Consider the following 126,113-nt stretch of genomic DNA (forward strand, 5'->3'; position numbering starts at 1 on the left):
CATTTTAATGGCATTAAGCACATTTGTGCTGCTGTGCAACCGTCACCACTGTTCAGCTCCAGAACTTTCCATCTTCCCAAACTGAGACTGTGTCCCCCCCGAAACATGAACTCCCCGTTCCCTCCCCAGCCCTGGCGCCCGCCATCCTACTTTCCGTCTCTATGATTTTGACTCCTTAGCTTCCTCATGTGAGTGGAATCGTGCAGCATTCGTCTTTTTGTGGCTGGTGGTTTCACTCAGTAGCACATCCTCAGGTGACATCCACGTTCTGTTCCTTTCCAAGGCCAGGTGCTGTCCCACCCTATGGAGCAATCACCTTTTGTTTCTCCATTCATTCGTCAATGGACACTAGGTTGCTTCCACAGTCCACATGGTTTCACCGAAGCCTGGCAGCGAGAGCTGTCCTTTCTGAGGGTCAGTGAACTCACTCTCAGGGAGGGGTCAAGTAACTATGGTCAGATGGCTCTTGCAGTGAGAGGTGTGTGCCTGCTCTGAGCAAGGCACCCTGAAGGCTGAGGCCCCTCTGGAAGCTGGTAACTGTCACCCAGGCCACAGCATCTTGGGCAACCTGGATTCCTTCCTTCCCACCTGGGAAGCTTGGCTGACCTGGGGCCCAGCTCCGGCCGCAGCCAGGTTCGGATGCTGTTTTAAATTTGAGATTGGATTCAGAAGGATCGGGAACCTGAAAAGTCAGTGTCCTTTCAGTTGATCTGAAAACAGAAAACTTACTGGCTTTGCCAAAAAGGCAGTTCTCAAATTCGCAGCCAACGAATGCGTGGAACAGAAACAGCATTAGAGGGAGCGCGGGGATCCCTTCCACGTTACAGTGAAGTTCTCATACTGTTGAGTGAACATGGGAGTCAGGGTGGAGAAAGCGTGGCGTGGCCGGCAGAGCACAACACACTGTGCCACTGTCTCCCCGCTTAGTTTTCATTCTCTTTAAAAACAAACACTGAAAAGCCCTGCCTGTAACTACTTGTGCTTACGTCCCAGACACCTCTGACTCCTCAACCACGTCCTCACTGAGGAACGTGATGCCAAGGAAGGGACTTTAAAAAATCTCCATAATTAATTATTGGTTATAATGAATGCTGAGGAGGGGACGTTTCAAAAGCCCTCGTCTGCACGGTTTGCTTTCTGTTGTGTGCGTGTCCACTGTGTTTCCGAATTTTCGCGGATGCTCAAGTGCTCTTTCCAGCAACAGCGCTCATACACACCAGGTCACTTCCCGCAAGTCATAATTACAACATAAAGCCAAATTAAATGTTCTGACGCTGTCGCTCCAACTCCTTCACATTTCCTCGCTCTTAGCAAACTTCCCTTTTTGAGTCCTGCAAAAGATTCACTGTTTTCCATTAAAGTAGACTCACTATTTCCTTCCAGAGTATTAAACGTGCAAAGAGTCACAGATAAAACCTTTCTTTTCTCTGGTCTTACTGCATCCTTTGTCCAAATAAAGGCAGAGTCCCCTGTCCCCCACGCAGTCGCAGGTAAGCAGAGAGCCCAGTCCCGGCTCCAAGGCGGTCAGACAGGCGCCCGGAGTCACCACTGGCCTGCCAGCACCAGCAGCTCCAGTTCCCTGAAATCCAGCAGGCCTAACCTAAGAGGTTACCTAGAGTTCAGGCAACCTCCTCAAATAGCCACTACCTGAAATGAGGGAAAGTTATGTAAAGTGAAGCAAAATCCTCAACAATGAAACACGAAGCTGTTATTATCTTTTTATGAACTCTAGTAAATTGCTTCAGAAAATGTAAGTGCCGGAAAAGAAATATTTCCATTGGGAACTAGAGATGCCCTGTGTGAAAATGGTCACATAGAAATCTGGACGACAAAGCTTTAAAGCTTTGGCTGTGTTTTAAGCTACAGCCTCGGTTCATTACCATGGGATTTTTTTTTTCTTTTTTTTAACCAACAAACTGCTACTTTTTCTGTCTACGTGTTGTTCTGCTTAAGCCTCTGAAAACTAATTTATAAAATTGAAAATGTGTTCTTGTAGCAATTCCATACTTCCTAATAAACTTGATATAGACCATTTTGTAGTTAATGGAATCCTTTTTTAAAATTACGTTTGAATTTTCATTTATTTGAGCTCTTAGAAAACTGTAGGTTGCTAAATTGAAGCTTAAATGAATTTGTTCATTATAGCAGTTAAGAAGGCAGTAAAGCCTCACCAAGCAGTTTCACAATTAATTAAAAATAAAAACTAACTTAAAATTATGCAGAAAAAGACAGTACTTGAATCACACAGCTTTCTGTTTTTTTTTTTTTGTTTGTGTTTTTTTTTTGCTATAGCTGGGTGAGGTTTGAATATCCTAAACTCTTACATGCAACTATTAAAATGATTAAACAGTCTGCGTAAATATTGGCAAATTCAATATCAGCCTAGGTATAACTTCATTTTCATTATCTTGTGGTTTTTTTCCTTTAAAAATAATTTTAAATTAGTTTTTGTTTTCCTTTTAAAAAGAAAAAGCATCAAACCTGTGGCTTTATTGAAGGCTCTCTGTACACCTCGTATTTTGGTAGAAATATTGCTAACTCCGAGTGTATCTTCTTGAAAAGCTTTCTGCAGAGGTAAAAGGAGATGGTTTTAAATTCTATCTTCCGATTTTCACGGCAGCGTTTCTGACACAACACGGTGAAGTTTTTGATGAAAACATCTCTGCCAGGCCTCCAGGTTTTCCTGAATTTGTCTAGATAAAGGAGAAGGACAAAAATCTTTTCCATCTGTAATTTTTTAAAGTTATAAAACATTTTTAAAACCTGCATTAAATTAGAATGGAAATAGTATTCTGTCTCCAAACATTTCTAGAATTGAGAATTATTTTTCTCCAATTCTAGAACATGCTTAACTTTATACAACATTTTGCCCATATTTATGCATAGATACGCAAACACAATCATTTCAATGGAGAACATTTTTCTAAAATACGTGGCCACAGTGCTGCTGTGAAGGTGCCTGGCCCATCAACTTATTGTATAATAAAGACTCATTTTTTAAAAATCAGGCTTGAGAATCCTGGTGGGCCTTGTGATAGAAAGCATGTCTTATAATTAGAAAACAAAATAACTAGAGTGGAAAGTTCCCTGAAACTAATTTGATGTTGTACCACTTGACATTCACTGTTAAAGAAATTCAATGCACAAATTCAACCGCACCCAGACTCACCTTTACATTTAAGTAGCCCAAGATGTTTGGAGGAGAACTGGTGTCCCAGTGTTCAGACACGGGTGAACCAGCTCTCCCTGCCCAGGCACACGAGCATGATTCTATCCTGCAGTTTCCTGGATGTGTCTTGTGGCAGCAGGCGACACCGTCTTTGATTTTTTCAAACGAGAGTGTTCCCACCGCATTTGTGCAGTGGCTACACCTGGCTGCCTCCACCCCACACACTTCTGAAAACTCCACCGTGTTGTCTCTATCTTGGGGGGAAAACAAGTGTGTGTGCTTTTTCTGGGTTCATTAGCAGAGCTGGCTGTCTGAGCTGGGCCCGGGCACTGCTCCTGCTGGTCAAGTTCTGCAGGTGTGTGGCGTGTCCTCTAGTTCAGCGGGAGAAACCCATTCCAAGGTTGCGGTATAATTAGTAGGGTCTCCTTTCCCTCGTTTAATCAGCTGCTCACACCTCCTGGCTGTTTAACATCACAGTGGGCACAGTTACAAACACTACAGGACATGCTCTTGAAATAATTTAAAAAAATGTCTGCTCAGTAACAAACACAAAACCAATCATTATTAATACAGAGGAATGTTGTGTTATTATAACAAAACATTGGTCTTATTCCTGTTGCTTTATTCTGATTGTGGGAGTTTTTTTTTTTTTTTTTTTTGAGGAGGCAAATTCTCTGTATAAGGAAACATTGTATCTTTTGTTTATTTTCATCCATCTGATCTGAGACAAAATACACAACAATCTTTCACTCAAGAGCAATTAGTCCTGTTCCTGTTTCAGAAAAGGGTTGAACACGTAGACTCAAAGAAGACAGAATTCCCTCCAAAATGACTATCCATTAAGTCGTAAACATGACTTGGAGGTTATTTTCCTATAGCAAATAACTGTAATTTCCTTGAAATCTAGTTCTTTATGTAATTAAAGTTATTTATTTGAGGACTTAAATGTACTTTAACATTTTACATGCCCTGAGTATCTGTGTAAAATTCACTATTTGGAGCCTGCGGCTGCATTCCCCTGCACGTATAATTGCACCGCTGCTCTGTAACGCACACTGATATGTTTGCGACAATAAACGAAATGCTAACGTACCGAGGAAAGGGAACGGGAGACAATGTGTGAACACTAGGCCGAACCCTGCTTGCCCTGGACCCCTCCAGAGTCCCTCAGATGAGGGTCAAAGCCCGATTTCTAATAGCAAGGCAGAGAGAGGGTCCCAGAGCGTGTTTATTGATACAGAATGTTGGAGAAGGACAGACAGGCCTTTGCGTATGATCAAGCGACTTTCTGTGCAAATCTTATGGAATGTGGCATTCCAGACTTTAAAGGGAAAGGGAGATCACCATGGCAACGGCACATGGGGGCTGGAGATGGGGGGATTCCCTTGGGAGCTGAAAAGCCAGCAGAATTTTAAGCATTTGCAACTTAAAAAAGAAGACGATGAAAACCGCACAACTCTGCCAAACACATCTACAGAAATGGAATACGGTTAGAGGGTTCTTCAGAAAGATCCAAATAAACACTGCTCAGAGCCTGCACAATAGGAGCGGGAAAAACATCGGCTAAAAAGTCCCCTGCAGGACTCAGCCTTCTCCACTGAAGAGGGAGACACTATTGCTGCCACAGGGCCAACAAGGGGGAGCATTTGAGGCCAGTGGCTGCCTAGCAAGTGTCCTGGGCCAGGGATTTCCCTGCCTGTCTACTCTGGAACCCCGGGGTCCTGGTCTCTCCCAGTTGGAAAGCACAGTGTGACCACAGGCAGATGCAGGACCCAGGCCCAGTGGGGCTGGCCCAGCTCAACCACTCAGCCACACAGACTCCAGCCCGTCCGCAGTTGGCTCATGGCTCCCAACACAAGGCTGTGTGTAGAAACAGCTTCGTTATCACAGACATCTCTTCGAATTTGCAGATAATAAGCTGAAGAGCATCCAGTGTAAACGTGACTGTCAGCGAACGCAGTTTGTGGTTATAGTATCCATAAGAGAAGAAAAGGACAGATTTATAAATGGAGCCAATTCAAACACTGTAGAAAATGCCTCTTCCACCAGCTCTTTTATTTGAGAAAGAAAGGGAGCGTGCTGAAAACGTGGGGCCAGCCCCTGCCCAGCTGGTCAAAGGCATCGGAGCGCCTGTGTCCCTGAAGGAGCTGGGCTTCAGCCCCGGCCTCTGCAGGGGTCTGAGGTGATGCTGGGGTTGGGGGTTGGGGTGGGGGACATCAATTAACACAAAATGCAGCAAATGCTTCCCTGGAAATGGCAACATAGCAGAGAGCTATGGGCACAGATGGGCCGGCTCCCGCTGCCCCCTCTTCCAGCAGTGTCCACGCTCACGGGGTGGGGGTGCAGGCCGGGGATTATTTGCATCATGTAAGTCAGAACGTTGTTGCTGTTCTGGATGTGTGTGGTCAGGTCAGAGCAGACCTGACTTCTGGTGCAGTGGTGAGCCTGGCTTGTACAGGTACACACCCCAGATGTCACCGCCCTGCTGTATTTCGCAGAGCCTCTGCTAGGCAAAGCCTCCAGCTGTTTAAAACAGAAATAGCCCCAGCAGGGATGATGAGCAGGGGATTTTGGTGTTCAGTGATTTTGCCTTTGCAGGAAGGCAGGGTTGTGGTGGTGGTGGGGGATGGGGGGGAGCCCTGGTGACCCCAGTAGGGTCTGGCCTAGCTCCAGCATCACCAGGTACTGGCCTATGGCCTTGGGTAATTCATTTTTCCTCTCAGAGTCTCTATTTTCTCCTTTGTAAAATGGGTCTAATAATATCTTTTCCACCTTTAGGGAGAAGCACTCAAGAAGACAAAGGGAGGGTCAGTGGAAGGGAGGGGAAGAGGTGGGAGGTAAGGGGGCTTCAATAAGTGACCTTCTTTCTTTTTCTAATTGTAAAAGCAGCATATGGCTGTCATAAAGGCACCCAAAATGTAGAAACGTGTAAAGGAGAAAATGGCCAGTAAAAGCCAGAGAGAGCCCTTGATAACCTCTCCCCTTCCTCACTATCCCTCTCTCACTTGCGAGGAGACTCATGACATAATTTCTTTTTTTTTTTTTTGAGATGGAGTTTCCCTAGTCTCCCAGGCTGGAGTACAGTGGTGCCACCTCAGCTCACTGCAACCTCCACTTCACAGGTTCAAGCAATTCTCCTGCCTCAGCCTCCCAAGTAGCTGGTATTACAGGCGCCCACCACCGCGCCTGGCTAATTTTTGTATTTTTAGTAGAGACGGGGTTTCACCCATTGGACAGATTGGTCTCAAATTCCTGACCTCATGATCCACCCACCTCGGCCTCCCAAAGTGCTGGGATTACAGGAGTGAGCCACCGCGCCAGGCCAGTATTTGTTCTTTTGTGTATGGCTTATTTCCCATAGCATAAATGCCTTCAGGATTCATCCACATCGCAGCAGGTACTATGATTTCCTTCTTTTTTAAGGGTGAGTAATGTTCCACTGTGTGGATGGACCACATAGCCATTCATCTGTTTGTGGACACTTGGTTTGCCTTCCCCTTTTGGCTATTGTGAATAATGTTGTTCCAAATACGGGTGTGCAAGTATCCATTCCAGCCTCTGCTTTCCATTATTTGGGGTATATGCCCAGCAAGGGAATTACTGGATCATCCAGTAATTGTATGTTTAAATTTTTGAGGTACTGCCATACTCTTCTCCACAGCAGCTTCACAGCACAATGTCACATTCCCATCAGCAATGCACAAGGCTTCCAATTTCTCCACATCCTTGCCAACACTTGTGATTTACATGTTTTTTGTTTTTGTTAGATATATATATATATAAATAGTCATCCTGGTGAATGTGAAGTGGTATCTCCTTGTGAAGTGGTATTCTCCTTGAATTTACATTTCCCTAATGATTAGTGATGTTGAGCATCTTTTCGTCTTCTTATTGGAATTTTTATTTCTTCTGGGAGGAAGGTCTATTCAAATCCTTTTTCCATTTTTAATTTTTTTGTTGTTTCATAAACATAATTTTATAAAGGTTCTTCTCACTTCCTGCATAAGAAACATCCTTCCTCCTAGATAAATGAGAGTTTCCAGCCGTGGTTTCCAGCCTGTCTTTCTGCCTCCCCTCCACGCCCTCCCTCCTGAAACAGGGGACCATGTCACGGTTGAGAATGCAGACCCTGGTTCAGACTCAGCCTCCACTCTCAGCCACTGTGAATTCCTGGGCAAATGACCTTCTGTGTACATCAGTTTTCTCACACGTAGTGTGGAGACTGAGGAACGCTCACTGCATACATGGTGTGGATTAAACAAATTAATCTATGTGAAACCCTTAGCACCTGCAGGGAGCCAAGAATTCCATGAAGGAGTTGGCTCTGCTGTTACCAGTGGTGTTGTTATTTCTCATTCCAGCCAGGGGGTCTTGTCTGGGTTCTGGTGGAAGGATACGGCAGAATCTCCAGGAGGAGGGGGGCTCCTGGATGTGCTGACAGACAAAAGCCTCTCCATCCAAGCAAAGGGCTGGTAGGAGCCAGTCGATGGTGCCCTGTGCCTGGGCACTGCCCACCCTCCTGTCTGTCAACTCCTCTCACATCTATCCTTAGGCAGACAATGTTGTCATCTCCATTTGTGGCTGAGAAAATGGAAACCTTAGAAAGATCCAGTAACTATCCAAAGCCACTGACAGGATGTGACCTGAGGCCATCTGCTGTCAGAACTGCCACCCTAACCAGCCCCACGGGGAGAGCTGGCCGTGGCCTTCAATTATGCTATGCCATGTGCTGCTACCCTAACCAGCCCCACAGGGAGAGCTGGCCATGGCCTTCAATTATGCTATGCCACGTGCCAGAATTTACATCTTGACCATGGTGGTGGCCACACAACTGTGGACATTCGTCAAAAGTAAAAAAGATGAATGTTACTGAATGCAAACTATGCCTTAACGAAAGACACCCTGAATTGCATAAACATTGTTTCCTTTCAGTTCAAAAGCATTTTCGTGATATTTGTTGTACAGTTTGTTTGGTAATAAAGTCAAGAGGCAGCTGGAGGCTAATTTTGTCCAAGGCTCACTATGTAGGCTTTGAAATATCAGTGTTTCTTGATCAGCATCACCTTTCCTGGAAAGAGGTGAGTCTGTGGGGGATCCCATGTGCAGATGGCAGATGCCAGGCTGGGCTTTCTGGGGTCAAATGAGTTAAGTCTGCAAGTCTGATGCAGGCGAGCATCTGCCGGGGAGCTGGGAGGCTGTATCTTCCTGCTCACCTCCATTCTGAGAACTGTCACCAAGCTCCTCCCGCTCAGGGCTCTTTGAGCTTCAAAACACTACTCTTTTATGAGAATCGCAAAATCATCGTGGGGTTCCTGCTCAGTTTAAAACTTAACCTGAGAGATCTCTGGTGCTGCCGTTTTGTTCTGGAGGTGTTTGTACCCCTGCTTTATGGAGAGGATGCTTGCAGAGAGGACACACATGAGTGATGATACATATGTGTTGGAGACAGAAAAAGCAAGGTGGCATTGACCTTTGTTGGGGTCCTGCCTTTCTGACCGGGGTGTCGCAGTAGGACACCCCCTGCCCAGCGCTGCCTGTGTGGCAGGACAGCTGGTCACTGTGCCCACTAACTTCACAGTGCCTGCAGGTCCCCGTCATGTCCGTGCCTGCCTCTCTGTCCCTGGACCACCCTGCTCTGCCCGCTCCCTGCTCCTCATCAGCTTCTCACAAAGTCCTGGTTCCCTCCCATCATCCTGTAACCTTTCCTTCTGTGCCCTTCCCTCTGACAGTAACTCCCACTGCGCGCTGCTGCTCTGGAAAAGGGCTTCGTTTGCCTCAACCTGGGTGGGCATCACAAGGACGCAGGGCTGTGCAATCCGCGCTGGCAGGCGACAGAACACTTGGGTGGCTTTTGAAGTCAGTTTTGTTGAATTAGTGTTGCCGACGTTAATCACGCAGGCGCACGCACACGCACATTCTTCCTGACATTCCCACATTTTGAGCAAATCCAATGTAAATGAGACGGGAAGGTAACTGGGAGAATCTCTGTCCACAAGAACTGCTTTTAAGGCCAGATCTCATTTTCAATGACGACTCTCTATGTCTTTACTTGATTGGAAGGTTCAGATACGTTAGAAATTTAGGTGGAAAAGTGACGGAATCATGTTATGTCTTGATTGTGTGGTGGTTACACGACAGTATACATCTATCAAGACTGAAAAGGATAAATTTTACTGAATGGAAATTACACCTTAATAAAAGATGGAAAAACAATAGGTTGCAAAATAAAGAATTAAATAGATTAAACAGGTGTTTGAACTACATGACACCAACAGCCCATTGGCTAATTTTTTGTCATTTAATTATCTGATTCAAAGGGCTGTTTGGTAAAGAACCAATATCCAGTTTTAAATTTGGCCAGGTTGGGGGAGGACACTCCGTCTTTTTGTCTTTCCAGCTCTCTTCCTTTCTAAGAAGCACTTTCTCTCCTTCTGGAGAACTCATCCTCCCCCATAACTTGATGAAGCTCAGAAAACTCATTTTAACCCTGATTTTGAAGTATGTTCAGATGGGCTTTTCTATCCCCTGTTCTGGATACAGCAAGAATGAAGGCTTGGGTCCACAGGAAGAAGATGGGGTGGGCAGGGTCAGATGAGTAGCCACAGAGGGAATCGGTCCAGCAGGAGCTCACGGAGGCCACCTGGGTCAGTCTGAGGTTAAAAAATGCCTGGACAAGAAGGGCAAGGACTATGTTGCCCCATTTTCCAGCAGATTTCAGAGGTGAGGTTGCCTCATTGCTGGCTTGTTCTTTCTGGAGCTAGGGTTGTTCTCATGGTCCATCGGGACAGTGAAGGAGGCCAGGGGTGTAATGAAGAGGGGACGCTGGATCGAGGAAGAATCTGAAGCAACCATGGCATCAAAGAAGGTGGCCTGAGAAACACAAATGGTGGTTAGAGTGTGCTTCCCTCGGAAGAGAGCAGATGTGATGCAGGAAGAGGATGGAGTCCTTCCATCTCCCCGGCTACCCATCTGTTTACTCCTAGCTCTGGGTCAGCACCCACCAAGGGAATGTGGAGCCTCGGGAAGGGAGGGCTGGGGAGGACCTTGGCATGGCAGCTGTTGGCTGCAGTGAGAAGAGACCACGGTGAAGCCACACATTCTGCAGTCTGCCCTGGGGACAGTAAAGGCTGAGTTCACAATGCTGAAAGTCGGAATTGTGGTGAAAATCATCAAGCTTTTAAAACATCATCCCAAATGCAGATACAAAGAATAAAAAATAAGAAAATGATGGGAGAGATAATGATAGAGAAGACAGAATAAAGATCCAACCTATGAAAAATAATATTTTTTTAAAAAAGAAAAAACAAAAAGCAAATCAAAGTTATAATAGAAGAAAACTTTGCTGAGTGATGTGAAAATATCATTAAGCCCTCTGTATTCCAGGGTTTTCCATCTGCAGGTTCAATCAACAGAGGATCAAAAACATTGAGAAAAACATGAAAATGAAAAATAATACAAATAAAATCAATACAACATAACAACTATTTAAGGGCATTTACACTGTATTAGGAATTATAAATAATCTAGAGGTGATTTAAAGCAAACAGGAGGATGTGTGTGGGTTATGTGCAAACACCATGCCATTTTATATCAGGGACTTGAGCATCCTCAAATTTTGGTCTGTTTGGGAGTCCTGGAATAAGTCTCCCTTGGATACTGAGGGATGTCTGTCCTGGAGTATCCAAGTCAATAGGATTCTTCAATATTACCCAAGTAGTTCACATTCTAGCAAACATCTGGAAGGACAAGAGGAGGAAGGGAGGGATGGAAGGAAGGAAAAGAGGAGATAACAGAAAAGTGAACAGAAAACAAAATTTATTACACCATGTTTTTAGATAAGACTAAACATTACAAACATACAAATTCCTTAATTCAAATTAAAATTCCTACAGGATTTTAACTTCACAAAATAAGGAAGGAAGGATAAGAGAAGATAAAGAGGAGTGAACAGGAAACACAATTTCTTACAGCATGTTTCTAGATAAAAAGACTAACTATTACAAACATATAAATTCCTTAATCAAATTGAAATTCCTATAAGATTTCTCTTAACTTCACAAAAATAAGTGCATTTGGAAGTCATGTGAAAATAGCTTCAACAAATAAGGAAAGGAAAAGAAAGACAAGAAAGGAACGAACGGGAAGTGAAGAGAAGGAGGAGATGGAGGAGGCCTCTCCCAACTGGATGTTACAACACTTTTGAATCCACAAAAATTAAGCAGATTTATAGTCATTACAAAGGATCCACCAATCATGAGATTTGTCCAGGTCTTCTCCAAACACTTAAAACTGCTGATCTAAATTTATTTATTTTGAGATGATCTTGCTCTGTCACCCAGGAGTGGAGTGGTGCCATCATAACTGACAGCAGCCTCCAATTCTGGGCCAAAGTGATTCTCTCAGCTTAGCACCCTGAGTAGCTGGGGCTATAGGTGCATGTCACCACACCCAGATAATTAATTTTTTTTTTTGTAGAGATGGAGTCTTGCTGTGTTGTCCAGGCTTGTTTCAAACTCCTAGTTTCAAAGGATCCTTCTGTCTTGGCTTCCCAAAGTGCTGGGATTACAGGTGTGAGCCACTGCACCTGGTCTTTAAATTTAAAAATTGAGCCAACACAAAAAAAGCAAGAAAGGGAAACCAGTTCCCAGAAATCAGGAGGGAGCTCTCAGCTGGGGCAGTGAACAGGGGTCCCAGTGGGGTGTGCTCCAAAGAGGGTGTGCAGGTGGGCTGGAGTTCTCACAGTAGGAGAGGTTCAAATGACCATGAGAAGAAAGAATCCAGAATTCTCTTCTTGTTTGACTCTAGGAGATGAGAGTTTGGAAGTTTCCAAGCGTGAGCAGGGAGGGAGCAGAAAAATCTGTGTTTTGGCCATAGGTCGTAGCCTGGAAGCAGAAATCCTTTAAAAGGCTGTGAAGTGAGAAGCAGCTCAGCCTTTGCTGCGTGCAGGTGTGAGGCCCAAAGTCACACTTCTATGCTCAGGGTGTGGAGGCAGCAAGCTGAAAACCATACTCACGGATGAGAAGTAGCTATAGCTGAGCCCAGTGTCAACTGAAATAGACCCACAGGGTCCACTGCCCAGGAGTGGGAACATTTGTGCCCCAGGAACTAAAGTTAATGGAATAATCTGAATGAAACTCTTAACTAAAAATACTTTAAATATTCAAAGAGCTAAAGGAGGGGAAAGAGTTCATTCCTGCTGCTGTAACAACATTCCACTTACTGGGTACTTTATAAACAACGGGAATTTATTTCTCCCAGTTCTGGAGGCCAGGAAGTCCAAGACCAAGGTGCCAGCAAGCTTGGTGTCTGGTGAGGGCTGCTCTCTGCTTCCAAGACGTGCCTTGTTGCTGCTGTGCCCTGTGGAGAGGACAAACACCGTGTTCTCTCTCACTTGGTGAGGGGACCGAAGGCTGTGTCCTCACATGCCAGCAGAGTGGAAGTGGGAGGCAGTTCTCTGAAGTCTCTTTTATAAGGACATTAATTCCGTTCATGAGACTGGGGTCCTCTTGGCCTAATCGCCTCCCAAGGGCCCCAACTCTTCATAGCAACCCCTTGAGAGTCAAACTCCAATACATGAATTTTGGGGGAAACACACACTCGAACTACAAAAATCCTTAAAGCAAGAATAGGCAATTATGAAATAAGAATCAGCAAATGTGAAAAATTATTAAGAAGGTTTTGTAAGAGCGAACAAGAAACCTCCGAGAGTCGATGTGATGTCGCTGAAGAGGGAAGCACAGTCATGCACGGGGTGAAGACCACGTGTACGAACGCGATCCCGGAAGAGGATAATGGAGCTGAAAACTCCTATCGTCTGGTGATGCCGATGGCACCGCACGTTCCTCACGTGTTTGTGGTATAAACAAACCTACTGCACATCAGTCGTCTAAAAGTCTAGCACATAGAATTATGTGCACCCCGTAATACCTGATAGTGGTAATAAATGATGACGTTACTGGTTTATGTAGTTGCTGTGCCATACTCTGGGTCATTATTTTAGATTACATTCCTTCCATTTGTTAAAAAATAGAAAAATAGTTCCCTGTAAAACAGCCTCAGTGGGTCCTGCAGTACGTATCCAGAGGAAGACATTGTCATCGTAGGAGGCGACAGCTCCATGCGTGGTATTGCCTTGAAGACCTTCCAGTGGGACACAAGGTGGAGGTGGAAGACAGTGATATGGATGACCCCGACCGTGTGTAAGCCTAGCTTGTGTGGTAGCTTGATTTTCAGCACAAAAGTTCAAAAAGTGAAAAATTAAAGTAAAAATGTTTTTAAGCAGAAAGAAGCTTACAGAATAAGAACATAAAGAAGGAAATTACTTTTGTAGAGATGTACAATGTGTTTGTGTTTTGAGCTAAGTGTTATTACAGAAGAGTCAAAAAGGTTAAAAAATAAGAGTTTATAAAGTTAAAAAGTTACAGCAAGTTCAGGTTAATTTATTATTGAAGAAAAAATATTTTTATAAATGTAGATGAGCCTAAGTGTGCCGTGTCTATAAAGACTCCAGCAGTGTACGATAACGTCCTAGACCTTCACATTCACCACCCCTCACTCACGGACTCACCCAGAGCAACTCCCAGTCCTGCCAACTCCACTCACGGTATGTGCCCTAGATCACAGATGTATCCTTTTTTATATTTTACACTGTGCTTTGTTTTGTTTTGTTTTGTTTTAGATGGAGTCTTGCTCTGTCGCCCAGCCGGAGTGCAGTGGCACGATCTCAACTCATTGCAACCTCTGCCTCCCAGCTTCAAGCAATTTTCCTGCATGCTCAATCTCCCAAGTAGCTGGGACTACAGGCACGTGCCACCAGGCCTGGCTAATTTTTGTATTTTTAGTAGGGATGGGGTTTCACCATATTGGCCAGGCTGGTCTCGAACTCCTGACCTCATGATCCACCCTCCTCGGCCTCCCAAAGTGTTGGGATTACAGGCATGAGCCACTGGGCCTGGCCAACACTGTGTTTTTGCTATGCCTTTTCTGTGTTTAGATACCAAATGCTTCCCATGGTGTTACACTTGCCTACAGTATTGAGTGCAGTCACATGCTGTCCAGGTTTGTAGCCTGGGGAAGAGGCTAAACCACATAGCCTAGGGGTGTAGGAGGCCACACCATCCAGGTCTGTGTAGGTACCCGCTCTGATGTTCACACAATGACAAAGTCATCTGACAATGCATTTCTCGGAACATATTCCCACCATTAAGTGATGCATGACTGCAGAAAACTGGGGGAAGAAACCTGAAAACTCGTCAGCCTGCAGCACAGTGAGATAAAGAAATGGAAACACATATGAGAAATTAAGAGGCAGAGAGAACAAGATGAGGTGCTTAAATATGCACCTCATAGAAGTTCTAGAAAGAGAACAGTGAGACTCTGGAATAGGCAATAATTACAAAGATAATGCCTGAAATTTTTCCAGAATTGAAAGACATACATGGTGATTTTAAAATATCCTCAAGTCCTAGACAGGATAAATAGAAACCAATTCCTGTGAAGACAGAGCATAACAAACCGCAAAATACAACGATAAGGAGAAAAAATTGAAAGCTACTTGGGATTAAAAAACACCAAAAACAACAGATAGGAGATGAAGGGTAAACAGTGAGATGGTGGTATACGCCTCATCAGTAAGGCCGGTTGTCGGCGTGCAGGGAAATTATATCCATAATCCTCACACTGGTCTGATCCAAGGACAGACAGACTTCACAGGGCAGGAGAGATAACCTGGAAAGAGGGAAAGGAAGTGAATATTCGACAAAAAAGGCATCACAAACCAGGATGACTTGGAGGATTAGACAGTAAGTGGTGCTCATATAATTGGTTGGCTATTTAGAAAAACACATTATCTACTGTATACAACCCCAAATATTAAGATTAAAGAGTTAAATTTAAAATAATCATAGTGCACAGCTTTGCACAGTGGTAGTATCGTAACCCGTGAGATTTATCCGAGGTGCGATTATTGCTAATTAAAAACTTCCCCACAATAATAATAGTGTAAAATGTGGGATGAGTAAATGAGAAATGTGCCTAACATTACTGATGGTCAGAGAAACGCAGATCAAAGCAGCGCTCTCCTAAGCAGAGGTTTTTAAAACTGTTAATGCCCAGTGCTGGGAGTCCGGTGGGGAGGGGCCGGGTAGCCTCCCAGATCCTTGGCAAGAGTGAGGCTACAAAGTGTTAGAGTGCTTTTGGAAAGCAATTTGGAAATTTGTGTGTTAAAAATGATCCAATGTCCATTACCTTTGACCCAGTAATGCCGTGATGAATCATCGACTTTGAGGGAATAATAAAGAACGGAGACAATGATTTATGCCTGAAGGTGTTCCTCACCACCTCATTTATAATAATGAAATCTAAGAAAAACCACAGTGTCCATCATCTGAGAGATGTCTTCAAATAAATAATGGAAAGCTAAGTGATGAAATATTATACTGTCAGTATAAACTGTTTGAGAGTTTTTAATAACAGGAGAAAATGAACATGGGACAATGTTAAGTAAAAAAAAAAAAAAAAAAAAAGCAGGTTATGTTACTGAATACAAAAAATAACTACAAGGCTCTTTTTAAATGAGTGTGACCCTGCCACAATATTGCAGCCGTTACCTTTGCGTGGTGAATTGTGGAAGGCTTCTGATGTCCTCCTCTTTTCTACCATATGGATGACTGCTTTATGAGCACAGCACAGTCAGGAAGGGCTGTTTACGAAATTTGAAATAACTGCTGGGAAGAGCATCCTTTGACCTACAGTTTGCACAGTGCTTTCGAGAAAGGCAGCACACGCTGCACTGGGATCCTGTGCTGCGGGGTGCGGGAACGGTGTCTGGGGAGGGAGATGCCACCTGGAGTAGCTCTGAGCAAGGGACGTGGATGACAGGCTTTGTCCTAGGACCAGCCATTTGCTGAGAAGTTTCCAGAAAGTACATGCCCTCATCTCTTAGCTCTGTGTCCTTGAGCCGAAGCCGCCTGTCACCGTCTCTCCTTTCCACGGAGGACTCGGTCTCAGCTCAGGGGACTGTGACGATTGCACCAGCGCTGCCAAGAAGGAGGCCAATTAGTACAAAGTAAATTTTTCTCCCCCAGGGAAAATGGACGGAGGCCACCAGAGCACTTCTCTGATGGCAGAAAACACGAGTTTCCTGCGTCCTGGGCCAACCAGCCACAACCAGAGATGAAAGAGACCAGAGAACGTCCCACAGCCTCCTGGGCCAGAGCCGACCGGGCCATTAGACCTCAGCATTTATTTATGGAGCTAATTTTGTGTGTATTGCTCCTATTTCCGTCTGTAGATAAAAAGCAGAGATAATCAGCTTGGCTCAGAACGTGGGTACTCTGGGAGCCCCACCCGGGGACCACTTTAAAGCAGAAGGATCCCACAGGGAATGGCTCTGAATTGGGGCCGAGGAATTCCACTCCACCGCAAACTACACAACCCCCCTCTTCCCGCTGTGTCTTCCTCCAGCCGATTTGTGGAGGGGATATTTATAGGATTTCCACCATTTATGGGAGGCATTTCTGAAAGGAAAAATCAGGCGGGGGCGTTTTCCTAGTAAAAGCTTATGGTCATCATCATTTGCTCTCATTAGTCCCAAATCCTCTTCGCTGCAGCGTCAAAGCCCTCCTCCATTCTTTGCTTCACCACATTTTGATTCACTAACTCCTTCCCTAAGTTCTGCTGTCTCAGAGACAATTTGTAATTAATGACGAAAACCCCACTTCCCGAACTGTGCTGGAGAGGTGGGGATCTCACTAGCACACGTGTCTCCAGCAAAATACGTGTTTCCTGGGGAGTGTTGTGAAGACTTTATCAAGCATATCCCTACACAGAACAGACAGGCTGCCAGGTCACATCTGGGGACAACTGGGAGCCTGGAAACGTATCGTATTTTTTCTCATGAAGTTTTCTCACCTGTCTTTGGAGCTGCCATGATTAACATTAGGGCAAAAATTAAAATAAAATAAAATAAAAACACATGGTAAAACCAGTGGAGTAGCTGCTGATAAAACAAGTACAGTAACTAAAAAGAAAGTAATTCTGAGCCGATTGAAGAGAGAATAGTTTATTCTCCCTTCCAGAAATAACTGCTGCCTCTTCAAACCTGACATTAAAATACCAGAGAGAAACAGATTACTTACTATGTTTTGAAATTGAAAGTTAACTTCATTATTTTAAGAATTTTAGAACAGTGTTTTTTCTTCTCATAACAATCAGATATCAGCTTCCTCTAAAAGTTTTTGAATGTCCCCTCACATTAGTTGTACTGCCTTTTTCAATTAAAAATACTTCGAGGAGTGTGAAATGGTTAGTCAATTCAAACATTCTCTATTAATCAGTGCTACGGTGAAGGCTTTAAATATTGACAAAAACATGCCCCATGTAGGAAAAACCAAATCATCTTTCAGGCATTGGATCAGAGCCAATGACTTGAGAAATAAATATGTTGATTCTTCCACAAATCTTTAAGTCTGATCTGTGTTATCTTCGTTGCAATTATAAAAATAAAATAAAAGGGGCTTCAAATATATACTAGTCTTGCTATTTGAAACAGACGAGAAAAAACAGAGCTTCAAATATATGGTATTCTTGCTATTTGAAACGGAAATCTGAAAGAATTAAGAAGGACGGCAAACAAGTAAAGATTTAATTTCAGTTTTCAGAGACAAATCAGTTATTCTAGGTGATTAAAAAAGACAGGCCTTGTATTGGTGCATTTTCACCCCCAAGTCAAATAAACCACGTCTGCAAGAAAGGTCTTCTGTCTTTTGCTCGTGTCCAATTTACCTTCCGAAATGCCTGTGGATGTCTAAGGCACTCTCTGTAGTAGCTGTGACTCTGAGCAGCTGATGACCATTTTGTGGTGGCCATTGTTATAAACAGAAATCTTATCTAAGAAAAGCTGAAGGAACTAGAAGACACTGCTATTTGAAAATGTGGTTGTGAACCTTTTGTAAAAGGGAGTCCTCTCCATGGAACACAGTCCCCCTCAGGTTCTCCATTTGTCTAGGGGAGAAGGAAGAACTATCTGGAGGCACCTGCTACCTGGCCTGGAGTCGCAGGTGCTCTGGTGGGCGTGGCCATGTCTAAACCCCGCCCCTGTGGATGTGAGATGCTGCGTCCCTCCGAGTTCAGCGTTGACTCTTTGAACAGACATTCCCCAACACACACACACACACACACACACACACACACACACACACACACACAGATCTGCGACCCATGGGCATTGCTGAAGTGCCTGGCATGGCATCTCCTGAAGCAGCATTCAGGGGAGCCGCTGGGAGGTCGGCAGAGTGTGGGCGGGGGGTGGCTCCTGGGATCAACCACATCTGACATCTTAACCTGCCCAGGGCTGCAGCCGTTCTGAAGCCCGGGCACACGAAAAGCACCACCATGACAGAGAGACCACCCCTGAAACGCCAATTTTCTTTTCTTTCTTCCTTTCTTTCCTTTCCTCCTTTTTTTTTTTTTTTTTTTTTTTTTGAGGTGGAGTTTTGCTCTGTCTCCTAGGCTGGAGTGCAGTGGCTTGATCTCGGCTCACTGCAACCTCCACCTCCTGGTTTCAAGCGATTCTTCTGCCTCAGCCGTCCTAGTAACTGGGATTACAGGCACGCACCACCATGCCTGGCTAATTTTTTTTGTATTTTTAGTGGAGACGGGGTTTTGCCATGTTGCTGAGATGCCAGTTTTTACAGGTTTCTACACGATGGCCGTTCTGGAGTCATCCCTTTGGTGGCATGTACAACACCTCCATCCCACTGCCACGCACCAATAAAAATTCCACAAAATCACTCTAAGTCTCCTGCACTGAGATTACTGAAGGAGGAGCAAGTGCCTGCTGTGTAAGGTGAGGGGTGATGCCCACTGGGGTGGGTGCCAACATGAATCTCTTGGCCAGGGTAAAGAGTTGACCCCCACTCAGAAGTCAAGTGAATGAGCAGAGGTCAGCGAGGCTGCCAATCGGCCAGAGAGTTTGGGCCATTCCCCTGAGATTTTACGTCTAAATGAATGCTCCAGAGTTCACTGACACCAATAGATTTAGGGGAGGCGGACGTTGGTTGCACACAGAGATACTGTTGGGGGTGGTGGGGGTGGTCATTCCCTGGCTCTTCTCTTCCTCCTACCCTCCAAACTCTAGCTGCTGACTGAAGTAGACAGGGTGGCTCCCCAAGTTACTCATGACAAGTAGAGGCAGTGCAGGGACCGGGCTCAGGGCAAAGGAGAGTAACTGGGACGCCTCACCCTGACTTCCTCTTGATTGCCTGGAACAACTTAGCCGAGTCTTTCTTCCACAGTCCCCTTCTTCCCTACGTCCTGGGGGTCCTACCTGACACCGAAGGTACTAAGCTCCGGTCACTACTCTGCAGAGCAAGGAACGAATGTGCGTTCTGTGGCTGGTGGCTGTAAACAGAGAAAAGATGGTTTCTGTATGGTGTAAGCCCTAATAGCTTGCCATGGGCCATGGCTCATGGCGGGCGGGGGGATGAGGTGGCCTATTTTGTCATCATGTCGTGGCCTGGGTCACACCTGGTCACGGCCCACCTTGGTCGCAAATGTAGATGGGTCACAAATGCAGATGGGGTGGCACCCGTGTGGAAGGTGCCATTAGTGTCATGGCCTGCTTCTTACAGGGAGAACCTCCAATTCAGGCAGAGCAACAAGACCACGCCCCACAGCAAATACAAACTGCTCATTTTCATAGTGGAAGCTGTTCCTGCGTCATTTGAAACTTTTTAGTCACACATGATATACATACACAAGAGTCTACATATAAATGTGTACCAACTAAACACATCAAGGAAGCCGGGCACCAGAATTGGCAGCACCAGATAAGCCCGTCCCGGGGGGAACTCCTTCCAAAACCAATCACAATTCTAATTTCTAATAACATAGATTAGTGTTGCCATAGATTTGTGTTTGTACTTTAGGTAAATTGAATTGTGTCGCATATACACTTTTGTGTCTGGCTTCATTTGTTAAACATGCTATTTGTGGGATTTGTCCAAGGTAGGAGCAGAGTTCTCTTTTTTGTGGCTGCACAGTGCTCTCTTTGTGGGTATAGCACAGTTTGTATGCTGGTGGATATCTGAGTAATTTGGGAATATCACTAATCATGTTCATACAACTGAACTTTTTTGACATTTAAAAATTAAATTGCAAATTTAATTTTTATTTGTAATACAAATTGCAAATTTTGATTCCCTGTGCAAGAACTGATGGATACAATGTTTACATTGGGTTGACATCACTGAAGGTGTTGTTTTATTGATGCAAAATGATGACCTATACTTAGTGTAATAATCAATTGACTTGGATCATATCTTTACTTTTAATGCCTCTGTGTGTGTGTGTGTGTGTGTGTGTGTGTATTTGTGACTGACTGCAACATGTATTTGTTATCTCACAGTTACCATGGGTCAGGAGTCTGGGTCCTCTTGGCCAGCTGTATGCTCATCTGGAGTTTGAAGTCCTCTTCTAAGCTCATTCAAGTTCTTGGCAGAATTTGGTTCTTTGCAGTTCTATAACTGCAGCCCTCAACTCCTAGAGGCCGCCCCTCACTGTGGCAGTTGTGACCCCTGTGAGGTGGCTGCTTCTTCAGCATCAGTAGGAGAATGTCTCTAACCCCTGGTCCATCTTTATGGGGCTCATCTGATTAGCTGGCACCCACCTAGGATGATTTGCCTTTGACAGGTCCTGCCCATTCTCATACAGCTTGAATCCTAGAAGTCGGCACTCAAGAGAGCCACACTGGAGTTCTCCTGACCACATATCTCTATCTCAGGGCAGTCTCTCCAGCAAGCCAGTTTCAGACTGGCTTTACTCCTGCTTGGTGACTCATGGCTGCAAAGCAGCATGTCGCATATTTTATTCTTTCCACTGTCCTTCTTTCCTGATGTGCCAAGAGTCTTTTATTTTCTTTCTGTTTAACAAACTTCCCTGAGGCTTTCTTTTAGAGCAGGCTTGCTGGCAACACATTCTCTTAATTTTCCTTTATTTGAGCACATCTTTCTTTTTCTTTCTTTCCTAAAGGATGCTTTTGCCAGATATGGAATTTGGGGTTGACAGCTTTTATTTCAGCACTCGGAAAATGTTGTGCCACTTCCTTCTGGCCCCCATAATTTCTGTTGAGATACCTGCTGTCATTCAAACTGCTTCTCCCGCCAGGGGAAGGTATTGTTTTGCTGTCACCAATTTCAAGATTTTACTTTGTGTTTGGTTTCCCGGAATTTGATTATGCTGTGTTTTGGCATGAGATTCTTTGAGTTTGTCCTGTTTAGGATTTGCTCAGCATCTCAAATCTATAAGTTGATGTCTTTTGCCAAACTTGGGACATTTTCAGCCATTATTTATTTGAATACTTTTTCAGGATCTTCCTCTTTATTCTCTCCTCCTAAGACTTTGAGGACATGAGAATTAGATTTTCTGTTATAGTCCCACACGTCCCTGAGGCTCTGTTTCTTTTTCAGTCTATTTTCTCTCTATTGTCCAGATTTGTTAGTTTCTGTTGTTCTCTCAAGTTCACCCATTCTTTCTTCTGTACTCTCCATTGAGTTTTTAATTTGAGTATTTCACTTGTATTTTTAAAGCATTAATTGATCAGATCATACCCTCATTTTAAATAGACTACATGTGCCTTTTAAACTGCTGTATTCCTGACCATATCCTTCTAGCCCCTATCACAAACTATACCTAATTCAGAAACACCTTTTAGTGAACACTGTACTTTTAAAGCTATGAAATCAGGGCCAGGCATGGTGGCTCAGGCCTGTAGTCCCAACACTTTAGGAGGCCAAGGTGGCCAGGTGGATCACTTGAGGCCAGGAGCTCAAGACCAACCTGGCCAACATGGTGAAACCCTATCTGTACTGAAAATATAAAAGCTAGCCAAATGTGGTGATGTACAACTGTAATCCCAGCTACTCAGGAGGCTGAGCAGGAGAATCACTAAAATCACTAAAACCTGGGAGGCATAGGTTGTAGTAAACTGAGACCCCACCGCTGCACTCCAGCCTAGATGACAGAGCGAGATTCCTCAAAACAAACAAACAAACAAACAAACAAAACAAAACACTATGAAATCAGCCTCCAGGAATAATGTCAGTTCAGAACAGGTAGGTTCTACTCTGAACAGATGAGGTCCCCAGTGTTCAAAAAGCTTAACCAATTTGTGACTGTCTTCCTGTGGCAGGGCTTGGTGCCTGCATGGTGATCAGATCAGACGTGAGTCCTTCTTCCCTATTTCTAAGATTATTCCTAATTTAAAGATCCTAAAAGTACTTCCTGGAGTCCTGGGAAAACCTACTTTTGGGGCCTGGGTGCCTCCTCCCAAATAAATCATGTGTTATGAGACAAACCTTGTTTAGCTGCCACACTCCCCTACTTTAGTTAAAGCCTGAGGTCTTAAAGATAAAAATGGCCAATGCATCTTGATTTTAATGCAAGGAGCTTGAATTCAGGCTCAGTCACCTAAGTTTGAAATGCAAAAGTGTGACTGATCTTTAGCTGAGTGTCGTTAAAGGGTCTGTGGGTCATTTGTGTCTGGGACCAATCCAGAAGGCCCAGTTGCTCTGGCTAGGACACCAGACCCCAACTTTTGGGACCCTAAGTCCAGCATACCTGCTATCTGCTCTCTGAGACAGCTGAGGAGATGTCTGGACTGAACCCCACTGATGGTGGATGTGTTGGTCCTTTCCATCCAGGTTACCAGGGCAGCTGGTCAGAAAAGTCCTCCCAACTTTGCTCCTGTTAGAAAGCCCTGGCCATCGCTCATGATGGCAACAGGCTGCCACCCCACCCCTTCTGTCTTCCCGCTCCTCCTTCTCCCGCTGTGGGTCCTTAGAGACTAGAAGGTGACACAAGGCTTTCTTTGTTTTGTCCATCTGTGTTCTCTGTGTCAGGGCCTCTATTAAGTTTCCTAACTGCCATGACTAAGTGCCACAAACTTGGTGGCTTCAAACAAAAGAAGTTTATTCTCTCACAGTTCAGGAGGCTGGAAGTCAAGAATCCAGGTGTTGACAGGGTGATGCATCCTCTGAAGGCCCTGGGGGAGAATCCATCCTTGCCTCTTCCTTCTTCTGGTGGCTGCAGGCGTTCCTGGTCTTGCTGGGTGTATATCTCCACCTCACTTTCACACGACCTTCTCTTCTCTCTGGGTCTCTCCTCTTCCGTCCCTTGCAAGGACACTTGACATTGGATTTAGGGCCTCTCTGAATAATCCAAGATGGTCTCATCTTGAGAGCTTTTACTTAATTACATCTGCAAAGACTCTTTTTCCAAATATGAGAATTTATATTTGGGCATTAAGATGTGGATGTGTCTTTTGTGGGGGCCACCATTCAATGCAGTGGAGGGCCCCGTCGTTCAGAAGGGCAGGAGCCTGCTTCAATTCCACCTCTGGAACCAAAGGTCCGTTCTTAGTAAGCTCCTCTAGGACTGCCCTCTCTTCTCTGGAATTTCATGCTCACAGTTCAGCTTGTTCCAGTGCCATCTCAGAACAATCCTGAAGATCCACGTGCAGAAACAATGGCCCAGTTCGTTCTGACCCCACCCCCATGTAGCAGGAAGTTTTGATCTATCCATGATTGATTTGAAACACTCCAGTGATAAAGACATTGTTTTCTTTCAAGCCATCTGGAAGTCAGAGCAAGGAAGTTCTCCCGTTAACTTTGCCACATCTGGGTGCGAGTGACTCACGGAGAAGCAGCCTCGTTCTGGTTTTCATTTCAAGCGATGTTTACAAGGAATTTAAGCAGTCGCCTCTTGAAGGGTCTTTCATTCTACGGCCACTGCTTCTTGCAGAGCCCTCTTCTCTGTCTAAAACTAGAATAACATTTTCCACAACCCTATCTTAGGAAACGTTGGAAGGACTAACAAATTCCTATTTGCAAATCAATTTCAGATCTAGTGGTCTGCAAGCATAAGATGTTGTTATTTTATTTCTAATTAAAACCATCTCCTTAGAGTTTTGCTTTCCTCTCTCATTTGAATAACAAAGAGAAACCGAGATAGAACCACATCTGTTGAATCTTCTCAATTATTTCTGAATTCGGGGCGGAGGGAAAACAGGAGACATCATGAGCATGACGCACAGACACTGAGGAAACCATGGATGTGCTGCTGGCAGATGGTCAAAGCCCAGCGAGCAAATGTGTTTCTATTTCTGCTCTCAATTAAGTCTCAGCTCTCCAACCTCAAGTTCAGAGTTGGATCTGGTGTTCACTTTTTCTCCTTCATGACAAAATTGAATCAGTGTTATCCTGGTCTATATTTATTTTTTAATATACCTTCTTCCTTCTAGTCATCCTCAGCTTCAATTTTCAACTCAGAAAATGCTGATTACATTAGAACATCCAGGGTCAAAGAGAAAGGGAAACAGACGGACACGTAGTGGGTTAATATTAAGCAAATATGAGGATTACTCCAAATTCTTAAATGGTCTTGACAATACAATTTTTAAAACGTTTTAAATTCACACAGTGCAATTTGTGATTCCGTACTGCCAAACAAGCCAATGAATGTATTTCTTCTGCTTCTTGTTTCTGCCCTTTGGCCTTTTAGACCCCGGTGTTCCCTTCTGACATGAACGTAGCCACACCTGTCCGAGGGAAGACAGAAAATCCCACAGATCTGACAGTGATTGCAATTTCTCTGATCTGACAGACACGTCTTATACATCTCCTGCATGAGAAATCCCCTTTCCAGAGGCCAGGGACAGCCCTGGATGGAGGATTCTGGCTCATAGCTCCTCTGTTGATTTGTTTGGGTGTGAAACCCTGAAGAAGAAACCTCCAGAAGGAGACGGTTCTCTGGAGTGGCAGTGGTGGGCTTTGGATGAGGTCGTCCAGTTCTCCAGGCTCTTTCCATTCTAGAAAGGGCAAGTGGGGAAAGTGGGGAGAGTCTGGTGGTGTCTGGAGATCAGGGGGCCGGGGCAGTGCAAGTCCGTGTCTGCCCCACAGATCTCGCTCCTCCAAGGGCAGCAGGAAGCCACCTTGCCCCCTCGCGGCCTGTCCACAAGTGATACGGGTGGGGCTGATCCCACCTAGGTGTCCATGGCCCACCTGGGTTCCAGCAAGCCTGGCTTACATCATGCACCCCTCTCTGACTCCTTCCTCTTTCAGCCTCGCAGCCAGTTTGTCACCAGGTCCCTCTGAGGACAGGAAACAGCCGTTTCTTGCGTTGCCAGGAGCCAGCTGTGCTGGGCCCGTTACTGTCACCTTCCCGCCTTCCCACGAAGCCCTTAAGACACCGTTGCACATGGTGACTGTCATATCCACATTGTAAAGACGAGAAACCCAGAGCTCACAGGCCGTTTGTGCTGGTGGCTGGGCAGGGCCAGGTTTGGAGCCAGCCTTCCTGCCACTTTCCCCTTCCCCACTCACCTTTTCCTTTCCCGCCCCAGCCTCCTGCTTCCATCCAGACTCTGATGCTCTCTATCTTCCCAGGCTATCGTGGCACCTTCCAAGCCTATGCCCCTATTTCCAGTGTCACCTACTCTAAATCCTCCCTCCACCATTGCCAAAAGCAATTTTCCCTGGAAATCTTTAAGCCATCCACATCCAAAGCCTTGGCTAGGCCTTCCTCTCCCTTTATTCTGACCCCTTCCTCCTCCTGGTCTCCTCCCTCCAGCTCCCTTTATATAGAGGGAGATCACTCTCCTCATCATTCCTGGGGCAACTCCCCCACTCCTTCCATCATGCGCCTGCCCTGCTCTGGGAAACCACAGCCTGGGCCTGTTCCCAAGGACTTCGCAGTGCTTTCCCCTGCCCACACCCTGCCCACCTGGGAGCCAGGCATGTCCACTTTCCACAGAGTCTTCCTTGAGTGCTTTGGACACAGAGAGCTCTCTGCATCCCTTGCCCGTATATCTAGGGCCCTGGAGGCCTCATCAGTGGTGCTCTGTCTTTCGTCTCCAACTAGACAGAGCACTCGCTGGGGTCAGGGCATGCATCCTCCTTCTCAGTTTCCCTACAGGGACTTTTTGGCTCTTTTTTGACAAATTAAACCCTTCTGTCACAACTCTGCCATCAAAGCCCTTAGCAGCTTCACCCGGCCCTGCTTTCCTTCCTGGGACCTCTCTGATGTTCAGGAACCCACTGGCCGGCTCCCAGGCTCTCACTGCTCTTTCTAACTTGCCCAGTCATTCTAAACTGTGCTTCCAGAGCCTTCTGTATTTTCAGGGTTCCCCTGAGCAGGAGGAGGGGCTGAAGCTGATGGGGTCTGAGCCTCTACCCTCCACAACCCACCCACAGCCAGAGCAGGAAGCCTTGTCCACTCTGTAGACTGAGCAGCTGGTACCTTTCTGGGTAGATTTCCTGGTTCAAATCCTGGCTCTGCCTCTTCCTCTCTGTGTGGTCTTTGGGTGACCTATGCAGCCACTCTGCTGCCTCCTTTTCCTCACCTGTGAACTGGAGAGGATATCAGCCCTCCCTTAAAGGTTGCTGCAAGGATGGGAGGTATCAGAGCAAGCACTGAAGCTTCGTGGGGTGAACAAGCTGGTGGAGGGTGGCCTCGGCTTCTTCCGTTGCTCCGACCCATGGAGCTCCAGTGTCTTGGAGATTACAGCATGTCTTTGGTAAGAGTTTTCAGCCAGTTGAAGGCCAAGCCAGCACTGTTTCCTCCTCTATGGGGCTCCGGTGGCAAGTCCTCCACCTTGTAGGAATCTCTCAGCCTCTCCCGCTAGGGCATTTAGTGGTTGGAGAAGACTAATGACAGTACAGAGAATGATGACTGAGTGCTCACTGTGTTCCCTGGGCTGTACGGAGGCAGCCATGGGCAGCCCTCACATGCCCGGGCTGTTCTGGAGCCCACACTCTCCACCTCTGACAATGCTAAGGGCCATTGACACAGCGCTGGAGTGGGAGTGGGTTTGCTCCTGGTGGATCTCTCTGGCCCCTGCTCAGCCCTTCTGGACCACCATCATCTCCAGATAGACATAGGCTTCCCAGCCAAGAAGGCGAACCAGAGAGCTCCCACATGCCCTGGGCACCAGGTGAATGAGAGGGCTCCCACATGCCGTGGACACCAGGGCTGGCCGATAACCTGACGACAGGAAGCTGGGATAAAGCTGGAAATATAAACATGCAATGGGGTGAGCAAAAGTACTACCCGAGAGTGGACCATTTTTTGGAATTTAAAGAACAAGATTCAGACTTCGGGTAAAACTCATTGGTGACATAAGCCAAGCACAGTGAGAAGGGTGATTTGATCCCATTTGGGACTTAACTGACAAATTGCAGTATTGAAACAGTCACTTGTCAGAGAACTGCTCCAGGGGCTTGGAGTGTGGATACCAACTCAAGCGGAGGCTGCATGGAATCATACCTCCCATTCAGGATGAGCGAATCTAGGACCTCTGGGGTTAATCCTGTCTCTTTCCTTTGCTCATTTGTTTGTTTCTTTGATGTATTGTTTGTTTTCTCAGAGATTTCCTTGACTTTTATCTCCCAAATATTCTGTTGAAAACAGAATATTTATTTTAGCAATCACATGTTGTAGTTTCATAAAAAAGAAATTGTCTAAGGGTTCACTTTTATTTTCTGTTCATTTTTCATATCATCTTATTCTTGTTTCAAAGATGAACTTATCTTCTCACAGTGAAGATAAACATTATTTGCTAGGATATTTTTGCTCCGAATTATTTCCATTTCTTTTCTAGTCTATTCTCAAGAGTTCATCCTCAGGCTGGCATTTGGTGCCCTTTTCTTCCTTCTCTACCCCTTGCCTTGATCATCTTTCAGGTTAAGAAAAAAGTCTACATTTAAAATCTGGGTCTCTGTAATTTTCATATTCCAAATATAACTGAATCTAGAAAAAAAATTACTGGTTTATATCATAGTTAATTGACTTACTTCCATTATATATGTAGCCAATCTAGGCTTCAAGAGTAAACTGAATTGGGTTATAGGAAGTAGGTATTAAAATGGCTAATTTGGGATTATTCTGACTACAATTAATGCTGTTACATGGTCCTGTTCATTTTAACTAGAATTTCATGGAACAAATATTACCAAAGTGTACCCATGTCCCAGCTGCCCTTAATTCACAGTGAGCCCACCTTGGTCCCTCTGGTCAGATCTGCTTGGGGTCAGGGTGCCTCCCACAGAGCTTGGGAAGTGCTGTGACACTGTACACCCTGTCCTTACACTGCAGCAAGTCCACCCCGTTCAAGGTATAAGAACTCTGGGTAACACACCTTGCCAGGAGAAACTGTGACCTACAAAAAGCAGCAGAGGACAGAAACTCTGCTGATATATGTGATATATATCATACACACACACACACACACATATATGTATATATTTCACTCAAAATTGGGGAAGAAGTTGGGTAGTGAGGATACCTTAGTGTAAGTTGATTCCAGCTCTTAATGGCTATGTGAGCTTGGGAAAGTAATCCGACCTCTCCAGGCCCTTCAACAGAGGACTGTAGACCAGCTCACCTACTCTTTAATGTCATGCTGGTGAGTGTGGTTTGGGGAAGGGATGGCATGAAGAGATCCTAGGCAGCATGCCCATCTTGGTGTCCCAACACTCTTACTTCCAGGAATCCAGTATTCCTACCAACCAAGACATCATACTAGTAACCAAGACTTCCACAAAAAGCAGGCTCGTCAAGAGCTTTAAAAAGGAAGGCAGGAAGTGACAGGAGCTCTGATTCCATCCTCATCTGCTACCCACCTCTCTCACTCGCTCTTCAAAGCAGACTTTGAAGAGAACTTTTTAAAAAAATCATATTTATTTGCCCAAAGTGGAAAGAGTGATCTCATTAGACCCAAGGCTGTGATTTCACTTTAGGTTCAGTGGGAAGGATCGGTGAGCTCCTTGGTAACAAAGCCCATGAAACACACACATGTTCGCTATGGCAAGTGGACGTTGGAAGGACCTCTGTCATTCAATGCTACGTAAACACTCGGCTCCACACTGCAGACTTTAAAAAAGAATGTACACTTGACTCCATTTCAAGTCGAAGAGAGTTTAATGAGTATCCACGTATGGTGACCGTGTTGGCCTCTTTTCTTGGGGTGTGAAAATACATATATGTAGCACATGTGCGTGTGTGTGTGAGGGCATCCGCCTTCATGGAGCAGCCAATCTTGCTGTGGAGATAAGACTACCTCACATCTGATCAGCAGCAGTAATCCCAATGACCTGCAATAAAAACAGTAGTTCCCATTTATTGGGCACTTACTGTGTACCGCGCTCTGACCAAGGAGCATTCCAGGGCTCGCACAGTGACTGGCACAGAGGACACTCAGTCAGTACATGTTAGTTTTTGTTACATCAGATTTTGCTGTGTTCGGTGTTCCCGGAAGGAGACAGCTCTGATTTGACCAGTGACTGAAAAGGCCTAAAATATCGAGGCGGGCTCTGCACTGTCCTCTCAGAAAGGTCTCATCACCATGGACGTTTCGACTCACCAGGGTGGAAAGAGTCTAGGATTGCACCAAAGCCAACGTCTGCATCCTGTTCTATTCCTGCAAGATTCCCACTCCAGCCTGCATCTGCCAGGCTGCCTGATACCTTTGCAGCTTTACAGGTAACACGTAGCCTGTACGCCGTGATAAAGAACACATTGACCACATGCACTTTCCTCTTCCTGGAGGCCTGCACGGTGTGAAATTCACTGTCAGTCACAGAGACCCTTCAGATCTGGGCAAGACCAGTCTCTCTGGAACCAAGGCCCTGAGTGAGGCAGTTTTTTACGCCCAGTAGGTTTCCATTATTATTCTAATTGAATTGCCAGCTTCTCCTGAAGTTAGCAAAGTTTGTTCCTTCATGCTCCTTAATTTTACACATTGGATAGCAGCTCTAAGTGTCAAAGCTAGAGCCATTCAAAGTGATTTTTTAAATGAACAGTAAGCCAGTTAGATTCCTTTGTGGCAAGCATGTCACAGCTTCCCTTACCCCAGGTCCTAAAAACTCCTGCTAATGGTTTCCTACATTATTACACTAATGTGCCTGGGGGCTGGTCTACTGGAAACGGATCTGTAATAAATATGTCAACAGCAGTGAAGGACAAGAAGCCGGGTCCTCTGCCCCCGGGCCCAGTGGGGCTGTGGCACAACACAGCTCCAGGGCACCATGTGCCAGCCCTGTTACATCTTTTTGGGGTGGGTGTTGATGGTGAAAGAATTACTGATCTTAATGAGGCTTCCTTGCACATTCATCAAAACTGTTGTCACATTTGGTCAGAGGCCTCACATGCGACCCTGGCTAGGGTGAGCCTTAGAAGGAAAATTAAGCAATTAAGCAAATCCAATTGCCTGGAGGCACAGGGGCTCCACAGACCAGACTTCAGCCGGAAAGCAAGAGCACTAATGGGGCTGCGAAGCCTGAACCTGTGACACCATCACTTTGGACTCACCCTGGGCGACCGGTCCAGAGGGAGCAGTGTCAGTTTCCTAGTACTGCTGTCACAAATCACCTTGAGCTTAGCGGCTTAAAACAACACAAATCTATGATCTTCTGGTTCTGGGGGAGGAAGTCTGAAATGAGTCTTCTGGAGCTAAGAGGGGTGTCTGCAGGAGTGTGCTCTTCTGGAGGCAAACCCATTGCCTTGCCTCTTTCAGCTTCTGGAGGTTGTCTGTCTGTCTTCCGTGATGTGATCACATCGTGACACCCAACCTCTGCTTCTGCCCTATTTCCAGTCTCTCTGACCCTGACCCTCCTGCCTCTGAATGATAAGGACCCTTGTGATGACATTGGGTCCATCTGGATAACCCAAGACAATTTCCCTGTCCCAACACTCTTAAGCTGTAAGTCCCAGCCACAGCAATCAGGCAAGAGAAGGAAACAAAAGTCATCCAAACAGGAAATGAAGTCAAGCTATATCTCTTCACCAGTGATATGACTGTATACCTAGAAAACCCTCATGACTCCACCAAAAGCCTCCTGGAACTGACAAACAACTTCAATAAAGTTCCAGGATACAAAATCAATGTTCGAAAATTAGTAGCATTTCTATACACCAGTAATGTTCAAACTGACAGCCAGATCGAAAAGGCAATCCCATTTACAATACCACACACTCACAAATACCTAGGAATACATCTGACCAAGAAGGTGAAACATCTCTACAAGGAGAACTAAAAAATACTGCTGAAAGAAATCATAGATAACACAAACAAATGGAAAGACTTTCCATGCTCATGGATTGGAAGAATCAATATCACTAAAATGGTCATATTACCCAAAGAAATCTGCAGATTCAATGCTAGTCCTATCAAACTACCAACATCATTTTTCACAGAATTAGAAAAAAATTATTCTAAAATTCATACAGAACCAAAAAAGAGCCTGAATAGCCAAAGCAATTCTAAGCAAAAGGAACAAAGCTGGAGGCATCACATTACCCAACTTCAAATTATATTTTAAGGCTGTAATAACCAAAACAGCATTGTACTGGTACAAAAACAGACACTTGGGCCAATGGAAGAGAACAGAGAACCCATAAGTAAAGACACACTTCTACAACCATCTGATCTTTGACAAAGTTAAAAAAAATAAGCAATAGGGAAAGGACTCCCTATTCAATAAATGGTGCTGGGATAACTGACTAGCCCCTTGCAGATGAATGAAACTGGACCCCTACCTTTCACCATGTACAGAAATTAACACAAGGATTAAAGATTTAATTATAAGACCCCAAACTATATGAATCCTAGAAGAAAACCTAGGAAACATCACTCTGAACATCGGCTTTGGGAAAGAATTTATGACTAAGTCCTTAAAAGCAATTGCAACACAAATTGACAAGTGGGACCTGTTCAAACTAAGGGGCATCTGCATAGCGAAAGACACTATCAACAGAGTAAACAGAATAGCCAATAGGATTGGAGAAAATACTCTCACACTATGCATTTTACAAAGGTTTCATATCCTGAATCTAGTAGGAACTTAAATAATTGGACAAGCAAAAATAACCCCATTAAAAAGTGATTAAAAGACACAAGCAAAGGTTTCTCAAAAGAGGACATACTAGCAACCAACAGACATATGAAAAAATGCTCAACATCACTAATCATCAGAGAAATGCAAATCAAAACCACAATGAGATACCGTCTCACACTTGCCAGAATGGATATTACTAAAAAGTCAAAAAATAACAGATGCAGGTGAAGCTGTAGAGAAAAGGGAATGCTTATACACTGTAGGTGAGAATGTGAATTAGTTCAGCCATTGTGGAAAGCAGTTTGGAGATTTCTCAAAGAACTTGAAATATAACCATCATTTGACCCAGCAATCCTATTACTGGGTATATACCTGAAGGAAAATAAATTATCCTACCAAAAAGGTGCATGCACATGTATGTTCCTTGCAGCACTATTCACAAAAGCAAAGACATGAAGTCAACCTAGATGCCTATCACAGTGGATTGGATAAAGAAAATGTGGTACATATACACCATGGAATACTATACAGCCATAAAAAAGAACGAGAGCATGTCCTTGACAGCAACATGGATGTAGCTGGCAGCCATCATCTTAAGCGAATAATTGGAAGACAGGAGGGTCAGCGTCAGTGAGATTGGAACAGAAAACCAAATACCACATATTCTCACTTATAAGTGGGAGCTAAACATTGGGGCTCATGGACATAAAGATGGCAACAATAGACACTAGGGACTACTAGAAGGGGGAGGGAGAAAGGAAGGAGAACAGGGGTTGAAAAACTAACTGTTGGGTGCTATGCTCAGTACTTGGGTGATGGGGTCTTTAGTACCTCCAAACCTCACATCAGACAACAAACCCATATAACAAACCTGCACAGGTATCCCCTGAATCTAAAATAAAAAGTTCAAATGATTTTTTTTCATGAGAAGAGTAAAAACAAAACAAAACAAAACCCTTAAGTTAATCACATCTGGAAAGTCCTTTTTGTTATGGAGGGTCACATATTCACAGGCTCTGGGGATTAGCATGTGGGCATCTTGGGGGCCATTATTCTGCCTCCATAGGAACATCGTCCTAAATCAGAAGACAGAAGTGCAGGAAGTGAAGCTCTGTGTGAGTCACAGGGCTCTCCCTCGGCTCTCTTGGGGAGAGGGGACGGGGACATGGAAAGCACAGCCTGTAAAACTCAAGGCAGTGTCTGCGAGAATGAGCATGAGAACCATCTCTAACGCCTGTATCAGACTTCACTCTTGTGCACTCTTTGTCTTAGTCATTAGGGCCAGCTCACTGGATGTGTGCTATTTTTCATCCCAATTTGTAAAAAAACAAATGAGGTCATGAAATGCTGAGTTACTCACCCAAGATCACAACTCTGTACACATCTGTCAAGGTGGTGAGGTCTGTAGACAAATCAAAGCCAGAATGCCCATCTTTCCCTTTTAATGTGAATTCAAATAGTTTAGGATCTCAGAAGAGTCCCTTCCAAAGAAAAGTAGCATTTTTCATGATCACTTTCCCACACGAAAGACCTCACTGAAGGAGCCAAAGAGTTGAAACCCTCAGACGCCAGAGGAGCCCTTCTTCGAGATCTTTAAGGCATGATTCATGATGCCAACAATCTCTTGCTGAGTCTTCTAAGTGTAAATCAACTTGACAATGCACATTCTCTGCCTCATGTGCTCTTCAAACCTGGCCTCTTCACAGGACGCGGCTTCGTGATGTAAGCTCTGGACGATGAGAGCTGTGCAGTGTGATTAATGCGCCACGTGTCAGCAGTAGGATCAGAGGTTGTGTGTGTGCGTGCCTTAGTGTGTTGGTGTGTCCTCCCTGAAGTTCAGGGCTCTGGGAGTCTCTTTCCTACAGAGAAAAAGGAGGGGGAAGCACAAACTCCATTGAAAAAAGGAGAAAATGTCAAAGGAGAATTTACTTAGCATGAAATATTTTCATGACCCAAAAAGACAAGGACTGTGAGGAAGAAGAGAAAAAGGACTCAAGGACAAGCATGAGCTCCAGGGTAGTGGGCCCTGGTCCCTCCTCCCTCCTCACTTGGGAGGACGTGAACATGCCCTTGGCTCCTGGGTCTGTGCAGAGCTGCCCTTCATCATCCATACACTTGTCCCCAAACAAGTAGGAACTTCCAGGTAAATCTACAAGTGTGTGGGCCGGCTGTCCTATTCGATGCAGACTCCAGATCTAAATACTCTGCCTCTCTGGGCTTGGGTTCCATTGTTCACACCGCTAAGCCTGGCCACATCCAGGTCCAGAAGCATCCTGGCCACACACCCAGTGCCAGGGAAGGGCCCTGGAGACTGGAGGAGCTGAGCAGGAGGCTCCCCAGAGCTGCTTCCAAGAGCAGAGTCATGCTAAGGAAAATGAGGGTCAGTGCGCAGGGACCCGAGCCATCATTGCTCCAGGGGTGAGTCTGGGGCAGGAGAACACAGAAACAGTTCAGGAGGTGAAGCACTGTGCATCAAGAAGCTCTAACAATGCTGGGCAGCTGAGCCCGTAGGGATAGGGTACCTGTTTATTTTCTAAAAAATGATACTTGAGAGTGGAAAGGGGGTGTGATTCATACCACCCATGAGGGGCTATCCCCATATGAGTGCTGCAGATGGAAGGGAGGGACCCAGGACCCCAATCGGGACTTATGCCAAATCCGTGCTTCTCAACTACTGCACAGACAGGGGCAGACACAGAGTAGCAGGGGTACTCTGCTTTCCCCTGGGTACCAGAGGATGGATGGTGCACTGATAGGATGCATTTTATAGTATTAGATCTTAAGCGGGGAAGAGTTCACACTTGGAAAACCCCAGAAGTACCACCTTTAAGAATTTACAAATTAGTTCCCTTCAAGACTTAGAACACTAGAAAAATTATTGAGAGAAAAAGACTCATCAGCTGCAAGTGGGAGTGATATAAACGTCGTGAGTGATCTACAAGACAACCCAAATGCTTCTACTGACCAGAGTACTGACCTGGTGAGGCAGCCATGCCACAGGCTTTCCAAGTGAGGGAGTTCTATTTCTGCTCGGGCTGTAGAACACTGCCAGAGGACACTGTTCCTACCCTAACCACCAGAAGATGCTACATCATCTGTAAGATCATAAGTTTTCTTAAGAGCTGAGGGTACAAGACAAACAGGTGAACTGAACCACAAGGAGTGACAAGCCCACAAAGGAGAGTTAAGACGTGTGGATTGTTTTACGTTTGGCAAAGCATAAGAAGAGTTAACATAAAAACAAGCAAAAAAGAAATAGTTGAAATCTAATGGTTTATTAAATGCTGAGTATGGATATATAGGGTTGAAAGGTGGCCCCCAAAAAAGTCATGTCCATGTCCTAACCCCTAGAAGTTGTTTGGTAAAAGCATCTTTTTATTTTATTTGGTAAAAGCTTCTTTGCAGATGTCATTAAGGATCTCAAAATGAGAACATCTTCCTGGAGTATTCAAGTGGGTCCTAAATCTTCTGTCAAGTGCCCTTATAAGACATACAGAGGAGAAGAAAGTCACAGAGGAAAAGGCAACATGAAGACAGGCAGGGATTGGAGTGATGTGGCCACAAGCCAAGGAAGCTGGCAAACCTAGAAGAGGCAAAGAATGAATTCCACACTAGAGCCTCTGTAGTAATAGGGCACTACTGACACTTTGTTTCTAGACTTCTGCCCTCCAAGACTGTATGAGAATTAAGTTCTGTTGTTTTAAGCCACTAAGTGTGTGGTAATTTATAGCCCCCTTAACAAACCAATGCAATGGGCTGGCATAACAGTGTAGAATTGACGTAGGAGGCAGGACTCTCTATCAGATGAGATTGAAGGCTGGCTGAAAGGGGTGAGAGGCACCAAAAGCACCTCTCCATAAGACATACCCACCATCACCATGACAGTCTACCATAGCCATGGCAATGCCTGGAGGATACCACACCTTTCCGCGACAAGGACCTGGAAGTTACCATGCTTTTCTAGAAATGTCTGAATAATCTTCCCCTTAATTTGCATGTAATTAAAAGTGGGTATAAATGTTACTGCAGAATGGCCCTGAGATGCTACTCTGGACACACGCCTATGGGGTAGCCCCACTCCATGAGGAGCAGGATCTCTGCTGCTGCTCTATATTGTGGCTTCAATAAAAGTTGCTGTCCAACACCACCAGCTTGCTCTTGAATTATTTCCTGGGTGAAGCCAAGAACCCTTCCAGGTTAAGCCCCAATCTTGTGCTTGCTTGCCCTGCATCAGAATCCCTGGTAATTCTAGACACAAGGGAGCCTGCAGTCACTCACTGACTTTTTTCTATGGACCTTTACCAAGTACTTTTGTGAAGGATCAGAAAGAGGAAGGAGACCTGAGAGAGTCTGTATCAATAGACATGAAAGCCTGTCTATATCATGGACCCATGTCCAATATGTAGCAAAAGCCATGCTGAGAAGGGACAGCTCCCAGAAATCAGGCAAAGATGCTCTTTCAGGAAGGGGAGGAAGTAAAAGCCATCTTCTTTACAGGAGAGGCTGGAACCTGACTCAAGCACAGCATCCTGCCCTGATGCAAAGCAGAAGTCTGATACTTGTTACTAAAGGAGGATTAGAAAACTCTTACCCAACACCCTCCCAGACACTAACAAACAAGAATTTGGTTGTCATGGGGGACAGGTAGGGATGCTGCCAAAACCCCATCTTTGAGGCCCAGATGCACACCTATGACTGAGGCAGGAGCAAGAGAATTGAGAAACCTCTCCTGACCCTACCCTAAGGCTTGCACCAAGTAACAAGCATAGCAGGCTGTGACTGGAAGAGGCTGTAACTAGAGAAAGCCCTTCTCTGTGGTGCAGATGTACGGGGCACATTGAGCGCTGAAGGTATAGCAGAAATATAGAGGGAAACCCTACAGCATTCCAGGCCCAAGTAAGCACAGGGAAACAACAGCTTTCCAAAGAAGAAATTTGAAGCCTGTACCCACTAAAGTTAACTCTAAGAACATAAATTGTACACCCAACTCAACTACTAAACAGATTGCCTCAACTCCTGTACCAAACACCTGTCATCAGAAGACACATGCTCATTTCTAGGCATAAGTACTATTTAGAGTAGTCTTTACTGTTATTTTATGTATAATTTTCCACATTCAATAAAAAATTATGTAATACACAAAAAGGTATAAAAGATGACCCATTGTTAAGAGACAAAGCAATCAGCCAAATCAGACCCTGAGATGATCAAGATGTTGGAAATATCAGACAGGGATTTAAAATTACTGTAATTAATATAATAGAAGATCCAGGATAAGATAGACAACATGTATGAACACATGAGAAATTTCAGCAAAAAAGTAAATACTATAAAAGAATCAAACAGCCGAGCCTGGTGACTCACACCTATAATTCCAGCACTTTGGGAGGCCGAGGTGGGCGGATCACAATGTCAAGAGATGGAGACCATCCTGGCCAATATGGTGAAACCCCATCTCAACTAAAAATACAAAAATTAGCCGGGGTGGTGGTATGCTCCTGTAATTCCAGCTACTTGGGAGGCTGAAGCAGGAGAATCACTTGAACCCAGGAGGTGGAGGCTACACTGAGCTGAGATCATGCCACTGCACTCCATCCTGGTGACAGACTGAGATTCTGTCAAAAAAAAAAAGGGGGGGGGAGTCAAATGAAAATGATACACATTAAAAAATATTAAAAATATGTACCATAGCAGTGAAGAATTCCTTTGACAAGCTTATCAGAAATGTAGAACATTAGAGGAAAAAGTGTTATTGAAGTTAACCAGTAGAAATCATCCAAGCTGAAACATAAAGAAGAAAAAAGAGTAGGAAAAAAATAACAAGACAGAGCACTCAGGAGTTGTGAGGCAATATCAAACAGTCTACATATATGCCATTGTAGTCCCAAAAAGAGAAGAGAGAGAGAGAGCAAGATAGTGGGGCAGGAATAAGATTTGTGTGATAGTAGTTAATAATTTACTAAAATTAAGGAAAAATAGCCCAAGAAACCCCTGAAGATCAAAGAGGTTCAGATATATCACATCAAGATATATTTTCGGGCAAATAGAAACAAAAGATAAATATAAGACCTCTTTTAAAAAACTGGAGAAAAATACACATCACATGCAGAAGATCAAAGATAAAAGCTAGGGCAGATTTCTTATTAGAAATATTGTAAGCCAACAGACAATGGAGTGACATCTTTGAAGTACTGAAAGAAAACGTTGCTATCTACCCGGAATTCTATATAACATGAAAATATCATTCAGAAGTGAAAGCAAAACAGACTTTTTAAGATTAACAAATAAGGTGTGTGTTTCCTGCACACCTGCACAACAAAAAATGTTAAGAAAAGTTCTTCAGGCAGAAAATGTATGATATCAATGATACCAAAAATACCTATCTGGGTCTGTACAAACAAGTGATGAATGCTGGAACTCATAAAAATGAGTAATCATAAAAGATACTGTTTATTTACATTTTAATCTTTTTCAGAGATGATTGTCAAAACTAAAGTGTAACAATGGTAAAATTCATAACATATGAAGAATCAAAATGCATGACAACAAAAGCACAAAGAATGAGCAGGAAATGGAAGAACACTATTGTGAGGCTCACACACTGCATGTGAAAAGGTATAACAGCATTTGGAGATAGATTGTGATAACTTAAAGATCCGTGTTGTAAACTCTAAGGCAACAACAGAGGGAGAAGGAGAGAGAAAACATTGTAAAAATAAACCAATTATAAGGTAAAATGGAATACACAGCAATATTTAATTAATTCAAAAGAAGACAAGAAAATCGGAAAACAAGAGCAGAGTGCGGATTAAATAAATGATAAACAAGTGGGCTGGGCACGGTGGCTCATGCTTGTAATCCCAACACTTTGGGAGGCCGAGGCTGGTGGATCACCTGAGGTGGAAAGTTCAAGACCAGCCTGACCAACATGGAGAAACCCCATCTCTACTAAAAATACAAAATTAGCAAGGCATGGTGGCACATGCCTGGAGTCCCAGCTACTCGAGAGGCTGAAGCAGGAGAATCGCTTGAACCTGGGGAGGCAGAGGTTGCAGGTGAGCTGAGGTCACGCCATTGCACTCCAGCCTGGGTAACAAGAGTGAAACTCCGTCTCAAAAAAAAAAAAAAAAAAAAGGTAAACAAGTTATAGATTTAAATTCAACCCTATAAGCAATTACATGCAGATACTCTGATTAAAAGGCAGAGATTGTAAAACTGGAAAGGAAACAAGATCCATTGTATGAGTAAAAAAACAAACTTCAAGTGTTAAGACTTAAAAAGGTGAAAAGAAAAAGGATAGAGAAAGAAATATGATGTAGAGACCAATTAAAAGAAAGCTGAAGTCGCTACAATAATATCAGAAGTACTAAAATTCAGCATAAGAAATATTACAAAGACAAAGAAAGACCTTATAAACCACTTGGTCAATTCATCAAGAAGACATTGCAATCCTAATTGTGTTTGTCCCTATTCCTGAGCTTCCAAGTGCATAAAGCGAAAGCTGAGAGAACTAAAATGATAAATGGACACTTCCATAATGATAGTTGGAGAGTCCCACACTCTTCTCTCAGTATTGATAGAAAAAGTATGCAAAATAATCAGGAGGGCAGTAGAAGATTAGAAAACCAGTACCAACCAACTTGACTTAACTGACATTTCTCAGAACACTCCACCGTCTTCAGAATACACATCCTTTTCAGGTGTACACAGAATATTCACTAAGATAGAACATGTTCTGAGCCATGAAACAAATCACAGCAACAGTAGAATGACTGAAATCATACAAAGTGTATTTTCTGACCACAATTTAATCAGTTCAGGAATGAACAACAGAATGGTATCTGGAAGTGCCACCAATAGTTGGTTGGTAAGCAGCAAATAATTCTTAGGTGGAAGAAGAAATACAAAATAAATTATAAAATGATTTGAATTATAAAATAAAAATAAAATATATCAAAATTTGTAGGATGTAGGTAAAGTAGTGCTTAGATGGAAATTCATATCATTAACTGCTTATATTACAAAAGGGAAAAGGTCTGAAACCACTAAGCTTCCATCCTAATAAACCACAAAAGGAGGAGAAAATTAAACCCATAGCAGACAGAAGGAAGAAAATGATAAAGAACAGAAGTAAAAAAGTAGAAACATAAAAACAATAAAAATATCAATAAACCCTTATCCAGAGTGAATAAGAAGAAAGTGAGAAAATACAAAGTACCAATGTTAGAAATAAAGCAGATACTACAAAAATTAAAGGGATAATAAGAAAACGTTATGAACAACCTTATAACAATAAATTGTATAACTTAGATGAAACAGAACAATTCCTTTAAAAACACAAACTACCAAAATTCACTCATGAAGAAATAAACCACTTGAATAAATCTACATCTATTAGAGAAACTGAATTTATAGTGATTTGAATGTATTTGGATTCCACAAGGAAAAGCACAGGCCCAGATGGCTTCACAGATAGATATTGCCAAACATTTAAAGAAGAAATAATACCAATTCCATACAATTTTTTTCCAAAAAAATAGAAGTGGAAGAAAAACTTCCCAAATCATTTTATGAGGCCAGGATTACCCTGATACCCAAATCAAGAAAAGGCATTACAAGAAAAAAAAAAAAAAAAAAAAAAGAACCGACCAAAAAACTAAATTAGACACAAAAACCCTTAACAAAATATTAGCAAATGAAATTGAGTAATGCATGAAAGTGATAATACGTCATGTTCAAGTAGGGTCTAATCTATGGATGTAAGGTTGGTTCAACATTTGAAAATCAGTAAACATAACTTGCCTTATTAACAGGCTAAAAGTGAAAAAATGATATCAACTTAATTAATGCAGAAAGAGTATTTGGCAAAATGCAAAGCCCATTCATAATTGAAAAGAAAAAAACTCTCAGAAAACTAAAAATAGGGGAGAACTTCCTCAACCCGATAGGGAGCATCTATGAAAAACCTTCATCTAACATCATACTTCATGGCAAAAGACTGAATACTTTCCTGCTGTGATTGGGGAAAAGGTGAGGATTTCTGTCCTCACTATATTTTTCAACACTGTACTGGAGTCCCATCCACTAAAATAAGCCAAGAAAAAGTAACGAAAGGCACATAGATAAGAAAGAATAAAAACTCTTTATTCATAGGCAACATGATTATCTATATAGAAAATCCCAAGAATTTACATAGCTGCTCGTAGAACAATAAATGAATTTATCATGGTCACAGGATACAAAGTCAGTATACAAAAACCAGTTTAATGTCTGCATACTGTTAATGAACAGCTGAAAACGGAAACATTGAAAGTGCTGTTTAGCACTGCACCAAACCAAAAAACAAACAAACAAATAAAAATAATTGCCTAGGTGTAAATCTAACAATGTATGCTCAGGATCTGTTACGGTTTTGAAAACTCAATATTATTAAGAGTTCAGTTCTCCCCAAGCTGATTTGTAGATTTAAGGCAATAACAACCAAAATGCCAGCAGGTATTTTTGGTAGAAATTCAGATTTTAATATTTATATGGAAATGCAAACAACTTAGAACAGACAAAATAATTTTTAAAAAGAAGTACAAAGTTGGAGGATTCCCACTACTTTAAGACTTGCTATAAAACTACAGAAATCTAGACAGTGTTTTATTAATATAAGAACAGATATATAGTAATGGAAAAGAATAGATAGCTCAGAAATAGTCTTACATGTATATGGTCAACGGATTTTTGAAAAATTTGCAGGAAAATTCAATTGGGAAAGAAAGTTATTTTCAGTAAGTGGTGCTAGAATAATTGAACATCAATATGTAATAGAAATCAACCTCAACTATTAATCTTACACTGTGTACAAAAATTAGCCAGAAGTAAATCACATAAATAAAAGAGCTAAAGCAATGAATTTTCTAAAAGAAAATACAGAAAAGGTATTTTTGATATCTGAGTTAAGCAAAGATTTCTTAGATATGATACAAAAATACAAACCGTGAAAGAAGAAGTGATAAATTGGACTCTATCAACATTGAAAACTTCAACTGTTTGAAAGACTGTTAAGAAAATGAAATAAGATGAAAACTATGAGAGAAAATACTTTAGAAATATACACTAAATAAAGAAATTTAGAATTATGTAAAATTCTTATTCAGAATTTATATACATTTAGAATTGTATTTAGAATTTCTATAAAATTCTTATTTAGAATTTGTATGCATTTAGAAATACATTTAGAATTTATATAAAATTCTTACCCATTTAATAAGAAGATAATGACCAAATTAAAAATGGGCAAAATATTTGAACAGACATTTTACCATGGATGACAGACAAATGGCAACTAAGTGTATTAAAAGATGGTCAACAAATCTTGAGACTCTTGTAATGCCAAAGAAAAAGACGTGCTCAAAAATGGTAGGACATATGGGAAAGACACAGGTACAAACATGAAAGTGACCCCAATGGCCAAAGCTGAGGGAATTAGAGCAACAGCATAAATGATAGTATTGGATTATACCCCACAGTATAAAATAAATATCCGTTAGTCAATAGTGATATAAATAACAAATAAATAAATGGGAAAAGGGAACTGCTCTTCTTTACAGTAGAATTCTAATTAGTAAATGGAGAAGAAATAATGCAAATAGAAAATCACTATTTGGCAAGCACCACAATAAAAGCTGTTGCAGGCAAGAATCACAAATAGATGTTAAAATTATTGAGTAAAAATAGCATGAAAAGCAGGATAGTCTCCTGGTCTCAAAGTATCTTCCCACAAGATTCTTACTAATTTGAAATTAGTAATTTCCACACTAAAGGAAAAGGGGTAACTTTATAATAGAGAAAACTAGCATTCACCTAACTGACTTATCAAAGTTGCATCAGCAGTAATAATACATTCCACATACATTATATTGTTTCTGTGGTATTCTTACCCAAAATGCATAACCTCAATATGTTCATGAAAGAACATCAGATGAACTCAATTTGAGGGTCATTCTTTAAAATCACTGGCCAGGACTTGTCAAAAGTGTCAAAGTTATGAAAGATAAAGAAAGACTGAGGATCTGTCACAGATTAGAGGAAATTTGACAGTTAAATTCAATGTGGCATCCAGGATTAAATCCTGAACCAGAAAAAAAAAGTGTAAAAACAGGAAAATTTGATTAAGTCTATAGATTAGTTCACAGTATTATATCCATGTTAGTTTCCTGGTTTCCACCACTGTACTATGGCTTTGTGAGATTATGGGAGACTGAATGAAGGCCATATGAGAACTCTGTGAACTATTTTTTGCAACTATTATGTGAATCTAAAATTATTTCAGAATAAAAATGACATTTGGTAGGAAAAAAAGCCAACATCATTAGTCATTAGAGAAATACAAATGAAAACCAACAGGAGATAACTCTGCACCCACTAGTATGGCTAGAATTAATAAGACTGATGCTAGCAAGTACTAACGAAGATGCAGAGAAACTGAATTTGCTTTCTGTCTTTATTGTGGTAAAAAGACACATCTATTGCATTTACAATGTTGCACAACCACTACCACTGTATATGAATAGTTCCAGAGTCTTTTCATCAGCACAGATGAAAACCCTGTACCCACTAATACTCACTCCCTATTCCCCTCTGTTTTAACATATACCCATGATTTGTTTTAATCAGGGGAAATAAGACACGCAGATATGGAAATGACTGTTATGAAGGGAGGAGTTTTACACTCACAGATCCCTGAAAACAGGAGGTGCAGTACACCTGGCAGGGCCTTATGGTGAAGCACCAGGACTGATCAGGAGGCAGAAGAGGTGAGGGGGATGCATGCGATAGATCCTTGATCGTGGTTTTTCACTGGAGAGGCAGGGCAGGGTGAGCCAGTTGAGCATGTTTAGGATTGAATAGCTGAAATAATTTCAGCAGGCTCTGGGCTATAGTGGTCCCTAGTTGTCAGTATCTGGCTCTGGGGTGATTTAGGGGAGGGTGGATAGTGTTATGGTCTGCAGGAGCCGGATAAAATCAGGTGGATGGGGATACTAGTTGGTTTGCAAATCAAGACATGCTCTCAGACAAGTTGTTTGCTATCTCCAAGAATTAGCGAACCCTGGGAGGGACAGTTCCTCCCTGGGTCTGCAAGGACCCAAGATGTCAAAGCACTGTAAAATACAGAAAATAAAACACGTGATTAACACATGCCCTCCTCCCAACCCCTGGCAATGACTCGTCTGCTTTCTGTCTCCTGGATTTGCCAACTGTGGACATTGCATAGAAATGGAACCTTATAATATGTCACCCTGTGTTTTTGGCGTTTTTCATATAACGTCTTGTTTTCAAGGTCTGTCCATGTCGCAGCATGTGTCAGCACTTCATGCCTTTACATGGCATGGCTGAATAATATTCCACTGTATGGCTGGACCACATCTTGTTACCTTTTCATCTGCGCATGGGTGTGCAGGCGGTTTTTACATCTCAGCAATGGTGAACGATGCTGCTACAAATATTCATGTACACATTTTTTTTGGCACACCTGTTTTAGTTGTTTTGGTTACATACCCAAAAGTATTATTAGGATTGCGGGATCATACGGTCATTCTGTATTTCACTTATTGAGGAACTGCCAAATGGTAATTCCCAGTAGCTGTGCCATTTTACATTCCCACCAACAGTGGAGGAAGATTCCAATTTCTCCACATCCTTGCCAAAATGTGTCATTTTTCAGCTTTTGTTTTTTATGTTCTATAGCCGTCGACAGCTGAACTTGTATACATTGCTGGTGGGAACGTAAAATGGTCTGGCCATTCTGGAAAATAGTTTGGCAGTTTCTTCTAAAGGTAAGTGTACATCCTCACAGGACCCAGCAACCAAGCCCCTAGAAAGATGAGAGATGAAATCATCTGTGAGAGACCTGAGAGAGGTGAAACACGTGTACAGAGGCAGCTTGAGGAAAAACCACCCTAAACTGGAAACAACCTAAATGATCATCAGCCAATGAATGGATGAGCGATTGCAGTATATACAGTCCACAGAACTCTCAGTCACAGAAAGCAGCAGGCTCAAATATGTGCAACGGCATGGATGACCCTCCAGGGCACGAGTCTAAGGGTGAGAAGGTGGACGCGAAAGGCTGTTTTCTGTCTTGATTTCACTTTTATGACAGTCTTTACAAAGCAAAACAGAAACAGAAATGAGATCAGTGGTTGCCAGTGGCTGGGGAAGGGGAGGCAACTGAGTGCAGAGGGGTTCGAGAGGACTCGTCAGAGTGATGAGAATGTTCTTAGGGAAATAGTTCCGCATATGAATTTAAACTTGAAATGGATGGATTGTACTGTATGCAAACTATCCCTTTTAAAAATGGTTATTTTTTTTTGTAAAAGCTTGCATGCTTTAGACGGATCTGCTTTTCTGCTTTATATGTGGAGCATGAAAACCAGCTGGCAGGTGGAGGGGCTCACAGTGTCTCAAGACACACAAAAATTGCAGGAGGATGTGCACGTGTGGGAAACTGAGTCGGTTTCTCAATGTCAGCAGCAAGGACTCACAAGGCTGTTTGTTTTGTGTTTTACTCGGTGTCGACAGCGCATTCTCCTTCACCTTCTCTCTCTCTTTCTCCTCCTCCTTCCTCTTTAATGAATTGACCATTTTCCTTAATGTGAGCATAAAGAAAAGATCTTGTTACTTGAAGATTTCCACAACTTGCATTGTTGTTGATTATATACCAAAATCTCCCTGGAAGAAAATACGATATTCCAGATTCCTTACACAAATAATTTTCAGAGAATGAAAAATTAGTGTCAATATTTTCCTCCTATTACGTTTCAAACCTCCTTACTTCTGTGTGTGCATCTGCCAGCCGACCCGTGAGCGCTTCTGCTGAGTTTCTCAGCCGGGAGTCAGTGGAAATCTATGGATTTCAAATGGATTAAGACCACAGGCGACACCCCCATCGTGCAGCCTGAAAGATGGACACGTTTTACACCCATCCTGTGTGGCCCAGGGAAACAAAGACCACATTCTCATCCTTTGATACTGGCTCATGAATTTCTCCTCTGGGGGAAAAGTAAGTATCTGTCAAATAATGCAATAAAGTCGTTTGGCTTTACTCTTGGAGCTCAGCATCTCTTCAGCCGGTAGGTGTGAGGGCCTTTTTGAAGGAGGAAGGAAAAATCCGTCAGGAGTAGAAAAGGAAAGAGAAACTGGAGGAAGAAGCCTGGAGGGAAAGCCCGGAGTGGGCAGGCTTTGGTGCCTTGGCACAGAGGGAGGGGAAGCGGGGGCACTCCTGGCCACCATCTATCCATCTTCCCTGGCGGGAGATGAAGAAATAAAAAAGGGAAATGGAGTCAAGGGAAATCCTTAAAAACATTTTAGAAACTGTACAGCCTAGAGAAGTAACATATCACTCCATATCCCTACCTACACACACACACACACACACACACACACACACACACACACACACTCTTTCTCTCTCTCTCTTTTCTGAACAAGGACACTCCATGGCTCTTTCCTGGTCACTTGGGAGAGGCCTGTAGCCCACTCCAACTGCCCCAGAAAAGAGAAATTTACCACACACCCAGAAGCATTCCCCCCAGAAGCCTGCTTTGATGTGTTTTTATATTCCAGATATAATCAGTTTTAACACACGAGTTTAATTCCAAGTTTATTGCTTCATACATGTTAGGTCAAACCTGAGTGTTTATTTAGATAAGTGTTCAGAACTTTTTAAAGTCAAATTTTCAACTCATGAGTTTAAAGTTTTCTGAAGAACATTTTGAAACATAAACATAGTTTTAATTTAAGATCTGTTAAGGCTCAAAAGTGTCATGGGGAAGGAAGGCCATAATTTCTAATTATAAAGCATTGGGGGCGATAAATTCACATGACCTTTCCAGGAAAGTTTATGACCACGCCACCACAGGGCAGGGGCTTTATGAGGGGCCGGGGCATGTGTGGCCACCCCAGGCCCCTGCATGTTATTTAGACAGAGTAAAGAAAATCACACTCCTCACATCCCCAGGGCCTGCTCTTTCGACAGCACCCCTGAGCCACAGAGCGTGATACGTAGCTTCGGTCCCAAACAGGGATTTCCATTTCTGAAAATAGAACCGGGACACTATCATGTTGAGGGAACCCTAGCGATCATTCACCCCAACTGGTATCCACAGAGGGGAAACTGAGGCCACAGTGGAGAAGGGGATAACCAAGGTCATCTTCTAACCAATGACAGAAAACAGAATCCAGACTTTCCCTGGCCCAATTATTTTTCTGACCTTCCCCGTAGCCTGGTGCTGTGGCTAAGTTTTGCTCTTTTTTCTTCTCCTTCTCCTTCTTCTCCTTCTCCTTATCCTTCTCCTCCTCTTCCCCCTCCCCCTCTCCCTCCCCCTCCCCCTCCCTTTCCCTCTCCTTCTCGCTCCCCCCCCATCCTCCTCCTCCTCCTCCTCTTCTTCCCCTTCCTCTTCCCCTTCCCCTTCTCCTTCTTATTCTTTTTTGACAAGGTCTTGTTCTGTCACTCAGGCTAGAGGCAGTGGTGTGATCATGGATCACTGCAGCCTCGACTTCCTGGGCTCAAATGATTCTTTTGCCTCAACATCCTGAGTAGCTGGAACTACAGGCACACACCAACACGCCTGGCTAACTTTTGTATTTTTTGTAGAGATGGGATCTTGTTATGTTGCCCAGGCCGGTCTTGTACCCTGGGCTCAAGCGATCACCCATCTCAGTCTCCCAAAGTGCTGGGATTACAGGCATGAGCGACTGCAACTGGCCCAATTATTTTTCTGACCTTCCCCACAGCCTGGTGCTGTGGCTCAGTTTTGCTCTTTTTTCTTCTCCTTCTCCTTCTTCTCCTTCTCCTTCTCTTTCTCCTTCTCCTCCTCCTCCCCCTCCCCCTCCCCCTCCCTTTCCCTCTCCTTCTCGCTTTTCTTATATGATAAAAAAATAAGAGTTTCAATTGCCTGCCTTCCCACTCTCAATTAGCATCTACATGCAGCAAGAGGTGGTGGGTCCAGGTGAGCTCCCACGTTAGCCCAAGCCAATCTCCAGACACTTCATAATCATGGGAAGAGAGACCAAATTCTGCGGCTTCCGCCTCTTGGCTCCCCACTCTCAACTCCCCCTCCACTGCCTCCTGTCCCCTCTGCTGCCTCCTGTTCCCTCCCTACCCACCGCAGTTCCTTGTCTGGCTGGGCACTGGGCTGGCTTCCATCTTCCAGCTGGATCACTTTTTCCCTTAGAACTCTCGTTTGTTTCCAGTTGCCTCCAGAAGGAAATTCAAACTCCTAACTGGTCCCACAAGACCCTTGGGAGCCTGGTCCCCACCTTCCTCTACCGTGCTAGAAGCACACCCAGTGGACGAGCCTTGCTTATCTGCCCAGCACCTCTTTCCACTCTCAGGGCACCAACCTGCCCTTCTTATCCCACCCCATCACAGGAGCCCCAGCTGGAGTCAGGTCGGCAGAGTCCCCTAGTGTCTCTGCCAAACAAGAGAGGAAGGCTGTTTAATAAGCACTGCTGTCCTGAGAGGATGTGACTCTGGAGTATCCCACCTCTTATCATGCACAGGAAAAAGCAAGGCCCACACACAGAGGGAGGCAGAGCTAAAGCATGGAGAGAAAGGAGAGGGATATAACATCACTGAAACTCCTGGATCCAGCTAAGCCTGAAGCCAACCCAAGCCTGAACTTCCCAAGTAGTGAGCCAATACATTTCTGGTAGGCAGGTTCAGGTTGAATGTCTGTTACCTACAACCAAGAGGGTGCTAACCACTGAGCCCCTGAGGTCTGAGCCACAGGGTGCTACCCATTTCAGGGACATGAATGCCTCTTTCACGCCTTTGGGTCTTGGCACAGCATCATCTCTTCGCCTGAATGAGTTTTTCTCCCTCCTCTGCCTGGCAGATGTTACTTACTGTATTAGTCAGGGTTCTCTAGAGGGATAGGACTATAGGAAAGATGTATCTATGAAAAGGAGTTTATGAAGGAGAATTGGCTCACATGATCACAATCTGATGTCCCACAACAGGCCATTTGCAAGCTGAGGAGAAGGAAGTCAGTTCAAGTCCCAAAGCTTCAAAAGTACAAAAGCCAACATTGCAGCCTTCAGTCTGTGGTTGAAGGTCTGAGATCCCCCAGCAAACCACTGGTGTAGGCCCAAGGGTCCGAAAGCTGAAGAATTTGAGTCTGATGTTCCAGGGCAGGAAGCCTCTAGCATAGGAGAAAGATGAAGGTGGGAGACTCAGCCAGTCCAGTCCTTCCACGTTCTTCTCCTTGCTTTATTCTAGCCTTGTTGGCAGCTGATTAGATGGTCCCCTCCCAGACTGAGGGTGGCTCTGCCTGTCTTAGTCCACTGACTCAAATGTTAGTCTTTGGGAACACTGTCACAGACACACCCAGGAATAGTACTTTGCACCCTTAAATCCAATCAAGTTGAAAATATTCACCATCACACTTGCCCTTTACTGATGTCTTTCTGGGCACCCCAAACCCTGCAGATCCTTCTCTTCTCAGTCTTCTCAGCTTGGATTCAAAACCCCATTACATCCCTCAGCATGCTGTCTTATAAAGTATCTGTCATCCCAGAGAGGTGGCTCACGCCTGTAATCTTAGCACTTTGGGAGGCTGAGGTGGGTGGATCACCTGAGGTCAGGAGTTCGAGACCAGCCTGGCCAAGGTGGTGGAACCCTGTCTCTACTAAAAATACAAAAATTAGCTGGGTGTGGTGGCATGCACCTGTAGTCCCAGCTACTCAGAAGGCTGAGGCAGGAGAATTGTTTGAACCCAGGAGGTGGAGGTTGCAATGAGCTGAGATTGTACCATTGCATACCAGCCGGGGCAACAGAGTGAGACTACATCTCAAAAAAAAAAAAAAAGTGTCTATCTATTGGCTCCTACTCCACTTCTTAGCACAATATGAAGCACACTAAATCATGATTAATTAGAAGGTACTGTATTAATAATTTGCTATGTTTGATTAATTTCTTCCCATAGTTGTACAATAAAAAGCATAGGTTTTTGTTTGTTGGTTGGTTGGGTTTTTTTTTTTTTTTTTTTGAGATGAATTTCAAGCGATTCTTCTGCCTCAGCCTCCTGAGTAGCTGGGATTACAAGCGCCTGCCACCATGCCTGGCAAATTTTTGTATTTTTAGTAGAGATAGGATTTCACCATGTTGGCCAGGCTGGTTTAGAACTCCAGACCTCAGGTGATCTGCCCAACTAGATCTCCCAAAGTGCTAGGATTATAGGTGTGAGCCACCATGTCCAGCCACATTTTTTAAAATTAGGGTGTATCCCCAGTGAGGAGAGATGCCACCGTGATTTATATGATCCCTCCACAAGCCTTCATTTGAAAGTGCTATGTTTAAAGAAGTTAAATGAGTAGGGAGCTGAGCAGGGTGGGAAAGAGAGGGCATAGGATGTGAATGACAAATTTGAAGACTAAAAATCAGGGCAGGACAGTGAGAATGTGATATGGTTTCACTGTGTGCCCACCCAAATCTCATCTAGAATTGTAGCTCCCATAATTCCCATGTGTGGTGGGAGGGACCTGATGGGAGGTAATCATCATGGGGGCAAGCCTGGAAGGAGCTGGAAAGTTACTCTGGAAAATCTGAGCCCAAAAGGAGAACCTGGCAGTGCTGAGAGATGAGAGGGTTTGTACTGAGAAAAGGTTAAATATGTGAAAATCCACATTCCGAATGGTGAGATCCCCTGCCTAGGTCCCTTCCCCTCCTAAGTCTCCCAAGACACTGGAACCCAAGCCTCTGCCTCAGAGCAGAAGGTGGAAGAATTCCTCCCAGGAGAGAGGGGCCAGCCACAAGGAAAAATAGCAATGACTGGGGGATCTTCCCCCAAGTGTGACTGAGTCCCCAGCTGATCATCCCAAAGTAAGCCTACTAGTGACAATGGTCCCTCTTCTCACATACACACATATACATGCACACACACACACACATGCACATACACACACACATACACACAGAGCTGCCAATCAACTCTTTAATGCCAAACCCTTGAATCTGGGCTTGGTCTTGTGACTTAGCTCATGGAACATTAGTACATATGTCAGGAGCAAAAGCTTAGAAAGCATTTGCCTTGGGGCTCGTGCTCTTCAGACTGTGGTTGGAGTCCTGAGACCACAGCAAGAACAAACTCAAGCCAGCCTGCTGGAGAAGCCATGTGCAGGAGCACCAAGGGGTAAGAGCTGGTGCCTACCACCACCAGATCTGTGACAGAGGCCATCAGGCTTAAGCCATAAGATGACCACAGGTACATGAGTGACACCAGGCAGGATTGCCAAAACAAACAAACAAACAAACAAACAAACCAAAAACCACCCGGCTGAGCACAATCTGAACTGCTGACCTACAAAACTGTGAGCAAATATAACGATTGGTGTTTGAAGGCACTACATTAGAGGGTGGTTTGTTATGTGATAATAGATAAGAGATAGATTGGAAGGCTGTAAGAACATCAACCACCTGGCTATGTGGGGAGCAGGAAGTTTCAGATAGGCTTTTGTGTGGGGACATGACCCATACAGGGAGGAACTACCAGCAGCTCAGAGTGACAGGAGTGGAGTGAGCTGGAGACATAGAACCTGGGATTGGAGAGGTCATGGGGCATGATCTTTGTCAGATTGGGTGGGCCTCACAGATGCTGGCAAAGACATTCATTTATACAAAGTGAAATGAGCCCCTGGAGGGAGCAGAGCAGAGGAGGGGTTAGATCTGACTGCATCCTGGTGACACCATTGAGCCTGTCTGCTAGCCCTGAATTTCCTGGAACTGGCTGCCCCAGCCAAGGGCTAGATGACTTGCAACTTCTCCAGTTGTGCTGGGTCCTGCCTCTAGGAGGCATACCTCTCTTTCTATGATATTACTTAGCATGGACCAGCAGTGCCTGAATCCATTCTTAGGTCAGGGGGTTGCAAACTGTGATGTTATAATTCTACCATCCCTCTTTCATTTGTTATTTGGAACACTTCTATAGAGTGAAATATTTTTTCATCAACTCTTACATTACATTGAGGTATAATTCAGTAAGAAACACTAGTTACATGCATGATTCTTTCCCTTTACTTACCAATTTTTGGGACCATGAATCCATTTCCTAGCAGCAGCCAAAAATGACCAATCAGTTTTGTATTTGAGTAACATTGAGACTTAAGGTTTTTTACCATCTGTGATATGTTTCTGTCTATTGCAGTTACTTTTCTCAATCATGATCATTTGCCCTGAAGTGGGGAAACACTCTTTAGTCCCTTCCTGGTCCTTTTGACATGAACATTGTAGTTATTGATGGCTTCCTTGCCTTCTGGTGTAGTAAGATGCTCCAGGCTTATCTTGTTTTACTCTAGACCTAAGTCAACCATTTCTTCAAGGAGAGACCAAAATCTGCACACGAGCAGTGCTCATTGTCAGTGGGTGTTCATTGTCCTGGTTCTTTTCAGTAGTTGGGGTCAGGAAATACAGACCCAAACCCATAGCTGATGTTTCCAACAAATTTAGAATTACATGGTTTCACTTACTTTTTTTTTTTTTTTTTTTTTTTTGAGACAGTCTCACTCTGTTGCCCAGGCTGGAGTGCAGTGGTGAGATCTCGGCTCACTGCAAGCTCTGCCTCCCAGTTTCATGCCATTCTCCTGCCTCAGCCTCCCGAGTAGCTGGGATTACAGGTGCACGCCACCACGCCTGGCTAATTTTTTGTATTTTTACTAGAGATGGGGTTTCACCGTGTTAGTCAGGATGGTCTCGATCTCCTGACCTTGTGATCTGCCTGCCTCGGCCTCCCAAAGTGCTGGGATTACAGGGAGGAGCCACTGTACCAGGGAACTTCTTTTGTTTTACATTCGTACCTCTTTTCTTTGAGGCTGGAGATCTTGATCCCCAAAGACATGAACATAATTATTGATTTGGCTTAGCTCACAATAGTTTTGGAATAATAATAGCAATTTTATTACTAGAAACATGAATGCTGAAAGGTTTAAGCCTTTTCTGCAGTTCTTTTTGCCTTTAGAGTGTATTTCACTAGGGATGTTAAGGCAATTATAGTGTTTTAAAGCTAGTTTAAATTATTTCTGTTTGCGTGGTTAAGACACCAATATGATATACATTTGATAAGGTACATTTGTGTGATTTTGCTTTTGATTCTTTAGGGATTTTCATTTTTTTCATTTTACTTGATTTTATGTATGTAATTATATGAACATTTACATGATTCCAAAGTCAAATCTACACAACAAGATTTATTTGGAGGGACTTGGCTCCCATTCCAGCCCCCTACACCCTATTCTTTCTGATTCTATTTATGTCTTGTTTGATCTTTCCGTTTTCATTTTTTAATTGAAATTTGGTATATATTCCAGGTTAGAAAAAGTCATATGAGTTTGATGCAAGAACAACTTTGATTAGCTCTCAAAGGCATTTTAAAATGTGTGCCAGCTGGGTGCAGTGGTGCACGCCTGTAATCCCAGCACTTTGAGGGACTGAGGCAAGTGAATTACTTGAGGTCAGGAGTTTGAGACCAGTCTGACCAACATGGTGAAACCTCGTCTCTACCAAAAATACAAAAATTAGCTGAGCATGGTGGTGAGCTCCTGTAATCCTAGCTACTCAGGAGGCTGAAGCAGGAGAATCGCTTGAACCCAGGAGGCCAAGGTTGCAGTGAACTGAGATTATGCCACTGCACTCTAGCCTGGGCGACAGAGTGAGACTCTACCTCAAAAAAATAAAATAAAATAGTAAAATAAATAAAATAAAAACGTGTGCCAAAGGCCAGTGTTAGCTCCACTTTAAGAGCGAATGTTAGTGATGTCAAGAAGTCAAAGCCAAAGGATGGGGGGATCCCTAGCGTCCACCTTCTAAACCACAGTCCAGAACAAAGAGCACATTGCATAAGCAGGAAACAACTTATTAGAGGCCATGATAGAATCGTTTGTGGAGCTGAATGAGCAGGCTCTAGGTAGAGCTGTCGAGCCTGGCTTCCGAGCCATACTGCAGAGCTGGAGTTGCTGACTCATGGCATCCAGAAACCAGTGAATCCAGAACCACCTGGAATCAAGGAGCCACTCCTCCTGTAGCCAGCTTTCAAGCCCTAGCGCTTCTGCTGTGCGCCTTTCCAGGAACTGGATGTGCAGACCACACCTCCCAACATCCAGTGCCTGGACATCAGGCTGCCAAGAAAACCCAACACCTCCACCCTGGGCTGACCAGCAACGTGCAAGCATCTTCCCATTTCCTTACATATCCCTAGAAGTTCACCTCACCAACCAGGGCTTCCAGAGCCTGAAAAAGTTCATTTTCATCTTCCCATCTGCTGCAATTCAAGAAGAAAGAAGAGAGGCTAGCTGGAAAGGAGGATGAGGACCCAAAACGGGGAGGAATGATGCCACCAGGAGATGACGCAATTCAACACTGCTGGGTTAGCAACGTCAGACACTTGAGGGCAGAGCCATTACACTGCAGCTGTGCCTCGGCCCCAGCCCCAAACCCAAAGGATTTCTCAAGGGGATTATTTTTTATCTTTTTTTAAATGTGGATTGGAATCTATAACATTTATCTTTTTTCTTGACATATTGGTTGGACATATTTTTGGGGTATTTTGACACCTGTACATGATGTGTAACAATCAAACCAGGATAATTGGGATGTCCATCATCTTCAACATTTGTCTTTCTTTCTGTTGGAAACATTCATTATACAACTTAATTTCTAGCTATTTTGAAATATACAATAAATTATTGTTAACTATAATTTCCCTACAGCACTGCAGAATACTAGAACTTATTTCTTCTATATGACTGTATTTTTGTTCCCCTTGGCCAACTTCTCTTTGTCTCCCTGTCTCCCTTCCTCTTCCCAACCTCTGGGAACCATGATCCTACTCTCCACCTCCATGAGATTTGATTTTTTAGCTCCCACATGTGAGTGCAAACACAAGATGTTTGTCTTTCTGTGTCTGGCTTATTTCACTTAACACAATGACCTCCAGTTCCATTCATGGTGCTGAAAGTGACAGGAGCTCATTCTTTTCATTTCTGAATAATATTCCATTATATTTATATCAGATTTTTGTATCCATTCATCCATGATGGACACTTAAGTTGATTCAATATCTTGAGTGGTGTGATAAACACAAGTGCACAGATATCTCTTCCACATAGTGATCTTTCTCTCTTTCTCTCTTTCTCTTTCTTTCTCTCTTTCTCTTTCTCTCTTTCTTCTTTCTTTCCTTCTTTCCTTCTTTCTTTCTTTTTTTTTTTTTTTGAGACAGAGTCTTGCTCTGTCACCCAGGCTGGAGTGCAGTGGCTCGATCTCGACTCACTGCAACCTCTGTCTCCCGGGTTCAAGAGATTCTCCTGCCTCAGCCGCCCAAGTAGCTGGGACTGCAGGCGTGCATCACCATGCCTGGCTAATTTTTGTATTTTTAGTAGAAACAGGGTTTCACCATATTGGCCAGGCTGGTCTCGAATTCCTAACCTCAGCTGATCCGCCTGCCTCAGCCTCCCAAAGTGCGGGGATTACAGTCGTGAGCCACTGCACCCAGCCAGTATTTATTCTTTTGTGTTGACTTATTTCATATAGCATCAATTACTTCAGGATTCATTCACATTGCAGCAGTTACCAGGATTTCCTTCCTCGTGCCTTACCCAGCAGAGTAGCTGGGATTACAGCCACACACCACCATGCCCGGCTAATTATTTGTGTTTTTGGTAGAAATGAGGTTTTGCCATGTTGGCCAGGCTGGTCTTGAACTCTTGACCTCAAGTGATCTGCCCGCCTTGGCCTCCCAAAGTAGCAGTGGGGATTTTTAAAGGAGAATCCTGCCTGTACAGGATGTGTGCCTTGGGCTTTAGGTTCTGGCTCTTTGTAAGTAGGATTCCATCCTGCTGGTGTCATTGCTGAAATTAGGCAGAAGATTGGCTCTTGGACTTGACATTCAGAAAGTGTTCTTTCTGATGCTCATCATCAAGAATACATTGCACTTTACGACTAGATTCGAGAAGCATCTTCAACCCTGGTTTTTATAACTGAAAAATGATTTTACAGTGGCCCCCAACCCCTACCGCTGCTCTATCACCCTGGGGAATGTGCTGGATGATTGAAATCTCGGGAGGTGGCAGGTGGTTGCAGGGAGGCATAAAGTATTGCCAGAATAAAGCCAACAATGCATGGTACAAGGATAGCTTTTTCCCAGACAGCGTATTTCTAACATTCAGCAACATGATGCTGAAGACCCCTAGAATCTACACAGAAATGTCAAAACTTGGTCAGATAATTCTCCAGAGGCCATCTCTGAAAATTTGTGGTTTCTTAAAATAATGGGTCATGTTCCCTGTTACTTCAGTCTAAGAGAGAATAATTCAAAAGGAAGGCACCAAGACTGGTTTGATGGAAAAGTGTCAGTGGAGCGCTGTGTTAGTGTAAGACTGCTACTGAGCTAATGCTATTTGCTTTGCAAATAAGGAAGTGCTGTTTGACTGGGAGATGCTATTATCAACCCCTGGATCAATGTCATTGATTCATTAATCTGTTGGATTGATTCTGTCACACAAATATGGGCTGCTCTGTCATCTGCTCTCAGTTCACTAAATTCAAGTGGAGGGAACAACCCACTACGTCACTGGGAATGGAAACTAGACCTTTAACAATATCTTGGTTTTTGTCTCTTGGCTCCATGAAGAACTTCATAGAGTTAAACTACAAAAGGATCTGCTGAAGAGCTCAGGTGGGTTCACCTGTGCAGGCATTTTGACAAAAGGTAGTGACAATGGCATTCAAATACATAAATTCATTGCTTTATATAGCACCTGAGAGTTTACTAATGTTTTTCACATCTGAGCAAGTACACAGTTTATTGTCCCAAGAAAGCCCAGGGGCTGTATAATTGTGTCTTCCTATTTTGTGTGTGTGTGTGTGTGTGTGTGTTTTGACACAGTCTTGCTCTATCACCCAGGCTGGAGTGCAGTGGTGTGATCTTGGCTCACTGCAACCTCCACCTCCTGGGTTCAAGCGATTCTCCTGCCTCAGCCTCCCAAGTAGCTGAGATTACAGGTATGCACCACCACGCCGGGCTAATTTTTGTATTTTTAGTATGGATGGGTTGTCACCATGTTGTCCAGGCTGGTCTCGACCTCCCAACCTCAAGTGATCCACCCGCCTCGGCCTCCCAAAATGCTGGGATGATTACAGGTGTGAGCCACCATGCCTGGCCCCTATTCTTGAAGACTATCCCCAGGTGACAATCCCAGCAGTGTCATTCCACTGCAGCAAGATTAAAGCCAAACTAATAGCCATCAAATTCGCTGTGAAAACATATCACCTTCTCTTACTTGCTGCCCTAAGGAAAACGTGCAATAGAAGAATCTTTCAGAACACTAGGTCATTTTTTTAAAAAACACAAAGTCACATGAAACAAAGCACACTTTTTTACATATATGAAAGGAGCATTCACAGCATTTTCCATACTCAATAATGAATAAGTACCCCAAGAACTGTATTTACTTCTGTGAATCTTTATTGCGTGATATTTAATTCAAGTCCAAGTGAGCCTGGGTGGTCCTGCAAAGAATATTCACACAGAGATACATTATAGTACTTATGCTATTAATACATTGGCTTTATTAGCCTTATCACTGACTTAATTTTTGAAAGAAAAAAACTCAAACTAAATCAATAACCTGAGTATTATTTCCCAAGTTAATGACATTTTCACTTGGGTTTTAATTCAGCAAATTCCCCTCCTCAAAAGAGAAGAATGCTGTCACTTCCCCAGACAACCTGCAGGTGACTTTGGAAACGCTGCTAAATGCCACCGTGCCTTATTTTCTCCTATTTATGCAAGGGGTCACTGCCCAGGTAATGACTGTGAGGGGCTGGCAATACAGCATAAGAAAGACACTCCAAATTCCGTTAACCAAGGTTTTCTGCAAGCACCCGTCAGTAACACAGACTCCAGTACTTTAATCATTGTTAAAGTATTTTAAAATAGAAAAGATATGCCATGAAGAAAGTGCATCCAGACGACTGCACTCGGCTGCTGGTTATGACAGCACCTGGGCGCCCCGGGGGTTGCAGGTGAAATCCTCCAGGCCCATCTCCCTAGGCAGAGAAGAGCCTGCAACCCAGCTTGCGCTCCCCTTCCAAGGCGTCCCCGGGGCCTCTGGTCCTCAGGGCTGGGCTGAGCCCTGGGCTGCTCAGGACCAAAGCTCAGCTGTTTCTCTTTCAAACTAAAGTATGAACTCTCTCTGCTGGAGAGAGAGACAGAAAGAAGGACAGCGAAAGAGACACACCGACAGAGCCAGAGTGACATAGGGGCACGCAGACAGGGAGACAGGGGTGGCGAAGCAGGCTACCAGGCAGCTCTGCTCCTCAGTAAAAACCCTCCGCATCTGGGAAGGGAGAGATGTCGCTGGATCTGGGTCCTTGGACCCACACAGGGCTGGTAAAAAAGCAGCAAATCGCTACTGTTACTGCTCTGAGCAAAGAAACCAGGGAAAGTCCAGTTGGGGAAAAACAGGCCCTGTCCATCTGACGTGAAGCCCCAGGAAGGGATGCAGCCCAGCACAGGCAGGACGGCTGGGGACCTGGCTTCTCTGTCTCTCTCGTTCCTTAAATTTTTATTTGAGAATTTTGAAGAAAGGGACCCGGAAAGCTATTTTGCTGTACTAGAGGGGCCGTGGGCCTTCCCAGCGCGGAGGAAGTAGGGCGGTCAGGCCCGGTGGGGCTGGGGGCGGTGGCTCTGCAGAACATTTAGTCATCGAACTGAAGCCGCGGGTCCGGTGCGCAGACACTGCGCAGGGTGCTGCTACCGCGTCACATGCATGCGAGGGCCTGCTCCTTGGCGTTCTGCCTTCCTTGACGGATTGTTGGTAAAACGTCCCCTAGAACGGCCGGAGCCAGGACCCTTAGACAGGGGCGTGAAGAACCCGCTCTCTGCTGTTCTCGGGTTTCCCAACGCGGTGGTCGTGGCCCGCGGGCCCCACCTCGCGGCCCGCCTGGCCTGCCGGAGGAGCAGCGGAGGCCGAGCACTCCCCGGCCTCGGGTTCAACTTCAATAAAAGGGCCCAGCCCGCCCTTGATCACGCGGCTTGCCTGACAGCCAGGTTCAGGCCCGGGCCTAATTGAGCCCGGGTCACCTGGGAATAGGTTCAAAGGCATCCAAGCCGTAAACCACCTCCAGGCCCAGAGCCAGAGCGGCCTGGCGAACAAAGAGCCCCCGAACCACTTCAAACGCGCTCACGCTCAGCGTCCAGATGGCCCGGGGGCCGGGGTCCGTGGTGTCGCTCACCGAGGCCGGGTCCCACACTCCAGCCACCCTGCGCCCTCCTGCTCGGAGCTGCCCGCGGGCGCCCAGCGCAGCGGAGGCCGGGCCCGGGGCAGCCTCGTGCAGCTCCTGGAGCGCCCTCCATCCTCCGCTGACCCGCGAAGCGAAGGCGGAGGGCAGAGACTGGGGCAGGACAAGGCGGGCCAGCAGGCGCCCCAGCCCGCGCCCAGCAACCCCGGGCAGGGCCAGGCAGGCGGGCGCGGCGGGCACCGGGCGCTCCCGCAGAGGCTCGCTGTGGCGTTGTTTTAAAGGAGTTAGAAGAAGGTTCGGTAAAGGCATCAGGCGGGGGCTTCCCAGCAAGCCGGGGTGAAAAATGGTCCCCGACATGCACTCTAGCCCCAAAGGTGGCATCTCTACGGATCTTGGCGGCATGTCCTTGGGCACGGGCGTCTCCAGGGGTCCCCGACTGCCCTTACACTGGCGGTCGGGGCACCGAGACTGCTGCCCGCGCAGCTCCCCAGACCCCAGGCCTAAGCTTGCCGGCCGCGGTGCAGACTAGCTGTGCGCCCGGGGGGGGCAGCCAAGACCCACAGAGGTCGAGGAGGCTCCTGGCTGTGTCCTTATCTTCGGGGAGCGCATCTGGGGCTGGACTCGCCTCTCGAGCCCCTCAGGCCGAGAGAGAGAGACCCCCCCCAAAGCCCAGTGGGGGCCGATCTCTACGTTAAGGCGCAGACAAAGCCAGGCTTGGCCAGGCCTAGGGCTCGGGGCGCCCGGAGAGTGTCCTGCGTTCGGGGTGGGGGCGCGGGCGGCGGGCGAGGACCCGGCCCCCGGGATGCCCTCCGAGGCCGGGGCCGAAGGGGGAGGCAAAACTGAAAGTGCCGCGCCGGGGGGCGGGGGCGGCCGGCGAAGGCCCCAGAACTTGTCCTGCCCCCGGCCACCGCGGCCAATCAGCGCGCCGCCCTAGCTCCTGACAACTATTTAGCAACCCAGCCCGGCTAGAGTTTCCAAAAAAGTTAGAATAACTTCCTCTCCCGGAGACCTCGGTTTTTGCACAAGCCGGCCTTGAAATCAGAGCCTTTCCAGCAACTCCGAGAGCGTGTACTCGGCGACCGCGGGCTTGGCCAGCGGCGCGCGCTCGGCGCCCCGGCGCCCCCAGCCCCACGCGCGCCGGGCGGGCGCCATGGAGGAGGGCTCCAGCTCGCCCGTGTCCCCCGTGGACAGCCTGGGCACCAGCGAGGAGGAGCTCGAGCGGCAGCCCAAGCGCTTCGGCCGGAAGCGGCGCTACAGCAAGAAGTCGAGCGAAGATGGCAGCCCGACCCCGGGCAAGCGCGGCAAGAAGGGCAGCCCCAGCGCGCAGTCCTTCGAGGAGCTGCAGAGCCAGCGCATCCTGGCCAACGTGCGCGAGCGCCAGCGCACCCAGTCGCTCAACGAGGCCTTCGCGGCGCTGCGCAAGATCATCCCCACGCTGCCCTCTGACAAGCTGAGCAAGATCCAGACGCTCAAGCTGGCCGCCAGGTACATAGACTTCCTCTACCAGGTCCTGCAGAGCGACGAGATGGACAATAAGATGACCAGCTGCAGCTACGTGGCCCACGAGCGCCTCAGCTACGCCTTCTCCGTGTGGCGCATGGAGGGCGCGTGGTCCATGTCCGCCTCCCACTAGCGCCGCGCCACCCACCTCCGGACCGGCGCGCCAGGGTAGGTGCTGCGCGCGGGACGGGCGCCCTCCGCTGCGGGGGGCGGGCGGCAGGGGCGCAGGGGCACTGGGGCCTGCGCGTGTCTCCTCGGGAAGGCCCCGCGGACCGCGGTGGTGTGGATGCCGTGCGCTTTTCCTCTTAGCAACGAAGGCGGGCGGGCGGGACGCTCCCAGTCCCAGGGACACCCCTGAGTGCAAACTTCCACGCGAGGGTGTCAGTTGGGAACCGGCGGACCGGTGACTTCCCCGGCGCGGTCCGAAGATACTTAGACAAATGTTCACATTTTTCATTCTCGGTGGTGTGAGGGTGTCCATGGTTTGCGGTGGAAGGAACGGGCATCGGAAAAACCTACTGGGACCAGCCGGGGACTGGGAGATGGGGACCGGCTGCCCTTTGCGTCCGCCGCAGCGCAGGCCTCCCGCGAAGCTGCCCGAGCCAGTGGTATCGGGCTAATGGCTTCGCTCTCTTCCCGGGCATGGGTAGAGTGCGTTCGTCGAGCGGACACTCAGATCTCCCCAGTTGCTGGCGCCTGGGGTCCCCTGGCCGACCCAGTAGACATAGAGGTGTGGGCCTGCGGCTCCAGGGTTTGCCTGGGGAGGACGAGAGGAAACTGCCCTGCGCTTCGGGGCCAAAGCAGCCGCAGGGCCGGGAGTGCCCGAGAAGGGCCCTGGGCCGAGGGCGCAGATCCTGGAGCGCGGAAGCAGGGGGGTGGACGCAGCCGCGCGGAGCCCCAGGGCGCCCGCGGGCAGGTGGAGCCGACCTAGGAGTTGGGAGCCCTGAGTCCCAACCTTGACCCTGGAGTGCCCCGGAGGGGCCCCGCCCGTGCCGCGTCCTGGGTTCAGCCCCGCAGGGGTGGGCGAGGGGTCCAGGCTGGGAAGCAGGTCTGGGGGACAGGGAGGCGGTGCGCGCCGGGCCCTCCCTGCGCGAGGAGAAGGCTCGGGGGACACAGCTGCCAGGAGCACTCGAAGTTCTGGTTTCCTCTGGAAGAGCGATTAGGGCGTCCTGCACCGGGTCCTTTTCACCAGACACCTTTCAAGTCCCTTTAGACAGGCTCGAGCCACAGAGGCGCCGTCCTTTCCCGGAGGCTTTGCGAGCAGGCGAGCCCCTCTCTCATCTGCCATCCTGGGCCATGGAGGGGCACAGGGTTCTTTTTGCTGGGGCCGCGTTAAAAATCCTTCCTCCTTAGTATGTTTTAGTTCCTCGCACATCTTGTGATGTTTTTTATAAAAGTCTCTACTTCACACAGAAGGAATTTAGATTAATCAAGAGCACCCGGCCGCCTATTCTCCCAAACATATCTATTTCTTTTTTTATGTGGTACTATAATATCTGCGAATGTTGTTGCCGAGGCCACGAAAAGCTGATCTAGCACAGGTGGGTTTTATTTCATTTTTTCAACTGTTATTTCGATGTCACTGAAAATTCTTTCAATGAAAGAGCCTCCTGAGATAATGATAACTGTATAGTTTTTTAAGAAGAATTTTCAGCAGAAAATAACTTGTGGGAATCTTCTCCTGTCTTTGTCAAAAACAGATGGAAAGTGTCTCAAATCACATATTTCTCTAGGAAAGTTTGGATTGGCTGAGTACTAAACGCTACAGTGGGGTAATACATTAATTCTGGTTTTCGCTGCCTAAATAATGAGCTTCCATTAGTTGCTTCCATTTATGCTTTACCTCATTCATGGTTTATAGCACATCTGAAATAAGAACAAACAGATGAGGAATGTCATCTTTTTAAAAACACACACGTTGAGCCATGTTTAAGGAAAATGTCACTGTAATGATCGTTAAGACTGTCCTCCAGAAAATTACTGAAAACAAATACCAGTAGATATGATGCTGCTAGAATTCAGTAGGAACATTTAAAATTAATTTAAAAATAATTTCACTCCTCAAAACTTAGAGAATCAGCCATAGGCAACCTTTAAAGATTATAGAAAAATAAAATGCAATACATGTCATAAATAAATAAAAACAGTGCTAAAAGCTTATTTGGAAAAAAAAGTCCTTAAAAATATAATCAATAATTACACAGGTAGTGGGAGAGCCGATGATCTATAAGGAGCCTATTTATTTTTATTTTTATGTACTGGACTATAACTGAGTAGTTCAAACAAGCTAGTTTCTTTAAGTAGATACTCTAAAAGGAGAGAAAAGAAATATGGAAAAAATTTATTCATGAATGATTCTGGACATACTTTGTTTTTATTTATCAGGCACGTTAGGCAAACTTCTTGTCATTCTTTTTGTTTTTAACTCATTATTCCCTGTAAGATCAATACAATTATAATTGGTTTGATTCCTGAAAATGTTGCTAAACAGCATTTGTTTTTATTTGTAGCATTTCTAAGAAGCATTAATTGTATGCATCAGTAAAGAATCTCTAGACATTTCAGTACATTGTAAGTGATTTTAATGTTTGATGTGGGATGTTTTCACGTATGTGAAGAAACTGTGTCGAGACTAACAGCAGCACAAAGCCTAAGTTGTCCTTTGAAAGGAAGAGAAACACAAGAGATGGTGGAGTGCGGCTGGTGCTGATATCTATCCTGCCTTTCTTCTTTGGCCTGGTATTTAAAAGCACAATTAGACAATAAATCAGGTGTCTTTGGCCAGTCAGTTGGATTCATCTAATGGAAAAATCTCAAAAGGATTTTTTTAGTATTCTCATTAAATGCCTGAGCCTTTGCAGCAGGGTCCCGGCCACCTGGCTTGGAGGATGGGGGAAGGTGACCATTAGTTTATCAGAAGTTTGTCCTCTTCCCTGCTGTGTGGTTAAAGAAAACATCTTCTCTAACTTCTGCAAAGTGTGCACAGATTTTCAATAGTTTCCCTTACTCAACAACCTTTTTTTTTTTTCTGAGAACTTTTAGCTACTTTGAAGAAATTGCATGACCCCTTCACCATCTAATATACGTTAGCCTTTTCCTCCCTCCTGAAAATTTACTTCTCAAAGGTGTTTGTTAACTGCTGTATTCGGGATGCTAGAAAATCAGTTCTTCGCGGAGAAGAACAGAAATGCAGAATCCCAACGGAGCTTTTGCTTGTTTAGAAGAAGTAGAATGAAAGGCTGAGCTCCCTGGAATATAAGCAATGTTTGGTTACAAAATGCTTATCAACGAGATCTGATGTAGGGATTTGACCTGTTGGTGTGGGTCTTGTCCCGTTAAATATCAGCAGTCCTTTCGGCCTTGCATCAGGGAAGTCTTACTGCTCATCCTGCTGGAGAGGGACTTCCTCAGACTTCAGTGTCTGTCTGAGGCCATTTGAGATAGAATCCTTCACTGAGGTTTCCTGAAACTCATATTTTCAGACAGATCTTGAGCTGCACCATGTTCTCGTCATCCTTGCTGCACTCTGTTCTGGGTAGACGGCACAGATGCCGGATTCCTTTTGCCTGGCAAAAAAATAAAAATAAAAAAATAAAAAAAACCCCCACACATAAAGTAAACTCTTTCTGAGCAGAGCACTATAACTCATAACTTTAGTTTAAATCTGGGCTTTAAAAAAAACAAATATTTTAATAAACCAATTTTAAAGGCTGAACTTTTATGACAGTTTTTAAGCTTAGTATTTATATTAATCTATTCTCACTGGTGTCTTTAAAAACCCTGTGAATGCTGGAATGTCTGTTTATGTTTGTGTCTTTTCCTGGGAAAGGATAAATGTGCTGCAAAAAGCAAACCAAATACAGAACTCTCCGCTAGCAGAGAGTTCACAAATGAGGCAATAAAATTCAAAGAAGAGATGAATAAGTTACTGTAGCCAAGGAACGGAAAACCATAAAGGAGAAACAGAATCTAATAGATGCAGACATGGATGTTTTCAAAAGTAAAGCCAAGATGAAACACTACAAACAGAAACTGATTAAAAAGATATTCCACATGGTCACCTGAGTCTACACGTGATAAAACTGCATAGCACTAAACACACACACACACACACACACACACACACACACACACACACACACACACACAGGAGTGCATGTAAAACTGGTGAAATCTGAATAAGGTCTGAGGATGGTATTGATGCCAGTTTCCTGATTATGATAATTGTACTGTAGTTCTGCAAGATGTCATCATTGGGAGAAAGGAGTGAAGATATGAGAATCTCTGTATAATATTTATTGCAACCTCCTGTGAATCTATAATTATCTCAAAATTAAAATAAAAAAGATATTCCACAAAAATATAAAATCTATATACTTAGATAAGCAAATTATCTAAGAAATTACTACTAAGCTTTATCTCAGAGCAATAAACTAAAAATGTGACTTGAGCAAACTCCACATTTTTTTTCTGATGCCATTTGAGAATCTCAATATATTTCCAGTATATAACTTTTTCTGAACAGAGCACTATAACTCATAACTTTAGTTTAAATCTGTGGTTCCTTATAAGTCTTAAATAAAGAGTAGTATCCCAGAAATATGAAAGGTGAAATACCAATTTTAATAGCAATACATTTATTCCTATACTAATAAAGAAAATATTTTATAAAACCTTTTGGGAAATATCTACCTTAAACTGATACCTGTGTTATATTTGCTTTTTAAGATACTAATTTTATATTAACTTTCATTAAGCATACACACGCAATTCTAAAGCCAATGATTTATAAAAATTATTCACCAAGAAGTATAGAGAATGGAGTTTTAGTATTTGGAGGCAAACGCAGTGAAAGGGAGAGGATATAGCAGAGGAGGAAGGGGGAGAGAGAGAGAGAGACTCAAACTCTAAGCCCTGTTATAGTTATTTGTAATCAATAATTGTTTTAGAAACCTATTTGGTGTTTTTGTTTGGTAGTAACCCCTTGAGTGAGATTGAGTGATATTAAACTACACCTTACCTGATGCCGATTTGGAAATGAGGGCGGTAGCATTAACAAGGTGAATTTTAAGCTGTTGTAAACTGAGGCACAGTGGGATTTCCCTTCAGTGATTATTAATGGTTGTCACTTCAAAAGAAGACTTGGATCTGAAATTGGAAAAGCCAGCATGTAACTTGATTCCAACATGAGGGAAATTTTTTAGTGTTTAGTTGAAAATAGAGTCATTTTGAACCCAAATGGTATCTGACATGCTGCAGGTATCTGGGCTATTTCATCCACAACTGCGGTGTTTAGAATAATATGATGATCCTGTGATTATGAGGGTGCGAGAGCATGATGGCACGAGCTGAGTGCAGTGTCTGCTGGGGCTGTCCCTCACTGAGCAGTTTTCCATCATAATATAGTTTTCCTCTGTTATTTGACCAGGGAAAGATTTAGATGATCCAGCTTCTCTCGAAGCCTCATGTGGAACTATAGTTTTACTTCTCAGATCCTAAGAGCAATGCCTTTAAACTTAGACATCTCTCTCTTTTCTTTAGTTCAGAATTTCCCTTCGCTGAAATGAAAGACAGGGTTGAACTCAAAAGAGCTTTCGGTTATCAAATTCGATTATCCTGGAAAATACTCCTGACTTTGTAGTTCACATTCTACCTTAAAAAAATAGCCATCAGCATCTTCTGGGAGGAAATGGTAAATTGTGTTATGTGGTCTGGCATTAGATTCCTATTTCTCGCTGTCTAATTTGACGGGCAGTTCACCTCTGTGTTTCTGGATGTGCAGGTCTGGTGTGTGACTGACGGGAAAGATCTGGGCAAACCCCTTGATTTGTGTTAACCCTTCGAGCTTGACTAAACATCAGACCCCACCCTGTGGCTGAGGTTTGTGGTGTGGTCACAGGCAGAGCCTTTCCGGAGCGCCAGGCAGAGCAGTTCCCCCCAGGAGGGGCTAGGGCAGCTTTTTAGCCTTTTGCTGTGAGAGGGGAGAGTTAGAGACCATTTTGCCATCTTCCCCGTGGAGAAAAAATGGAAACTTTCGTCGTTACTACTGTTTTTCTATTGCTTTCCAGACAAAATGCCACCCTAGCATTTCTGTTAAATCTCGGTAAGTAAATGCCCCTGCTGAAGGGTGGAGAAATTTTGGCCTGCTTCCGAGGCAGGGGCTCCATGAGGGACAGCTTGGAGCATGAACAACCTCCTAAAAGAAAGCACAGGCCAGTTATGTACAATCTCGGGCTCTGCTGCCACGGTGGCTTTCTTTGTCTGTTCTACGTTGAATTAGCATTCTGTATGTGAAAATGCAAGCAGGCAGCGTTTTCTTTTAATCATGAGATCTGGAAGTACCGTTTCCTTTCCTTCATCTCTGCTCTTTGAGTGGTTTGTGTGGCCGGTGCGCAGAGGGCTCGGCGTCGCAAGCCGGCTGCCTGCGTGGACTCCCTGGACCTGTTGCTTGTCCTTTACTACCACAGCTCAGATTTTTAGCTCGACGGAAGAGTGCGCAGGCGTGGCGCGAGCTGGCCTGCAGGGCTGCAAAACCCGTACCGACTGGATCCCTTCCGGAAAGTTTGTGTGAACTTTAAATCTCAGTCTCAAGGAGATTGTTTTGTCTTGATACGTAACAGAATAAGGCAGTTATCATTTCTTTGGGAAAGGCCTAAAATACTGCAAATTGGAAGGGAAGGGAAAGGAAGGAGGAGAAGGCAAACTCTTCTTCCTCCAACCGGGCGTCAACATATCTCTGCTCACATCATTGACACTAACGGGCGAACAACGTCTTCGTGGAGGATTTATTTTCCTGAAATCAAATGATCCCAGATTGCCTACTACATGTATACTGGTTTCTAACTATTCAAAATCTTCAGCATATGCCCAGCCGCCTGGCTTTCGTCTCTTCCATGATAATCTGCATGTGTAGATGGGAAGCCAGGAGAGAAAGATATGATCACTTCGCATTCTTTTTTCTGTCTGGTGAACATTTCTTCTCCAGCAAGTCTTTCCTACCGCTTCCCCCAAACCAGCACATACCTTATACATTCTTTAGTTGAAACAGCCTCTTTTAAAAAGTGATTAACTGAAGTCCACTTGAGGTTTCACTTTATAAAAAAGTAACAGAGGAAGAACAAGAAGCCTACCATCGGGTCCCATGATAGCTCACACGTGGAAATACAGACTGTAAATACAGAATGGCCGAGGACCCTCTGAGCGACTCGCATCTAGGGGCTCCTGAAGCCTCGTGCGGCCCATCGATGTGTGCTCAGCACCCCTGCCTCAGTGTGTGCTTGGCGACTCCTCTCCTTCGTGGGCTCACGTTACTATTTTCTAAAAGTATTGTTTCACTGATACCAGAACAGAAGTGCCCCAAAGAGATATCTGTACCCTAAGAATCCCAAGGTGCCCTGTTTTTGTTGACTTCTCTCATGCAGGCAGCATTTTCTTTTAATCACGAGATCTAGAAGTACCGTTTCCTTTCCTTCATCTCTGCTCTTTGAGTGGTTCAGTGTGTGCTTCAATGACCCCAAACTCTGTGGGGGCCGTGTGGTGGCTTTGGCAGAGGGGGTGCATCCAGGACTGGCGTTTCATCACCCCCGAGGTAGGGCCAGGAGAGAGCGCATCTTGAGGTCCTGTCTTGTGTGACTGCGAAGGTGTTAATAGGCAGGGTCCAGGTGGCCCATGCGAGCCGGGAGCATTGGAAGGGTAGAATTAACTGAAGGGCATTTTACTGGTTGTTAAATTATTGCTAATTCCAAAACTTTCTTTCGGACTATTTTTTTCTGAGAGTAGGATTTTCTTCTAATTAAACCACAAGCAAAAGATGAGCACAGTTACTCAACTCTCTGCTCGTTTCCATGTTGCTGTATGTCATCTCCTTTCTTATTTTACTGCAGTTCGCAAGTGAATAATATCATGTAATTTCAGTGTGAAACAATGTAATTTCCATGTGCGTCCCCAGCAACCCTGTATACATCAATCTATCATTTGTAATTTGTAACACAGAAAAGTTTTTTTTTTTTTTTTCATGAAGGACAAAGTAAAAGGGAAGATTGGGATGTGAACAGGTCAAGTGATATATAAAGAATTTCACAAGGGATCAGGGCTGCGGAAGGGACTCAGGTCCCTTAAGAACTGGTCCCATTCTGTATTTATCTCTAGGCTTGTGTCAGGGCCGTGTGCCTCTCTCTGCTGCTGACCACGGGAGACCCAGCACCTCTTCCTCAGTGTCCCTCAGAGACCTAGAAGACAGCGGTTTTTTCAGAAAAAGCACCCTTCCTGCCATTCTCATAAAAACAACACTGTAAAAATCCAGCAGGGTCCCTCCACACTGCTGCAATAGTGCCACGAGGGAGGCCGCCACAGACATAGTGACTTGAAAAGGCCCTCAAGTGCCTTCCCCTCCTGTTTGGTCCCAGGCATCAACACTGCCCAGCAAGGTGCCTCAAAGAAGCCCCAGAGGGGGCTCTGCCTCCGAGGGCCCTGTGACAATTGCAGGTGATTCAGTTGCCAGAGAAAGCAGAGGCCCCCAGAGGAAGGTGGTCAGGAGGCCATCTATTGTGCCTGGGGTCAAGGACCGCTGGAGGGAGCTTGGGTTGGCCTGGGACTGTTCAGGGGAGGAGTGCCATGGGCATGGTGCTCCTGCATGACGGGAGGGCCATCCCATGACAGAGGAGGGGAGCAAGAGGAAGGACGCTGCTGGCTGTTTGCAAGTAACTGTCCCACCACCCTGGCACTTCCCTGGTCCCTGAGGCTGGATGGGCCTTGGAGCCCGTCTTCGCTGAGGCCCAAGTCACCCATCAGGTCGTGTTGATGAATGTCTGAGCATGAGCCCAGCACGGCTCAGTATTTGCCAAGGTTAAGGAAAGGAAGTGGTAACTCAGCACTGATTTCCTCCCCCTGGATTTAATAGTGATAGATCTAAACCTGCAGTCAGATACCACTTTAAAAGCCTCGGCTCCTCTAAAGACAGCTTCCAAGAGAAGATTATGCCAGGCCGCCGCTGAGGTTTGCAGACGAAGCAGAACCAGCCCTGCCTTTGCTGAGAGAAGCCAAACGACCATCTTGTCCGTCTCTTAAAACATCCTTCTGCTTGAATGGCAGAGCTCTTTGAACAGAGATAAAATATTACATTGAGGCTGGGCAAAGTGGCTCATGTCTGTAATTCTAGCATTTTGGGAGGCCAAGGTGGGCAGATTCCCTGAGATCAGGAGTTTGAGACCAGCCTGGCCAACATAGTGAAATCCTAGCTCTATTAAAAATACAAAAGTTAGCCCGGTGTGGCGGCACACGGCTGTAATCCCAGCTACTCAAGAGGCTGAAGCAGGAGAATCACTTGAACCCAGAAGGCAGAGGTTGCAGTGAGCCAAGATCGCGCCACTGCACTCCAGCCTGAGCAACAAAGCGAGATTTCGTCCCAAAACAAACAAACAAACAAACAAACAAACAAACAATAGGCAAACAAACACCATACATTGGGCACATGACAGACTTTGTCCTCCCGGCTGGTTCCTCCAAAGCCAACTGGCCTGGGCGTTCTCTGTACCAGGCTCTTGGACAATCAGCTTGTGTTGTACCATTTCCTGAAAGTTGCAAATATTGTTCAGTGTTAATTATATAATTTCACTTTCTCTAACCAGAAAGAGGAAAAGGGAAGTGGGGAGACAGAAAGTGAAGCTGGTGTGCATTTCTGGCTCCCTGGGCACACCCACTGGGCTTTCTCCTCCTTGGTTCATCACAATGTGAAACCATAATTAACTAATTCTTAGAACTTTTAAATGCTTGTGACTATACATGATCGGTGTGACTCTCTACAACAGATTTTGCAATTAATTCAAGTCGCTGTTTCTGGAATAAATCATATGTGACTCTTCCCTTTAGTAAGCTTTTCTGAGGTGGTATTTTTCTAATTTGGGAAATTTTAATTAGGCAGAAACCAAAGGCTGTTGACTTTGCGAGAGGCAAGCTAGCTCCCCAAGTGACTGTCTTGGGCAGAACCCATTGTCTTGTGTCTGGGGGATCCACGGTCCAGAATAAGACTTAACTGAAGTTAAGCGTGGCATGGAGAACACTTTTCTGCTCTCAGCCTTGCAATTTCTGAGGCAAGTAATGGCCTCTCTGGGCCTCAGTTTCCCCGTCTGTAAAATAATGGACTAAGTTTCTGATAACCCTCTGGCTACTGGAATTCTAAGAGCCAATACGACCCTACAATTCCACTGCTGGGTGTATACCCAAAACCACTGAAAACAGGTGTTCAAACAAAAATTTGTACATGAGTGTTCATAGCAACATTATTCACAATAGTCAAAGGATGGAAACAACAAGGTGTCCATGAACTGAGGGTCAGTAAAACGTAGCCCATCCATACAATGGAATCTAATTCAGCCATAAAAACAAATGAGGCTGGGCACAGTGGCTCACGCCTATAATCCCAGTACTTTGGGAGGCCGAGGCAGGCAGATCACCTGAGGTCAGGAGTTCGAGACCAGCCTGGCCAACACGATGAAACCTCATCTCTACTAAAAATACAAAAATTAGCTGGGCGTGGTGGTGGGCGCCTATAATCCCAGCTGCTAGGGAGGTTGAGTCAGGAGAATTGCTTGAATCCGGGAGGCAGAGGTTGAAATGAGCCGAGATCGCGCCATTGCACTCCAGTCTGGGCAACAAGAGCAACACTCTGTCTCAAAAAAACAAAACAAAACAAAAAGCGTAGTATGTGCTACAGCATGAATGAACCTTGAAAACATAATGCTAAGCTCAGGAAGCCAGATGACTACATATTGTGATATTTGGGATTTCATTTATATGAAATGTCCCAAATAAGCAAATCCATACAGGCAGAAAGGAAACTGGAGGTTTCTAGGGCTTCATGGGAGGAGATATGGGGGGTGAGTCCTGAACAGGTGTGGAGTTTCTGTGTGGAATAATACGAAATGCTCTGGAACTAGACAGTGATGATGCTTTCACAACAAGGTATATGCACTTAATTCCACTATACTTTAAAAGCTCAAATGATAAAGTTTATATTATATATATCTTACTACCATCATCAAAAAAAAAAAAAAAAAATCCTACTTCCCAGACCATGTACATCTCTGGTAACTGAGGTGCTTAGTTGGAGGTGGAGGGGCTAAGGGGCTAAGCGTTCACCCATCCCTCACTTTTCGGAGACCTTATCCAGTTTATCCTCCTGCTTCAGCGCTTATCTGACTATTCTAGTTGTGCCTAAGAGCATTTTCCTTTCGACCTCTAGTTCCTAATGTGTTTATTCACACACACACACACACACACACATGCATGCACACGTGGCAACAAGAGCATCAAACAATTCTGAGGTACGCTGTTTCTTTTGCCTGCCCTCTGCTTTTTGTGGTATGTCGATTACACCTCTTGAAGCCTCTCCACAGTAGACTGAGTTCTCACACTCTGGGGGCCAGAGGTGGAGCGGGATTGACTCTAAGCCTCCATGCCGCTCGCAGTCAGCCCCTAGAGGAGAGCCAGGAGCATTTGCCATATCTGTAGTGGGGGTGTCTGGTACCTGACGGGAAGACGCACAAGGATGACCCATGAGTGTGCACCGCTCGCCTCCATCAGCAGGCCATCCACAGCCCAGGGCTCATCTGCCTGCGCGGTGGACCACTTCAGGCTGGTTCTGGGCTCAGAGGCCCTCAAGGAGTTGGTGCCACCTCCAGAGTCATGGGATTCCTGCTCTTCATGTGTGCAGGTGCTGCTCCCAGAAGACAGGGAGACACCGGGAGACACAGGGAGGGTGGCACTAAATCGTTCAGCACCAGTTGTGTGTTTTCCTTTGGTTGCTCATTTTTCTTTTCTTCCTCTCTGATCTGTGCACCCTTTACATGGTCCTCAGCCACCTGTGTTTGAGACGCTGTCAAAACTGCCCAGAGCTGCTCTGAGTGCTCCCTCAGCTATGACCCCATCCTGTTTCTTTTTAAGACATCATCACCTTTAAGACATCATCACCTGTGTGGCATTATTCAGTCAGATTTTGAGACACTTATAGAAGCCGCAAAGATGGTGTTGGGCTCCAGGATTGTTTGAATTTTCAGAATCCAGACTGAGGGCTCAGGAGAACTTGGAGCAAATCCCAAAGGATCTCACCAAGGGTCGAGTTGCCAAAAGCAGATAAAAACTGTTCTGGGCCAGGCATGGTGGCTCACGCCTGTAATCCCAGCACTTTGGGAGGCCAAAGCGGGTGGATCACCTGAGATCAGGAGTTCGAAACCAGCCTGGCCAACATGGAGGAACCCCGGTTCTACTAAAAATACAAAAATTAGCTGGGCGAGGTGGTGGGCGCCTGTAATCCCAGCTACTCAGGAGGCTGAGGCAGGGAAATTGCTTGAACCTGAGAGGCAGAGCTTGCAGTGAGCTGAGATCGCACCACTGTACTCCAGCCTGGGCAACAGAGTGAGACTCCATCTCAAAACAAACAGACAAACAAACAAAAACTGTTCCGTGTGATGCTGCTGTTCCCCCATTCCCAGTCCCATTGCTGAGCAAAGAGAAAGCCACCAGGGAGGAGGCACAAAGGGAAAGAGATTCCCAAAAGCCGCGGAGAGAGAGGACTCCAGATGGAGATGTGAGGACTGGACGCTGGGGCCCTGGCTGCTTCCTTAGTTAAGTTGTGCAGTCGGCTTGATAGGAACATGGGTCATCCTCAAGCCAGACACATCTTGGTCTCATGGCCCCCATCAGTCACCGCCACAGGGGTTCTTCCCGCAGCTGCCGGGGCGCGGAGCCCAGCTGCTCTGATTCATTAGCCGTTATTCACATTTGTAGCACAGCACACTTGCTCTTCCTGGGGGAAGCTCTGCTCTCCTTTCTGGCCACTTCTGCTTCGTAGTAACTACATTGGAGGCTCGGCCATGTCCAGCCTGTGCTTTGTATGCTTGGGGGGACACTGGAGCCAGCGCCCAGTGAGTTAGGGTAACTAGAAACTGTACCTCCATCATTGATTTCCCAACTGACTTTCAGAGACACTATCTGGATGCTCTGAGCCAAGTTGTCACCCTTAGGCTTCCGGGACACAGTGTCCCTCCCTTATCCCCTCCACTCCTCCTCCCAGTCCTTCTCACTATCCCTGAAGGCCAGACCTTGGTGTCAGAGAATGCACTGAGTCAGCATCCCTTTTAGCACACCTGCCACCACCTGACTAACAGCAAAGACAGGCTTCCTGGTGAATCCCTCTACAGCCATCCCGCTTATCCATGGTTTCGCTTTTCGAAGTTACACCCAGTCAAACACAGTCCAAACTTATTAAATGGAAAATTCCAGAAAAAAAATTGATGTTTTAAATTGCACACCATTCTGATAAGTTTTAAATTGCACACCATTCTGAGTATCTTGATGAAATCTTGAGCTGTCCCACTCCGTCCCACCCGTCTCTCAGTCATCAGACAGAAAAAACATGTAGTATATATAGGGTTCGGTACCATCCTTGGGATCGAGCGTCCACTGGGGGTCTTGGTGTGTATCCCTGTGGATGAGGGGTCCTATTGTAATCTCATCCCACTGAGGTGCCATGGCCCAAGCCAGCAGGGACAGTTGCTCACAACTGTGGACGGACCACCATAGCCACACTGTGGACAGAACCCAGCGGGACATCAGGTCAGTGTCTTAGAGGTGGCAGCAGTGAACATCCAGTGAGCTGAAGTGGCGTTTACTGATGCAGGCCCTTCCTACGATCTACTTCCAAAAGCTGACCATTCCAAGTCCAGCAATCATAAATAAAATAGCAAAAGAATAACTGACCAAATTAAAATTTCAACTTTTATATACCAAATAACTATGACAATCAAAAATTTTTAAAGAACCAGGAAGAAAATATTTACAATCTATTTTGCAATGGGTTAATGTTCTTACTAGAAAAAAAGGCCTTTAAAAAATTTAAAAAGACAATTACCCAGTAGGAAATATGGGCAAAAAATATAAATTCATAAAAGGAGAAATTCAGTTGGCCAATAAACACATGAAGGGTTGAATTTCAACAATAATCCAAGGAATTTGAAATAAAACAGAAGGATACTATTTTTATTAAATTGGAAAAAAATACATAATTATCACCCCCAGTATTAAGGAAGGTGGGGGAACCAGGCCATTCTATTTGCCAGAGGGAAGAAAAACTGCACAACCTTTGTAAAGGAATTTTGATAGTAGGTAAGAAAAGATCTAGGACTGGAAATACCCTTTGCACAAACAATTCCACTTCTAGGAATTATCTTAAGTGAATAATAGCAGAGCTGCCTAGCAACAAAGAAATTCGTATCAGCTTCATTAAGATTGGTGAAAAAATTAAAATGTCCTGGGAAATAGGTGGGATAAACTCTGCTTGGTGCATATGCTGGAACACTATACAGTCAGCAAGTATGTGTTTTAGTGGATGTTTAATAAAGTGACGGCCATGATTGCAGGATGGAGCAGTTCATACGATCTCAGGCTGGAAAATCAAAGTGTGTGTGTGCATGCATGGGGGTGTTTGTCTAGAGAGAAAGCGGCAAGAAGGAACGTCTCTGGACCAAAAGTTGATGAAAGAGCTTCCTTTCCTTCATTTTTTTTTTTTTTTTTAAAATTTCTAAATTTTCCACAAATGCCCTGTATCACTTCGGCAATTTGAGAACACAAATCCAGAGGTGCCCGCTGCTTTGTAAAGATAGTGTGGCAGGCACATGCTGACCGACCCTCCCTCCAGAGAAGGGCAGCTACTCCCAGTCCCATCATAAGGCGATGCAGTGAAAACACAGCTGCCGCCCACATAGGAACGTCCTCACCGGAACCCCCACTCGGTGTTATGACTTAGGTTCTTGCTAACGTGATATAAAAGAGTGGCCTTCAAAAAATATTTTTGTATCTTCTGCAGTCTACATTAAAGATGCCCGTCCATCGTTTTCACAAGAGGCCTTTCACGTTAGGATAATTTGGAAGGATGCATCGGAATGTGCCAGCGCAGGCCCCCTGTGGAGCTGGCAGCGTCCTTTGGCAGTGAGGGCTGTGCGGTCTCAGCTCTCCCGGCTCGCCTTTACCCGCTGGGCAGTTCCCGAACGGTGCTTCGTGATGAGACCGGCATTCATCCCCACGCTGTTAGATGTCAGCATCCTCATTTCTTCTGCCTTTTTTTCACTCCTCTCTACGTATTTGGGGATATCTGTTGTTAGTCATAAACCACTTTGGCTTTGGGGAAACAAGTGGGAAAAAACCACAATGAACTCCGTAGCTGTTCCCCGAACCCAAGTTGAGAAGAGGTGCTTGGACCCCGACTCACTCAGTGGAGCTAGAAAAAGCCCTTTCTTAGCTACTAGAGACACTCTATTCACTTTTTACCAGGATCAAAAATGAAAACCACGTGTCCCCCTGGCCTTGTATGATGAATGACAAATGTGTGGGACTGAGGAGAGGTCGGCTGTAGAGTGGGTCTACCCCCTGCCCCCGGGCATCCCTGTGTGCCAGCTTCTCCAGAACCTACAGGGAGGAAGCACCAGGCCGCACCTCCCCGGAGGCTGGAGACCAACCAGGCACAGAATCTCTCGTTTCCTTTCAGATTCTTCGCCATAATCTAATTTTTGTAAGCCTGTCTTCCTTTATGCCCTGGGCTACATTTGACGCATATTTCTGGCAAATTCTGGGACCACCCTTGCCAGATGACCAAATCCTTTTCGGAGAGATGACTGAAATATTTGTAAGTTTCCATCAGCATTGGGGGAAGGGGCTGGAGGTGAGGGGGGACCTCTCGGGCTGTGCTGTGGTGCTGTGGTGTCCTCTCTTCTCCACATTACACCCCCAGCACGCGACTGTGAGCGGCGATCGGGGCCTGATCCTCAGTTCGAAGACACAGATGTTCACTGCTGTAAAGACATAAAGAAACCAAGAGGTTAACGGCCAGGGTTAGTCCCCACCGCGGGCCTCCTGCATGAATCAGAGCCGACTGGGAGCAGGAGTGACTCAGAGCCACGGCTTTTTGTCTTCTGGCTGTGCAAATAAACAGAGCAGGAAGGTTTGAATGGGCCAGGCCTGGAGCAGAGAGCAGGGTTGGAGGAGGCTCCCAGCTCCAAGGCGCGCCCCACCCGGCCCCCAGGCCAGGTCAGCCTGGGGAGGGGAGAACTAAGGGCACGAGGCAGCCCACCCAACCCGGCCAAGACCAGCAGGACAGGGGCCCAGAGGCTTGTACCCCCCAAGGTGAAGGGGAAGAGGAGGTGGGAGGGTGCGGGGCCTTGGCTTGCTCTGTGAGGACACTGCCCTGGGGTCCACCCTGCCCCTGGATCCACTTGGTATAGGCACCCACCAGGCCTGCACCCTGCCCCTTGGAAACACCCATGGGGCTGTCCCCTTCTCTGAGCATCTGTGAGGGGTTTTCCTCTCCTTAGGGCCCCATGGAAAGTTCAGAGTGCAGGGTGTGTAGCCGGGCCAGGCCTGGAGGTCCTCCAGGAGCAGAGAGCTCCGGAAGGCCTGTAGGGGGTACCCGGCTCCGAGGCTTGGTGGGCCCAGCCACCCGCGGGGCCTCTGCTCTCCCCTGAAAATGATGGCAAAGCCACGCTACGTCACTCCGCTCGTGGAAAATCCACAGCAAGCATATGCCAGCACTGGGCAAGCAAAATTATTTTCATCCTCAGAATGGCCCAGTGAGCTGGGTGCTTTCACCCCCATTTCACAGGGGGGAAACTGAGGGACCTATGTCACTCCTCAGCTGAGGGCACAGACAGAGCAGTGGGCAGAGCCAGGAAGCAAACCCAGCCAATCCGACTGTCTAAAAAATGAAATTTTTCCCTCCATGGTGAGTATGACCCCGTCCTACTGAGTCGGGTCATTACCTCAGGGCTCTCTGCTCCAAACGATGGTGCACGGGGACCTCCCCATGCAGCAGGGAGTGCCCTGGAGAGTGCGGGGGGCCTGGATCCAGCCGGGCACCTGTTGGCGTTCCTACAGCCCTGCAGTCTGCCCTCACGTGCTCCTGAGTCGGGAGCAAAGCCTGAGGCACTCGTGTCAGGTTTCGCTGTGGGAGGTCGGGTAGCTTCAGCCTGGGCACAGGAGCCTCCAGGTCCAGAAGTGAGCAACTCAAACCCCTGCCCTACACGTGTCACCCCCTGGCATCTCCTGGCTCTGGGTGGCCCAGCCACATGCCTGCAGGTTGAGTGTGAATTTGCAGGTCCAGGGCCAGCTGTGCCATCTGCTCTTTTGAAGCTTTTTTTTTTTTTTTTTTTTTTTTTGCTGTGGCATTAGACAGGCATCCCCGAACCCAGAGGACCCTCACTACCACTGCTCAGAGGTCCCTTTTCATACGTGGCATCAGTGAACACGCCAGTTTAGATGCTCTTTGTAGGTAGGGAGCAATCCCCACGGTCTGTACCATGTCACCCTGTGTGGTGGAAATGCCACTCGCTGTGATGAACCCTTTCCAGTCACTCCACCGTGCAGTGCCTGGCTGGGGCCGGCAGGGCCGTTCTTCCTGGTCCCATCTCCTGGGATCTGCTGTCCCCTCTTCAGGCCCTTCTTTGCACGGTTAGCCTGGGGTACCTTTCCCAGTCACTGACCTGACTCCGTCTCGTAACCTGTTAATGGAATAGCGTGAACGATGCACCCCACACTGCATCTGGCATTACCCAAGCCCACTGAATGTAGGTTCCTTTACCCCCATTTCACCTGCTGCCAGTGGGATGGCCAGGCCTGCCAGGCACCGCCCAGGTTCCCCATGGCGTGGGCCCTGCCTGCTCTTCTGTGAGCTGCCTCTGAGCCCTGGGCACCCTCCGTGGTGAGCTCCCCAGGACAAGAGCGTGTCTGTCCTTTTCACCCTGTACCCAGCACTTGGAGCAGTTGCCAGTAAGAACCCGGGTGAGGGGGTGAGCAAACCTACCTGCTTGTCCTTAAAGCGCGGCGCCTTCGACCAGGCGCAGTGGCTCACACCTGTCATCCCAGCACTTTGGGAGGCCGAGGCGGGCAGATCATGAGGTCAGGAAATCAAGACCAGCCTGGCCAACATGGTGAAGCCCCGTCTCTACTAAAAATAGAAAAATTAGTTAGGCACGGTTGTTTGTGCCCGTAATCCTACCTACTTGGTAGGCTGAGGCAGGAAAATTGCTTGAACAAGGGAGGCAGAGGTTGCAGTGAGCTGAGATCACCCCACTGTACTCCAGTCTGGGTGACAGAGCAAGACCACCATGGAAAAAAAAAAAAAAGCGTGGCGCCTTCATGTTCCATGCCTTCACGCTGCTCTCCTTCAGCTAGAATCTCCCCTGTGCCCGCCAGGACTGCCTCCAGCATCCCCTCCTTGGGGAGCCTCTAACCACCCCTCCTGGTGGCATTTGTGATGACTCCTGAGGCCTCGTACATCCCCTAGCAGCCTGGTAACTGCGACGGTCTGTCTGCCTGTCACCCCGGGAGCACCTTCAGGACTGTGTCCTTGTCCTGTGTCCAGATGCCTGGCTCAGCCCATGCCCTGCACAAGTGGGGGTCATGGAGGGAGCCTCTGTTTCCCCACCAAGTACACAAAGAAACTACACTGTGTCTGATGCAAGCGCATGGTTTCTGTGCACCTGTGATTTACAATTCCCTGGCTACCTTCCTAGCAGAACGCACCTGGCAGCCTGGGGGTCTTGTGTTTGCCCCACACAGAGGAGCCAGCCTCTCGTTTGGAGGGCCTTTTCCATTCTAGAAGCCAGCAGCTGGAGGGAAGGAGGCTGGCTGTAACATTGGAAGGGCCACAGCCCCCGAATTTCTTCTGCAGAGGAAAGGAGGTAGAGGTCGAGAAAGAGACGGAGAGGGAGGCAGGGAGGGAGGGGGAGGCCACTGTACAGCCTAGCCTGGAGGCGTCTCGGGGGAAAGTGATTCATCTGATCTGGGATGGAAGATTATTTTGGGGAGTAAAATGCCCTGCCTCCAACACTCACACACACACACACACACACACACACACACACAGACACACACACGCTCCTCAGTAAAATGCCCAGTCCTCGCCAGGCTGTCTGTAGAGGCTCTGGGGGTAGGGGCACAATAAAGAGAAGTCCCAGCCAGCTCCCGGGGCGGTGTGGGCTGAGGAAGAGGCTGGGAGGAGAGAGCTGTGGCTGGGAACCCTTCAATAAACAGGAAAGAATATTTTCCCCTCGGCACAGGCCTGGCATGGAGGAGCTGTCAGCAAGCAGGCGTCCGAAGATTGAGACCACAGAGGGGTGGCCGAGGCCGGGGAACGGGCTGGATGCAAGGCGGATGCCACATGGAGCCCTTAGGTATTGAGTGCCCTGGAACTGGAAACTGAAAAGGCAGTCACATCCTCATCAGGAAGAAATTGGCGGCGAGTTAGGAGGCCAGGAGGGAAGCAGGTCTTCCCAGAGCTGAGGGGCGTCCCTCGATGGCAGGAGGGGGAGAAGTGGGAGGCAAAGGCTGGGGATGGCCAGGTGGCCCTGGGACCAGCAGAAGGAGCGGGCAGGCTGAAGAAGGTGTTGGGGCAGAGACTGTGGTTAGCAGAAGGCATGAGAGGGGCCACCCATCTGCGTGGAGTGAGGCTTGGGAAACGCGGAATGAAAGAAAGATAGAAAAAATGAATGCAGTGTAATGGAAGTTCCAAGGAAAACTGCGGTTAGGAAGGTGACTGGCATTCCAGAATTACCTCCCTGACCAGTGCAGTGACCCACAAAGACGGCATCCCTCAGACATCAGCCCCGTGCCCTGGGTTCCCTCTGGGTGCACCTGCCCAGGTGGTCAGGCTTTCTGCACGTGGCTCCCAGGGGCTCTGCTGAGAAGCCCTTAGACATCGTCTAGTACAGCCCCTGGGCCCTCTCTGGGATGCAGATGGGCTGGTGAGCTCCAGGCCTCAAACCCGACTCCCCAACTGCCAGGAGCCCCCCGCCCTCCAACCTGCTCTGGTAAACGTTGGGCTTCTGTCCAGATGACACAGCTACGCCGGGTTTGGAAGAACAAAAAACAAAACCCAAGCCTGCCCACTTCGGACAGGGGCAGGGTGGAGAGTCTCAGTGGGGGACGGGTGGCTGGCTAAGTCAGGCAGACTCAGGGGGCATGGCCAGGTGGATCCCGGTCTCCTCCCATTCCGCATCATTCTATGGGACCACAGGAAACCAAACTGGCCCTTCTCGAGACAGAGACACAAGATGGCTGTTACCCACAGTGGACACCAAGCAGCCCTGGCTGTGACTGTGTCTGTGGGACAAGCTCTGTTCCGAGGTTGGTAACTCTCCGGGATCACCTGCCGCCACCATGACCAGTATCCTCTGTTGCCCACACACCCAGGCATCGCTGGCAGGGCTGAGTGTGGTGCCAGTGTGGGCTGATCCACAGGCATGGCAGGGCCGGGGCACAAGTCCACGGCTCAGCAAGGCTGGAGGGACTGCTGCTTGCCAGCCGGTGCAGGGGCTTGTGTCCATTTGATTATCAGATGGTTCCAGTGATGGGGGTGGCATCCACCTGCATTCTCTCGCATTTTCTAGAGGAAGGAAGTTCATCTCAGAGGGGTCAGTTGGCATCGGTGGCTGGGCTGTGAGAGATAGTGTCATCCGCATCAGCATCAGACAGCAGATGGCACGGGTAGGCGTGCGGGCAGCAAATGCTTGGCAGTTTAAGTGGTTTCCTTGCAAAGGACAAGGCTGGGGAGGACACCACTGAGAGAAAGGCATCGACTCCTGCAAAGCCCGCTTCCGAAGTGAGCAACGTGGACTTGTTTGCACAGAATGGGAAATACGTCCAAGTGCGGCGAGGAGTACTTTAAAGAAGGGATTTCACAAGCAGTGCTGGCACAGGCCACTGCAGCTTGTTTACTGCCACGGAGATGGAATTTCATACTTTCAAAAGGAACAATCTGGGATCTCTCAGTAGAACTTCCAGGGCACAGGGAAGGAAAACAAAAATAGACAAATGGGACTATGTCAAACTTCAAAACTCCTGTGTGTGGAAGAACACAGTGGTGAAAAGACAATCTGTGGAATGGGAGAAAGTATGAGCAGATTATCCATGTGATAGGAGAGCACTATCCAGAAAAGATGCAGGACTCCTATGATTCAACAATAAAAATTAGATAGCCTGAATACAAGCAGGCAGAGGCCTTAAACAGACATTTCTACAAAGATGATATACAAATGGCCAGCAAGCACATGAAAAGATGCTTGACATCACTACCCATCAGAGAAATGCAGACCCAACCAGAAAGAGGCCCCAGCTCACCCCTATGAGGTTGCCTGCTCATGCCTGCAGTCCCAGCACTCTGGGAGGCTGAGGAGGGAGGATCGCTTGAGGCCAAGAGTTTGAGGCCAGTCTGGGCAACATAGTGAGATGCTGTCTCTACAAAAATGAAAATAAAACAAATAGGGCGTGGTGGCCTGTGCCTATAATCCTAGCTACTTGAGAGGTTGAGGCGGGGAGGATCACTCGAGGCCAGGAGATTGAAGTTACAGTGAGCTATGCACACCACTGCACTCCAGCCTGGGCAACAGAGTGAGACCCTATCTCAACACAAACACACACAGAAAATACATGTTGGTGAGGATGTGGAGAAATTGGAACCATTGAGCACTGCTGGTGGGAACATAAACCAGTGCCATAGAGCACAGTAAGAAGGGCCCTCAGAAACAAAACGCAGACCAAATAAACTGTGATGTGACACAGACGCACCCCACACCCCACACACACATCCCACACGCAAACCACACACCCCACACACTCCACACACCCCCCCACACCACACCCCCCACACACACTCCACACACAAACCAAACACTGCCCCACACACCACACACCCCCCCACACACACCACACATCCCACACCACACACCACACATCCCACACCACACACACAAACCACACACTCCACACACCCCCCACACACACACACCCCACACCCACCACACACACACCACACAACCACACCATGCACACACCACACACACACCACACACCCCACACCACACACACAAACCACACATGCCACACACCCCACACACACACACCCCACACCCACCACACACACACCACACACCCACACCACACACACCACACACACACCACACACCCCACACCACACACACAAACCACACACTCCACACACTCCACACACACACACCCCACACCCACCACACACACATCACACACCCATACCATGCACACACCACACACACACCACACACCACATATATCCAACACACACCCCACACACAAACCACACACGCCCCACACACACACCACACACCCACACCACACACACACCACACACCACATATATCCAACACACACCCCACATCCCACACACAAACCACACACACCCCACACACCCCACACACACACCACACACCCACACCACACACACACCACACACACAAACCACACACTCCACACACCCCACACACCCCACACACACACCACACACCCACACCACACACACACCACACACACAAACCACACACCACATATATCCAACACATGCCCCACACCCCACACACAAACCACACATACCCCACACACCCCACACACACACCACACACCCACACCACACACACACCACACACACAAACCACACACTCCACACACCCCACACCCACCACACACACCACACACCCACATCACACACACACCACACACACAAACCACACACCACATATATCCAACACACACCCCACGCCCCACACACAAACCACACACACCACACACACACCACACACCCACACCACACACACACCACACACACACCACGCACACATCACATGCACCACACACACCCAACACACACACCCCACACCCCACACACAAACCACACACCCCACACACACACCCCACACACACCACACTCACACCACACACCCCACACCCCACACATACCCCCCCACGCCCCACACCCCACACACACCACACACACACCACACCCCCCCACACACACACCACACCCCACACATACCCCCCCACGCCCCACACCCCACACACACCACACATCACACACACAAACACACCCCATACACACACCATCACCCCCCACCCCCCCCCACACACACGATGGAACGTCATTCGGCCTTTAAAAAGGACGGCTCTTCCCACAGGGGCCATAGCATGGATGAACCCTGAGATCATGGTGCTGACTGAAATAAGCTGGTCACAGACAAACACTATATGAGTCCGTTTATGCCAGGACCCTCATGCAGTCAGATTCATAGAGACAGAAGGCAGAACCGTGGGTGTCAGGGGCCGAGGGGAGGAGTGGGGAGTGCATGTTTAGTGGGGACGGAATCTCAGTCTGAGAAGGGAAAAAGAGGTCTGGAGATGATGGTGGTGAAGGTTGCACAGCAGCGTGAATGTCCTTAATGCCGCAGGACTCTACACTTCAAAACGTTAGGACGGTAGATTTTATGTCACGTGTATTTTACCACGATGAAATTATTTCCAGGGATGTTTCTGCCATACTAACTGGAAGGCAGATGACTACTGGGCCGGGGGGGTCCCACGGTGGGTCCTGCCTGCCCCCATGCTCTCTACCCGCCCAGCAGTCCCTGGCCAAGAGTCCTGGGCCACTTTATGCCCTCAGACTTGTTGCTCATGTATAACCCTTAACCCAAGGGGGTGGTGTTCCAGGGTGAGATTTGGGCTGGACGCGGGCCTGGGCTGTAGTCCAGGATGAGGACCAGGCCAGTGTAAGGGGGTTGTGAAGCCAGAGGAGTGGTCTCAGGTGCACCACCCTGTGCACGCCAGGGCTTCCAGCACATTCTACTTGGAAGTGATGCTTACAGATTCTCAAGAAGGTTGAGTCCAAACCCTTGCAAAAATTGGGTCCTGTGAGTGTCTTTTTGTTTGTCTGCATTTAGATCTAGTAACATTTTGGCCAGTCCTGTGCAGGGAAGGGCAATGCTCTTTCTTTTCCAAGAATTGGAGTTAATTGTCCCTGAATAGGATACAAATATGAGTCTTCAGGGTCATTCACACAAAAGCTTTCAGACATTTTTGAAGCTGTGAATTATTAAATACATAGCATCTACTCATGGGGGGAAGTAGGGCACAGGCCTAGCCAGGGAGCAGGCACAGGTGCCAGTAAACCTCTGGCACCAGGACAATTTGCTGGACAGGTGACCAGTGTGGTTCCCATTCTGCAGATGGAAAGTCCGGAGGTCACGGGCATACAGCCCAGAGACACACACTCCACAGATGGTTTCGCACAGCTGGTATCATTTAGGGCAGCTGCAGGGTCCTTCGTGTTGCCCTCACATTTACTGAGCCCTGGCTGTTTGCAGTCCTTCTGCTGGGTGCTGGAGACATAAGGATGACTAGAATCTGTCTCTCCTGTGGAAGAGTCACCATCCACATCCAGCCAAAGAGACAATGGAGGACTCACCATCCACTTCCAGCCAAGGAGACAGGTGTATTGACCGCCATTCATAACACTGCATGTAGCTGTTGTACAACAATGGTTAGCAAACAAAGAAGACAAGGATACCTTCTCCTGGACACAGTAGGGAGGCCAGACCAAGGGGTGGCACTTCGGTGGATTTGTCATTCAATCAACAAATACTTGTTGAGCACCTCTGATGTGCTGGGCTCCACATTAGAGACTGGGATATGGCGGGGAAGAAGTCAAGACAGTTCCTATCACCATGAAGCTTGCCATGGGAGGGAAAGGGAGGGCAGGCAGGAAACACACAAGACAGCAGATGTGGGGTTGCTGACCACAGGTGCTGAGAAGGAAGCAAGAGGATGGGGAAGGACATCTGAAGAAATGATGCTTGAGCAGAGAATGAACGGAGTGAGGAGTCCTGCCTACGTTGAGGATTAGGTGCGCAGAGCCTGGGGTATGCTCTGGGGGTTGGGAGTGGACAAGGGGATGGCTTTGGAGTAGAAGGGAGCTGCAGAGATGTGCACGCATGAGCACACACGACGCTACGGGGTCCTGCCGAGTGAGACGTTCTCAGGAAGGTGCACACCGTGCACAAGGAATACACAATGGGCAGGTGGATCTGAGCACCCTCCCTGCGCCCAATGCACAGTGCCAGGGGAGGACAGAAGCAAAGCTGGGCCGAAAGTCATGCTGGTCTTGGAAAGGCTTGATGAGTGGGCCTGAGGGGACTTTCCAGAACATCTCGATACCAGAAACAAAATAATAAAAAGCCTTTGTTCGTGTCTCACTCAGGAGAAGCTGGAGGCCTGTGATTCTTCTCCTTTGCTGTCCCTGCCTCCAAATCCAGACTAGGAATGGGGATGTCATTGTGCATCAGCTTGAAACTGGGTTGGTGGCCTGCTCTAAACTTGCTGATCCATGTTCCATCAAGGAAAAGCGTCACCTGCAGCTCTGTACCTCTGAGACAGGGTTCATGTGTTAGAAGAGTGAGCAGCCTGTTTGGAAGACAAGGGGCCTGAGCTGTGTCCCAGGCAGGATGTTGACGGAGGGGATGGCGATTATCTTTGTCAATGATGAGGGATGGGATTCCATGTGCGAAGAGGACCACACCCTCCTGAGAATTTGGGGACCAGGGCTGGTGACTCAGGGAAGTGCAGCTATCACTGTTCAAGGGAAACACAACTTGGGAACACAGCTGCCCAGATGCTTTTATTCAATCCTCATGCTTTACAGAATCCAGGACATGAAAATCTAATTTGTTTAAAAACTCAACTTTCCTGCTGTGGGTATCTTAATTTCACATGCGGCATTTCTCTTTAGTTCCATGTTATTGGGTCTTAAAATGTCCAATTTAGTTACTTAAGGCTCTTCTTTTGCAAAGGAGTAGGAAAAAAAAGGTTAAGGATGCAGGCCCAGGAGACGTTGTGTTATCCCAGGACTTCCACAATAAAAGAGCAAGCTTTTGAAACGATTTGTATCCTGGTTGGACGACTCTCTCCCTAGTGAATGCCAGTCTGCACCAGCCCCACCTCCTGGCCACTGAAAATCTTTAATATTACGTAGTGCATATATTCGTTCACTGGACATAGCACATTGAAAATGGCCTGAAGGAGTTTCTCTAAAGATGCAGATCTTGGTACTTTGCTTGTTTCTTGGAGAATCTACAGAGGTTCTCTGCCTTGGATGCTGACCCAAGATTCAGGTAGAAGAGTTGTCTGCCCTGGGCTCCCCACAGCACCTGGGTGTGCACCTGTGATTCAGGTAGGAGAGGGGCCTGGGATCCCCAGGGTACCTGATTTGTCCTTCACGTGCAAGTGAGTTCTCAGGGGTGATGTTCTATGTTTTGGTGCCTCTCTCTCTGCCTCACTGGCCCCTTCCTTGTGGAACATGTGTCCTCTTCCAGACTCTGTTGATGACTTCATACAGAGTGCACAAAGGAACAAAAACAATGAAGTTGACCAAGGAGGAAGCTGGTTGCAGAGTTTGGAAGGACAGCAGAGCAGGCACAGCTGGAAGGATTTATTTTTCTCCTGCTACCAGAAGACTCAGGACACAATGCAAAAAATACGAAATACATTCATTCATTAGCTTTCCCATCTCTTAAATGGTTTGACCCAACTGGGCAAGCCCTGGCGGAAGAGATTGGACATCTGGAGTCCATCACTGTCTGAGGCCACGGTGGACCCAGCTCCCTTCTTTTCTCTGGGGTGGTACATGGTGGACACTCAGCCCTTTAAGGAGCCCTGACCACAGATGAGACAGAAGGTGCAGCTGCGGGTCTTCTCCGAGAAGAAAACGGCCTCTTCCGAGACTCCTCCAACAGTGCTGCCCGCTGGGTCAGACTTGTCACTGAGCTTCCAGCAGCTTCCTCTCTGGCAGAAAATGGATTCAGCCAAAAGATCAAAGAAAAGGAAATTTAGAAGCCCATGTGACGCTGGTCAAGCATCCCAATAAAGGGTGTATCCTCTGTGACTTTGTTTTTCACGTACTGGCATTGGTTTGCTTTGTTGGGAAGCTATGCAGACTTGCACATCACCTTGTAACAGAGGTTGGCTTCCAGTGGGCTGGACGTTTACGAACAGATGGGAGCCAAGAAAGTGCCGTGAACTTCAGCTCCCTGACCGGGGTCACGGGAATGCCACAAATCAGGCCAGACAAATTCCCATGATGTCAGTCACTCGGCCGAGTTTCTGGGGGTCATGGGTCTCTTCGCATTTCTCCCCTGTCCCCAAGTTCCAAAAAGACAAATAAATAGATGGAAAGGTTACCTCACAGATCCTTGGCAAAGACCCCTGGAATAGCACAGCTCTGTCCCGAGTGAAAGTTTACTTCAGAAGATTCTGATGCAATAGAGAAAAAATAAATCGGGTGAGGGAGCCTGCGGCTCGTGGGGTTCCGCTATCCAGCAGGGCTGGAGGAGGCGTCAGGGTGCAGGGAGGGCGGGGGACCCCGAGGCCCCGGCCAGGGTTCGCATCCTCACCCCACTAGCAGTGGATGTGGAGGACCCTGGTAGGAAGGAGATCTGTGTTGCAGTGAGCTGTGCTTGTCAGAAATCCTCCTAGTGCACCGGTCACTGCCCTGTCGGGTGGGTGTGGGCGGAGGGCGGATGGCCACACAGCCACTCGGGAAGTTCGGGGACAGCTGAACCCCACTAGAGTGAAATCATGTCAGGCACCCAGGCAGCCTCTGCAGTGGGCACTAGGGGACTCTCAGCAGCTCAGAACTGTCTTTACTCCTAAGGAGTTTGAAATTAGGAAGAGTAAAACCTAGGGGAAAAGATGACTACAAAGTGTCTCCTGAACTGGCCCCACAAGAGACTGCAGGCTCCAAGTGCTCCCTGTCTGGGTAAATGCCTTCTGCTTTCTAGGGCTGTCCACTCAGTTATTAAGCCCACTGCTGTGTCAGGCTGAGGGTGCATTGATGGCAGAGACAAAGTCCTGTCTTTGGGGACAGTCCCCAACATGGCAGCAGCTAGATTAGAAAAAATAAAGATGAGGAAGCCTCCCAGAGCATCTATTGTGGTATCTACCAAAACCTGTCAGGGATAGGAGAAACTCTCTCTCAGTAGGAGCTTAGATTAAATTCTAGGTAATTTATAAGAAAAGTACATTTAGCAATATGCCAAAAGAATAGGATGCTGTGAAGAAGGTGGGTGTATTTGTGGAATATCAGGGCATTCAGATGCCTATGAAAGGTTTTTGACACACTTTGGCAGTATGTGTCAAAAGCATTCAAATTGTTCAGATTCTTGGATTCATTTATGCAGTTAAGCACATCTATAGTCAAAAAAGAGAAATAAAGGGAATCCATTCAAGAGATACTAAAATGCATCTGAGAAAAATTTAACATATTTCTGCTATTAAAACCTCCCTTTCTGATGTTTAAAATCTCAATAAGCTATCATAAAGAGATTCTTCCTTACCTTCAGTGGATCACCTGAGGTCAGGAGTTTGAGACTAGCCTGGCCAACGTGCTGAGACCCTGTCTCTACTAAAAATACAAAAAATTAGCTGGGCACGGTGGCACTCACCTGTGGTCCCAGCTACTCAGGAGGCTGACGCAGGAGAATTGCTTGAGCCCAGGAGGTGGAGGTTGCAGTGAGCTGAGATCGTACCACTGCACTCCAGCCTGGGAGACAGAGCAAGACTTCATCTCAAAACAACAGCCACGAAAAGCCTACGTCACGCTCAAGTCTTTGTATAAAAGTCAGCAGGACTCCCACCAGTATACTCTTTTGTAACATTGTCTCAAACTAAAAAGAATGATTCTATATGGATCATGAAAAAGAAAAGAAGTAGAGATAGGGCTATTGGCAAGCAGAAAATAAAAATATTAACATTTTTAGATGATACAGTTGTCTACCAGGACATCTACAAATGTTAGACATCTACAAATGTTACAAATGACACAGTCTTTACCCCACATCAAAAAAAAAAAAAAATCATTTGAAAATCTTTAAAACAAATGAAACAATTTAGACTGAAGGCAATTGCTAAGTGAAGATAATTTTTCACAAGCACTCACACACACTAGCAATAAGCATTTCAATCACATAATGAAACAAAAAGATGTCATTCACACAAACAAAAATATTTATGCTTATGAGATACCTTATATACGTTTAGTGAGAAATATGGAGGACTTTTATGAAGAAAAATCTCTTAGCTAGAGAGTCCAATAGAATATTTTTTGAATGAGAAGCTTTATTTATTAGGACTCTGTTTGGAAATACATATTACTGTGAACATATCATTTCTTTTACAATTTAATTTATATATTTAATGACATGTTTAATTCAACAAAATTATTCTCAGGTGCACCTGGAAGACTAAGAGAGCAAACATGCCCAAGAAACTTATGAAAAGGAAAAATGAGGAGAGAGGTTTTGCACTGCCAGGGACTGTAATCCAGAACTTTATACTCAAATGACTGGGTGCACTGGGGGCCAGGCAGAAAATTGAATGAAATGGAACCGTGGAGAGCTCAGAAACGACCATGATGCTTGTCCTATTCAGGTACAGGGTAAAGGAGACAATGGCCATGAAGATGGTGGATTATGCAGAGCATAATTCCCAAAAGGAATTACCTGGAGACTGGTTTTGTGCAGGTCTACCCAAGAACAGCCCAGGAGGTTGTTAAAGGCTGATGTTCTCTATTAGTTGGTAAACAGCTCCCATGGTGGCCCTCTCCCTTGTTGTACCCCTCCACGCACCAGCAATTCAATAGTTAACCCCTGGATCTCCGTGCCACCAGTGGGGACCCAGGGCATCAGCCACCCCAAGGCTCACTTATCTGGGTCTGGCTTGCAGGCAACCCACTCTTGCCTTTCAGAGTTATTGTTACACTTTACTTTTTCCTACAGTTTTCTAATCTAGAGTTAAATGGCCACCAGAGAGTGTAAACGCCAGAGCGTCATGAGAAAAAGAAGAAGTCGGCTCGTCACCCTAGCGCAGCGGGGCCTCCAGAGCTTATTAAGGCCATGGGAATCTGCAGACCTGTTCGGCATCCTGGGTCCTGGTGACTGTCAGAGGCCAGCCTGTGGGGATGCGGGTCACCTCTCGCCGCTCGCTGTAGGGCTCCCGCATGGTGCAGGTAGCAGCCCCTGTTGATCTTTTTCCCCGGTGAAGTTGTACTCCTCATGTTAACCTGGAGTTTATTCCTCCAGGAGGTGACGCAGAACACAAACCTTTCTCTGAGAACAGTAGCAATGCACAGATTTAATTCTGAAACACAGGCTCTAATAGCCGTCTGCGACCATGGGGACAAATTGAGTGAAGAGGAGAGGAGGTTGTCCCAGCAGTGGGGGGTCTGTGTTCTCAGCTGGAAACTCAGCGTGTTCTCTCTTGATAGCCCTCCACCTTCAGGAGTTGACTTTGCTCTAATATTTCTTTAAGTGTTAATGTTGGACCCTGCGGTAAGAACTCAGATAATTAAACATACCAAGTGAAGGCATGTAATCGTGCAGAAGGCTCAAACACCCAAGGATAAAAAGTGAGACCATAGTTTTAAAAAATTCTAATTGTATGATATCACGTCGCATGTATGCTTTATTCAGAGAATAATCCAGCAAGCACAAAAGGCCAGCTGACTGAGGTTGTCTCGGCTGTCCTGGGTGGACACACAGCCTTCCTGACTCTGTCCCCTCTGAGACTGTGAGCCCCTCCTGGTGGGGCTCTGACCTTACCTTACCTAGACTCATGTGTCTTAGAGAGGCTTGGAGTCAGTACCTTCTTGATGGGACCGATAATCAGGGCTCTGCTGGGCTGAGTGGAGGTGGGGGTAGAATATCAGAAGTGGATGACCTCTTGAAAAGGTGACAGTTCCTCCTCATCAGCCCACGACTGTTCTGGTTTCCTTTTGTTCTCCAATCATGATTATTAATAGAGTCCCTTTCACTCCCAAAGCTTCTCATTCTACCTGTTGGGTCATGTGGTCATTCTGTCCAGCAAATGCACACCTCCCTCCAGCCGGGACTACCTGGCCACTAGGCCACACCCACCACTCCTAGGGTCACTCATGGAGTTTCCTAAAATGCCCCTTCCTTGCTCTGCTCGGCTACCCACCCCCTATTCTGACATGCCCAGCTAGGAAAGCCTGTGTTGCAAATCACTTGCTGGGAAACCAGGGATCTAGCGTCAAGTTAGTGGTTAGCAGGATCCCCTGGCCGTCCTGGGTCAAGCACCAGCTGTTGGGCTGTGGACATGGACAGCCCTGCCAGACCTTGCTCCAGGCAGGCAGTACCTGTGGGAAGTTCCCTGGACCTGCAGAAGGGCATGATTGGCTGTCCTGGTGTGATGTGGTCAGGGAGGGCTTCCTAGAGGAGGTAGAACTGACCAGCACTCAGAGGTGCAGAGAACATTCTGCACAGAGGGAGAGGCAGAGGTAGTTTATGTAGAGGACCTGCTATGACTGCCAGCTAGGGCATGGTTCAAAACCCAAGGGGAATGAATTCCCTATGGAGAGTGCTTGCCCTGCAGGCAGACAGGGGCCTCCACAGGGCTCTGGGCTGCCAACATTGTAGGGCATTATTTAGTGTGAGTGTTAGTGTTAGTATTAGTGTTGGTGTTAGTTTTGATATTAGTGTTAGTATTTATTATTTGTATTCGTGTTAGTATTAGTATTAGTGTGTTAGTATTAGTATTAGTGTTAGTATTTATTAGTATTAGTGTTAGTATTAGTGTTAGTATCTATTGGTATTAGTGTTAGTATTTATATTAGTGTTACTGTTAGCATTAGTGTTAGTATTTGTTAGTATTAGTGTTAGCGTTGGTATTTATTGGTATTAGTGTTGGTGTTAGTATTTATTAGTATGAGTGTTACTGTTAGTGTTAGTGTCAGTATTTATTAGTATTAGTGTTAGTGTTGGTGTTAATATTTATTAGCATTAGCGTCAGTGTTAGTATTAGTGTTAGTGTTAGTATTAATGGTGGTGTTAGTATTTGTTAGTATTAGTGTTAGTGTTAGTATTAGTGTTAGTGTCAGTATTTATTAGTATTAGTGTTAGTGTTGGTGTTAATATTTATTAGCATTAGCGTCAGTGTTAGTATTAGTGTTAGTGTTAGTATTTATTAGTAGTTAGTGTTAGTATTAGTGTTAGTGTTAGTATCAGTATTAGTATTAGTGTTAGTGTGAGTGTGAGTGTTAGTATTAATGTTGGTGTATTTGTTGGTATTAGTGTTAGTATTAGTGTTGGTGTTAGTATTTATTAGTATTAGTTAGTATTTATTAGCATTAGTGTTGGTATTAGTGCCAGCATTAGTTCTGGCTGGGCTGGGCTGGTGTCCTGGGTCTGAGCTGTCTGCATCCCCATCTCGGCCCCTCTTGCGCATCTCTCACGTCTGCAGTCCTGCACAGCCCAAGTCCCAGCGGGAATGCTGCATCTATAAATCCCTACATAAGGAAATGTCATCCGGAGGAGCCACTTGGCCTTCAGATGGGAACACTGGACATGACGAGGGCTTTAGGGAGGAGAAGGTGCCACCTGCTGTGTGCCTGGGTTTTCCATCCATAAGAGCGCGTGGGCATCACAGCCACTCCATGAAGGGACTGCCTGGTTTTTCTGTTCCTGTCTGTCTCTCCATCTGTCTCTCTTCCTCTGTCTGTGTCTCTCTGTGTGTCTGTCTCTGTGTCCCTGTCTGTCTGCCTGACTCTGTTCTTTCTCTCTCTCTCTCTCTCTCTCTCTCTCTCTGTGTCTCTCTCATTGTCTTGTGTAGGGGCACATGGCAAGTCAGATTTAACCCTGGGCCTCTGGCTCCCAGGTCCCTGTTCATACATCAAGCCCCACTCGCCTCCTCTTCCCTGGGGGGCTCTTTTCCCTCCTCTCCCAGCAGCAGCCTAGGTCTCCTGAGCCTGAAGGTCTGCTGTCTGCACAGTGCACTGTCCTGTGCTTCCTGAGAGCGTGGGAGTCCCCGGCCTTTTTCCAGCCCATCCAGTGCCTACCTGTGTTAACTGGACCCAAAACCTCTGAGACCATTCAATAGGGTGGTGGCTGGAAAACAGATCAGTACTTTTTTCCACTTTTAGACTGCAGCCTGGACAGAAATGCAAACGCCTTGTGTCCCGTGCTGTGCCAGGGTGCCCTGCCTTACAAAACAGACAGCTCTGGAGAAGCATGTGTAAATTTAATTTGGGGTAACACTGACTCATGTTAGGATCATTTGAGCCTCTTCACCTCGACTCCAATTGGCCTCCGAGGCAGCACCGACTCACACTCCAGCTTAGATTGCTTTAGTGCCCTGCCTTCTAGACCAGTAGTTAATGATCTGTAAAAACACTTAAATTCATGGGGAAAACTCCTTCTTGAAAGGAGCAAATGTGTTTGCAACTTACAGATTCCTTTTGTCCCATAATGAGGGAACTTCCTGGGAGTCTATCTGCTTGGAATCCTGGGAAGTGATATCTCGATTTTAAAAGTCCTCCCCGATCAAAACTTCTTTTAACAAAATCACAGGATGCTTCTGGGTTGCTCTCCTGGAAGCTGGGGCAGTCAGAGCAGAGGGGCAGGTGAACGTGGTCCAGGTGTGCCCCCCAGGATGGATGAAGGTCAGGGAGATGTGGTCCAGGGTGCAGATGTCTGAGCCCCTCCCGATTTGAGGGCAGCTGTTGACATTGTTCCCTCCAGTTTAGGGGACAGATGGACACGAATGTTTCTTCCATGATTCTTTCTCCTCTAGGTTCTGTTTTTCTGTGAATTCTTATAGAAACCTGAGCAGGGCCTTTGCGTTTCTGAACCTCCATTTTCTGCTTTTTTATTTACTTGGGTAGTGCTTGAAGTTCCTTGGAGGACAGCCGCAGCGTTTACGTGACTCTTGTTTTATTACCGGGATTGGGCTGGCGACGGTTCCTCCTCCCAGGCAGTCGCCCCACGTGGACTGTTTATCCTCGTGGAGACGTGCGGGATCCACGAACACCATGGGAGCCGGCCGGAGCCCCACAGGGCTGCAGATGGGCTCCGTTCACCACACTGCTCATTTTAAAAATTCTCTGCTGATTTAAAATCCACTCGCGCTTGCCGCTGTAGCTGGTCGTCTCTGAGGAGCTAAGCTGGCTCGCTTGACATTAAGCAGGAAAAATAAGGAGAGAAAAAAACCAGAAAGTGAGGGGAGAAGGGACAGGAGACGCCAGAGCTGCAGAGTGAGATGGAGATGGCCCAAGCCCAGCCTTATCACTCCCTATCCTTTAATTCCAATAGAAGGAGAAGGATGGGGATTTTGAAGACAGATCAGGGAAAACATTTAGCATTTGAGCAGAAGAATTTTCTAGAAGCCTGGCCAGGAAGGGGCTCTGAGCACACGGAGGGAGTTGAGTAAGAAGAATTCCCAGCTCCAAGGATCCTGAGAGGACCGTGGGGAAGACCATATTGATTCCGTGCCTTGCGGAGAGGGAGGCGGTTTTCAGGAATGAAAAGCTGACAGGGTTATGTTGTTGCTGGTTTCCCAGCTGTAAGATGCACATAACTGTGGCTTTTCTCTCCTTCTGCATCTGCAAGGCTTCAGTAATTGATGGCCGATCAGAGTCGCTGTGCGAAGCCAGAGCCGTGAGCAGCGTTGTGGTTTCCGTCCTTCGCTCTCCTCTACATTAAATGTGATTGGCCTTTTCCCTGGGGTTAATCCAAATTCCCCTAGGGTTAATCCGAATTCTTCCAGCCTTCCTCCGTTCAGAAATCCATCCACGAAGTTCAGCCACTCCACAGAAGGTGCCGCGAGTGCCCACGCAGCTGAACATCTTCTGGGAATAACAGGGCCAGCACCTACAAGCCAGTTCTTTGAGACAGGGTCGTTGGCTGCCGACTGTGCCTGGGCTCAAGTGCCAGTAGGCTGCCAAGTCTGCCCCAGGGATCCCAAGGCTCCTGGGCGTGGGATCGCAAGACTCTGAGTCAGCACTCCCCACCTTCACCTGGAGAATTGAGGGCCCAGCAAGGCCAAGACCAGGCCAAGGTCCCCAGACAGCAAGTGGCACAGGTGAGGCTGAAGGCCTCACTGGGCCTGGGCCGCTTCCCATGTGAGTGGCCTCATGCCACGGGCATGTTCTCAATCTGGGGCTCTTCTCTATGTAGGGCTTCTCCCCCTCCCCTGCCTGGCCATGTCGCAGATGTCCAGGTTTAAGCCCCAGAACAAGAGTCTAGGCATGGTCTGATTCACGGGCACGTTCAAGGGTGTGGTTGCCGCCCGCAGGCCACCAGACTGGGCAGGCGAGGTGAGAACGGCACCTTCACACCTGCCGGGGGGCTGGGGCAGGCAGCAGAGGCGAGACCCACAACATCGCTGTATCATGGAGAACGGCTCAGATGAGGGGTCCGGCTGCTGCCGTCCCACGGTCCAGCAGACCCAGCCCCCAGTGCTGGCAAAAATGTACGTCACAGGCCTCCCCCAGGTCAGGAGCACAGGGAGCCTTCTGGAAGCGTGGCCAGGAAGTGCCTGCTCCCTGGGGCCGGCTCACTGCTCCAGAGGAAGATTCCAGAGCTGAGCTGCGCTCACCCAGTTGACTGTTCCCAAACCCACCAGTCCGCAGGTCACTCCAGCTCCCCTGAGTGGTGTGGGTAAGGGGCAGAGGAGGCCAGGGGGCATCAGTGGAGCGTCCCCCCCATGGAAGAGAATGTCCACGTGCTCGTGGAGACACGTTTCTCCTAAGAAGCCTGGAGCGGGTGGGGGTCAGCCCTGGTCTGTTAGGAGCTTCTTCACCTTCTCATACCTCTCAGCCCTCAGTACCCTCCCAGGTTGTGCAGACGCAGGGAGGCTGCACCACTATGGACATGCAGTGCCCTCTCCCTCTCAGGGTCCCCGTTGCTGAGTCTTCCCAGCGGAACCCTGATTCCCGCCCTGCCTCGCTTGTGGGCTGGAGGGCCTGGCTCCCCTGGCTGGTGGTCAGTTTTCCCTCTCTCCTCCTTTAGTGCCACACGGTACCTGGCCAAAGCCGTCATGCTGCCTGACTCAGCATGCTTTACTTAGTCCAGGCAAGTGGTGGAAAAAGAAAAACTGGCCTTTTGTGGCTTTACAGTGCACATTTGACCAACGGAAGAATCAGCCCAGAAATGTACATTGATGAGTCTGCTATTTCTTGCTGGCTATCTGCTGTCCTTGATGTCTATTGTATCAGCCATAGCACACAGAAGATGTCTGGTCCTAGACACTGCACCTTACCAGTGTCTTGTGGGTGTTTGGTGCCTGTTAGCAGAGAGGTTCCGGGTGCTACTGAGAGTGATGGTACAAATTCACCATCAGGAGTCGCAAGGGTCCTGCAAGCCACATTATAAACACTTTGGCCAGCCCTGGGGAGATGAAGGGAGTATTACTGGAAGGCTCATCGGGATCACATCTTAAAGGGAACCAATGAGTTTTATACATTTTAACGTATATTTGTAATCTTAGCTTTAAAATCACGTTACTGGCCAGGCATGGTGGCTCACACCTGTAATCCCAGCACTTTGAGATGTTTGAAGCCTGGAGCTCACCACCTCCAGTCTGTACCCCCCAGAGAAGGCCCAGGGGCTGTACTGAGGCCTGGACAACACGGTGAAAACCTGTCTGTACTAAAAATACAAAAATTAGCTGGGCGTGGTGGCAGGCGCCTGTAATCCCAGCTACTCGGGAAACTAAGGCCGGAGAATCGCTTGAACCTGGGAGGTGGAGGTTGCAGTGAGTCGAGATTGTGCCATTGCATTCCAGCCTGGGTGACAGAGCAAGACTCCATCTCAAAAAAAAAAACAAAAAACAAAAAAACAAAAACAAAAACAAAAACAAAAACCACATTACTGATGATTTTCTCACTAAGATATAAAATGCATCGTGAACTTTGTTCTACAAACAACAGAACAGCTCCCACGATGACTGCCTGACCCTCTGCTGGGCTCTGAGTCCCAGGCTGCAGGGAAAGAACATTATCTTCTGAAGCACCAAAAACACCAGGGCAGAGCTCTTCTTAGCGTTAATTGTGTTTGCAACTCAGCAGTTCAAATACCTGCAACCAAGGGTAGACTATTTGGGGGGAAAAGTGGCTTCTTTCTGCATCCAAAATTTTGGTTTGCTAAAAGTTTCATTTGTGAACCCTCTGGTCCCTCGTACACAGTATGAGGGAGAATGCGAATTTCCTCTCAGAAGATGCCATAAGGGTTGCTAGTGCCTTAAAGATGAGCACATGTGTACATGGTATTCCCTTCCCCAAAGTGAGCTCACCTCACCCCAAATCTAAGGAAGTACACTTCTGGGCTGTTGTCTGGAGTCCTGGGGACATGGGAGGTTTGAGGCTCCAGGCTTCATCTTGGTGAGTGATTGATTCTTACGAGTTGAGTGGAGCGAAGGGTGGAGAGGGAGGGCAAGTGGGAGTGCAGCGTTGGAAGGGCCATGTGTTTGGGCAGTGGGAGCTCTGTTCACACCACAGATTTCCAGTAACAAGAGACTCTTCCCACCAGAGGAGATTCTGAATGATGCTGCCATTGCCAAACCTTCTGCCACCAAAGAAAGCAAAGAGGAAGAGGAGACAACCTGTGGCCAAGACAGCCCTCGAAACCTTGGCAGGAGTGAGCACATTAGTAATGGTTAAGAACACAGTTGAATCATTTGCAGCAACCCAGGACAGAGATGCCACAAGAGGACTTCGGGGAAAGGTGAATCCACTCATGCATCTTGGAGTTTTTTTTTTCAAGTTCAGAAAAGGAACCTTCACCAGTGTCTTGGGCCATGAAGCAGAGACTCCGGTGCTGACTCTATCATTTGAGCTCCTAGGGGTACTCATGCCCAATGGAGCCTGCACACCAGCGACACCACCAACACTATCTTGGTGTCTTTCCTCTTAGAGGAGGAAGAGGACACAGAGGGGCGCCTGGTAATAACCCTCCTCTCCTCCCTTCCACCCCGCCACATCATCTCAATAGACCATGAAGGTAACTGAATGAGTATGACTCCCTTATTATCAATTGAATCCTCTGTCTCTGTTGATGTTGGGCAGTTAGGCTTTTTCATGGGCTCATTCAGTATCTCGCTCTCTCCGCCTCTTTCCACATGAGACTTACACTCCTCCGGCCAGATTCTGGTGCTCTGGGCATTTTTCGGAATCAAATCCTGGCATTTGGCTGAAATTAGTGCAATTAAGTTATCAGTTCCTCAAATGCCATCTATAAATTACTTTTTGTTTGTTTTAGACGATCCTTTGTTTTCAAACTCTTGCTTTGGCCCTGGAGGCAGACTCGGAGGTCCCCTGGAAGGTTGACTGTCTCTCTTCACGCTCCTCAGAGCCCCTGTGATTAGGCAGGACCGTAGGACTAGTTCCAGCCAATGAGCTTTGGGAGGAAGCCTCGGCAGAGCTTCCAGGCTAACGTACGGAAGAAGCTGTGTGCAGGATGCCAGGTCTCTTCTGCTGCCCCGAGTGCCTGAAGAGGCCACAGGTTCTCAAGACCGTGGAGGCTCTACCAGCCTGAGTCCCTTCATGACTGAGTGGAGCAGAGTCCCTGCCAACCTGGATGAGCAAGAAGCAAATGACTGCTGCATGAACCTCCTGAGATTCAGGGGCTTCTGTGTTGCAGCGTGAAGCCTAACTTGTTCTGCCTGATACAGCACCGACATGAGCAGGAAAACCATCTCATAACCTGCAGCCACCCCTCGTGTTGTCCTGAGAACCTCATACAGGTGGACTTTGCCTGTGAAATGGGTGGGCCACTTAAAATTCATGTGAGAGGAGCTCAGTTCCGAAAGGCACTTTTCTCTCAAGTTTTTTACAAATCACAAAATGCTCCCAAGCTGTAACCATAGCTTCATCGGTTATTTACTAAATGTGGCTCTATTTCCCAGATTTCTTTCAAGTAACTCAAATGTTAGGATGTTGAGAGATGTAACCATTTTGCACTTTGCCTAAGCGCTATTTGAATTCTTATCTTTGGCTCAGGGTCTACTGCCCTGTTTTTAGAGTCTTGTCTCCATTTCGGGTTTCGTTGAAGTATTCTTGCCTCTACTCGCTTTTATCCTTCTTGTCTGATTGCAGGGCAGTGCTTTGTTTTAAAGCAGATTCAACCTGAATTCTTTAAAACTGCACAGAACATCTGCATCACATCTATTTATTGACAAAGCTTGATTAAAGACAACCTAGGAGGGAGGTGGATTTCTGAATCAAGGATTGAAAGTAGATGGCTGGATTCCCTTATAAACATCGACTTTGACACCACTCTGTATATTCATGGGGTCTGTGTTAGCAAAAGAAATTACCCTAGGATGTGGAGATGAAGTTTAAATGGCAATTACATGCATTCAAAATGGCCATTTAAGGAAAGGATGATTCCTACGTAAGGAGTCGTAGCCCCTGGTTTAGTCAGAAATATTGTAGCAAGCGTTTGGAGACTTCAGTTCGCTACTCAGCTTGCATAATAATGGCAAAGTCCTGTTCAGGCTCCCTAGATCTTAGCTCTGCTGTATTTCACCTAAAATTAGTCATTTCTGGCTTTCAAACTCAGGAATATTGTTGCAACTCATGAAGAAGTAAATGGGAATATTTGGAAAAATACACAGCTATGCATGTCACACGTGCATATAAGATTCCCACAAATGACTGCCCAGGCTGATTCCAGCAGAGAGGAGGAGACTGGAAATGTTCTTTGACATGCAAGTGGTTGTAAATGTTCTCTTAAAAAAATTGCAGTGTCATCCTTGGGCATGTCCTAGCCACACATTCCCGGAGTGGCAGCAGGCATCATAGGGTAGGAAGTGGCCATCCCTGGATCCCACAGAGGACTCCTGGAGCCAATCTTAGAAGTCCAGCCCAAAAGAAGAGCCAGGTTTGATAGGACTGTCATTCAGTTTCCCAAATTACACTGACTTCTGAATCGTGGACTGGTTAGGAACAATGTGAGTGTAAAATCTCCACCCTCAAACCATGAACTCAGTAAATCATGATTCAGGCAAACTTGGGACAAGGGTGGCCCTTCTTAGAGAAGCAGTGTGTGTATATGAGTATCTGCATGTATATATGGTACATGCATATACACACATATATACGTGTGTACCATATATACATAGACTGTGGATGGTGGGTGTGTATAAATATGTGTACACCAGGTATGTAAATACCAAAGACCCTAAAGTCATTGCCAGCCTGCACTTCCAGAACCCACACTCTCCCCAGGCCATCCCTGTGTTTCTTGGGTCCGGAGCAGAGCTCCGTGCACACTCTGTGCATGATAGGTATTTGTTATTGAGTTGTCTCATCTCAAAGAACATTATATTTGTGTATATTCCTTAGTAGTTACCTGAGTTATCTAAGCTGCAGTGAATAGTCCTCTACAGCCCCAGTGCAGTCGTAACATGGAGTGGGATTCCACCCCTCACAGGCTGGTGGCCACATTTGTAAATGACTGCTCTGATGCTCTGATACTCAGTGCGTTCATTACAGATTTCTTAACATGAAGTGAGCACCTGCTCCGTGTTCTCCCCCTTGCAGGGCAGGTAGTACCAGCCCATTTTGTAGATGAGAAATGGATTGCCAAGGATGATATGTAAGTGCAAGAACCCACCTGTCGGCGAGGGCGCCCGGCTTGCTGGAGAGAAGAGCTACCTGGGTGGAGGCTGCCCAGCCCGGCCTGTGCTTTCACAGAGGTCCCAGGGAGTGCAAATGCGCCAAGGGGAGCCTGCTCTCAGCGCTTAGTTTTCAAGGAGAGCTGCATGGAGGATGCATTCTTAAAGACATCCCTGGAAAGTGAGATTCACCTGGGGCAGTGGAACATCCAGAGCAAAGTCCTGCACTGGCCTCTGCACACGGCCAGGGAGGTGACAGCACCAGGGATGCCACACAGCCAGGAGCCCGTTGGGCTGGGGTCAACCAGGGCACCTGCCATGCTTGTGGCCACTCCAGGCTGTATCCCCACAGACACTGACCGCTGCTCTGTGCAGGACCGGCACAGCAAGAGCTCACCCCGGCCTGGGCAGGGCAGGCATCCTCCAGAGCCTGGGCGAAAGTCCGGCACCTCCCCATCAGGTATGAAGGCGTCCTCAGCTTAGGAGATGGCCACTGAGAGCTCGCGATTGCACCAGGCTTGTAAAAAAGAGGGAACGCATTCTGTAGCCACAATCCAGGTGAACCTTCCCCACTTAGGATTTTTGTTCCAGAAGCATGACCAGAAATGTGTGTGCACGTGTGTGGCTAACTCTCATTCATGTCATTTGCTAGTTCTGGAAAAAAAAAATTCACTGTTTAGGAAAATACAGAATATTCAAAAACACATTGAAAATAAAAACAAATGCCATAAGACTTGTTGGAACATGCTATAAACATGGGGTTTTATTGCAGGAATGTCGAATTTTTAAAAAGTGAGTAATCATGAGTATATTTCTGTATCTCTTTACTTGATCCTTGAGGCTGCGAGTCTTCTGGGGCAGGGGGATTAGTCTCTAAGCTCTCACATCAAAGACAGCCTGAGAAGGCTGTGGGGGATCTGTTCTCCCAGGGTCTGCCCTTTCCGGACTGAAGTTGTTCCACCCACTGTCATCACAAACAGCACTGAGACACTTGACTCCTTCAAGTTCTCAGATGCCACGGTGTGTTCTCACCTGCACCCCGGGACCTTGCCAGCTATTTGTGGGCTGATAAGAATCCGTGCACTTTCACTGCCGTTCTCGGATCCCCCGAGGTTCGGCGCGGCCCGGCTCTCAGTTCTGCAGTTCACACCACTTTTAGAAGGAGGACGCTGATTAGATTTGTGGATCGTGACATTCGCAGTCTGATCTCAAAAATGAAATGTCAGAAATTGCAGCCTTTTGTTCGAGTCTGATGCAGGAGATCTCCAACACGTTTTCCAGAGCCGTCCCCAGCTCCAGGTGCTCTTAGGATCGGCGAGGCCACCTTGACCCTATGAGAGCATTCGGACTCCTGGTAAACCTCTCTCAGTGGACAGCAGAGCTGTGCTTGTCAACAGCCTCGGCCCCGCGCCCTCACTGCACCCGGTGGAGATATCACTGGTCATGGCTGATGATTGGCTGAGCACCTGTGTGTCTCCTCAAAAGGAACCTGGGGATTGGCTGGCGTGGACTCTTCCTTGTGCTGGTCTGCATTTCGGCCTGGACTTGTGTGTCTCTCTGTGCTGTCCTGAGGCCTGCGGGCTCCCAGGTGTCTGTGTTCCAGTGTAGCGGGAGCTGGAGGGTGAGAGGAGAGTCTGGCAAACATCCTTCCCCTGGCAGATCTAGGAGGCATGTGAACAGGGGAACGGCTTCCCCCAGGAGGAGGCCGAGGTCCTGAAAGGCAGGTGGGGGCCTCAAGACAAGAAAGCATGGAGGTTCGAGGGTCAGGGGTCAACCTCGACTGGCTGACAGCACCCTCACTCTGGGAGCTGGAAGCTGGGAAGACAGAGGCCTGCACATTTTCCAGGCTTGAGTCCAAAAGTCCTGCTGTTCTCTGTGTCTCTGCTGCCTCACTGCCTTCCTCTGTTTGCCCCTAGAGACCCAAGCGCTGGGTCTGCGGAGTCCGCGGGGATGTCTTTCTGTGTGAATGAGCAGCCACTGAGTGTGGGAGGATATTGGGCTATGCAGGACAAGCTGTATTTATGCACCTGCCCAAGACAGGACCTAAGGCGGGACCACTGACATTTAGCCCTGGAGCTCGTTCGTGGAGCCGCCGACCACTCATCCCTTCCTCTTCAGCTTGCGCTTGCTGCTGAGCCATGCGGGTTCTGTGTTCTGTTATGTGCGGGTGTGTGGACTGGACCCGCCTGCAGCAGCCACTCCCACCTGCCGTTGAGTCCCTGACTCTACCTGGGCTGAGCCAGGCAACCAGCAGAAGGGTGAGTCCTTCCCCAGGACTCAGTCAGTGAGACTCCGGCTAACCCCACGGTGGAACACAGACACCTGAGAGCCCGCACGCCTCAGGACAGAGAGAAACAGAGGTCCTGGTGGAAATGCAGAGCGGCATGAGGAGGGGGCCATGGCCCGGGTGCACGTGCGCTGCGCCACGTGTTACATGTGAGGAGAAGACACACAGGTTCTTCGCCAGTCACCAACCAGGACCTTCCCCAGTCGCCTGTCCAGCCTGGGCTGTTCACTCACCCTGTCCTGCCCCTGAAATTTACTTTTTCCCTCTAATATGCCTTTTTGTTTGTTCGTCTGTTTTGTTTTGTGTGCGGGTTTTTTTTTTTTTTTTTGAGATGGAGTCTTGCTCTGTCACCCAGGCTGCAGTGCAGTGGCGTGATCTCGGCTCACTACAACCTCCGCCTCCCAGATTCAAGCAGTTCTCCTGCCTCAGTCCCCGAGTAGCTAGATCCACAGGCGCCCGCCACCTCACCCAGCTAGTTTTTTGTATTTTAGTAGAGTCAGGGTTTCACTGTGCTGCCCAGGCTGGTCTTGAACTCCTGAAATCAAGGAATCCGCCTGCCTCAGCCTCCCAAAGTGCTAGGATTACAGGGGTGAGCCACCACATTCAGCCTTCTAATATGTTTTTTCCAGTCACCACTACAGGCCTCCGATAGCTGATTTTACCTTAACTGAGGCAAAGTCTTCAACACTTAGTGTGTGCTAGTTGGTTTCTTAATATGCTGTGTTTCTCAACAGAGCTCCGTTTTATTCATGTGGTGCAGAAGTTTGAGAATCTGAAATAGGCTAAAAGTAACTGAGTCCAGAGCTTGGGGAGCAAAAGGCCTGCCCCTGTTGCAGAAAGGCCTGGTTAACCAAGCTCCCAGCTGCTCTGCCAGAAACTCCAACTCTGCAGGCCTAGAAGCACCTCTGCCACACCTTCAGCTGAAATCGGGGTTCCCAGGGATTTGTGGGTCCCGGCATTGAACTCTAGTAGGATTCCTGCCGTTCCTTAGGTTTTTGCATTCTTCTGAATATAGGTGAATAGATGCAAAAAATTTCAAAAGTAGCTTATTTTATCAGAGGCATTTGAAAAAAAAAGACTGCCCACTGAAATAGATTTAAGTAGAATTACTCTTGTAAACAGTTTCACATTTTAAAAACTGCCTATTTCTTCAGAATTAATTTGAAGAACTAAAAACTGGCCTTAGTTACAGATATGGCTTATGGTCAGCATTGTTTAATTATTCAGAACAGTTTTATATCCCCCATGTAAAATGCATTCAAGGGAGACAGTCCCAGAATCGTTCTGCCACACTTTCCAGGCTCTGCACTCCCCAGAAGCACAGCCTGTGCCTCGCCACTCTGAAAACAGGCCCCAGAGCCTGGACACCTGGGTTTAATTCCCAGGGCTTTGTTCCTCCGCTCTCTGGGCAGAGTGGCTTCCTGCCTCTCAAAGCCTCCGTGTACTCAAGCTCAGAACATGGAACACGGGAGCACTGATTGCGTGAGATGGTTGAAAGCCTTCAGCCAAATCCCAGACATACAGTGTGGGGCCCGGCACTCAGGAAGCGCCGAGTGCCGGCAGCCATTGTTCGCAGCTTCTGGCACATTCCCTGTCCCATCAAATGTGTGGAAGTGCCGACCCCCGGGCCTCTGCAGCAGCCTGCACCCGGCTGAGCCTGCCCTTCTGAAGTCCTGGACCCTGGTGACCTTTCCGACGCCTGGTCCTCCTGCTAGCAGGGGTGATGCTCATGAGCCCTCCCTTGATACCCCCTGGTGTCAGTTCTCCCCGGCCCTGCCTCTCCTACCAGACACCTTCTTCCCAGCCTCCCCCTCCGCTTGCCCCTAAGTATCTGCCTCCTCCAGTTCTGCCATGGATGGAGGTGTAGATCAGGAATCTGAGCCCATCTTTGGAATCCAGAGGCCTGGGTTCAAATCCTAGCAAAGCAAGTATCTCAACCTCTGTGCCGATTCCTCCTCTCTCCCAGGGAAGAATAAAGTTGGCCTCAGTCTGGAGAATCAGCCTCCGAAGCCCCCACCCTCTTCTGGGGTTCCCGGCATGTCCCTTTGCTGAATGGACTTGCCCTTCACGGTGTCCTGAGGACTCCAGCGGCTCCACATGGCTGACACAGGTCTTGTTGCTCCCGAGATAACTCCTCCTCTCTAGATCTGAGTCTAGCTTCTGGGTCAGGATGCACCCAGCCACCCAAGCGGGACCCCTCGCCACCCCCACACTCAGTGGGTCACTGTGCCTGGTGGGTGGCCCCTTGCCGCCCTGCCTGCACAGCTGCTGTCTCCGTGTGGTCCTGGCCTCCCTCTGGGCCACTGGGGGAGCCGCCCTGCCCAGGCCCCACTTTGGGGTCGGTCCCTTGCCAGCCAGAGCTATCTCTGACAGGCAGATCTGATGGTGTCTGTGGACCCCGAACCTTTCCCAGCCTTCCTGTCGCCTTGGGGAGTCCTGCCATTTCCTGCCCCCTCCCCAGAGTCAATGTTCTCTTTACCCCCAGCTCCCTCTCCCCACCCTCCTGACTGTGCCTCCCATCTCTGCCTGTGCCCACGAGGCCCTTCCATCCCTCTCAACCGGGACTGACCTCCTTGAAGACCTGGCTGCAATCCCGAATTCTGTGACGAGCTCTCCAAACCCTCAGAAACATAACTGTCACCTTCCCTGTATGTTTATTGTGGACCTTGTAATCCCTTTATTGTAATAAAACTTTTGCAGTTATCACCTATATTTATAATATGTTTATATTTTAGAGCAAGACTATTGCAGACCTGAATGTACTTTTATTATACCTTTACTAGTACAGTTTTGTGATAGTGATTTGTTCCGCTGCTTGTCTCCCCAAATGAACCGTGAGCTGGCTAAGGAAGGGGCCTCGTCCTACTCGTCTTCACGTGCCTGCGTTGGGCAGAGTGCCCTACACCAGCAGCCCTTCTGTCCATACTTTTGTTAGCTGCTGCTACTGCTGTTGCTGGGAGGCCTGTGTCTTCAGAAATTCATGTGTTCTGTGAAAAGACATTTGTAAAGTTCATGCCCCGGGTTTGGACCAGTGTATCAGTGCTGTGGATACAAAAGGTATTTCCGGCCCAGGGCTTAGTTGACCTGCATATTCTGGGGGAGATTCTGCACCTGCTTGGTGGGTATGTCAGGCCCTTCCTCACCCTCCTGTGGCCCCAGTCTCTCCGTGTCTGAAAAGGCACTGCTTGGCCAGATGGCCTCCAGAGGGGCGTCCAGCACCACCAGCTGGACGGGGACTGCAGGGCAATTTATGTTCCACTGTCTTCCACTCTTGGGTTTTATTTGGAGACTGAATTTGGTGGCATCTGGAGAAGTTAAGGGGTTCCTGGACTTGGAGGCTCCAGGTACTGGGAGAGGTGGAATGCTCTCCTGCCGTCTGGCTTCTCGTGGCCAGCCAGCCCTTGCTATCTCTGAAAGTTGGGAGGGGTCCCTTGGCAGTGCTCCTAGGATGCTCATCGTGGGGAAACGGGAAGGTCTCACAGAGAGGAAGAGGGTGGGGCGGATCCTGAGGGATGGGTCAGACCCTGCAGCCTCAGCCCCGGCAGAGCCCGCCCTGGAGAGCCTGGGGGTTGCCAGGTGGACGGGGAGCGGCTCTGCAGGGTGGCCCCTCCCGCAGTGGTGCTGGGGGCTCCAAGCAGGAGGGAGCCGGCCTGGTCTGCTGCAGACAAGCTTGCCCTCTCCCCTGGTTTCCTTGGGCTGACTCCTCCTTGCCAGATAGGCCATTCCAAGCACAGTCAGCCTGAGTCCCTGAAGCCAAGCCCAAGCTGAGGGAGAGAGACAGCCTGGCTTCCAGCTGGCGTGAAGTCCTTGCTCCCCTGGAGGGGCCAGGCCAGGCCAATAGCCACCGGGAGCCCCGGCGTCGTAAATACGGTCATTCCCACATTCCCAGCAGGATTTCTCCTTCTCAGGCGCAGCAGGCAAGCCGGGGTCAGAGGCATGAGTCATGAAGGCGGGAGAGAGGGGCGGGATCCGGAAGACGGGCTCGGCAGTCCTCGCCTGACTTCACCCTGTCTACTGGCCCTCCACATCCTGACGGCGAATGCCCCAGGTGTGGGGCATCTGAAAGCGTGCCTGGGGTGCCATCAAAGCAGAGAGCATGGGAGACATCCATAGCATGGGGAGCAAACAGGCCACTATCCCCAGGGCCACCAGGCTGTGCTGGAATAACAGGCACCCTACAGGACCCCATTTCAAGCTAGTGGTGCTGGAAGTCCCTCTGGAGGCCGCCTAGCTGCGCAGTGTCCTTTCAGAGGCCAGCTAAGCACTGGCCTGCTCAGTGTCCTGAGCAGATGGAGGAACCTGGGTCACAGAAACGTGGGGTGGGGTGTGACTTATCCCAAGTCACCAGCTGGTTCCCTAGTATCAGGCTGCCACCTGACCACTTCCTGAGCCACTTGTCGAAAAAATCATCAAGGCCCCGTAGGAGCTCAGAGCAGGCAGCGCCTAGTACATTTCTCTGTGACCAGCGGACACCCTAGGAACTTTGGGGTGTGAGTGAGGGAATCTCACCCATACAGTCTTTCTTGGGAAGGCCTGACTTTCCAGAGGGGAATGGGGCCAGCCCCTGCCACACACCCACATGCTCTGGGATTTTAGCTCTGGCCCATTTCTTGGAGTACGGTGGGCACGTGGTGGCCTCCCTGTCACTCACTGGTCTGCTGAGAATCACATGGCAGAGGCTTCCACTTGGAGCCCGCAAATGGAGACCAGAGGGTCCTGCCTGTAATAGTCACTGCTTCAGTTTGGAGAAAGGTAGGCACACCCCTAAGGGGAGGGAGGCACCCAGGTGAAGGAGTGAGGGGCACCCTGGCAGAGCCATTCAGGGGAACGTTGTAAAAAACAAATTAATCTCAGAATTCCGATTGTTTCCTGATTCCCATTTGCTTCTAAGAGAGAATAGAGCCTGCTTTCCATCCCTTTCCTCTAAGGCTCATCATCATCCCATAGAAATATTCACCAAATCCTCTAACGCCCCCTTTGAAAGTCGCCATCAGCCATGGTGTCCCTGTACTCCTCCTGCCACACTTCTGCCTTGGTTGCAGACACTGATTCTTAGACGGTCCTGTGGTGGGGCTAAGGGGGGATGGCAAGCTTTTGCTGTTTCCCTTGTGATTTTCTGTCCTCTGTGCACCCCCCTGCCCCTGTGTGCCCCAAGCTTCCAGGACTTGCTCACAGCTGGAGGAGCCACAGAGGTTGGCCAGGAGGAGGGGAGCCTGGCCCCCAAAGACACCTGCCTTTTTACCAAGTGGGCCCCCCTTGCCACCTTTCCCCTACAGCACCCAGCAAGGATGGCAGGGCAGCTGGCTTCCTGGCATGCCAGGCCCCACCAACCCAGGCCACCCTGATGCCTGGCTCCCTAGTGACAGGTGGCTTCTCCTGCTCAGGGCCAGCCTTGTGCTCAGCTGCTTAGCCTGCGAGGTCCCCTGCCCTGCTTAGCGCTCGCTGTGCAGATGTGGCCTGGAAGGAGGCGTCACACTCTGTACCATGAAAGCAGCACTCTGCATTTCCTCCCCCGCCTCCGGACAAGACATTTGTCAAAAAGACAGTGCACTGGGGAGGAGGCTCTGGGGTGGAGGTGGCCAGCTTCATGCTGGCACTGCCCATCCCAGCCCGGACTGGCAGCAAGCTGGGAGCCTCCCCGGAGCCGTCCAGCCCTCGGTGGCCAATGGTCTCTTTGAACCCTTACCCAGATGGAACAAGGAAACCGTTCGGCAGAGCAGGAGGGACTCTCCCGAGAGTCCCCACGGGGCCTGCTGCTGGCACCCTCATGCCTGCCCATTGGGTGGGTGATCACTGAGGCATGGTCCACAGGGCTGGACTCGGCCTGGGTGCACAGCTGTGTCCACTGAGTGTCCGGCCTGCCCCCAGGCCCTCCTGCTTGCCTGAGACTGTCTCAAGAGGGCTGGAGGGTGTGTCAGAGCCCTCCGGAGGAACTGCAGCTGGTGAACGCAGTCTCGGGGCCTGGGTGCTGGGGGTGGGGTCAGCCCCAAGCAGGGAGCATCCTGCCTCTAACCAGCTGCCCCGAGCAGGGAGCATGTTGCCTCTAACCAGCTGTGTGACAGTATGGCCCAGCCTCTGCTGATCCCTCTCAACAGGGCTGAATTGTCACGGGAGGTGAATGACAAGGCCGGATATGTTGAGCCTCGTCTTTCTGCCCAAAAAATGTCTTAGAAGAACTGGAGATTTTGTCAAAGTGCAGATGTTGACTCTGAGGCTCCAAGGCCCGAGACTGCGTCTCTGAAAGCTCCCGGGGAATGGTGCTGTTGCTGGTCGGGGGACCAACTTCTGGGTAGCAAGAACTTGGAATGCCCGTGAGGCCGCTGTGGATGCAGAGGTCGCTTGGGTCTGTTGGATTGGTACAAAAGGGAGGTTCCCACCAGCCGCTCCTGAGACACAGCTCAGGGTGGGCGCAGTGTGGGCGAGAGCTCCTTGGGCCCAGCTGCCCTGCGGGGGCTGGCCTTGCTTTCTCCTTCCTCTCCCCTGAGGTGGGGGTGAGTGCTCTGACACTGTGGGGGGAAGGCACCCATGTCGGCCCAGCCTTCCAGATGGTGCCGTTGTGCTAAGGGCTTTGAAGCTTCCGTTGGGGTGGGGGCTGGCTGGGCAAAGCCCTGGAGGGGAGGCCCAGGGAGAAGTTGGCAGAGGGTCTCAGTCCTTGTGTCTTGTGGTCTTTCTGTCTGCCCAGGCTCACTCGGCCACAGCTTTGTTATTTGGAAGCCTGTGGTCAGGCAGCTCCAGCGCTGGCTCCTGGTGGGCCCCTTGGCACCGTATAGTGGTTGGGCAATGTGACCGATGACTGCTCCCCTACATAGTATGTGCCTAGGTTAGAAGGTGAGCAGAGGCTGCCATCTGTGCCCTGTTGCCCTCTGGCTTCCAACCTGGCGTGGCCCAGTGTTAGTGGCCTCTTTGCTGTTGGTATTGACAGCCCTGTCCATCATCTATCCGGTCCTGGCCTTGGCCTGCCGAGCCATGTGCCCACCGGCCACGGGAGCCACCTGCTTGATCTGCACGGTCCCAGTATCCCTAAGGCTTCAGCTGCTGGTTTCTCTCTGGTCTCTTCATTGTAGTCCCTCTTTCAACAAATATTTAGTGAGCACCTATGAAGTGCCAGGAGCTGTTCTAGACCCAGTTGGGGAAGAAAACAGCTCCCTGTCCTCTTGGGCTCCTGTTCTTTTGGTGACACGCATGTTGACCATAGACCAGGCAAGGCCAAGCCTTTCCAGTGAAGTAGCTCATTGAGCCCTCACAGCACCAATGCAGCACGTCCTATTGTGACCCCCCTTAGGTGTTTTGCAGAGGTGGAAACTGAGAGCTAGACAGGTGAAGCCACTTTCCCAAGGCTGCGCCACAGAGAGTGGTAGCTGGGCTTCAGACTGGGGGCAGGCTCCAGGGACCGTCTCAGGGACGGCTCAGGAAACCCAGCCTTGGAATTGCAAACACCCCTCTCCGTGCCCATCCCAGCATGCCCTCACCGTCCCTCCTTTCACAGATTTCCGAATGGTAAACATTCTGTATTCCTGAAATAAACCCTTCTTGGTCATCCGGAATTGATTCTTTAAATACCTGACTTGACTTGATTTGCTAATGTCTTAGGATTTTTTTGTATTTAAATTCATAGGCGGCAACGTTCTAGCCTTTGGTTCTGATGCCGTCAGGTGTCCAAACTGTGTCGTCTTTTTATGGAGGATGCTGGATATGGGTGGGAGCAGGGGGTGTATGGGAAATCTCTGGACCATCCTCTTAATTTTGCTGTGAACCTGAAGTACTCTAAGAAAATAAAGTCTTTAAAAAGAAAGAAAGAAAGAGATATCAATAAATAATAAAATGGGAAGTGGTCCTTCATCTTTAGGTTCTGGAGTAGTTTAATATAGATGGGAATTGTCTGTTCATAGAAAGTTCTATTTAATTCTCTTATAAAACAAGTGGGTTTGTTATTCTTTGTGGCGTAGATACAGACCTTTGGTAACCTGGTTATCGTGCTTGATGGTTATCGATACATTTGGGTTTCCTACTTTTCCTTGGGTGAGTTTGGTAACTCCGACAGCATAAGAATTAAGAGTGTGAGTTCACGAATCCAACTGCCTGGTGTTCATCTGGCTCCTGCTGTCCTTATTCGTTGTGTGACTGGGCAGACGGAAGCTTGGGGTGACCAGGGACCCACAGATGTGCCCGGTGTGACCGGCAGCTCTAGGTGTTGTATACCCCCTGGACTCCTGCCTCAAGTTGACCGTGAGCCTCTCAAGTTTTTCCTTACACCCCGTTTCCTTCTCCCCAACATTCTTATTTGTTTGTTTGGCACTGGGGGATTAGCCCATCATTTGTTGTTGTACTTGCAGACAAAGTAGCCCCAGGAATACCTTTCCTTTGGACGGAAGGCATTTCTAGGGGAATTTCCCAGGAGCAGCCGCTGAGCGGTGCACATTCTGCGGCTGTACTGCTTCTCTCGCTCTCCCGCATGGTCCCTGGACTCACTGGGTATGGATTTTCCGGGCTGCCCTGCTCTTTCCACCAACACTCTGGACATCCTGGGAGTGTCACTGAGTGGGGGTGGTGAGCTCGTGGGAAGCCAGCACACGTCTGCTGGCTGTCTAGGTCTGGAAGCCGTAGGAGGTTGCCCTATTCTTAGAGTCTAGAGATTTCTTCGTGATTCAGCTGGGTTGCCCCTCCTCTTGTTTTCCTTCCTAGAACTTGGTGTTCCCTTTTAATCTGAAGATTATCCTGATAATCTGAAGATAATCCTGAATGTGGAGACACGTTCCTCTGCCCCATCCGTTCTCCTTCACTTTTTTTTTTTTTTTTTTGGAGTCTCGCTCCATTGCCCAGGCTGGAGTACAGTGGCACAATCTCAGCTCACTGCAACCTCTGCCTCCTGGGTTCAAGTGTTCTCATGCCTCAGCCTCTGGAGTAGCTGAGATTACAGGTGCATGCCAACCATGCTGGCTAATTTTTGTATTTTTAGTAGAGACAGTGTTTCACCATGTTGGCCAGGCTGGTCTCAAACTCCTGACCTCAAGTGATCCGCCCGCCTTGGCCTCCCAAGGTGCTGGGATTACAGGCATGAGCCACCGTGCCCGGCTTTCTTTGCCTTTTGCTCAGCATGCTGGGAGACTTCCAGGAGCAGTCTCTGATTTATTAGTTTTTTTTTCATTTTTAAAATTTTTAAAACTCTTCTCCTTGTATTTGTTTGGTCATTTCCAGCAGTCCTTGTTTTGTTTCCTAATGGCTCCTTTTTTTAAAGCAGACAATTGTGGTTTTATCCAGGCCCCTCCTCGGAGGGTGAACTCTGCTGCTCTGAGGCTGCCTCCCTGTTCGGAGGCCTCTGCTAGGTGTTCAGCCTGCAGGTGCCCCCGAGTGGCCCTCAGGTCCCTGAGGTGTCTCCTTGTCTGTTGTGCGCTCACGCCGATGGCAGGTCGACTCAGGGTGGCTGAGGTGGGTGTCTGAGGGGTCAGGAGGCTGTGTCCAGACTCAGCAGGGGACTGAGAGCCCCCACTGAAGGACTGTGCCCACCAGGCACTCAGGAGAAGAGAGGACTGGCCTTGTGGGGTGGCCAGGACCCATTGAGACCATGGGGGTGGCTGGCAGCTGGGACTTCTCCACGTCTGTGAACTCTGCTGTGATCGCAGCCTGACGCGTTCCCACCCTCAGCATCTAGAAGCTCAGGGTTGAGGGTGTGGTGGGGAAGGGAGAGAAGGTGGCGGTGAGAGCAGACTGCCAGGTGGCAGTCCCTTTCACGTGAACTGGGCAGTGGCAGGATCCTGTGGAGGCAAAGTCTCCTCTGCTGTGATGCCAGGGGCTGAGGAAAGGCAGGGAAAGCTCAGGGTAGTGAATGTCCTGGACATCCGCTCCGTGATGTGGACAATGGTCACAGCCCATGTTTCTGTGGCCAGATTCTGACCCCTGATCCTCACTTTTGCCCCTCCAGGGTCCCCTGGTGGAACCTCGGGTATGTAATGGTGTGTGTGTGTATGTATGTGTAAGAGAGATATGGGGTATGTGTGATGTGGAGTATGTGTGTGTGATATGGAGTGTGGTGTGGAGTTTGTGTGAATTGGGGTGTGTGTGTGATATGGGGTATGTGTGTGTGATGTGGTGTGTGTGATGTGATGTGTGTGATGTGGTGTATGTGGTGTGGGGTTTGTGTTAATCAGGGTGTATGTGTGTGTGATGTGTGTGATATGGGATGCATATGAATTGGGGTACATATGTGTGTGGTGTGAGGTGTGTGTGTGATGTGGAATGTGGTGTGGGAGGTGTGTGTGATGTAGGTGTGGATGTCGTGTGAGGTGTGTGTGTGGTGTGTGTGTGCAATGTGGGGTTCATGCATAATGTGAGTTGTGCGTGATGTAGTGTGTGTGATGTGAGTTGTGTGTGATGTGAGGTGTGTGATGTGGGGCGTGTGTGTGATGTAGTGTGTGTGATGTGAGGTGTGTGATGTGGGGTGTGTGTGTGATGTAGTGTGTGTGGTGTAGGGGTTGTGTGGTGTTGAGTTTGTTTGAATCGGAGTATGTGTGTGATGTATGTGTGTGGTGTGGGGTTTGTGTGTGATGTGGAGTATGTGTGGTGTGGGGGGGTGTGATGTAGGTGTGGATGTAATGTGGGGTGTGTGTGTGGTGTGTGCATGTGTGTGTGATGTGGGGTGTGTGTGATGTAGTGTGATGTGGGTGTGTATGTGGGTATGTGATGTGGAGTATGAGCGTGATGTAGTGTGTGAGGTGTGTGTGATGTGAGGTGTGTGTGTGATGTGAGGTGTGCATGTGAGGTGTGTGTGATGTGAGGTGTGTGTGTGATGTGGGGTGTGTGCGTGATGTGAGGTGTGTGATGTGTGTGCATGATGTGAGGTATGTGATGTGTGTGTGTGATGGGTGTGTGTGAGGTGTGTGTATGATGTGGGATGTGTGATGTAGTGTGTGTGATGTGAGGTATGTTTGAGGTAGTGTGTGATGTGAGGTGTGTGTGTGATGTAGTGTGTGTGTGATGTGGGGTATGTCTAATGTGAGGTGTGTGTGTGAAGTGGGATGTGTGATGTAGTGTGTGATGTGAGGTGTGTGTGATGTGGTGTGTGTCTAATGTGAGATGTGTGATGTAGTGTGTGTGATGTGAGGTATGTTTGAGGTAGTGTGTGATATGGGGTGTGTGTTATGTGGGGTGTGTCTGATGTGAGGTGTGTGATGTGGGATGTGTGATGTAGTGTGTATGACGTGAGGTGTGTTTGAGGTAGTGTGTGTATAATGTGAGGTGTGTCTAATGTGAGGTGTGTGTGATATGGGGTATGTGTGTGATGGGTGTATGTGCGTGTGTCTGTGTGTGTGTTCGTGTATGTGTGTCTGACTAGAGGAGATTTCACATGTGTGCTCACCCCTCAGCCTTCTTCCCTGCCGTGCTGGTTCTGACCGTCCAACAGTGTCTACGGTACTTTGCCCTTCCCTTTCTGCTGAGAGTCTACCTGCACTTTACAAACTGATCCGTGTCTTCTCTGTGTTCTAGTTGCTTACAAATATGCTTCTGCCCTGCTAGATTTCTCTGATTCATCTCAGCTTTTTCAACAACTAGCAGCATTCCTGGCAATGATAGATGCTCAAATATGTTGCAGGAATGGAAGGAAGAAAGGGAGGAAAGAAAGAAGGGAAGACGGAGGAAGGAAGAGGAAGGAAGGAAGGAAGGAAGGAAAAAATGAATGAGTTGGTGAAAGGATAAATGGATAAAAGGAAGGAAGGAAGGATAGATGAATGGATGGGTGGGGGGAATGAAGGATGGATGGTAGATCAGTGAATGGATCAGTGAATAAATGGATGGATGGAAAGATGGAAGGAAGGAAGGAAAAGGAAAGAAAGAAAAGGAAAGAAAGAGAAAGAGAGAGAGAAAAAGAAAGAAAAAGAAAGAAAGAAAGAAAGAAAGAAAGAAAGAAAGAAAGAAAGAAAGAAAGAAAGAAAGAAAGAAAAGAAAGAAAGAGAAAGAAAGAAGAGAAAAAGAAAAGAAAAGAAAGAGAAAGAAGGAAGGAAGGCGGGAAGGAAAGAACGAAGGAAGGAAGGAAGGAAGGAGTAGGTAGCTGGGTGGCTGCATGGGTGAGCAGGTGAGGAGATGGATAAATGGCCTTAGAGTAAAACCTGTCTCCCTTGGCCCACCCTGCCTCTCCTAGCTTTTTCCTTAATGCTTCTGTCCCTTTGTTAGGCCTTGGGGATATAGAGTTGAATGGGGCCTTTCACCTGCTCATTAGGGCCCGGTCTGGTGTGGAAGAGACAACCGAGGCACCCTCTTGGTCCAGCCACAGCTCTGCAGCTCCACCCCCTCCCCCCACTCCTGGCCCAGGCAGGCAGATACAGGGAGGTAACTGCACGCAGGACGCATGCACACAGTTCCAGGTGGCCTGTGTATGCAGGAGGCACTCCCCAGCCCCAGATGTTTTACATTTGTTGCAGAGAACGCGGCCCATGTCCCATGTCAGCAGACATGGCTGGGGTCAGGGTGACATCAAGGGGGCCAGGCCCGGAGGCTCTCGGTCAAGAAGACTAATGAACCTGCCGCCCGTTTCTGCCTGAGCCTGGGTCCCCTCGGGCATGTGAAGCAAACCCTGAAACCCACCACTGGCCAGGGGACGGCCCCTGTCATTTTTGGCTTTTCATGGATGATACGGTATTCCCCTTGGAGGGCTGGTTCAGCTCATATATCAAAAGCTGTGGTAATTATTTCCTCCCACTGAGGAAGGCTTCCATTTAGCTTTCTCTACCCCCCCTTATTAATTATCTAATTACAACCACATTCTCCAAGAGAGAGCAGCCTTTGACTTTCTGCCCAGGACCACTTAAAAAAGGCTTAAATATTTGGAGTGCTCTGAACTTTGAAAAGTTGTGTGTGTGGGGGGGGGGGGGGTTTACATATGCATGGGTTTCAGGGAAAATATGTCTTGGCCTTTTCAGACCCTTGCCTTGGTTCAGTGAAGGTTCCTGGAGTTCTCTGAGGATATAGGCTGCTGGGGTGAAGCCTGGGGCTTGGGGTTGGGAGAGGGCTGGGGGTGAAGGAGCAGAACCACACATCCCCCTTGCACACTGCTGTGTAGCATCAGACACCCACGCCCACAGGGACACACACGAACCCACACACACAGATGCACACACCAACACAAAAACATGCACACTGACACTCCCACGGGAACACACACAGAGCCACCGATGAGGATGGACATGCTTAAACACACACACACACACACACACTGACACGGACCCACTCACGGGGATGTACACACACACACACGCACATTAGCACTTCCACGGGAAAACACACACACTCACACGGATGCACACACTCACACAGAGACACACCTACACACTGACACTCCCACAGGGACACGCACACACCCACTGATGAGGATGGACATGGTTACACACACACACACACACACACACACCATACACGGACCCACTCACGGGGATGTACACACTCACAAACATGCACACTATCACTTCCACCGGAAAACACACACACATGGATGCACACACACATACACGTGCACACTGACACTCCCACAGGGACACACAGACCTACTCATGGATGCACATGCTCACAGACACACACACGCACACTGACACACACACACACAGACCACCTTACATGATGCACACACTCATACATGCAATTTACACAACTTGTACATGGACACACACTGACACTTCTGGACATTCTTTCCTACTCACACACTCTCACATTAGTGGGCACACTCACAGACACACACACGCAATGTCACCGAGCACCACATCACACGTTCCTCCAGCTTCCACATGTGGCTTCCACATCCTGTTCCCAGGGCCTGGGGCCTCCCTGGACCTCCTTCCCTGCAGCAGAATCCTCACGGTGGCCCCTCTCCTGGCGGCTGCCTTGGGGAGCCCATGCCTGCCTCTGGGCCGACACCCACCCCTCCCACCACGCTCAGCCCCTCTGGGGGAGGAGGGTCTCGTCGCGCTGGTTTGCCCCTTAGCTGAGGGGAGCTCTCTAATAATTCTCGCTGAACACATTCTCGCTGAACACTCGCCTCCCACGAGCTCTGCCAGTCAATGGGCTATTCTCATGTTTGTGCCACGGGTGTGGGAGTGAGTCCTAACATGGGCCAGGCCCTGTGGTGGGCAGCAAAGGTCCCGGGGCTCAAGGCAAGTCTTCAGAGATCCCTGCTAGAGCTCAGGTCTCCTAGCAGGACAGCAACACAGCTTGGGGGCTGCTGCAGGCTGGCCTGGGTGTGTGGCAGAAGCAGCCCTGGGGCGCGGTGTGGGGCCCACCTGTGTTCGCCACAACCCCGACCAACAGCTGATGCCAGTGGTATGTCCCCTGCCCTGTGGGCCCCACTGCAGTGCCCCAAGACCTTGGGCTTATGACACCACATCCCTGTGCACCCTGGGTCTCAGACGCTGGCCCCGGCCACCTCCCAGCACCTTCTCTTTGAGCTTGGTGGGCACAGAGGGCCGTGCGGCATCGGGGTCTCCACCCCGGCTTCCTGGAGGACCTGGACTTTCCTCCTGCCTGTGTCTCCTTCCCCTGCAGGTGGGAACAAGGCTCTGGGTAGCGCCTGAGTGGGTTCTTTCTCCAAGGCGCTTGGGACAGCAGGTTGCAGCCCGGAGCTGCACCGAGCCTGGCATACCCACAGTTGGATTGGCCCACAAGTGCGCTTGGAAGTCATTTGTGTGGCAGGAGGGGACCTTGTGGGGCTGGAAGAATTGTGTGTCTTGATCACAGTGGGGGGTGCAGGAAACAACACGCATGATGAAACTGCAGGAAGTACACATATGCCACTCACACACAAACACACAATACACACACAAAAACACACACACTCCACATACCCACATACACACATAAACACACACCACGCACCACACAAATATACCACATACTACACACACTCCCCACACTGTACATACACACCACATACACACACATACCACACACAAACACACCACACCCCCACATGCAAACACACACCACATACACTGCCACACACAAACACACATCACGCGGCACACAAACATACCACACACTACACACACATCCCACATTGCACATACACACCACATAGACACACACATACCACACAAACACACCACACCCCCACATACACACACACACACACCACATACACCACACACCATACAAACATACCACACACTACATACACACTGTACATACACACACAAGCACACCACACTCCCATATACACACACAAACTCACGCCACATACACCACACACCATAAAAACATACAACACACACAGACATACCACATACACATACACATAGATAACATACCATACACACTGCCCACTATATAGCACATATACATATCCCACACCACACACAACCCCCCACACAAACACACACCACATACACCACACGTATCACATCCTACACACACACTTCACACTGTACATAGACACCACATACACACACAAACACATACCACACACACAAACACACCACACCCCCACATACACACACAAACACATACCACACACCACACAAACATACCACACATTACACACACGACACAAACATACCACACATTACACACACTACACAAACATACCACATGCATACACATGTACCATATACACTGCACACTATATACCACATATACATACTCCACACCACACGCACCCTCAACAACCCACCCCCCCCACACACACACCACACGCACCCCACGAGTGATATATGAATAAGCTCCTGGTGTCTACTGGTGTAAGACGCCTGGGTGTGACGTGGTGACACCATTGTATGTGTGGTATATGACGTGGTATATAATATACCACATGTGGTATGCCGTCTGTGTGGATATGTATGTAATATGTTTGTACAGTGTGTGGGGTGTGTGTAGTATGCGGTGTGTGTGCGGTGTGTGGTATGTGTTTGTGTGTGCATGTGGGGGTGTGGTGTGTTTGTGTGTGTGGTATGTGTTTGCGTATGTATGTGGTGTGTATGTACAGTGTAGGGTGGGTGTGTAGTGTGCAATATGTTTGTGTGGTGTGTGGTGTATGTGATGTGTGTTTGTGTGTATGTCGGGATGTGGTGTGTTTGTGTGTGTGTATGTGTGTGTATGTACAGTGCGGGGTGTGTGTGGTGTGTGTGTGTATGTGGGGGTGTGGTGTGTTTGTGTGGTGTGTGGTGTGTGGAGTGTGGTGTGTGGTGTGTGGTATGTGGTGTGTGGAGTGTGGTGTGTGGTGTGTGGAGTGTTGTGTGTGGTGTGTGGAGTGTGGTGTGTGGTGTGTGGTGTGTGGAGTGTGGTGTGTGGTGTGTGGAGTGTGTGTGTACGTGGCAGTGTGGTGTGTTTGTGTGTGTGGTATGTGTATGTGGTGTGTATGTGCAGTGCGGGGTGTGTGTGTAGTATGCGGTATGTTTGTGTGGTGTGTGGTGTATGTGGTGTGTGTTTGTATGTGCGGGTGTGGTGTGTTTGTGTGGTGTGTGGTGTGCATAGTGTGGTGTGTGGTGTGTGTAGTGTGTGTGTACGTGGCAGTGTGGTGTGTTTGTGTGTGTGGTATGTGTATGTGGTGTGTATGTGCAGTGTGGGGTGTATGGTAGTGTGTGGTATGTTTGCGTGGTGTGTGTAGTGTGTGGTATGTTTGCGTGGGTGTGTAGTGTGTGGTATGTTTGTGTGGTGTGTGTGTGTATGTGGGGGTGGGGTGTGTTTGTGGGTGTGGTATGTGTGGAAGCTGCATGAAAGGCACATGGGACATCTCTGTGTTGTTTTTGCAACTTCCTGTGAATCTGTAATTGTGTCAAAAGCACAAATTTTAAAGCAAGAATCCACCGTAGACAGCTCCCCCCAGCGGCTGACCCATTTCTCTGCGTCCTCCTCCCTGAAACACAGCCCTCTGCTGCCCAAAACCCCACAGCTCCCTCAGGCCTGTATAGGGCCAGTGTGCACATCTCGTCCCCAGGCAGCCTGTTCTGAGGGGCTCACCCACAGCCAGACAGCATTCATGGCTATGCCGAGCACTGGCCAGGGAGAGGCCTAGGGGTGGTGAGTGAGAGAGAATGCACTCGGGGGCAGGAAAGGGCCCTCGGGGGCAGGAAAGGGCCCTGGGGGGTGGGAAAGGGTGCTCTGGGCTTGGCCTGGCTCTGGGGGCAGGGGTTGTAGAAGGTTGGGCTGGCCCCGTAGCAGTCACCTGTCCAGTGTCTTTTGGGAGGAACATTGAGTAGAACAGAGCCAGCTCTCTCAGGGCCTGCCCCGTGTCCCGTCCCACCCAGCCTTGGGACGGTCTTGGGACAATCCTGCAGGATGCCGAGCGAGGCTGCCTTATCTCACCGTCTCCCTTCCTTATCTTCCAGGCTGTCCATCGCGTCGGCAGCGCAAGTGGAATGGGATGCATTCGAGTCTGTAACTTCTGAAACCTGAACAACCTCAGGAGGCCCTCACCTCTGCCCTCCACCAGCGTCGAGAGAGGGGACAGCAGTGACATCGGACAGAAGACCCGGGCTCCCGTCCTCCCCCAGGACGGTCCCCACATAAGAAGGGCACTCCCAGCCCTCTTGCTGGTGACGTTGTCATGGTCATCTTGTCTCTGTTTGGATTTTTCTTCTGGGTCTTATGTTTATTCTTTCTGAAAATGTCTAGATTCAGGAACACATTTACGAGGATTTGGATTTTGAATTTGTATTTCCCTCTAAGTGCCTTTTTTAATGTCTATTTTTTTAATAAAACAGAAATGCATTCTTGTACAATTCTGTTGAAACTGGACCAAGGCTCTCAGAAGAGGACCCCCGAGTTCCTTCCCCTCCCCCGAGCCTCTGCATGATTGTTTCAAGTCAGCCTGGAATTCTTATTTTCATGCCGCTATTCTTTTTCTTTCTCCATGATTTGCTCGGCTAGCCATTTTAAAAAAATATTCTCTGTTCAGTGTATATGTTGCTTGTTTGTTTTATTTATTGAGATATTTTTACAAGCTAAGTGACTGCAGTGTGGCTGTGTATCCTGCTCCCCACCCAGGAAAAATAAAGACGTCCGCGCAGCCGTGGTCTCCCCATCTCTGTTCTCGTCTCCACTTCGCAGCTCCAGGCGTGGCCTGAGAGAGTCAGAACAGGTCGCAGGAATCAGTATTGCTTCACTTTAAAAGGCACGAGAGAGGATGTGAGACGTTTTATGCCGTGCATAACTGCAGAAATTTCTAGAAACTACCAACTCTAACACAGTTGCCAGTGTGAACAGACCCGGGCCTGGGAGAACAGAGGGGGCCTCAACCCTTTCCCGGTGCCTAGTCCTCTGCTGCTCCCCAGCAGCCTCAGCACAAGAGACCATTGCTGTCACACCCGTGCCCCACTCTTGATACAGAAGCGTGCCCATCCTGTGCACGGCCCCTGCTGTCCAAAGTCAGGGCCAGCCTTCCCTGCTGCTCACCCTGGGTGGTATTCCCTGCTCTCCCAAGCATGGCATTCATTTGTGCCATCACCTGCCTGCCTGTCCGAACGAGTCACTGTCTGCTCCACGTGCATCCGTGCCATGTTGACTGTGAGCTCACCAGGCAGCTGGCTAAGGATGGAGCACCCGGATGTGCAGGTTAGGTTGGAATCCTGCCCAGAAATCCCACAAGGACCATGATCTGCCACCAAGGAGAGTCAGCCCAGGTCTGGTGCAGGTGGGCACCTCTGCATGAGGGCAAGGGCTCCATGCCCTGCCCGCTGCCTCCTAACCGTGTCAGCACCCATGAGCACTGTGGGGGTGGGTGGTGCTTGTGGACCCCAGGGTGGAGGTTTCCAGCTCTGGGGACTGTGAGTCACCAGGTCACTACCCTGAGACACCAAAGGCATGTCTCCTGGTAACGGGGTCTGCTGGGTGGAGCTGCTCACCAAGCAGTGGGCACACAGAGCCCACCCAGCTCCCAGACAGGGGTTCTGGAAGTAGGGGTCTCTGGCAGGATGGTGGTGGCCTGTAAGCCTCATTTCCCACTCCCGCCCTGCCCCTAGGTCCACCATGGCAAGGACATGAGCTCTGGAAACACCAGGATGACCTCAGCTTCCATCTGGCTCCTGGTGGTGACCTTGGTGCAGCACTGGCTTCCACTGGGGCTGGCATCACCACGAGGTGCCCTGAGCGCCTGTCCAGGTGACAGATCCCTGAAGCACAAGTCCCAGAACCCACTGCATGCAACAAGCACACAGACACACACACACATGCACACACCACACACGCACACACCACACACACACGTACACACACACCACACACAAATGCACACACTGCACATGCACAGACCGCACACACACATGCATGTACACACACCACACACCACATATGCACACACCACACATGCACACAGCACACACACATGCATGTACACACACACCACACACACAAATGCACATACTGCACATGCACACACCACACACATGCATGTACACACACACCACACACACATGCAAGGACACATACGTGCACACACACCACACACACACTGCACATGCACACACCACACACACATGCATGTACACATGCACACACACCACACATGCACACACTACACATACACATGCATGTACACACACACACACCACACATGCATGTACACACACCGCACACACACATGCCTACGCCCACACTGTGCATGTACACACCACACACACACGCATGTACACACACACACCGCACATGCAGACACACCACACACATGCATGTACACACATACCACACACACACATGCACACACACCACACAGGCACACACAATGCATGTGCACACACTTGGCACACTTCAGACGCACACATACCCATGCCACATGTATGCACATACGACCAGCACACACATGCACACGTGTGCACACACGAGACTCTGGGGAGAACGAATAGGGCCGCAGTGGTCCCTGCAGCAGAAGGCCCCGCCCACCCGTACTATCTGGCAAGCTCTGCAGAGGCCCATAGGGGCCACGAAGACTACGGAGGCCACGATGCCCTTCTTCCTGAAGTGATTCAAATAGAAATAATCCCAAATCACACAATGCAAAGCTGATGGATGGCGGGGCCAGAAGGAGCTTCTTTCTTGGTTTCCAAGTTAAAAACTTCATTCTTCCTCTGCCCGGTGCCCTGAGCCTGGTTTCCTGCTGAGCAACAGCCCCTTGTCACCTTTGTGGGGGACCCAGCCCTGTGAGTGTCCACACCCAAGCCCAAGGCAGAGGAGGCGAGGAATGAGAGCGCCCCATGCAAATGAGGGGGCAACCCGACCCCACATGGCAGGTCAGGGATAGAGTTCAGTGGGGGCCTCAGAGCAGTGACCCAGCCAAGGGGGTCATCCCAGGGCCTCCCTGTGGCGGCCACATCTCTGGGCATCACTGGCGGCTGCCTGTTCCCGGCCCACCTGCCCCACACTCTGGTCGGCATATCAGGGTCTCCTTCTCCCCCAGCCCTGGCCTCTCCTGGGGTCTCTCCTGGGGCTTTGTCTCCAACTCTGGGTGCCCTAGGAGCCCATCACCAACACCTTAGGCTACGTGGAAATACGTGGCCGTGAATACAGGCTCACTTCCTGTTTTCACCCCTGCACACACACTCCTGGAAGAGGTGCCAAAAGATGCTGGCTTCCGGAACACGCATGTGTGTGTCTATGGCTCCATACGCACTCTGGCATGCATGTATTTGCGTGTGTACGATGCATGTCTGTGGACACAGGTACATGCTGTCCTGTAACCTGCTGCTGGCTCCTCCTCCCCAGGTGTTGTGGGGCCACTTCCCTGTGCTGGCTCCTGCTCCAGGGTCTCACAACTGCTCTGGCGTCAACCAGAGCCCCCTGCAGTCATGGCCCTGAGAACAGACCTGTGAGAGCTGGTGTGCACGTATTTTCAGGGTCAGATGACTGAGTCCGCAGAACAGGAGAGCGTTCAGAGCCCCAGGGGCTCTCTAAAGGAAAACATACCCCAAATCCCCCTCACTTCCACCTGTGTTCAAGGGCAGCCCGACGGAGGCCCCAGCTGTCAGGCGACCAGGTCAAGCTGAGGGGCCTGGGTGCAGACATGTGGGGTGAGGGAACCTGGAGGGGACAGCAGCGCTGCTGGGACCTCTGCACCCAGTCAGGCCCTGGCATCGCAGACCGTCCTTGAGGGAGGGCCACTGGCCAGGCAGGTGGGGGCCTTGAGTCTGAATTTCCCCACAGGGCGAGACACGCTGGGGGCGGGGGTTCCTCTGCAGGTCCACAGGCTCAGATCTGAAACACAGCCTTGGGCCTGTGCAGTGGCCAAGACCAGCACGTCTCGATGGAAAAGTCTCACTCTTTGCTTTTGAAAGCAACTGCAGACAGAGGTGGGACTCCAGGTTGTAGCTGATGGAACACAGGTCCAATGGGAGCCGGGAGTCATGGGGCAGCCAAGAGGCAACGGGAACTCAGCCCGAGGTCAGCCATCTCCCTGTGGCCCCAGTGCCATCTGCAGGATGCTGTGTGGCTCTGAGTGACATAGTTTGAGGGGTTGCTGGCAGCCCTGAGCACCCCAGAAGAGGAGGTGGGGGCCCTCACAGGAGACCTCTGGGTAAGCCTCTGGGTAAGGCTGAGTGGGAACAGGCTGTCTGGAAGAGTGTGGCCCGGGCGGGCAGGGTGGGTCCTGGGGAGGGGCAGTATACTCCACGTGGCTACAGAGGCCAGGTGCAGCCTTGTGTTATCCTGCGCCTGCAGGGCCATGAAAATGGCGGTCAGTCACAGAAACGACGCCGTTGGAGGCTCTTCAAACACCTCACTGTGTGTGGCATGGGTATGCCTGCGGGCCGCCACACATAGGGGCCAACCTGTAAAGGGGCAATCTGCCCCACAGATGCCTTCAACCCACAGACTAAGATGCCACGTCGTCTGGGGCCGGGGCCATCTGTACCGTCCCTGCATCCTGCTTCTCTGTGGGCGGCATCATACACAGTCTGTCTCCCGCTTAAGCCCTTTGGCTTGCGGCGAGACAAGTCTAACCCTCCATCCACGGAGCACCGCCTCACTGCCCACACAGGATGGGAGCCGCCTGAGCAGCAAGAGCCAGGGCAAGCGAAGGCCCAGAGAGCACGGCGATGGCAGCCCTCACGGGATTGAATGTGGGCACCTCATAACCGAAAGATAGTGCCAAGGTCTGTTCTGACTCCCAGCCCACAGGAAGACTCAAAGTGTCCTTTACCTAAAGGAAGCCGACAGCTGCCTGGGAGGGTCAGGGCTCTTTAGAAATAGCCAGGCCCTTTGCCTGCTCATGGCCACACTGGTTTACACCCCAGTGGACTTGACTTTCCCCCTCCAAGCCCCAGTCTCCCTGAGATGAAGACCCCAATATCTACTCCTGGGCCTGCTCACTGCCACCTGCCAGTTCTGTCCTCCTGAATAAACACTCTCATCCTGACCCGGGCTGGGCTTAGGGCTGCCTTTTTCCTACCACCCCATCCAAGGCTGGGCGGACTCACCCATCCTCCACATGCTTCCAGCAGCTCTCATCACTCGCTGACTCAGTGATTCAGGAAACAGACCCGACTGCTGAAAGAAAGTGGGGAGGGCATGAGTGGGAGCCGGAGGAGGGGAGAGGGATGGGAGCGGTGCAGGGGTGCGTTGGCCAGGAAGGATGACCAGGCTATGCCTGGGTTCCGGGGGGTCTCGGGATGAAGCGTGGGAGGGAGCTGGGAGGGCAGGAAGCTGTCCGGCAGCTCTGCATCTCAGGATGTGTGTTTAGGTGTTTGTGTGTTTACACATGCCTGATTATCAGTGTTCCCCCCGAAA

At 47.9% G+C, this 126,113-nt stretch overlaps 2 protein-coding genes and 1 pseudogene across 2 annotated transcripts; 2 read left to right on the forward strand and 1 right to left on the reverse strand.

Moving 5' to 3' along the window:
* Positions 1 to 15,080: 15,080 nt before the first annotated feature.
* Positions 15,081 to 15,163, forward strand: LOC119625598 (U4 spliceosomal RNA; annotated as a pseudogene).
* A 41,656-nt stretch (positions 15,164 to 56,819) lies between these two features.
* Positions 56,820 to 60,227, reverse strand: LOC119625261 (uncharacterized). The gene has a single exon (XM_038001298.2). The coding sequence runs from the start codon at positions 59,738 to 59,740 to the stop codon at positions 59,177 to 59,179; it is 564 nt and encodes a 187-aa protein (XP_037857226.2). The 5' UTR covers positions 59,741 to 60,227; the 3' UTR covers positions 56,820 to 59,176.
* Positions 60,228 to 60,336: 109 nt separating this feature from the next.
* On the forward strand, positions 60,337 to 121,407 carry TWIST2 (twist family bHLH transcription factor 2). The gene is made up of 2 exons (XM_007966855.3): positions 60,337 to 61,006; positions 120,728 to 121,407. The coding sequence occupies exon 1, from the start codon at positions 60,489 to 60,491 to the stop codon at positions 60,969 to 60,971; it is 483 nt and encodes a 160-aa protein (XP_007965046.1). The 5' UTR covers positions 60,337 to 60,488; the 3' UTR covers positions 60,972 to 61,006; positions 120,728 to 121,407.
* The last annotated feature ends 4,706 nt before the right edge of the window (positions 121,408 to 126,113 follow it).

This window comes from Chlorocebus sabaeus, chromosome 10, assembly GCF_047675955.1.
Source record: "Chlorocebus sabaeus isolate Y175 chromosome 10, mChlSab1.0.hap1, whole genome shotgun sequence".
NCBI classification, from domain to species: Eukaryota; Metazoa; Chordata; class Mammalia; order Primates; family Cercopithecidae; genus Chlorocebus; species Chlorocebus sabaeus.

Coding starts and splice junctions, on each gene's coding strand:
- TWIST2 (XM_007966855.3), top strand. CDS start 60,489: ATGGAGGAGGGCTCCAGCTCGCCCGTGTCCCCCGTGGACAGCCTGGGC.
- LOC119625261 (XM_038001298.2), bottom strand. CDS start 59,740: ATGCCGCCAAGATCCGTAGAGATGCCACCTTTGGGGCTAGAGTGCATG.